We start from the raw sequence: 121,896 nt of genomic DNA on the forward strand, positions 1-121,896 counted from the left end.
ATGATAGGTTAATTATATAACATAATATAGTTCTGTAAATAAGATTGTGATAATAATTAGTAGTCATCATTATTGGATCATTCTAAGCACATCAACTGTTAACAAAATAGAGTTTTACAAGTTGAAGAACCAAGTTAATCCATTGCCTGCACGAGTGAGTTCGATGACAGTTGATCTTTTGGGTTGCTCCATGATTCTAAGTGTTTATTTTGATAAAAAATTGCAAGAATAGTATACACAAGACTACAACCTCTTAATTAAGAGACTCTGATATGAGCTCCGTGCAAAGATACTAGTGCCATCATCAATTGAATTTTGTCCAGATATATTACGAAACTTAATCTTGCAGCTCAAATAGTGAAAAAGTTTTGTGTTCAAACTTGTTAGAGTCTAATTATGATATATGTTTCTGAAAAATATTGCTTAATAAATTTACAAGAAATAACACATTGGGTGAAATATGGATTTGAAGCGAAGTGTTTTTCCTTTTTAATTTATAGCACAATATTTAGAGAACATCTAAACATTTCGTTGTTTACTGTAATCATTACAATGAAAAATAATATAAAAAGTTTGGAGGAGTTTAAATGATCGGAAAAAGGATTATGTAGGTCTTGAGGGTTGTCATTGTATGTTAGAAGACATCGTACTAGAAGAAAACTGTTTATAATGTTAGTGAAACATTAAGGAAGTGTAACAGAGAAGCACAACAAATCGGAACTTACGCTAAAGATTAGAAACAGACAAGCAGAATGAAGAACGTGAATTACGGATTAATCATCTTATAAAATTAGATCATGAAGTCGTCACTGAAAAAAAAAAGACGTTAGAAAGATAGTCGAAGCCCATCTACCAACATTTCAGCTGTTGGTTTTAAACATTTAAATAAATTGTTCATGTTTATGAAATCAATTAGATAAGTAGATGTACTTTACTTAAATTATGTTTAAAGGGTTCTGCAATAGAGATATTTTTGGGCCTCTCCATGTAGGAGGCAAATTCAACACTTAAAAATGTTTCTTCAAAAGTACGGGTTACTTTATTTAACTTGGTTCTTCAACTTGTAAAACTCTATTTTGTTAACAGTTGATGTGCTTAGAATGATCCAATAATGATGACTACTAATTATTATCACAATCTTATTTACAGAACTATATTATGTTATATAATTAACTAATAATCAATACATTATATATACACATCATAGTCAATCCCATATTAACAATTCTCCTTCTTTCCAAGTACTAGAGATAGCGACGTGAGTTGCATGGTTCTTATGATAATAATTCTTGGAATAAGATATCATTTGAAAGTAAAGATTGAAAGTATATTGATGAAGAAAATGCTTTAAAATGTGTCTTGTTCATTTAGGATAATATAATTTCTAAATCTTTGATAGAAAGCATGAAGAAATACTTGCAAACTTCAACAAAGGAGAGGATTACTTGGAGAATATTTTCAATAACCTACGACATTAGTAGCTAGAATGGAAGAATCTTAGCCAAGCGAAACCAAAGATTTAAAGAGCAAGAACGATGAGCATCAAGTTAAAATCGATTTCATGTTGATATGCTCTATATATCTTAGATGTACTATGTACCTATATGTATACTCTATTATTTATATATTAAGACAAAATATCCTTGAGATAAAATGGCTTTAATACAAAATTTCCTAAGGGAAATGGTGTAAGAAAAAATGTCCTCAGGAAAAATAGTTTTAGACAAAATTATGGGCACTTGTTGTTATTCAGATATTACAAGACATTACAAATGAATCATGTTTTTTTGGGAGTGGGGACATTTTAATTGCCGGAATACTAATGTTTTAAATATAATACATATGTAGAAAAAATTTCTGGGAAAAAATCTGTATCCGAAAAATAGTTTCAAAAATGCCTTTATTTATGTCGCCTTGTGTCTATATCCCCATTTCTTGTTGCTACTGTGCTTCAGAATGTACTTTACCTAACTTAATTATTAGGTAAGCGCATATTATTGATATACAGTCAAATCTTGAAAAGAGAAAGCAACTTTTTTTTCGACCCGAAAATTTTACTCCATAAACTACTTTGGATAAAATCACCATAATGGTTAAAAAATCAAGATAAATCCAACTTTAAAAAAAGATAAAATTAACGGAGTATTTGAAATAAATATGTTATAAAATTGTCTAATTTCTTTGTTAGGTCAGGAATGCACTTAAGGAATCAAAGAATGCAATTTTTTTCTTCACTTTTGATAAGAGTAACATTTGTACGGAAGAATTGATTTTATCCCGATTTTTTTAGTGTTCCTTCAACTGGTCAATAGAATTGGACTGATTAAGTATAAGTAAACCTTATAGCATTACATTTACTATATCTGATCCTGGAATTGTCTTAGAAGTCAATATACATAAAGTTTTGTAAGAACGATCGAGGTGCTAATCATTCAAATATATTGAATACAAAAGAATAATTTATCCCGAGTATATTTTCCATTGAGCTATGTCGTTCCATTATCTGGATTTGACCTTATTTTCATGACATAACTAATATATCAAAATTACTAAAATATTTTGTTTTTTGAAGAGCCTTGATAAAATATTCATGACAGAGAAACGTTTATATTATATAACATTGTATAATGTCATGTTTCAAATAGCTATATCCATATAGATATTTATTAAAAAGTTACTTTAAACAGAGAAATAAATATATAATAAAAGGAATTGAATGATTTAAAAAAAAATAGATAGTTGATACGGTAAATATTGGAATAAAGTTTTCCAATAACTAATTATATCAAATATAACCCTAAAAAAACACACAAACACATTTAGAAATAATTATGGAAGAAAGAAATTGTTAAATAATTTGGAATGTATGTGTTTTTTTTCCTTTTTCGGTTTCTATTATTTTAGAAGGTCACAAAATAAATGTATAAAACTTAATGTTAATACTCCTGAGTTCGCTAAGTCATTAAAAAAGTACATTATTGTAAGTTGTAATATTATGTTAATCATTTGTTACGAAATAAAAGATTAACAAAAAAATATATTATTAAATAATTCTGGAAATGCATTTCAATGGAAGAACAACTCGCATGTACACATATACAAAACCATAAGTTTTTAACAAGGCTTGTTAAAAAAGTGCATTGCTTTCTTTTATATTTAAAAAAATATTAATATATTATTAATAGAAAATATTGTCCTTTGATAATGTTGTTGAAATGCGTATAAGTATGTTTTTATGGTCTTTTAATTGGTCGGATGGAGTTACACTGATTTAGTATTAGTAGAATAGTATAAAATATGACCTTCCATTATGTAAAAATAAAAAAATGATCATGATAATTTATAGATTTTTTAATTGTAGAGAAGTTAGCAATCGTGAAGTTATAATAGTTTAGCTGCGAGCAGCTATGCCAAGAAGTAAATAAATACAAATCCTATCCTTTATCTAGGAAGGACTTAGAAAATAATTGCTTCGATGTCGATCCTCAATTCTTCTCTGAGTCTAACTTGGGCTTACACTAATAATCCCCCCCTCCCTCTACACACACACACACAAAAACAAATGATCAGTATTAATCTTTTATGAGCACAATTACAAGTGATGTTTTAGATGTTTTCTATTTAACAACCTTCAATGACAAAAAAAAATATTGCTTAGATTACCAGCCAGAAATAATTTTTGCATTCGTTATGGTCATATTTATACAATTCTTTGTACTAGTAAGTATTTTTGTATGACAAAAATCAATGTGGATTTCCTTCACCAAGAGCAACCGTGAATCGAACCTACATACATTGAGTTCAAGAAAATAATTTCTCCTGGGTGCATTTCTACTGTCTCTCAATCAAATAATTAATTTATTGAAAACTAGAAATTTAACAATGCTTTGTTACATATCTTGTAACCTATATTGTCACTTTATGCATACAGTTTCATAATAAAGTTACCCCAAAAACGGAAAACTCTAATGGTCTTATATTTTATCCGTCCTTTTGAACAATAGCCCAAAAATAAAATTCCTCAAAAATGAGGTCATTAATTTTTTCGATCAAGGTATTCATGTCGTCAAACGGTTATTATTCAAATAAATTTCTTTTTTTATTATTATTCTTCTTAAAAAACAACTTCCCTTAAAAATAAGCAACAATTGGAACGTTCATCTCTTTTACGCAGTTATATAATGAAATAGTAAAAAAATATGAATATTATTAACCTACAAAGGGCCTCCAAAATATCCATAATTAATCATTTTTCATCAAAGGGATGGAAAACTTTTATTTTTCCTCTCCTTATGATCTATAGTTTTTTTATATATCTACACACATATATGTATGGGGGAAAATATACGATAGGCTGTATAAGAACTACTTACAAAACCAAATTTCTATTTTCTTAAATGTTAAAGGAGCAAGTGAAAGCAAACAAGAATAGGTAACTTGTTTTCAAAAAATAATCAATAAACCTGATAATATATATTATAGGCGTGTTATGAAATGGAAGTTTATTATTTATAATTGTCAACTAGTCAAGCTTTCTGGCAGACACATGATTTTAATTTTAATATGGGGTACCATAAATTCAGTAATATACACATGGTCTGAATTCTTTGGTGACTACTATTTGTAATACAAAAATGTATTCAATTTAAGTGTGCCTTTTTATTCACTGTATATTTTCATGTAACAAATCACCAGCTGACCAATATTCGTACATCAAACTGTTGTAATTTAAAAGTATTCTTTAAAAACTGAAATATTTATATAGTTTATCTTTAGTAAATGACAAGGGATATTTTGTAATTAATCCTTCTATTTTTTTAAATATATAACTGAGTCTGTATACTACTTATTTACGTGCACTCCCTTTTCTCTAGTACTCTTTTGGTTAAGCTAAGGTAGAGTTATTATATAACCTTATTTTTTTGTTATACTATTTTACCGTGTAAATATTTATCTACATATAAAATATCGATTGGAGATGTGGAAAAGGGCAAAATTCGGATGGAGGAAAAAACCAAGTCTGTTATAATATCATGGTAAGTATAGTAGTCCTAAAAATCAACGTATGTTCCATTAGAAATTGTAATAATATTTCTGATCTGCTAATACGTTTGGATTTTCAAAAAAAAAAAAAAAAAAAGAAGAAGAATTAATAAGAATACTACGATCTTTGAAGGTTTGTAAGATGTAGATACCTTTTTTTTAAATTTATCTTACACCCCTAAGAATTGTATTGTTATATTGACCTCATATGCAAAGTGTATAATGTGATGTACATTACAAAAAGCAAAAGAGCCCGGCTACATTTGTATTATCTTCAATTCTATCTACAAAATTATTATGACTAATTCTTTAGAATCAAATCGCATTTAATTTCAAAAAAAATCTTCGAAATACCTTATTGATACTAAGTTAGGGCTTAAAAGTAAAATAAACGTATAGACTATGGATAACACATTTAAATATGCCAATTCATCTAAAAAACGCCAATACAAAGCCTAGTATTGACTAAACATGCCTATAAAATAATGGGGTGTATATTGTATATTTTAGATACAAAATTAAAGGGATTTTTTTTCTTTTTCTTTATTAGTGTTCAAGATTGTTTTTGTGTTAATGCACAACACCCAAGTATTTTGCTAGACTCAATCCCAATTATCCATAAGAATTAGTTTACTTTTTGGGTAATACTGAATTTACAGAATGTGTATTTGCGTAAAAATGTAATTAAAAGAATTACTATACTTTTTAAATAATAGTCTAAATTGTCAACTCATGGCTAATACATTTCAATCAAGATCCCAAATATCCGCTAATAATGAAACAATCTTTTTATAGGCAAAGTTAATGCTCATATTTTCAATTCTCTCTTTCTTTTCTATTTTACACATTAATTAGCTGTAACAAGCAAAAACTTGAGATTTCTTCTTGTATTCATCTCTTATTGAGAAAAAAAGAAACAAAAATAAAACTTTTTTAGGATTCATATTTTTGTTTAGTTGAGCAATTGAAATAACTTTCTAAAGACTATTTTAGAAAGAAGGTTTATGTACACATAATTTATATATGTACAAAGTAGGTACATATCTGTAAAAAAACAGTCATGTGATAAACGGCGTATGTAGAATATTACAGACTTTCCTTATATTAATAAACACATATTATCAGTATATTTACGCACTACTATATAGGTAATATAAACCTACAAAAAATTGTACTCAAATAATTTCTGTCATCTGGATGTTCCTTTTTATTTGATCTTGTTAAGCAGTATATTATAAAATTTCGATTATTCCAAGAGTTGACAGAAGGTGATGTCATGAACGTCATCAGGGGTTGGGTTGGAGGGGCTTAATTAAGGATTTTTTGTGAACAGCTGCAGATTTTCGAGTTTTTTTTTTTTTTAATAACTATGGATTTTTGAAAATTTTTTCCAACAAATTATATTTTTTCTTAATGTTGTGAATTTTCAATTTTTTATCGAAAATTTCACTTTTCAAATTGCTTTCCAAAATATTTAATTTTTGAAATTATTTTTACAAAAAATATAATTTTTCAAATTATTTCCAAAAAACCTAATTTTCTGTAAATAGCTATGAATTTAAAAAATAAAATAATATTTAAGTTTAAATTTTTCTCCAAAAAAATAATTTACAGAAACACCTATGGATTTCTGTATTTATTCCAATTTCTTTCATAAATAAAAATTAAAATGTTTCACATTGGTTTCCATGTTTTTTACTCAACTTCATAACAATATATTGAGTATAAGATTCCTTTTTATCAAAAAATTGATGTTTTAGTGCTTTTTATTTAAATATTTTGTCAATTTTATATTTTTGGATTTAAGTTGTCTACTTCACTATTTAAAATTATTGAAGTAAGACACACTAAAATCAATGTAATATTTATTAAAAATAGTTGATATTTATGTTAAAAATTAAAGTTTATTTGAATTGTATTGAATTTTTTAAGAGCTGCATGATTTATAAAAATCATCGTTGATCAGTGAAGTGGTATATAATAAAACTAAGATAATACATATCAATATAATTATCATTCTATCAAATGAAGGTAAAACTAGTAATAATATTTATTTAATTAAACTACAGCGGTACTAGGTATATACATCAAACATTGATCTCCGAAAAGTGACAATTTCTCCGATAATATCTTACGGATATGTTTTTTATTGATAATATATGAAAACTGTCAAATAAGTACATACCTATGGTGACTATAATTACTGATCTCCAATTTTAAAAAGTTGGTCTCCAAAAAGTAGTATTACTTCTACGTCTTTTACTTCTCTTTAAATTCTATAACAAGTAATTCCCTAGAGTATTCAGCCAATCTGAACTTGAAGACGAATAATTTGCAAATAAGGCATTATTTATATTTAGTAGTTGTTAAATATAACACTATCTACAGGGCTCAGAACAAAAACTTAGAATTTAATTAAAGCACTGTATCTCCATTATTATTCATATTAGGAGGTTGCTTTAAAAAGCATTTTAAAGTTCTGATATTCAGCTTTTCGTTTATGTCTTCAAAGTTTCGGAGAAGAAAAAAAAAAGTAAACTTGTGTTTGATTTTCTATGTGCAGAAGTGGGCCCAAAAACGACTACATGTATTGTTGGAGTGTCCTTGTCCACAGTGTACAACATAAGGGAAACAAAGGTATGAGAAGACAGCAGGGAGCGGTGGATAGAATAAAAGTCCAAGAGTGAAGCCCCGGAATATGGCCCATTTCTGGCACTTCTAACTTCTAGCCAACTAATAACCGCGATCTTAATCCATTGGTTGTGAGAACATTTAGTGTGAGTGTTTAGGAAAAGGAAGGGGGTGGATCCATAATAAAAGTTTACAGCTTACCTTACCTAACTGTTTTTTTAGGAAATATTTTTTTACAACGGTGTGTGTGTAGTGAGATAAAAGCTTGATAAGCTTATTCCTAATTCCGTCCAAGTATTTAGGTGGTATTATTTTAATAAATCTCGGATATTTTTAATTGTAAATTCCCAAAGAATAATGGGACGATTATTAAATAGGGTCATAAAAATAAAAATATTTGTATTGTGTATTTTGTAAATTGTAGGGTTTTTTCGATTTAACTATTGAATTTTGTCAGGTAATGAGTTGTTTGTTTTTTTGGGAAGTAACAGTGCTTATTATAAGGTTGATTTTTTTAAATTTTGTGTGGGTGTTTTAGAGTCTAAAAACAATAGGACCTTTCACCTCGGGGTGAGAGTCTATGAAGTCAACCATCACCAAGGAGTTGGACAACCTTTCTGACTAGTTTATCATTAACAGCTACTTGAACTACATACATCAGATGGAGGCTCCAATTGAAGCAAAAGGGGGCATATTGAATCAAAATTCTCCCTTGCCTATATCTTTATAAAAGTAATTTGTATCTACATCATTTCTTGGTATATCCCTTGTTTTCCCCAACAATAAAAGTAATAAAAAATGCTAAGTTTTGCATTCCACCCTGTATATGTATATCAGCATCAGCGAACCAAAACTAGGTACTTTATAGTCCTTATATTTCATACCTCCTCTTCTCCTTCAATATTGTATATTCCTCGTTACAATAGATAAATAATAAAAGCATATTAAATCTTTCTTTGAAACTTCGGTAATTAAATCCAGTTTTTCTTCATAACTAATGAAGTAGCATCCCAAATAAAATTGGATAGACAAAGTATATTATATACAAAGAAATTAAGCAGAAAGTGAAGCATAGTAACATATGGAATGAAAAGGTTTAGGCTTCATACATAGATGGCGCTTTTTTTAATTTACCTCATTTTCAGTCAGCAACAGCCTTCAAAAGACAGCTGTCAAAATTTCAGGATAATATGTTCTTTTTGTTCGTGAGTTAAGGTGCTAAGTATGACACTCCTTTGGTTATTTCCAAAAGAATGGATCAGAAAGAATTTAGTATATTAGTTTACACTGCTTGTTAATAGGAAAAAATTATATTCAAGCTAAGCAATGCCTTGAAAAGTATTAGGGGGACTTTGATTCATAAAGCTAATAAAAAAATAATCATATTTTAAAAAAGGCCATTTTGAACTTTTTAAAAAAAAAGAGTTTTCTTTGTTAAGCCCTAGGTTTTTCATCCCTTTTGCTATGATACGCACAAGATATTATAAAGGCATTTATGCCTCTGGGGTGTTTATCTAACCCAGGGAAATAACAGAGGCTTAAATAATGGACAATATACTTAGATCATTTTTATTAACACTAGATATCGCATAATAAATTGAAAGATACACCATGTTGGAGGCATTCTATTTAGTGTATGTAGATATTCAACTCAATAAACTTATTTCCAAAATATTTTTTAATTACTATTTTAAGAAAATTGAAATAGACTCAATTTCTACATCATATGTAGTTGGATATTCCTGGAATATCTTGTACAATGTACATGTATTTTACTTCTTTTTTTTTCTATCTTGATCTATATTTTTTGTTTGTTGCTTTCTTTTTTGTTGTTTCTTTTCTGGAAAGAACCTTCGATCCTTTTGTAAAAACTTACTCATTCATTTTTTTGTATCTGTGTAATTAAATTGTATTGAATTCTTTGTATTTTCTATTATGAAGCTAGATAAAACAACTTTGCTTATTTAATAGAGTGTTTTCAATGACGTCACATATTGCAGAAATAACTCAAAGGGATTTCATTTTAAAAACATGGGAGATGAACACTAGAAATGGGGCTTAAATAAAAAAGAAAAAAAGGAAAAAACGGATTTTGTTTCATAAGAAAAGAAAAGACACTTGAAGTTCTATGAAATTTCACTGTTCTTGTCAAAAATTCAAAAATCAACAACAAGAAACTATTTCCTTGAATCTTTAGTTTAATTGGAATTTTTGTTTTAATAAAATTCATGGATAAAAAAATAGCGGAATAGTCTCTCAAAGATGGTAAAAAATGAAATTTGATTGCAAGAATGTTTCAAAATGGATTTTGGTAACATTAAATTTGCTATTGTTTCTCGTTTTTAAAACTAAGTGGCCTCTTATTAAATTCAACAGAATCAATTATCATAAATTAAATTTTATAAAGCAGGATTTTTTTATAATAATTAATCATAATTTTTTTTATTTTCCTTTAATTGGTTGGATGGAATTGCACTGATTAAGTATAAGTAAAAATTGTAGTATAACAATTACTCCATCTAACCTAGGAATCTTTTTGTGAAATCCATATGCATAAAGTATATTTCTTTCTCCAGGAATCCCCGAGGCGCAAACGTATACACATCAAGTTCAAGAGAATAACTCCCGAGTGTGCTGTCTATGAGCTATGGCGATTCCAATATCATAATTAACGCTTTTTACAAATGGTTAATGGAAACATTTCATTAATATTAATTGTAGAAAAAAAAATAAAGTTCATTTATTAGTTTTAAAAGGAGAAATCCTAAACACCTATATAGCATTTAGTTTTTTTGTCAAAGAAAGGTTTATGATATGTGAATACAATCAAATTAATAATTAGTAAAATACCAATGAGATGGCTATATTTATCATTAGTTATAATTAATGCAAACATAATTTAAATACTTAATTATGCAATAAGTAATTTTTAATATTTGTAGGTCTAAAAAACAGTAAAGAGATATATATTTTTTTAGAAGATGAAGTTTTAAGTCCTCATCTTAATTAGGTATATTATGACGTTCAAATATAGGGCAATATTTAACAATTTTACTAATTAAAAAGTAGAAATAGTTTTTATTCATATAAATTACATATAGTTGTTCGTATTTCCAAAATTACCAACTTTCATAATGATGGCGTGATGCGAGAATGCTCAATATATTTGTTAAGTATGTACTCATAATTATAAGAAAAAAAAGTTTCGGAACTCTTACATATTTTAATTTTATTTTTAAATCAAACACTTGACTCATCGTCATATTAATAATTTCCATAAGTAAGTGGCAGGGTTTTAATTAATTTTTAGCTTTTTTTTTTAATTTTATTATTTTTATTTTAGCTTACAATTCTACTTATTAAACTTACTATTTTATTATTATTATTTTTTCAAGGTCAATATCTATGCCATATTTTGTAATCAAATATACACATATTTAAATGACTTAAAAGACTAGGTATACTTATATTAAAATCATCTGTTTTGATTGAATCTCTGTCAGTGATGTCTATACCAAATTCATTAATTGGAGTGTTTCTTAGAGAATGTCTATAAATGTAAATAAATGTGTCCTGCTTCCTTTCTCCAAAAAGAGTTCATTCACCCATGTTTTAAGTGTTTTAAGGTGGTAGAGGATTACTTACACTTAGGAGTTTACGCCTCTCGTGATCTGAGATTTAAGAGGAATATACACTAAATTATCAGGAAGGTCAATTGAATCTTGAAAATTATTGAAAGAAGCTTAAAAACTTGTGACACTTCGTTTATGTTAAAACTTTATGAACATTATATACTCCCGATTTTAATGTAAGGATCTGAGATCTGGATTGATTAATTCCTTAGAAAAGGTGCAAGCCAGGTTTCTGTCATTTTTTCTATCATAAAGGAATGATAAATAAATAAGGAGAACTATGAAGGCAAAATAAAAAAGATTGAGCTTCACACTTTGTCTCATAGACGTGCTATTAAAGATATAATTACGCTCCACCGAATTTGAAACAAAAAGATAAACCTATCTCTTCAACCCTGGATACTAAATAAAGACTATCTCTTCCACAAAATGAGACCCTCAACTCTCAATACCATATACCAACCAATCTTTAAGCATATTTTTTTTACAGATCGACAAGTCTTTAGAATAAAATACCTTTTTGCTTTTACAAGGGAAGTGAGACTGTCCTACAGAAATTTTTAGTAAATTCTTTTTTTGTTTGAAAAGTATACTCTTTACATTTGTGGTTTACTTTATTGTGTTGGTTTTTTTTCTCTTCACTGTCACGTTATTTTAAAAATTTTGATATATGTTTTTTCAATGATTCACTTTTATTAAGTATGATAATTAATTTTTATATTTAATATACATTAAATATAAGTCGACCTTTATAGGCTTTATTTATGGCTGCTGGTTGAATTAAATTAAATAAAATATATAAAGGGGGATTCAAAACGAGCGGTTTTTTCCAGTCGGGATTTTTTGACAGGCGCACGCGAGTTCTGTCAAATTCATAGGTCATTTTTACTCAGTATTGTTTTACAATTCATCATGGAAAGATATACAGGGTGTCCACCATAAATTGGAGCTATCTTAAAATTCAACCTGCTTGATAAAAATGGAATTGAATTTGGAGTGTATTTGTTAATATGAAAAAGTTAGACATGATATTAAACAATAAATTTATGCAACATGTCCTCCCTCAGCAGCCACCATCTTCTCCATCCTGTCCCTAAAGGATTTGCATGCCCTAATGACTTCTGCAGAATCAACAGCATTCCACTCCCTCGTAATGGAGCGCTTCAGGGCCGTGATGCTCTTATGGCGGACCTTGCACACCTCCCTCTCCAACTTCCCCTACCAGTAGTAATTACACGGATTGAGGTCGGGTGAGTTGGAGGGCCAGGTCCTCATGGCGATGTGTGCAGGCGCTGAGTCTTGTTGGAATATGAACTCCCTCCCAGCGGCCGTATCCTTCATCCAGGGGATGACAAACTCCTCCATGACTTCGTAGTACCTTATCGCGTTAACCCTTTCCTTGGGATTGAAGAAGAAAGGAGGCATCACCTCACTGGTGCTGCAGATGACACCCAGGGTCATCACGGAGGCTGGGAACTTTGTGGTGAAGACCGCAGGGACCTCTTCTCTCTCCTTGGCAAGCCACCTGTCATTCTGGACGTTGTAGCTTCTGTCGACAGTCCAGTTCTTCTCGTCGGAGAAGAAGATGATTCTTCCTCTATGGCTCTTCAGGTCATTGAGGAGACGCTTACCGTTGGTGAGCCTGGTGGCCTTCATGGACGCCATGAGGATGTGTTGTTTGGCCATTCGGTATGGCCTCTACCCGAGGTCCTCAATCACAGCCTTGGAGACCAGCGGCTTACTCACTCCACGGTTCTTGGCCAACCTGGACAAGGAAGTCCCCGGCGAAGCCTTGATGGACTTCCGGAGGCCTTCATGGAAGCAGGGATTGCGGATTCGGTCACTTCTCATGTTGTGGGCCTTGCAACAGACCTTCCCCTCAACCTCCCAGGCATTGAAGACCCGGTACGCCGTTGTCTTGGGGTAGTTAAGAAGCTTGTAGATAGCAGAGGGCTTGTGTCCCACGCGAGCCAATTCAAGGATGACATCTCTCCTTGCATGTTCCATGATGACTATTGTTTGTTGTCAAAACAATTGTGGAGGAAGTTATAGTGTATTGCTCACGCAACCTTTTATTTTAGTATGATTTAACCCCCCAATATCCACATTATGGATCTGGATGAAGTTTAAAGTAGTTCCAATTTATCGTGGACACCCTGTACGCCACAACAACGTGTACAAATTGTTCAATTGTACTATGAAAATTAGCTTTGTGTGAAATAAGTTTTCACAAATTACGCCCAACTTATGGTCAACATAATCGACCTTCAGAATCCACAATTCGCAGAACAATCAAGAAATTTGAAGGGGTAGCAACTTGCTGGCATGTCCCGTCGTCTGGTAGGCCACGTACAGCGTAGAAAATATTGCGGCCGTAGCCGAGAGTGTAGCCAACACGTTACCTTCAACGAAAGAATAGACCATTTAAAGGGCAGTTGCGGCCAACATATGAAGGGGATTATTTTATAGAAATAATTGTAAAGGATCGTTTTTTCGGTTCATAATAAAGTTTTGACCATAATATAATATTTAATGTGTGTTATTTCTACAATCCAAAAACCGCTCTTTTTGAATCACCCTTTATTTATTTACCACATTTACACATAAGCAAACAAGTTTGATTTTGGATATCATTTGTATTATTGACCTAAATTTTAGTATCACAAATTTTAATAAAAATGTTCTATAAATTTTCGAACGCAATGAAAGAAAAATATAAAATAAACGAGGTAAATAATGTCTTATAATTCAAATAAAGACTCTAGATTGTTGTTTAACATTCCATAATACCTTTATTAAGTTATCACATAAATTTGATTAAAAAATTATATAAATAATATAATATAATAATATTGACTAACTAAATATATATACAAAATAATGATATTTATAAGTAAAAAAATTAATTAAAAAATGTGTCTTGATTTATTTACCTTTTTGCTTTTGTATCGACACACCAAATATGCAGTTGGTATTGATTCAAGTGTCATTTAACTATTATTAAACTCAATCACAAAAAAGATAAGCAATGAATGATTGTCATGCCAAGATTATCATCAATATGTTTTCATCTTATTCATTAATGTACCAATTTATTCAAACAAAATATCAGGAAAAAAGTGGATAAAATTATTGGTACATAATTTCTATATTTGATATATATCAAGAGAATTTAAAAAAATCTCAATAAATTGATTTATTCCCTAAACTACGCTGTAGTATACATATATATTTGTTTGAATGAGAAAATTAGTGATCTAAATAATGAAAAGATATGCATGTCGAATCATTCGATGGTGTACTTCTATATTAAATATGCACACAAGAAGTGTTGGATCGGTCTAAAAAGACTATAGTCCTTTTAGTCCGGTACTAATCATATTTGTCAGTCCTAGGACCGGTCCTTATCGGTCTTTTATGGTAACTACAACATCATTTCCGTTGTTGAAGCTCTAACATAACCTCTTTAAGAGAGACAAAATACCTGAAAATTAAAGTAGGATGTCTACGGCTAGATTGATATTATAATATGTTCTAGCTATCATTCCTTATTTTTTTCGCTTTTATATTCTTCAATCGTAGGTAGGAGGGGAAAACCAATAGAAAGCAAGGACTGTAGACAGAAGAACCGACTAATCGGTCCTTAGGACTGTTGAATACTAAAAATGATCGGATCGATAAAAATAGAAAGACTGAAAGGGTAAAGGGGAGTGATTAGGAAATTATTTCTAGGGCCTATACAGGACTACATCATGGTGATGAGACTTAAAATCGGTCCCTTCTTTGTTATTGGTCCTTGAAGAGCTTCATATTTTAAAAATCCTCCCTAGTAGAAGGAATCATTTTCACAAATATTTTGTAAAGGGTAGTTCCATTATATTTCAACAAATTTTCGAACAATTTTATAACCACAAAGATGAAAATAATATGTTGCATAGAATGTCATTAAACATGATTACCTAAAAAAAAAAATTAATAGGCAACCAGTTAGCGAAGTATGACCCTTTTAAAAATCTGAACCACTAAGTGGCGCTTGCATATTGAAAACCTTTAATCACTGATTTTAGAGGTCATACTTATAATAGAAGTATAATTTTGGTATTAAATTATATGTCTTTTGAGCCTGAATTATATGGTATAATCAGTGTAAAACTAAGGAAAAGCAATGATTTTCATTTTTTTTGTCTTAAATTACAATTAAATTTGCATGGTTGAACTAAGGCAGAAGTATATCAGTGACATACTCAGTCTCAAAACATAAGAACATTGAAAATCAATGCTTTCCTTTAGTTTTACACCAATTTAATCATTAAATTCAGGTTCCTTACCCTCAAAAACATATAGTTTGATACCAAAATTATACTTCTATCATAATGATGACGTCTAATATCAGTGATTTTTTTTTAAATATGTGAGCGTCACCCAGTGGTTAAGATTTTTAAAAGGCCCATATTTGGCTAACCGGTTGGCTGATTTTTTTGATTTTTTTTAAAGTGTGATTTTAACTGCATTCATGTCATTTGTAAATATTTTTTCAAATAATTGACCCATGGCTATTTTGCATTTGTTGAGATATAATGGAAATACTCTAAAGCACCTCAGATTACCAATTACATAAATAAGTTTAGTAAAAATTTAAGTATCTATTACACATGAAAATAGTTGGTCAATGAACTTAATTTAAGTTGTATTGATGTATTTAATAGTTCTTATAAACATTGGATTAATGATGACATCAATTAGCAAAAAGTGTTGAGTTGGACTCTTTTTATTTCTAATTTGGATTGGTCTTTACGATTTAGGACCAGACAGGACGTCAAATTTTTGGCCTGCTACTTCCCTACTAGTGTTAAGTTTCGGTTTGAAAATCATAGACTGGTCATAGACATTTATACTTTAATGAACAAAAATCACTTGCTTCACTAAATAATTAAGTAAGGACAGGCTCTAAAGAAACCTTCGGTTAGAGGGTCATACATTTATGAGGTCCAGAAAAAAGTTCTGGAAAAATATGAAGATAAAAAGAAATTTTGTTCTAGAATAAATGTCATGTTCAAGAGTCCGTTGGGAGTTTGATATACAACAGCGACACACTTTTGCATTTAAGTTTTGCTTGGTCTATAAAGATGACTTCTTCTTTTTGTTTTTGTCCCATGACTATTTTAAAAAGTCTGGAGGTTAGTTATACTCCAAGCCTATGCCTTGACTCCCTATCTCCTTAACCCATATCTCAGAGTTTTCACTCGACACTTTCTATTCGACTTAGATTCGAATTCCTATTAAGAGGACTCGCGACTTGACTTGGATTTTTTTACTGGATATAACCCCAAGTCTTAAAAGTATATTTTATTTTCTGAGGACTTGAACTGGACTCAATGAAAGTTTAAAAGAACTTGGACTTGAGACTCTTCTTGGACTTTTAGTATAAGGACTTTCCCCACCTCTGTCATGTCAATGTGATTACGCCTCTGTATAGGAAAAATACAATTTTGAAAAGCTGAATCTTTTAGTTAAAGAGTATTTTAAAACCAAAGAAAATTCTGACACAAACACATTTTAATACTAATTTTTTTTTAAACGTGACACTGCAATGAAAAAAACAACTCAATAAAGTAAACCATAATGTAAAGAATATACTTTTCACACAAAAAGGAATTAACTAGAAATAGCTTGAGGTCAGCCTCACTTCCCTGGTGAAAGCAAAAAGGTATTGTATTCCAAAGACTTGTCTATCTGCTTAAAGATTGGTTGGTATATGATATTGAGAGTAAAGAGTCTCGTTTTTGGAAGAGATAGCATTTATTAAGCATCCAGGGTGGTGGAGATAGGTTTATCTTTTTTTTTTTTTTTAATTCAGTGGAGCGTAGTTATATCTCTAATAGCATGTTTATGAGACAAAGTGATGAGGCCTTGTCTTTTGATTTTGCATTAATGGGTCTCGTTATCACCCAATGAGGGGAAAAATGACACAAACCTGGCTTATGATTATGATTTTAGAATTAAAGTTAACTCAAAAGAAATTAAAGAACTCGAACTGGAATCCTTCAAAATATTCAAGACTTGAAATTTTCAGCAAAAATTACTCGATTTCTACATGTATTGTAAGGGCTTCTTCCCACCTCTGCCAAAAACTAACTAAAATATAACTATTTTAAACTTTATGAAATTACGTTGTTTGGATTGCATCGATTCCACCTAAATATGTGTGACGTGTCCAAATCCGACACAAAAGCCGTCTCTCAGAACCATCTTTGCAAAATAACTTCATCATATATATCACCCAGTGACCTCATCAACAACTTAAATGGCTATACTTAGTATTATAAAATTTTAATTACGCCTAAATTAAGAATAATGGCAAATAATTATTATTGTTAAGTACACTGTTTTACGAAACAAGTTCAACGGGTATACTGTATTGAGAAAATATAATTTTTAACTTATTTACTACCAAGGAACACGTAAATTAAATAGTCGTAAAACATAATTTTATGGAGAAAAAAAAACTTTGTGATTGGGAATAGACAAAAAACCAATGTAAAAATGCCAATAATAATTTGTAAAACTAACTTTAAAATATTTCTGATCGAAAAAATTACTAAAAGGCATGATAGTGTGATTGAATTGAAAAAATGGTACAATATTGAAATAATTTAGTTGAAATATATTCAATAAATAATTTGGAAAGATTTTTATCTTTTCAATATAAAACATCACTCAACTATTTCCGATTCTAACTTCGAGGCGTAGTTACTTAGAAATAGGTGCGAGGCTATAATTACTTTAAAACTGACTTTTTAATTTACAATTGATGATATGATTTCTGAATATAATACCCTTTTTCTAATAAATTTATCGTATCGATGTTTCTATATATAAATATCTCATCAAACGTACTCAGAGTCATGTCTATCCAATTTGCCTTCCATGACGCTTTGATTCAAAAGATTCTAAAGGTTCAAAATATTTTCTACCAAACGTTACTTGACTTTTGGAAAGACAAAAATAGTCCGATAGTGTCAAATCAGAAATTGTGCGATGAGTCAATCAACGTTTGAATCAGTTTTTTTTATAAAATAAAATATTTCGTTGTTTTGGTGATATGTGTTCTTCCTTTTTTCTATGTCAAATGGACTTAATGATTATTATAGTTTGTTTATGTAAAAAGGACGGGCAGGAACAGAATATCAAAAAATAATCCCCAAACAGACTAGTCATTGCTTAATTACACTTATATGTTCTCTTTTAATGGCTTAAATAATAATGATAACACCTTTTGAAAATATAAAAAAATACTCTTCAGGTTACAACTAAAAAAGTATTGCACACGTTCTAGTTCATATTTTATACAACTATATGTAAATAACATTATTTTATGAATGAGCTTACATTTTACCTCAAAACGTTTTGTTTTTATGATGATTTGAATATTTTATTTTTTTAGTTGCATACAAATATTTATATAGCACATGTTTCTGAGTTCTGAACAAATATTCAAAGTTTTCTTTTGAACTAGTCTAATTTTTTAGCAAAGGAAACAAAAATATACAAGTATATGTTATGTAAAAAAACAAATATTTCCAAATGGTTTGTTTGATTTAAAGATCCCTTTTAATATATATATATTTTTTTTTTTTGTTTCAAAATGCAAACATTACATTTTAATGCCCAATAAACAATGTGTTCACGCTTACTCGTGATGTTAAATGAAGGAAAAAATAATTTAGATAAAATATATAAGTAGATATTAATTTATATGTAGATTTGTGTTAGTTAATATATTTTTCAAATAAAATTATATATAAATTATTGAATAATGAAAAAAACAATGTTGATATACACGAAAAACACATAAAGTGAGAGGAAATGATGCGTAGATCCTTTGTTGGTTTGCAAGCCTGCGACTTGATTCCCTGCAATGAATAGAGATAGTTTATTATAGTTTTGATATGTAATCATTTTATAGTTTAATATCAATACTCGTGCCGATTGGTATACCGGTGACAATTGTGATACCGGGGTACAAACGTATTTAAACGGTACTTTTGTACATTGGTATTGAAATCCATAATTGGAACTAGGATCCAATAATTTTCACTCATTAACACCCAGAAATATTTTCATTTAAATTCATGAATGAATCTTTTTTATTTGGCTAATATGGTTGCAAATATGGGGTAGAAAAATATTTTTCCACAAAAATGGACGTCCTTTGGCCGAGAAAGAAAGCTGTGTTCAAATGAATACACTATGTCGATCTGAATACATTTAAAATATACATTCAATTACCTTTAATGTCTTAGTATAAAATATTCAATCAACCGAGGGAAAAATGGACACATTAAAGTTCTCTTGATTAAAGACTATTCTAAATCAATGTCGGTTAATCTGTTCATTATTTTGAATAGTTCAACAGAAATTCTAGACTAACACATCCGTTAATTTAGAAAAGAACAATGAGTATAGAAAAATGTATAAGAACTACAGAAGATATTATTTTTTGACGTTTGAAATTTATCACTTATACTTTTTGAAAAATATATAGAGCACGATAGTTTTGGATGTTTTCACATTAAGAAGATTGATTTAATTTAGCATTATAAAAGTTCATGATTAATTGTCCAATAATTACTACTGCGGAAAGAATTATTGAGGGAGCAGCCTCCCCCCACCGGTGATTAAGGGTCTCATACATACATGAAAGTAATGAAATTACTAATTTGAAAAAAATAAAACAGACTGCTGCTACAAAAACTTATATTTAACTTGACATGTTTCTGTCTGTAAGTTAGTAATTGATATGGGGATATGAAGTTATGATAGTATGTTCTTATTAACTATTTATGTGTATTCATTTATCATTGTAACTTATTTTTGTGCATTAGAGTGTATTGATACTGACAATTAAATTAGCAGTACAAAAAGAATCCGCACACATAACTATAATCTCCTTTCATTATCCTTTGAGAAAATTTGAACTTAATGAAAACCAAAAGATTTTTGTTTGATCTATTTAAAAGTATAAAAACAAGCCTTGGAATAAAATCAATCAAATAATAACAATAATAAGGAAGGGGAGAGATATACATCGGATTTTAAAAAATAAATAGAAATTAATAACCTTATCATATAAAAACACACTCAAACAGAACTACAATCAATTATAATAAGCTTATATATATAAATATACACAATATCCGTAAGGAAAAGCCATTTATTTATATACATATTCACTCATTTATAATTGTAACTTGAGAGGTCTGAATTTTTGAAGATATGAGGCCAAATTATGTTCATGTGACTTTATTACGATCTCAACTTTCAAAAAACACAATATTGCTGCAACATAGTAATACACAACCGTTTTCTTTCCATTTAAATCAAATACGTATACTTCTGAAGGACAAATATGCCTATAGGCAGATGGGAATTTCCGGAAGAAGAAATATAAATGTATGCATATTTCCATTAGATTATAGAAATTTAAAATTGAGAAAAAGCTTTGATTCAGACTGGAGCATTATTATTTCAAATTAAAACTTAAATAGACGTGTACATTTACGCCTTCAATATCCATAAAATTTAGTCGTCAGTATATTTAGTGCATATGTAAAACTAAAAATATTTAGGATCATGCTAAACCCATCAAACAGTCAAAAATTACTCGATCTTTCATGGAATATTCAATCATTGGGTTATCTTCGTCACTAATACTGTAATTTTTTTTTATTTAAAATTATTTATCTCATTTTTAATGGCAATTTGTACAATTTATTATTACAGGTTACAACTTCTTCACAACATATATATTGGCCTTTTTTAGATTAAATAATGTGATTCTGTTGTGGGATAGGTTTTAATTCATCAAATAAAACTTCTTTACTCATTTTGGTTTCAAAAACGAAAATCATTCCTGAATAATGAAATAAAAATGGGATAAAAAGCTTTTTAGGCAACTCCGATTGTGGAAGTAAGATCACACTAAAGCTTTTCTTTTTTGGTAGATTAAGATCTATACATTATTAAAATATAATATATGCTACATAGCCTTAAATTTGGGGTATTATAAAGTGTTTGAAATGGGCTAATTTTGACATTAAAATATAATTGTTTTTTTCAATACAAAGACATTTAAGGGGCCAAACCCCCATGAATAAATTGGAATTTTGAAGATATCATTTTCTGAATGTCTTTCAAGGGAAAAAAAACAAAGTTCAGTTAAAAAATAGCCAAAGAACAAGGCACTTTAATTCACACTTATTGAAAATAATAAAGGCATTGCAAAAAAGTGCTTAAGACCTTTGCTGAAATGTAAAAACAATCCCTCCGGCTCCATAACTTTTAGAAGGTTATAAATTTTAATTGCATGAATTAAATACTTGTTGAATACTCTGCCCTATCATGTTTTTACTGGGCCCCGTATATTCCACAAGAGATACAGTCCTGGACCACTTATACACTTTATTAGAAATATAAAAAATCTGTTATTTATACTTGAAAAGGGTTTTTTCCACCTTAAAAATATAATTCGCAAATTGGAACACTTATTATTTTAGATCAAGTCCTTAATAGAGGATTGTTTATTGTGATTTTTCCTCAAAATTGACTGATACAAGAGGTTGTACGATGGTTAAGAGAGATACTATTTTTTTAAATGGCTATTCAATTTTGAAGGGACGATTAATTTATTTTTCAAGTTTATTTTTGATATTTATTCATTATCAAAAATTGCATCGTTCAAAAAAAAAAAAAAAAGAAGAAGCCTGGCATTATAAAATATAAGAATACTAATTTTCATAAAATAATTAAGTATTTAAAACTAGTTGATTCTAGGTATTGAACCTGAATCCTCAATTTTATTTTATTTTTGTTGTTGAGGTTATGTATGTAGTAAAAAAATGTCAAAAAATTTCCTTTTTACAATATTATAATATAAGTACACAAAAAAAATTAAGAAAAAACTTATTATAAATTCTATTTCCATATCCTTTTCCTATTTTTTAAATTCTATTGAATGGGAAACAATGTCTTTGTAAATTTATATAGCTTCATTCATTAAATCTTACTTATCAAATTAATTGTATAATGCGCATGCTATCAGTTTGTAACACACCTTTAGAAGAAATATTAAATTAAAATTTCACTGGTAACAATATAATATTTCATTTTTTTTTTAAGTGTGAAAAATAACATTATTTATTATGATATTATGTTTATATACGTTTTGATCACAAAAAAATGAGAAAGTATTTATGTTTTTTTATAAATGAAGAGATATACATTTTTATTTGTAAATTTATGAGAAAACAATCAAAATACTATAATTTTTCAAGTTTAATGTCTTAATATGCCAAAATTCCAATTTAAAGTAGACGTTAAGTTTTTATATCATTGAATTATACTGAAAGAAAAATATATTTTGTTATTGATTGATTATAGTTTCAATCAAAACAAAATAGTATTCATAATAATAGATTAATTAAAGTTTTATATAACTAAGTATGACGAATAAACTATACTTAATCAACAAAAAAAATTGTGTATCTCTAAGGAAATATTTTATCTCAAATATATTCATAATGAGGAAAAACAATGAATTTTGATTAAACTGATCAAAGCTATAGGTTGTGAGTAAATTAATATTTTAAGTAATTTAACAAGATTTTTTTTTAACCTACAGGGTGTTGAGATGAAATCGGCGGTTGTTTTTTTTCAAAAATCTTTAAATTGTCACTGAGGCCTCATTTTTCGGTGGATTTACTTAAAAAGTTGGCTTATTTTATCTTTGTTATTATTAATTAGTTAGCGCCTCCTTTTACATTTTTTAGGTCTTGGTTAGGTAGTCTAATTTTAAGCTATAATGCTTATTTATATATTGTTATAGCGCAATTCTTCCAAATATTTTATATTGTGCTAAGAAAGATGGATTTGCGTCCAGCATTAATCACAGTCTGGATCCACATCCTCAAGCAGGAGCATACATTGACAAAGTAGTTTATTGGCATTTCAGTCATTGCACCATTGGTGTTGGCAATCAGAGGAGTCCTGGATGGCATGCAATGCTCGATTTGTTTTTGATTAATCGAGTCCCTATACAATATAGTCTATCAGATTAAGATCCGTACTGTGGGAGGGAGGGCATATTTATTTTCTGAGATATGACAGGCACTGAGTATTGTTGCCAGACTCAAAGCCAATCTTTGACATTATTTAAGATCTCCCAATTTCAAATCTCCAAGTTTTTGAGTACAAAATCGTCACGGCGTAATACCGTTCCTCTTCTGTAAATTCATATCTGGAACAGCTGCTACGATGATGCCCAAAAGTTCACTAAAGTTTGTTGATACAACAACATTTGCAGGCAAAAAAGAGACAGTACAGATGGATAAATCGCCACTGAACATAAGCGCCGATTTGATCTAAACGCCTTAAATGCACACTACTGAAAAAAAAATGCTACGAAAGATTTGTAATATGTATTTAACATTTTTCTCGTTACCTAGGGTCCATAAGCCGCTTTAAAATAATATAATTTGCTTTTTATACTGACAATTATTTTTTATCTTTCAATAGGGAAGATGAATATATTTTTTTAGTTAAAAACGAATATATTCTTCGCTATAGCGAATGTGTGATATATTTTTCCCTAGAATAGTTCGTGTAAAGTCTCTGTGCTATACATGTACTTATATGAAACAACTTTTAACTATAAAACCAGTGATTTATTATTATTATTATTATTTTTGGTAGGCCTAGAGTCAAAAATAAGTTTCTTAAATTATATCTTGGGCGATAAAACAAATTTATTTTTTATAAGAAAAAATTTGAATATTTAATTTCAATTGTTTCCTAAAGAATCGAAACGTTATTACTTGAAATAATTGCCATGGAGTGACGTACGTCAGTGGTCAACACAATGAGGAGAAATTATTATCTCAAACTCAATGTGTCTAAGTTCAATAGTTGGCTCCTAAATAAAGAATTTTACAATATGTATATATATGGACTTCTTAGAATACTCATTTGTCAGATGGAGACATTTGTTATACTATAATCTTTCAAAAACTTCATATGATCAATGAAAACAACATTTAAAAATGTAATTTTTCTTCAGCAATTGGACATCAAAAATTAAAAAATGATTAAATTTTAAATGATTTGAACTTTTCTTATAATTTTTAAACTTTTTATAATCTAAATGACATTCGCATTCAAAGATCAAATTAATAAATATTGAAGAGATTTAAACAAAAAGATAATTATAAAAAAAAGCTAATTTTATGGAGAAAACAAAAGTAATATGAAACATAAGAATTACCAAAAGAAAAACGGCGTTTTGTATCAAAACATCAAATTAAAAAGTTAGGAATGGCAACCTAATTATTTTTTTAAGCTTCAAAACGTCATAAATTAATAAAAAGTAACTTTCCTTAAGCCAAGACGTTGAACTTTACTTGACTCTATCTTATCATGGCTTGATTTATATATTTTTTTATAATAAATCTAAACTTTTTAGAATGCTCGGTAAATTTATTATTGAAAAAGACTTATTTTATAGAAACAACAATTTATATATGACTAAAAAAAATAAGAGAACGGAAGCTTATCTGTTTTTGTTTTTTTTTTGCTTTTTTTTTTATTACTTCAAATCATTTTTATTCTACTCGCAGTTGTAAATAATTTTCTACGATGTAAAAATTAAGGGAAAAATAATTTTTAACTATACTCGAGCTTTGAAATTAGATATTTATCCTAATTTTGGTCAAGTAGAAAAGAAATAGAGGAAACCCCAGTATACATATTGAGGACCCAAAATGTGCAGTAGTTTGGGGTAAATTACAAAACCCAAAAAGTAATTCTTATGGAATCAAGAAAAAACAACTCAAAAATAGTTTGTGATAAGTTTAAATACTATATTTAACTATTATTTTGTTCAAAATATACTCCATCGCAAATAATAACAGCATCGACATGCCAGAGAACACAAAAACACATTAGTAGCTCTGGATGATGAAGGACGATGCGTACCATACTTTCATAACGTCAGCTCCAAGGTATCAAAATTTGGATTGGAGATGTCGTAGATATTCTTGTCCAAGACACCCAAAACTGCAAAGTACAAGGGCTTTAAGTAAATGCTGGAGGAGGGCTACATTAAGGCAGGGCAGATGTCAGCCATATTTTTACCGCCGTAGTTTTGGTTTTTCTTGGTTTTATGGAGTTATAATGGACTTTTTGATGTAGTAGGCAGTCCGGATGGAGATAAAACGGTCTTAGCAGCCTTTTTTACTCACACTGCCGCAAAGGAGATACCACACGCTTTGTCTTTTTATTATTGATCGGACATTTTTACAGTTAGAGACATGGGATACAAACAAAATTTGTTTCTTTTGTTTCAGCTGTCTATTGGTTGCGTAATGAACCTCGTAATTGTAAATAATGGGGATAAAATTTCAGTTAAATCTTATTCAAGTTTTAGGTACCTCTTTATATTTATGGAAACGGTCTTAGGATATGCAAAAAAAAGATTAGATTTTCTTAGATAGTAGCATAAATATACCAAATTACAATAATTCGAAATATGGCCCTGTATATGAAGGAAATATTCCATTTCAAAAATATAATAATAATAACCATCTCTCTAGCAAAATGAAATGAATAAAATAGAATGGAAGGGAACTGACAAAAAAATCTTGTCAAATAATCCTGTGTGACATTTTTTTGATTGACTTTAAAATCCCTCCCATCATTTTTTGTAAAAAATTTAAGAAACAGTTACCTTGAAGAATATGAACTTTGATTTTTGCAGAGGGGGCGTTGTTTGGAACGCATGTGTAAATACCAGAGTCTGAGGGGCGTGCGCCTTGCATCAGAAGATGTACTGTTGTATGTTCTGCCTTCTCTGTGATAACCTATGTAATAAAAAAAGAAATGTTCTAATTCAAAGAAAAAACATAGGATAGTACAATATTGAACATTAAACTATGTTTTGTTTTTTTAAGAATGCAAAATATGTCTAGTTACATGTGTATATATATAAAATTCGTGATAAATGATGTAAATTAAAAAAAAAAAAAAAGTAAGAACTTTGCAGAAAATGTTTTATTCTAATACCTGCAGCTACATCTTTATTATCAGTAAGTACTTATAAGTTCTCTCCTATTCAAGGGCATATCTGCTTCATTTTATAATGTTACAAATAAGTGTAAAATTCACTCATTAACTAATTACATTAAATCAAACAAATGGTCTTTGTTTTCTACTGTTTGCTTATTTTTGCCAATGACAGACTTTTTTGGATCCCTTGTAATTAATAATGTGTCTCAAACGTGTTGTACATCTCAGAGTTCATTAAGGAAGTTACCATTATTCTGAAACACGGTATTGAAGAAAGCTTATTCACAATGGACCATTCTCCACAGTGGCACACAGTTTAAAAGATACCGGTACATATATTTTTGTGACGTCACGGAGTACCTAGCAAACATAAAGTGACACCATGTTGACATAACAAATGGACTGAAAAGTACAGGGCTCGACACAGAAAATACGTTTTTTCGTTCATAATTGGCTTTTTTTCAATATTATTCACTTTATGGAGTGGAGTCCCATAACACTTTTCAAGACATTGCATAACATGAACGGTATTTTTTACTATAAAGAAGCAGAGTAAAATTAAAAAGCAAAATTCTTTTTGATCCATTGTTTTGGAAATAACAAAATTAACAATTAGCACAATAACTCACAAACTATAGAACAGATTGTCATGAAATTTTGACAGCTGTCTTTTGAAGGTTGGTACTTCTGAAAATGAGTTGTATTTTATAAAAATAGCGCCATCTATGTGTGAAGTGTGAGAATTTTGAGCCTATGTCTAGGTATGTAGTTATCAAATAAAATGGACACGTTCCCTATCTACAGAAAAATTCATAAAATGACTTTAGAAATGGAACATGTGGTTTTTATTTTTATAAAGGTTAGTTGCTCCAGCGTCCAAGTTGCCCGTCTTGTATATTTATGACATCATGCAAAAAAAAATATAATCAAAAGTTCTAATGGAGCCTCAATCATTTTATTGAATATGACCCGTCAACACAAAACCATGATACAATAATTTTTCCCAAAATTAAATGTACAGAACAACAATTGTATTTTTCGAAATCTCCTCGATTTCAATCAACAAATTATTCTTACCAGCCCATTGGAGTCCCTGCAAATTGCACTTAAAGTAGCCAAAATTGATTGTTAAAATAAAAAATGAGATATTGATAGATTTTATTTTAAAGACCTTATCAAGGTCAATGTAAGTCTCTTAAATCAAATAAAGGTTCTAAACTATAAATTAAATTATTGGGTATCTTGACTCATCCTGCAAATTTGAATACAAAGCCTATAATTTACTAAACTATATCGATGGCTTGTATATATGTATGTATATGAAGTATTAATTTTTTTAAATGGGATTTCATGATTTATGTCCCAGATTGTTTTAATTTTGACACATTACAAATGTAGATTTAAATGTATTTTCTTTTTTATCTAACTACAGAACACCATTTTTTTATACATGTACAATAGATAAACTATATACTATTAAACCATATTAAGGGACATTTTATTGGAGTTGGTCATATTTATAGAATGGTAAAAAAAGACTAAAAGCCCCTTGGCATTTAATAAAAACAGATTTAATATGTATATAAATACATAAGTATGCTCTACAAAAAAAAATCAACTCAGGGTCATAAAATCTATTTCGTTGTATCATATGTATATACTACTAACAAATTACATAAATATATACAGGGTGCACAAGTCATCCGTACCAGGAAAATGATTTTTTTTTTCAAACGCAGTTCTCTCTCCAATCATTTATCTAACTAAAAAAAAAAAAAAAAATTGTAGAAGCTCAATAGATTCCATTTCATTTTATTTAATAAAATCATTTCCCACCCCAATTACAGTCTCTTTTTGAGGCCGAAAGCGCGAACAGCCCTTTTCCACTTGGTCCCTTGGCAAATCCTGGAATCCCTTCTTTATCCGAATGATAAGTTCGTCTTTGTTTTTCCAGGGTGTTCGGTTGGTTTGTTGTTTGCTAGTGCTCCACAAACAAAAATCCATCAGATTAAGATAATGTGAGTTTGAAGCCCAAAAATTCGGTGAGATGAGGTGGTCAAAATTATTTATGAGCCATTTAAGATTTTTTTTTGAGGTGTGGGAGGGAGCTGATGAGACCTTTGAGGGCTCAAATTCCCTCTTAACCTTGCGAACGAACGTCTTACTGAGTTCCAGAGTTCGAACAAACGTTATGTTGTCGCTCTCGGAACAGAATCCGCCTTTTCCAAGAATTTAGGACACCGAACTCGTCAATTGATGATATTTTTTTAACTGATGTAGGTTTAAACAAGGTATCTAACAAAAAAATCCGCCGTTTGCTCAAGGGAACGCGTCAAAGTGGGCATAGATAGCTTTCACACCCTGTATGTATAGAAGTATACATGTTATATCCACATTGTAGTTGATAAACTTTAATGGCATATTTCATGCCTAAAAAAAGACATTCATGATTCAAATTTTTTAAACAGTTAATAAACAAGGAGTTATGGAGAGAAACAACTATAGGTAGAAGCCTTCCTCAAAACCAACAGATAAGTACATACATATACTATGGAATGATCTAACTTGAACTCTGTACAGAGTCTCAACACTAGTAAATACTAGGTATGTGATCGAATTCTAAAGCTATTCCCCCCCCCCCCTTTGTGTATTAAAAGGAAAAATTAAATTCCATTTTTTTAAAAACTGTTTTCTTAATTAAATTTATTTTATAAATTGTTTCTTTATATAAGTAGATATTTTTCCATAGTTTAATTAGTATAAAAAGTGCTTGAAAAGGTAGACATAAGGAGGCGTCTCTTTGATTTTTTACATAGATACATGTTTACATAATGAAGATAATTAATTAAATGCTTATTTCTTTGTACATTTATAAGAAATACATTTTATAATAATGAAAATTAATGATAGTCCATATGTTTCATTCGTATATTATATTAATTTAATTCTAATAGCAGAAAACATGAACATTGTATATAGTGGCAAAGATCATGAAAAATTATCATTTTTAACCCTGTTACAATCCATATTTGATACCTGAGTTTTGGAATCTTCGATTTAAGCAGTTTGACAATTTTATGTCTGGAAAACTTCATGGGTGTATTTTATACAGAGCGGCCGGAAATAAATTTACAAAATTTAAAGAATTGTTTAATAACCATAATTCTTTGGTTATTTAGTGGCTTATGTCTTGAAAATTGATAAATTGAGAGTTCAATAATTACCTATGAAGGTATTTTATGTATTTTTTGAAGCCCTCATTACTTTTATGTTTTCCTTCACAACTTGTAACTCTTTCGAAGGGATTTATATCCTTCATCCTCATTGCATACACAGTGACCAGGGCACTGTAACAATGACTGCAATCTCCTTTGGGTCTCTTTGAGCTTGAAGGAGAGCAATAATAATGTACCAGTTTTGTCCATGCTAATTCATCTTTCAAGATATCTGAATGTGACTTGATGAAAAAAAAAAAAAAAGAGAGTACTATATTCGCTTACTTAAGCCAAACTAAAAAAAAGGGTTTTCAGATGCTCTAAATTAGCTTGAAAGGCATTCAGTTTATTTTTGTCCACCCTGTATATATATATATATATAATCAATTAGTCATTAAGCAGGGGGATATATAGAAGAATTTCTTTCTTATGACCTTATGTTGCAAACGTATAGTATCCTATAGAGAAAAAAAAATTATTTTTTATAATCATCGACTAGAACAGTCTATAAAACTAGAAATAAATTTCTAGTTTTTTCCTCGATTTTGACCGATATACAAAAAAAAAGTGTTATTTATAAAATGAACAAAATTTTTAATTCTTAAAAATCAGAAGGTTTTCAACACTCATTAACCAAGAGAGATAAAGGCATCAACTCTACTGTTCGATTTTATTTTTCAAGTAATTACAATTTTTTTACATTATGTGTAATCCAAATTTATTTTTTATAATTATATTTATTTAGAAAATACAATATCTTATTTCTAAACATTCAGCCTAGCTATTCTGAATATTTCTTATCTTTTTTCCCCTCACAATAAATAATGCTGCATCTTTTAAAAAAGAAACTTTTTTGGAAATTTTATTTTTTCATTCTATTTCTTTATTGAATATTTCGAAATAAAGTTTTTTTTTTAAATTAGTTGTATTACTGTAATATACTAAAAAGAATTTTATTTTTCTTCTCTAAACAAAAAAGTAAAAGAGGTAAATAATGTTCTGCTGTTTTTTTTCTTAAATTATAGAACATATGTTTTATAAAAATTGGGACTTTCTACAGGGTGTAACTTGTAGTACATTGAAATTGTTCAAATTGTATCCAAAAACTATGGATAATTATTTGAAATGGAAAAATTTACTATACCTGTCATTAAGATAATTATATCTGTAAAAAACAGTGAAAAGGTATAAATAAACTAGTAAAAAACCAGGTCAATAAGTCCAGGTCCTAACTACTAGATGGCGCTACTAACAAAATATTTTTCGAAAGTACAAACATCGAAAAGGTTACTGGGCAATCGAAAAGTGAAGTTGCCAGAGATAGCTGACACTCTAAAGTTATCAAAAGGTAGTATTTAGAACATCATACACCAACATTTGGATATGAAAAAGCTGCTTTCCAAATGGGTGCCGCGTTTGCTCACACCAAAGCAAAAGCAACAACGAGGAGATGATTTAGACGTGTTTGGAGATATGCACGCGAGATAAGAAGGAGTTTTTGCGTCGGTGCATCACAATGGATGAAACATGGATTCACCACTTCACTGCAGATTCAAAACAGCAGTCTGCTGAGTGGTGTGCAGCCGGAGAAAGTGTCCAAAGACTCAAACATCGGCTGGGAAGGTCATAGACTATGTATTTTGGGATTCGGATGGAATTTTATTCATTGCCTACTCGGAACATGGAAAAACAATCAACAACTTTTATTATATCGGTTTGTTGGATCGTTTGAAGACCGAAATTACCCAGAAAAACATCATCTGAAGAAGAAAAAGGTGATTTTTCACCAATACAATGCTACCGCACCCACAGTATTCTCCAGATCTCTGACCCCCAGCGACTACTGGCTCTTCGCAAAACTCAAAAAGAGGCTCCATGGAAAGAGATTTGGCTCAGATGAGGAAGTGATAGTCCGAACTGAAGCATATTTTGAAGTTATCGATAAATCGTTCTACACCCATGGTATCGAAAAGCTAGAAAAACATTGGAATGATTGTATCGTTCTAAAAGGAGATTATAGTGATGAATAAAAATGAGTTTTGGCAAAAAAATGTTGTTTTATATCTAGGGCCGGGACTTATTTACGGATGTGTTATATGCGCGAATTACTCCGATGTCGATCCTCCGTTCTACTCCAAGTCCAGTCAGATTCCCAACTAAAAAAAATCTCCCTCTCTTTAGGACATATTTTATGCACTTCTATATTTAGATAAATCACTGCTGGACTCAAAGGAGAATTAAGGATCGAAAACGGAGTAATTTCTGGCATCTCCTTGTTTGATTATGTTTATTTCATTCATCTCACAGCTACTTTTAACGAGTCTATAAGATGTAATGACAGCTAAGCTGTTTTTCTCCAAAAACAATTCTTGAAATTGTCAAGGGCACCATATCATAGGCTCAAAGTTAAAAAATCTTTGCATAACTCACTCACTGTAGAGTTTTAAATCATAAGTCTTGCCCCTATGTTAAAAAAGAAACAAAAAGCCATAGTTATGCAATATAAAATTTGCATTGATGGCGTCATTAAAAAAACGAAAAAATTAAGACCTTCCTCTAGAATATGCAAGTTGCCAACCAATATGTTTATTATTATTTTACAAGCACCTTTATCAAATATTTCTTGTACAGCTCCAAGAATAATGTAATTATTGAAATTAAGTTTTTTTTTACAAAATTAAACAAATCAGTAATTTTAATACTACAAATTGAAATAATAGCATCAATGATCAAGATATGAGTGATAATAATTAAAATGGTACTATTTTAATAATTAAATAAAACGTTGTGAAACGTAAAAAATCTCAATTTGTACATCTGCAATGGCACAAGGTCCAACTGGGAGTTTTTACTAATTCCCAACCTTTTAACAACATTTATTTATAAATTTTCAAATAAGCAACACATACCGAAACACCATCCCTCGGTCCTCGAAAAGATATTTCTGTATCTCTATGAAACCATTTTACTTCCGTAGGAGGCTTTTCTGTATGTGAAATGACACAACTCAAATTGACCATACTTCCCAAATCTACAAACATATCTGGGCCCCCAATGAAGTAAGTATTTGGCTCTGAAACATGAATTATTAATGATTGATAAATATTTTGATGTAGTTACTGTGCATATAACTAGTAATTCATATGCAATAAAAATATGAAATCGCTAAAACTATTTTTACTTGGACAGAGAGGAAGAAAATTTATTCAACCCCGATATTTCACGATTTTTTCTCCAAAATAGAGTTAAAATACAAAATATATATTGATTCCTCATCAAAAAATGTTTAAAAGAATTTCATGTCGACTATACATATATGTGGATTCATTTAGGTATAAATTCCAAGTACATACCTCGTACATCCAGATATAATCGTTGAGACATGTGTGGTGTCGCTGATATTTGACATTCATATACCCCTGTATCCTTGGGCTGAGGAGTTTTAATTCGAAGGATCCAGTCATGGGTATGTGGAGAGTGGAAAGACTCAAAACGTTGATCTGATGTATAGGTATAGCGACCTACAGTGAGAAGATGGAGATCGGAATGTCGTATCCAGGATACCTGTAATTGACATGAACAATAATTAACCATCATGCCCGTAATATCCATTTGTTAGTACTGCGATTTGGTAGGGAAATGAAATTCAGAATACCAATGGTCCATACTTTTTATGAACCTACATATGATCAAAATTCAGTTTCTGAACACATCTTGAGAACATATCGGTCTGAATTGATTCAATCAAAAAAAATGTGGATTTGATGGGGCTCCTTTCTCAAAGTCTTATTTTAATGAACTCACGATGACTTTAATTGTAATTTCAAATAAGAATGCCTTGCTTCAAAACTTTTTTTCTTTAAATGACTCATTTCGATGTGAGAACGATAAAATAACGATCAAAGGTTTGCGACCCATAAATAATTGGACCAAGATCGTAGACATATTCTCGATCAAAAAAGATTTGTTAGCCATCACTTCAAAGCTGACTAGATAAAAAAAAATCCAAAAAAATTTCAAACTGAGCCTTAACACTATAATAAAAATATGTATGTAATATGGCTAATATGGTAATTTTGATAAAAATAAAATAAACACATTGCATAACCGATGTGAATTGTAAAGGCTATGGGATGTACAACAATCACTATATGGTATATTATTTGGAATGTATGTAGTTGTATAGGAAATGCAGCAGCGTTGAGTATGGAAGGCTTGCAAACCTATTTTGTAGTCTTGAAGGAAATTGCCTCCCCTCCATTAATGTATAAATTGTAACTTTCTAAATTATACCATACAAAAATCCAATTTGTGTTTCTTTATACGTTTTTCCAATGCTGTTGTATTCATCATATTTTATAGATAAACAAATATGTTGTAGCATCATAACAAAATATGACTGACAACTCAATTTCTTTAGAATTTTTTAATAAGATTACATTTACGATTATGTTCATATGAATAGCATATACCAACTCATTCTAAGTCATGTCTAAGAAGCTATGAACATCATCATAATTGGATACCTACTAATGATGGGACGAATCCAAAAAAAAAATCCAATACCGATTCTGTTTCTTTAATATTTTAATTAATGGTGTTTAAAAAACACCATTTTCCCATCAGTGGCATTCACAAAACTATATTTTAGAGGGTTTATGCATTTTAAAACAAAAACAGAAATGTTTTTAGAATAAAATTGAAAAATTAAATTTTTTTTCAAAAATCTACACCTATTCACAAAAAATTACTTGGTTTGGAAAAAAAATTCAAAAAATCCACAGCTGTTCACAAAAAATGAAATTTTAGGGGAAATATTTCGAAAATCTACAATTGTTAACAAAAAGTTGAAATATTATATTAAATATATTCCAGTAAAATGCAAAATTTCCTTAATTTTGGAGGAGGATTTTTTTTTTTTTTTTTCATAACCTAGAAAAGTAAAAATAAGAATCGGTATAGCAAATAAAATGTTATTATTCCGATCCGACTCCAGAAAAAACACTCGATTCACCGATTCCGATTAATTGTCCTATCACTAGTACCTACGTTTTAAAAGTAAATTAATGGAAATGCAGATTTTTATAATTACATGCGTTTTATCTTACTTAAAACGGGATGTGTAGAAAATGTTATTTCTTGCTGAATACGAAAGGTATAAAAAACATTGAGTGGCGTTATTATATATCTACACAGTGTACATGAAGAAAATAGTTCTTACATCTTAAAATCCAAACTTTTTCAATTATTTTAATGAGAAGTAAAAAAAAAGTAAAAATAGGTTTAACCATTATAAAAGTAAATACCTACTAGCGGAAAAAATTATCAAATTGTAAACAGTATAAGTATCTAATTGTTAGAACTATTTTATACGTAGGTATTCTATAAAAATTGTATCCTAGGATTATTCATTAAAACTACAGTCGGTTGTATGAAATAGTTGACTTTTTAATTATCTCTCTCTCTCTCTTCAGACAATTTTTTATTCCATTCAATAGTATAAAATACAAATCCTTAAATAGACACAATAAAGGAAATTTTTTTTATAAAAAAAATATATAAAATTTTTAGTTTAAAATTAATTTCTCTTGGTCTGATTTCTTTATCCATGTTACAGACACTTATATAAACTTAAAGTTTCAAATCTTTTATCTTACTAATATATTATTTTTAACCCAATGTACTTTTTTTTTTAAATACCAAAATAACTCAAATAAATAGAACAAGACAACTCAACTGATATAGGAACCACCGAATTTATGTTTCCTAACCTAGAAAAAATAACTTGTAAACACTATTATAAGTGTTATTTACAAAATGTATTAATATATATTTTTAGACGAAAAGTATCAAAATACCAATACAACTTTTTTTGCAAAAATATTGATTTCCTTTTATTTAATGGATCTGTAACTCTAATTTTGTGGCATGTAGTGAGACAATACTTATCCAGAATATTTTTTTTTTTAGTAGTAGGCCATATCTTTTGCGGTCTTGTCTGGAGACATATCCAAATTTGAGAGGTAAATTAATTATATTGACCTTCAATCCATTATCTTTGGGAATTTTTCGCGCACAAAATCAGGATTTTTAAAATGTTACGAAAAAATGGCTTCAACTTTTATCCGAATTCATTAAATTGAAAGTCAGTCAATAGAAATAATTTTACCGTTAATTTTAGGCTTTCTCAGGAAAAATTTAAGCGTAGTTTTTGGATTTTCCCGTCCCTATATAATGTTTGTAAAAGTTAAGAATGATTTCTTACTGTAATGTGACTACATAGGTTGCCCAGGACTATCAGTAAGTTTTGATCCAATTTTATAGTTCAAAATTTTACAATTTACGTTATTCCCATTTGCACTGTTGGAAGTTCACTATTTTTAGAATCAAATAAATATAATATAACTATGTATTTCCTAATTAAATATAAATATTTTTTGGAAAAAATTTGAAAAATTAACTGTTTGGGGAAAAAATTGAAAAATTAACTTTTGGGAAAGAAACTTCGAATATTAAATTTTATGATTTTTTTTTAATCCACAATTATTCAAAATAAATTTCCTAAATCCATAGCTATTCTTGAAAAATTATTTTTTTGAAAATTTTCTTGTAACCAAAATTGTTGTTGAGCATAAAAAAATAGACAAAAGACTTGATTCCTTCTTGTTTTTTAAGAGCTTTGGCTCGGAATTGAGAATCAGAATCTAATTCCTTTTCCCACATTTCATAAATGGATAGTAACAAAATAATAGCAACTAACTTTTTTTGCATATTTTATTTTCTTATAAATTTATAAGTTGAATATTTATTTAAACTGGATTACAAAACTGATAAGCTTAATGGCTGACACATAAAATAAATTCATTGATTAACTACATGCAATTCATACTAGAAAGTCATTATCATCATTCAAAATTGTGAAGAAAAAAGATATTTGTTTTATAATGCATTCGTAGTCCTTATTTAATCAAAATAAAGCGAAGAGCTATGAAAAAGACAGTACTATAAAAAGGAATTTTGATGGCATGATTCCAAAAAGGTCAATTGTAAATATAGTCATTGATCATATATGTGTTCTACCTTTGAATACATACAGTCTATTTTTTCTTTAAATAAAAATAAAAAAGTGTATTTCGATGGCTATCGCTAATAGAGTGGTTAGAGAGGGGAAAATCTCATTTTTTATATATCATTATTTTTTGCAAAAATAGCAATAAGCTTGAAATTACTCCTAATTATAAGAAATAATAAATTAACTTCATTAGTTACTTTGATAATTTAAGAAATCATAGTATTTAAGAGTACAAATGCAAAAATTGCTCACATATAAATAAACAAAAGAATCATAAAATGAGATCCCTACTTGAGCTGTTACATATTTTTAATATTTCATCTCATAATTTATATGGGCAATTTGAGGATTAAAGTTGTAGGATAAAATATTTTAATGATTATTTTTTCCAGTCTATGTATTTATAGAGCATGAAAAATATGCAATAAGACTTTTATTTAGTGTGAAGTTACAAAGTCATTAAAATATGCAGATAAGCTTCCTTTTTGTTTTGTTACATATGTAGCAATGGACACTTAATGACTTAGTTCATTGAGGCTTACATTAATTGCATAATTTGAACGTTTGAATTTAAATTGTCACAATATCAATATTTTGGTCAAAATGGGTACAAGTAATTTGATACTTTTTCTGTTTTTTCCTCAAGCTGCAGCCACGATTCTTTAATTCTTGTGGAGGTCACATCTAAGTATTAAGTGTTAATAAGAGTTCGTATGTTGATGAAAGACAAAGAATCATACTGATGATGTATAAATGCTAGACTCAGAGTAGCATTAAAAATCCACATAAGAATAGCTCTTGTCTATGCTAACGATAAATATGGAGTGAGGCTTGTGCTAATATCCTCTCCCCTGACATTGAAATACGTAAGTACACCTAAGTTCACTTCCTCCGAAACATTTTTGAAATTGTCGGGGTGACCATGTTATTATTATTACTTTTCTAAATTAAATAAACTCTTGGAATAAAATGTTTAATTAGAAGGTGGAATTAAAAATGAACCCAAAAACATGAATTAAAAAAGTGTGGAGCCTAAGGAAAATAAAACTGAACATTTTCTCTTTAAAAATATCATGCAACACAAAAGATGATTTTACCCAAATAAAAAAAATTAAACCAATCAATATTCAAAGTAATAATTTTTGTTTCCACCATTCAAATGTTTGTCGCCTCTTTTCTTACAGTTTATTGAATACAAACCTACTCACGACTATTTAATATCTAAAATAGTTTATTCAATTCTTTCCTTCACCCTGTTGTTTTTTTCTTAGGGAAGACAATAGATCCAAGGACTGGATTTGACCCGTGAACTGCCTCTTGGGAACTTTTAATCACGAAAATACAATTATATGACTCTTCAACAATTGATTTCTTTTGATGAGGGATTTATAAGATATATATATATATTTAACAATGTGAAAGTACTCATAATCTTTATGACTAATATAAAAATATATATTTTTGGTTACATGCAATTCATGCAGTAAAGTAATTGTAGTTATTCAAATTACTAAAAAAATATACTATTTTTTATAATGCATTCGAAAATAGACAGAGATATAATTATAAATTTGAACGATATCTTAAGGGCAATGACATATAATAATTGTGAAATAAAGGAACAATGTGTCAATTTTAGTGTGACCGGAGCCTGGAGTAAATTTCCTTTATGCCTCCCTTCGAAATGGTGGGTACTAGAATTATTTCAATATATTGAAGACTTGAAAATTTACTCATCTTGCGGCTTTATTGGACTTGAATCTATTTTTTAAATAAATTTTCCTATAATCATTTAAACTTTTTCACTTGTTATAAAATAAAATTTCAATTATCTTATACAGTTTCAGTCATTTCGATCCTGAATAATGAATGATTTACAACTTAACAATTAAGAGTTGTGACTATTACTATTGATTTACTATAAGTAATTTATACTGACATCTAGTAAATTCTCAAGACTAAATTTAACAAATGTATAATGGGTCTGTCCAGAAATTAGGAGACTCAAATTGAAATAAATAAAAATATTTCAAAACATGGACAGATGTCCTCATTGCAGTTATTGACTCTCCTGGCAATAGAGCAATTTACAATTTCCATGACGTCCTTTACAGAGTATTGGGCGTAAATAAAATCTGCAATCTTTTACCTTTTTGCCTCCATTGGCGTTGTTTGTTGACGTCTTCAAATCAATAATACAGTTTATTAAAGCTGATAAATTTTGAAACAATTTCTTTTTTATTGAACAACATCGATTGCAAGCTTTATGGAGCTCTAATTGGTGCGATACAATTTGCTTTGGCAACCAGTAAATGGGGTGATTCAGCCAAAAAGTAATATTGAATGAAACCCAACCAAAAAAGGGATATTCCAAATAAATCTATTTTTACTCCATGAATATATATTATAAACGACCCACTTTTGTTCATAGACAAGTGTATTATTGGGATGAGTTAAGATACCCAGGACTGTTAGCCTGGTTTAAAAACTTAATTTGATTTATGATACTTTATTTGGATCCAATACATCATATTTTAAAACTATGAGCGGGAACTTTTTAGACACTTATGTGCAATTTGAGGATTCATTAATCTAAATAGACATACATAATTCAGACTCATTTTCGAGAAAATAATTCTTACAGGCTTGAGTGTTGTTGGACAATATTTGAAAAATAAATATAAATTCTAAATATACTTTCCTACTCAACTGTTTGTTTTAAATTATATATATTTTATTGAAAAAGTAAGGCGGATAAGTTTAAAATTAATATTCCCCCCCCCCCCCGATTTGAATTAATTAAAGATATATTATATAAATAAATGAATAATTAAATTTAAAGAATAAACTTTTTAATACTATTATTTAACTGGAGTTTATTTATTTTTCTCATTGAATAATTTATGAGAAAAATACTTTAGATATAGAAAAATATGTTGCAATGCAAAAAATAGGAATAATAAAATTACACCTATATTATTCGTGCAAAATGTGAATGTTTGTTTGTTAAGAGCTTTTTTTTAGTCCACGGATAATATTTTCTTTCTGTGTAACTACTTGATCTATGAAAAACAATGTAGCAACGAGTGCGTCATATTTAAAAAAAGATATATATATATATTAATAAACATGATTATTTATACGTTTCCTGCTAAAAAGTTCATAGTTAAAAGAGTTTATATATTTTAATGAAAGAAGGAACTACTACAAACATTGTTGGTGTAAAAAGTTCTGTAGTATCTGTGCTTACAATTTGTTATAATTTTTTAGAACTTTAAATTAAATTTTTTTATAATTTTCTTTGAAATAATTAAGATTTTTAAATAAAAACTTAGGCCAAGATATATTATTGGAGAAAAGTTTGCTGCTCCCATGAGTGTGCTCGAGGGGTTTGACTGGAACTCCTTCCCGCCACTAAAAAATAACCTAAAAGAATTTTTGCTTTGTAAAAGAACTTTTTTTGGTCAGAATAAAAAAATTTACATCAACATTGGGGTTAGTTTTATTTTTTCCACAATTAATTTTCTTTAAAAAAAGGCAATTCCGGCAAATTAGCAGCAAAGGAAAAAATTAATTTTTGAAATTATTTCTCAAAAAATCTAATTTTTCATTTTTTTTTCCAAAAAGTTTAATTTTCTATAATTAACTATGGATTTTTTTTTTTCAAAGAAATGTTTTTTTTTTTTAATACCTGTGGATTTTTAAAATTTTATTTTTGAATTTTCTTTCCAAAAAGTATAATTTTCTGTGAATAGCTTTAAAATCTTATTTTCATATTTTTTTAATAAAAAATGTAAAAGCCATATTTTTAAGTTTGTACATAATATTTTAGAGCTGTTTTACTATTTGATATAAGAAATAACTATGTAGCAACGAGCAAAAAGCTTAGCATTTCATATTAGAAAATGAAATTGGGCTACATAATATCTTTATTATTCGAGCAAAGTGTGTTTGTAGTCGACGCTTAATAAGTCTGAGCAATACCAGGTGCTCCTTTTAGATTATTACCAGCGCCAATGAAGTGACGTGTTTTTCCCTCTGTTTCTTTGTAATACGCCAGAATTAGGGTGAAAATTACAGATCGAACTTGTTACTAGGATTATAATATGGTCAGAGTAGGAGGCCATTACATTTTGAGGGGGAAGGTATTACAAAATGCATAATCGACACGATACATCACTCAATTTGGTTTTAAGGGGAGGGTTTGCGCTCTACCTAGTGCTCATTCTATTTAATATTGGTTATAAAAACAACTGAATTTATATATACAAGGAAATATGGAGATGAAACGTTTGTTTCTATGATTGAAAGCAATATTTATAAATTTATGTATATATTTTTGTGTATACTTCTTCTTATGACATTTGTACAATATATGATAAAAAGACTGTCACATATATATGTAAATCTACTTAAGATATTTCTAGGCTTATATTTCATGGCTGAATAATCAGTTGGACTCTTTTGTTCCTCCTCATACATAGCACATACTCTTATTATGTACAAATAATCTAATGGAATATAAGATTTATTCACGTATAGGGTTTGCCATTAATCATTATATTCTTCTCTGAAGCCAGAATAACTTAATATGCCCTACTTAAATATTTGGAATTGTACCCGTACATTCTAGACGGTACAATCTTCATGTTACATGTTCAAAGATTATATACTTGTGAGATGGGGAAAAAAAGAATAACATATATATGTCTAATGCAATTACAACTTTCATGGTTATTTTTAATCCTAATTTTATATAACTAACAAACAAAAACAAATATATTTGTTGTTTTGTAGCAATTCATCATATATAGAGAGTTGTAAATTCAAGGCATTTACTGAAGTGCGAGATATTTTTTTGTTGGCAATCTGAATAGCTTCTTATTATATGTGGTTCTTGTACAATTTTCCCTCTTGAACAGTTTAATCTAATGAAATGTCAGAAAAGTAAGCTACTCTCCCCATTACCATGTCATTCTTTTTAATATTTGTATTGTTTTACCTATCGAAATTGCTTAAAATTTACGACTCTATGAAGATTGGGGAGAAGGATTTGTAAAAAAGTAATCAATTTCCCATTTTAGGCCAATAAAAAAATATTTTAACAACCAATTTGTTTTTATTATTTCAAAAGCTAAAAATGAAATTAATGTAGTTAGTTTGTAAAAAAAAACAGCCTGAAAATTAGTAAATATCGTGAAATACTCATGTATTAACATAATTCATTTCTAATATATTCATGCATTCCTCATTTTAAAACTCATAAGACCTTTTAAATGTGAATGTATTTGTTCTTGCACAAATATTGAATACATTATTTAAATCTGAAGTACTTGTTTTTTTTTCGCCTAATCTAAGTATACATATATGACTAAATATATATATTTGAACCTTGAATTTACAAATGATAATATTTAGAAATGACGATTATATAATAATAAGAGTATAGACCGATTCAGAAGGAATTGTAATGCTGATCTTTATTGTATTTCCCGACATACCATCAAAAAATGGAACAAACCAAAGTTTACCCAAAGTAACTGATAATCAGCCAATGTTGGCATTCACTTTTTGGACAGATTTTGACGCTATTATATATTATTAAACTTTCGAGAAATAATTTTTATAATGAATTTATTAGCGATCTTGTTGATATGAACATGATCAAAGAAATTGTTATTTTAGATTTTTTTTAATTATTTAAAATTAATTATAAACTTGATTCCTCAAATTCTTGGTCTCACATAAGATGGTCTTTATCCAAGTACAACTAATATTTGATGTTAAATATTGTCTCCATTAAAATACACTTTCTTTAGAATAAATCCTTTGATTGAAAAACTTTTGAAGCGAATAAATTACCAAACACTCTTAAAAGTTTAGCCATAATTTGAACACCAAAAAATTTCAAACATTTATTTAAAGAAAAAAAGTGTGTTGTATAAAGTTACTCAATAGGTCCCCTAGATGCCATATATATATGTAGTAACAATGATGAGAAATCCACATAATTTCCTGTTATAGCTAACCTTCAAACAGTATGTCTTATAATTTCATTGTATTGACATCGTTTGTTTAGAGGTTACAGTCGCTTTAGGGACCTTAGTTTTGTAATTTTCAAGACAATTGATATAAAAAAAATTCCATGTGTTGATTAAGTACTGTTTTTTTTAAAGGTAAAAAATACTATAGAAGTCAAACAGTGGCTTGATAACCATCATGAGGACTCGGAGCCAGGAAACCAGCTAGTATTGAATGGTATGCTCAATTTAAACAAAATCGTACATGCGCCGACAATGCTGAACACACTGTTCGTTAAAAATTTGTTTTAACACCAAAGTAATTTATGAAAAACATAAATAATTAAAGTTTAAGTTCCAATATTGATTTGAATATTAATCACTTTTAAGCATAGATTTCTCTAGATTAAGTTCAATCAAAAATGAATAATATCTTATAAAAGAATCAATTTATATGTTTCTTCAATAGATTTGAAAACAAATCAATATTGCTACTATGTGAGATATTGATATATATTTAATAGTTGGTTCAAACCTATAAGAAAAAAGTAAAAATACTGAAAAAATTCAAATTGAAAATTAACAATTACTAGATTTGGTACAAAAACAAACTAACTAACTACAGATTTGTTATCATCTGGTGAAGCAATACTAGAATTGAATAAGAAATTTAAAGATTATTTCAAGTGTAGACTAAATGTATTACGCATTAACAGAAGTATGTTTCTTTTGAGCAAGATATGCCAACTTTTTCTTCATTGAAAACTTTGAGAGAAACAATAAGCTGTTTGGCAAAGGTGTTTGTATATGTAGGAATGATACTTCTTTATTTCTTTCTAAAGATTTAAATAGTAATATAATTCAATTTAAGTGCATTTATCTTTGAACAGGTAAAATTAAAGGTAATTCAAATCTGTCTATTGTACTTTGCTATTCTCATTAATTAAATACAATAACTTAATATTAAATTCGGCATTATCATCTTTGTGGAATTTTAATTATTTAAACCTTTTAATAATAACGAAATAACTTTGCTAAGTATAGCGAAGCAACGTTTTGTAAAGCAAAGAATATATTTTAGGAGAAGGAGGAGATGGAACTCGTCTCAACCGATCCCATCCCAACTTCTTGAATAACTTTCAACGTAGGATGAAAAAATCATTGGATTTTGTATTTTATATTTCTATTTATGTATGTTTATTGTAAATTTGTGCTTCAAGAGTTAATGGATTTGATTGTATACATAGAAGCTCTTCTCTGCGATATCTATTACATTTATCCTGGTTCCTGGTATCCTGGTTTATCCAGTTCATGGTAGATACAAGAAAAAGTTGTAATGTTTTTCTTAACTCATCCATCGGTCCACGGATCGACTCCGAGTCCCCTCCCTCAGAATACTTTATAATGGACAAACTTACAGCCTCTTCTACATAATGAGACCTTTTATTTACTTTTTTGATCCTCCAAACTGCTAATTGTCCAAATATATCAAAAGAGTCGAGTTCCTTCTCTTAATACTCCAATAATATATTCCTCATAATATAATTTCCTTAATATGTTTTACCCTGAGATAATTGATTTTCAACTATCTCTGTCTTCAACTTTGAAATAGAAAGAGAAAGTATGATGTACGTGCAAACTTATACAATGTACCCGTTAAACACAGTTACTGAACAAGAAATGGATAGTTAAAATTCAAAAAATAATAATACTCAAGCACTATGACTAATTAAATTATTTTATTAATTTTTTTATACAAGTATTAACCCAAAAACTTTTTTTTAATTATACATGAATATATATATTTAGGTATGAATATTTCTTTGATGTCTATTTAATGATCAAATAATATTAAATGAAAGGGTTTTTTTTTTGGTTTTTTTAACTAAACGCTTTGAGACTTCCACCGTTTGTACTGACAGCCAATATCTGACTTTTTTGTCATAATTCATACTGATAAACGTCACAACGTATAAGAATGAACTAATTGATTTCGAAAGCTATGAAAAATGTATTCTATGTTATATAATCATTTTTGAAACCATATATCAGATTTTATCCTTGAGAATTTTGTCTTGAGGTTGACCCAATTTTGTTTTTTCTAGCTAAGGCTTCATTATTATTAAGTGTTGGTTTCGGAGATTAATAATTATGGTATTAAATAAAGACGTAGGTCTATCTTAAAAAATGGACTTTTTTGATTTCTTCTATTCTAACATACAAATATTTAGGTAGTAGAAAAAAGTCCTCGTAGGAAAAAAACACAGATACTCCTATCTGATGAAAAATAAACCTTAGGATAAAAAGGCATTTGACAAAAAATAAACAAATTTACTTATATATTTCGTCACTATTTTGAAATATATACTCAATCCTTTTTTAGCTTGTGTACTTCATTATTATTAAGTGTTGGATTTGAGTGTAGATACGACTAAAATAAACTCGACAATTTTATGAAAATTACTCAAACTCACTTCAAATATTATTAAGAAAATTTGACTTTACTTGAACTTCAATAATCAAAACTTGAACCTTTTGAGTAATGATTTGTCAGTTTTCTATAATCACTTGAACGAACAATAAAACTCCACAATCTTAAGACATATTTACTCTATCCGCAGCTGACATTTGTTTTTTTTAATGGAAATTATGAGATAAAGACAAAACAAAATAATTTTTTTGAACATTGAATCTAACTAAACAAACATTTTCCTATCTGTACGAAATAAAAACGAAACCAAATGTGACAAAGACGAGACAAAAAAATGAAAAGTTGATGCATTAAAAAGAAGAAACCACATTACACATTATGTGGAAAGTCTTAAAAACTTGAATCCGATAGAACTTGAAATTTTGAATTAATACAACATTATTATTTTTTCTTCTATGTTACAATATAAAAAATTAATAAATGATTTTTAGCTTGTGGTATTTTTTTCCTAGAAAATGAGGAATGCATTGTATTTGCGTTTTTTTCTCCACCTTATAATATTATTTGGTATGGATATCGACACGTTGATCATGTATGTAGTTACAAGTTTTGTTCAACCATATACTTTTGTTTAAATATATACGCATAACTACATATGTATATATATATATAGGTAAAATAAATTTATGATATTGACGTTGAATAACTATGTAAATTATAGAGTCAAATCATTAGCCAATCAAATTATATTTACAAAACAACATGACTTGATTTTATTAGTATACTTCAAAATGCCTTTCTAAAATTGATTGTGTTTCTTTAATTATAAGTATACAAATGTTATGCTTAGTTAATTATCTGATTACATTTTTTTTCTTCATAATGTCAATTAGGGTATTACTATGTATATTTGTGTATGACGTAGGTCAAGATCGGGGACAGTTGAAGCACTTATTGTTATTTCCTTAAAATTTGTTTGAAATTAACATTCCAAAATTTAACACAACATACACATATTTGAGTATTCTGTCCATGTTTTGTTTTTCTTTGCTACAGAAATACAAGATAAATCAAATTCTCTCTTTTTAGTTCGGAAAATTTACGTTTTCACATATTTATGTCCAAAACAATAAAAAAGTGAATAATAAAAGTGTATTTTTATTTATATTTTCAAATTGAAGTACTTTTGTAAATAAAATATACTTTCCCAAGTTGAATAATATTAAGTTACCGTTGGAATTGAACCTTTGGTGCAAAATCATATTTATCTCTTATTAAATATCTGAATTTGATTTTACCATCTTCATTACTTCATAATTTGAAATCTGTCTTGACCAATATAATCAAGTTAATGTCGTTTCTTAAAATTGGTATCTGAAAATTTTTGTTTAGCAACAGTAATTAAAAAAAAACAATAAAATCACTATCAAAATAGCTATTTCTGTACATTTTAATTAAAAAATCGAAGGTTTTGTGGTAGATAATAAGCTTTATTTGTACTTCTTAGATATAGGGTTTAAATCTGTTCAAACGTAGATTTATACAAAACTTCGAAAAGCAGTAAATCCTTTGAAATTATATACGATTTAGTTTTTTACTATTTTCGTAATCTGTTTCAAATAACAAATTTTTGTTATGTTTTACCTAACCTAAATATGTTGACCATTTTTACAGCCTATTTAAAAAATTCCCGTATTTTATCCAAAAATTGCATTTACAATATGTATGATTACATTTAATTGTCCTGTAGTCGAGGTCAGTCGTAACAGTTAAAAATGGAGTTCGAGTTATAAATTGAGAAAATTAAACTAGATAATATTTTTTGAGGAATGTATAACTAGACCTTTCAACTTTCCGTGCATTATTGATATCTATTTATGATAATCAAATAAACCGACTCACCTCCAAATCCCCGAGCCTACGAACTCGACAAACCAATTTTGTTGTAACTCCTTTCAGTGCTGATACATTTCGTGTTCGAGTTAAGTCAAAATATGGACCTTTTTCAGGGATACTAAAGTTCAAAAACAGTAAGGGATCCACAACGTCATCAACTTCATCTAAAAACAATCCAGTAGGGGGCTCACTCACTTGATTCGCATTCAAACGCCAACCATTCTTACTATGTATCTTAATGGCGGATATAGCTGACAAGGGCTCCTCCAGGCTCACTCCTCCTATAAAGACAAACAAACAAAAGGAATATGAATCAATTTTCTTAGTAATGAATTGAAGTTTTATTTACAATACATATGTACATAGTTATAAAAAAGAAATTATTGATCGTTTTACAACTCTAAAAGTTAATTAAATCTATTTTATTATTGATTGAAAAAAATTAAACTAATATAGAAATAAGTTTCGCAAAAAGAAGTTTCTGTAATTAATTCTTTTAGGGTAAAGTATACCTAATGTAGATAGGTGTTTAGGATTTTATTTTGATCAAATGTGTATAAGTTTTTTTAAAAGACTTGACACGTCTAGAAAGTACTATGTAATTCCCCCAATCTTCTCAATTTTATGTTTTAATACAGTCATAGTGTATTTGAATGAGACAAATAATTAAGTATACATTGTCCTCAAAATTGAGACCTGTTGTGATATAGTAATGTAATTATTATCATCTACAGGGTTGATCTTATTTAATGGTACACATTCTATTTTTTTCAAAAATAAAATTTAAAGAGAGGTTTTGTGAAGACATTTATTTAACAAAAACATCTGAAAATAATGTTGGGCCCAAGGTAGCACTTTCTTATCCAAAGTTTCGATGTAAGCATCTGCATTGAGACATTGTACTTCCTCTCCACAAAAATGAGAGAACAGACTCGACAACGCCCAAGACCATTGTTCCGGATGGATTTTGTGTTCTGAAGACAGATTTTACTGAAGCTGAGAATTTGTCTGGATGTTCGGTTGTGATGTAACAACTTCCCACACAGCCAATGTTGTACAAGCCTGGATGGAAAAGAATATGGAGTTTTGGGCCAAGAACTTCTGGCCCTCAGAGTGCCAACACCAATCCTTTGGATTACTCTATCTTTTGGCAAGTCGAGTCCAAGGCCTGCAGATTACGCCACAGCAATGTTACCGACCTGAATTCCTCCGTAGAGAAGGAGTGGCAGCTCATGAGAAGGGGACTACATTGCCAGTGTGCTCCTCCACCTTACGTGACCACTTGAATGTCGTCATTGAGTGCAATGGATATCAAATTCATAATTGATATCTGTCCTTGTGTGCTTAATAAAATTACATACCAACATGCAGCGAGAATAATTTTTAAAGTTTTACGATCTTTATTTTTTGTTTTATATGAAGAAGAAGAGTTAGAATTAATTTTAATTTCTTAATATCCCTGCAATGCCGGGAAAACGTTCTCCAGTAGATTTAAAATCAGTCTCATTCTTGTTATCAGTCTTTGAAAAACGTTATAGAACGCCCTCAACCAGGCATTATTTCGCTAATATTGTATCAAATTACCTCAGTTTACCAATTGAATTAGTTTAGTTAGTCTAACTTTAAGCATTTTTCAATGAACGAGAATAGTTTGTCATTATTCTTAATTTAAGCTTAACTAAAGTATTTATTGTTTATATAAAAATTAGTTAAGATTGTTGGATGATGATGTCATTTAGCAAATATTGTTTAATCGGACGGATTTTGTTTCTGATTGGCTGCATCCTTAAGAGTTAGGGCGGGAACGGACTGTAAATTTTGGTATCAAAACATCTCCAAAAAAATGCAGATTACTGTGCTTTGATACTTTCTTTTTGACTTTGAATATACATATGTTTGTTTCTCACATATGGAGTATGTCAACATAAAAATTATATCGAACAAAAGCCAAGAAAAGGTGAAAATCCAATTAAATATTTTACTTAATATATATACAACCTAATATCCAATAGATATATTGGAGTCAATTATAGGACTTTTTTTCAAATTGTTGGGCTGCGCTTATATACCCAAGAATTTCAGCTATAGTTTAAAAACTTTATCAATTTCTCAATCTTATATCGCATCAATCCATTTTGACGATTTTAAGTGTAATTTGCAGCGCTTTCAAAGGTTAATGAGATTTAATTTGTTAATAAAAATTGAAAATTATTATTTTGGCTTGTTTTTGTTTTGACGGGCCACATATGTATATTTCTAGTATAAGAAAATGAAAAATTCACATATTATCATCATCCATATACCAAGTATAAATAAAATTAATATTGATTCCTCAACTGTTGATCTAGAAGTCGATATAAGCCGAATTGTAAACACAACGTTAATTTTTGCTATGTGATCGGTTGCAAAGCTCTATTGTTAAAGTTTTGTGAGATATGAGAATATGATTTGAATCAAGTTTTTGTTTTTTTTAGAAAATAACGATTAATTTTTTGATTAATTGATGCAAAAATATATAAGGTCAATTATATGGCTATTCATTGCGGTACACTACTGTGCTGCAGTCTACTTTGATAAAAAAACCTGGTCCCTAGTATGGATGAGGAATGTCAAGGGTTGCTGGCTGGACTCTGTTCGTAAACTGCTGAAATTGGAACCCATTGACTTATGTTCCATATATTAGGGTCATTCAAAAATTCCGTGAAAAGTCCAATAGATGTAACTACTAGCGTTTATTGATGTTATGTTTTGTTAGTATCCTCTCTTGGAAGAACACACACCAACTTTCAGCTCTTCCAAGAAATGCTACTAACTATACATAACTTTCCCTGATGCCGATTCCAAATCTTTAATATTTTAAATAATATTAAAAAAAATATGGTTATTCACAGAAAATTAAATTTTTTGAAAAAAAAAAAATTAAATGAAATTTCAAATATTACATTTTTTAGTAAAAAGCAAATATTCCTTAATTGGGAGGGGGGAGGCTATTTTTTTCATAACTTAAAAAGTAATAAATAGTTAAATATCAGTAATAAATAAGAATTTTAATCGAAAAATTAAACATAATTTTCCCGATGCTGATCCAATTTTCAGACATAACACCCGATTTGTCGATTCTTGATTCCGATTAATAGTCACATCACTAATTTATTTCCTTCAATATTAGAGGAATTATACCCCATCATTCATTTAAGTATTTTTTTTTCCTTTTTTTAATAAATAAGAAGTATTGCATTATTTGGAGTTACTTTTTAGTGATTCTAAAGATATGAATACTTTATAATCATTTACTTAGTTTTATGATTTATCTTCTTTTATTTTTTTAAATGCCATCTTTGTATATTTCTTATTTTATCTGACTTATAATCCATAAAATTAGTTATTTCATCAGAAAGATATAAAAATATTAAATTCAATGCCATTATAAATTTCAAAAAATAGTTGAAAAACATTCAAAATGTTATCCGATACAAATACATTGATCAATGATATCTTATAAGAATAAATCCCTTTAAAAATGGTAATTCTAAAACTTTTTCTTTGTTGCAAAGTTGAAAAACACCAGAAAAGTATTCACGTTAGGGTTTTAAGGATAGTTAATTTACTACCTATTTTAAAAAGAAAACATAAATATTACACTCAAACACTCGTGAAGGATCCAAAATATCATATTATATAAATATGTAGTATGTCCAATTTGAGAATAAAATCTTGATAACAAAAATTATATCTTTCATCTTAATTTGTCTTTTATTATTTCACATTAAATATATATATGTATGTGTAATTCTTGTTCAGAATAACTGAAAATGACATAATTTATAACCATTTAGCAAGTATTTTTCTATAAATTTTATATCTACATACACATATAAATAGACAAAGTGCTATATTTTGCTCCAAAAAAAAACGATCTGTTATGGATATCAAATGATTTATTATTCAATTTTCTTGCTTGAATGTAATTGCAAAGAAAAAAATTATAGTGCAACAAAATGCACTCTGAAAGTATATGAAAAGGGACTTAGAAAAATTATTTAAAAAGATAATTTGTATTTAAATATTTTATCACTGCAGATAAACATGACTAAATTTACAAGTAAAATATATTTACATCTTTCCAAATACACTAACCCATCAACCAATGGCTAAATATAACTGATTTAAAGGCCACGAGGGTATATTTACATTGGTAAATCATATCAAATCTATGTATGAGTATATGAACTCTCAATATGTGTATATAATATTCCATTTCACACTTGAGTAATTATCTTCTTATTTTGATAGGTATTGTCTTTTATCTTCTGTATTATTTTACAAATGCGATTTTTTTTTTGTCCTTCTTTGTAAAGTATATATAAAATACAAACTTCTAAAGTACTCATGCAAAGAAAATGCAAATTAATAATAATTCCTTTTTTCTAGCCTACAAAATACTTTAAATACCTTACGTAAAATTCGTGTTTTTTTTTTTTTTTTTTTTTGTTTTTTTGCATACAATATATTCTTACATATACATTAGAGCGGTTTGTGTTTCAACTTTTTTCGAATTTTGATTACAGTTAGTTTGGAAAGGTTAAAAAATAACCTATGGAAAATTTCATTGCCCAATAATGCCATCTTTAGGTAGCACATCTTCTTCAAAGTTTGAAAGGAGAAAAAGGTTCTTTATTTCGCCCGTAAAGATTAAAATCAGCCTTAATTAATATTTGGATATATTGATTATGCCACCTAAAGATGGTGTTGTAGGCAGTGAAATATTTCATAGATAATTTCTATATAATATCACAACTTTCCACATTAGCCATAAAATTCAAAAAAGTTGAAAAACGAACCGCCCTAATATATCTACGTATATGTAGACATAACAAACACATTGTGTACTACAAAAAAGAAAGCTTTGATGAATGAATGTATCAACATTAAATTCCTGATTCCCTCAACTTCCCTTAATTCTTCCAAATTTTATAATAATTCCTACTAATAAAAATAACCAATACAGGGTGGCCGCAGGAAATGGGCCGGAGGGGCTGTAGCACCCCCCAATTGAGGAATTTTTGCTTTTAAATAGAAAATATAATTTTTTTTTCAAAAGAAATGATTCCTTGTGAAAAGCTATTAATTTTTTATAAAAATTAATATTTGTAAAAAAAATTTAATTTATTGTGAATAGCTATACATTTTACATACTTGGTATTTACATGTAACTTAGAGCACATCAATACATCAACACGTTAATAAAATAGGCTGATAATTACAGAGTTGGGCAAGTTAATGCAACTTAACTTAGCCAAGTAAATCAGTTTAGTTAATTAACTTTTAACTTAACAAGTAAAACCAACGTTATTTTAACAGTAACTTAATTAGTTTATTTTTTAAACTGCATTATCTTAACTTTAACTCAACTTAATTAGTTAAAGTTAAATTTATTTTTTTATTCTCTGTTAAAATACTAAAAAAACTTTCTTGAAATAGTTCTCGGATTATTTAGTTAAATTGTGTGTCAACGCTATCTGTTTTATCAAACTTTGGAACTGAGTCATTCCACACAAAATTGTTTTTATATTATTTCCACAATATTTTATAATTTTACATATATTTTAAAATTACATAATTTATCTTGCATTTCTTTTTCACTTCGAAACAGAAGTTGTTGGGAGTTTGATTCTATAATCTATAATATTGAATCTCTTTTCTTGATTGTCCAATTGGAAGAAGAGAAAATCCCTGCCATGGAGACCGACAAAATAATATTTATTATAAAGCCCTGATAAATTTATGGATGGACTAACTTAAGTAGTTATTTTTTAATATGGAAATGAATTTTAACTTAACCAAGTTTGGGTAAGTTAATTTAACTTAAATTTCTTTAAAGTTAATTAACCTAAAATTAACTATTTACAAAAATTAAACTCCAAATTAACTTTAACTTGACTAATTAATTTTGATAGGAAAATACATTAACTGTACTCAAATAGTTATTAAAAAATAAAGTAATAATTAACTTTAACTTAGCCAGTTAAAAAGATAAGTGAACTTACCCATTAATGGATAATTTTAGATACTTTGAGAATATTCTGTAATTGGTAAACGTCTGCTGATTATTACCGCTATTTCAAGAAAGATCAAACATTTCTATAAATTACTTAACACTTGAACCCCTAGAGAAATAAATATCTAGATTCAACAATTTGGGAAATATTTTGATCTAAATTTCAGTTGTTAACAAACATGGATCTAGTATAGAATATATTGGAAGAAAGAGAAGAATTGGAAAAGAGAAGATAGTCACAGTATTAGCGAGTTAATTATTCCAATATAAAGTTGTTGTTGTTGTTTTTTCCTTTCAGGATATTTTTTGATTAATTATTAATCAATTCAATTAACTGAGCTGATTTAAAAAACCAAATGAGTTGGGTTATTGTTGAATAGTCCACACTTATTTTTCAAATCAAGTATATCCTTCCTTACCTAATCTATTTTTATAGCACTGAGTGGTCCATCCAACTCTTAACACATTTAATTTTATACTTCCTCCAGGATATAATTTACTAATTAGCAATAGAATTTCAACAAAATTAATACTATAAGTAGATGTATGTCTGAGCTCTCCTTATCATTAATGTAGCTGCCCTTAGCGGCAATGATGGCTTCCAGGCGTGAAAAGGCCTGGCACTCGCTGTAGACGTATTCTTCTGGCATACCTTCCCAGTACTAACTAACAGTGGCTTTGAGGGCCTCAGTGTTTGGATAACGTACACTGCAGGCCTTCCCCTCGACATGTACACAAAATGTGTAGTTGAGGGGGGTGTAGTCATGGGTGTAGGGATCCCAAAAGATCAAAAAAGAGTTCAAAAGAATCTTGCAACGGCGGAGATGGGTTTCTTTTATTACAGGTGTCAAAAGGACCTTTCCGCCCTCAAAAAGCTCTTTCAACCCATATTTTGATAGCTCTCTGGACAGTCTGGTCGAGATCCCTTCCATTGGCCCTCCTAGTTTTTCACAAGCCTTGATACTTGGGTACACAGATTGGAAACTCTTGATAATTTTATGTTGGCAGCTTGGACCAAATTAGGTGGTGGTCAAGGCTAGATGTGGGCTACGTTGAGGGAGGGTGGAAGTCAGTCATATTGTTGCTGCAAAAGTTTTGGTTCTTCACACCTTTCAACACTATTTCCATCCTTAATGAACTTTTTGATGTTGTGGGCAGTCCGAATAGATATGCAAATGGTCCCTGGAGCCTTCTCAGCACTTACAACGGCGCAGAAAAGATTGCACTCACGTTGCCTTTTTGCTGTTGCTCCGACATATTTTTACACTTAGAGGCATGCGATGGAAGCTAAACGTGGTTATATTTTTTTCATTTATCATTTGGAAACCTGGTAATTAAAAATAACGGGGATAAAATCGTAATTAAATGTTACTGTAACTTTTGGGTCCCAAATCTGTATGTATTTCTTTCTTTATGCTTGAAACCCCCAAACGCAAAAGTTTCTTTTTTCACTTACCCTAAGCTATATATTATTTTTAATCTTGTTAATTGAAAATATATACAATAATTATATATTTTTTATAACTTACATGATTTGTTAAATAGTATTTCTTCATTTATAGCTTAAAAAATCTAACTAGGTAGTATCATGAAAACCTTGGCATGACCACAATAAAATAAAACATTTTTGTAATTTCCCTATGCAAAAATAAATAGACAGAGAACAGTCTCTTGTAAACATTGTGGGATTTAATTTCTTAAAATTTGGGAGATAAACTGTCTTTAATTTATTTTTTTAGTCATCCGACAAAATTAGTCCCATTAACTTTAACATAATTAAATTAGATTCTGGACTACCCCCATGTATACTAAACTAATAAATAATCGCTCAAAATCTCAAAAAAATCTTTGATAATAATTATGTGATGTTCAGTTATAAATACTTTTTAATAATGGTTCTAACAAATCATTAGAATGAAAGAGTTATCAACAAAAGACTATCTTTTATATTAATTACTCATAACATGTGTTACATGATTGTTTTAATTCAATGTTCTCTTCAATTTCATAACTTTTTTAATTGAAAAAATAAGTCTTAGTTATTGTTTAGAGTATTCCTTATCTAATTTGAACTTATTTCAAATTTTAAAAGTGTAGCACAACAGCCAAATCGAAATATTAAGTGAATATTTTTGATAATCAAAAATATTGCAAATATATATTTTTTTACAACGGTTTATCGATATTTTTAAAGATTTTTTTTCAACATTTTTAATGTGAATAAAAGTGATTTTTATGAGAACAATAACTTTTTAAAGGGTAATTGCATTTATTATTTGTACATTTTATATCCGTTGTCATATGCTTATATATTGATCAACAAAAAAAATGTGCATGCAGAAATTATTCAGCAATAAATTTGCTGTTCAGTAAGCTTTTATGACTTTAATACGAGTAACAAATACCTCTCACAAAATAAGTAAATAAAAACCCCGTCTATTACTCTATGTTTACTGCCTGAATAAAACAAAGCTTTTTATGCATGTTTTTTCAAATATATTCAATATTTCCTTCATTGAAATATGTACAAACAATATTTTGAAATTTCTATCTACGCGGCATCAATTTAAGCATATAATATGTAATTTGAGACACCCTTCTTTGTTTTAATTTATTTTAATAGTTCCGCATGATATTTTTTTTAATTAAGTCAAATATAAACAATAATCATTGCACTTACACTGAAATGAACCAAAATGTCAGTAAAAGAATCTGGCAAATGACTGGGTGTAATAAAAAAATACTCTGTAGAGTTGTGGAGCGTTAAGGATCAAATAAGATAAGGAGATTAAATGAAATAATATTTAGACTTCAAGCTTCTAAGTTGGAATGTAATTATTAATAAAAGTAATCTATTATTATATTTTACAAAAAAATTATTGAATTTTAAAAAAATAATATAATCATAACGACAATTATCATTATATAATTACAACTCTCTTTCCTATTAAAACAATGAAATTTATTCATACAATAAAAGATACTTTATTAATCTAAAGACATAATATAATTATATTGCTTAAAAGTAAAACATCAATTGGAAAAATATTACCTGACACTTTTTTCAACTTGAATATTGTTATACACATGAATATAATCAAATAATAGGTGTATCCTTTCAGGAACATAGAGCTTAAGACAGGAAACACTTTTAACTGTTGGTATTGAGAAAAAGGACTCTCTGAGATTCTAAATTTCTATTATGAATAAACAAGAAATCATTTATTTTTTTTAGTACAAGATTTGAAATTCCCTTAAAAATATATTTTTTTAACTATACTTTTGTAAATGTGTAGCTGGGAAGCGGTAAAGTTAGAACAAGACCTCTTTTGTGAAACTTGTAGCTTTTTGGTTAATGACATTACGCCCTTTTGATAACAGCATTTATTTTTTACATGTAAGTTAAGCATAAATTTTGACCAAACATTTGCAGTTATAAGTTAAACTTATATAACTAATAGAGATTTACATATATATCAACATTTTTTACAATCATATCATTTAAAAAAATGTTAAAAAAATTTATTAATAAATTGTCAACAAAGTTTGTTCATAAGATTTTTAGGTGATCCTTCATTAATAAGAGAAAAAGCAGTCTACAGAATTTTAAAAAAAACCAACATCAGTTTGTTGAAGTCTAGTAAGCTTAATAATATATTTTTGTGTGATGATTATTTTTTTCTGTTGAGGCCAAATTGCATTCCCAAAAAGATTAGATTTTGGAAAAGAAGTGATCTGATTCACTTAGTAGGATATACTAAAGCAAAAACAAGAATCAATGACGGTATATTATACCATTAGCCTGTTCGGTAAGGCGGCTCCTTATCTTTGTGCCCTCAGAGGGGATTTTTATTTTTTTAAATTGTTTTTTGTTAACAGTTGTAGATTTTTGAATTAATTCCTAAAAAATTTATATTTGAAATTTAATTTTTCAAATTATTTCCAAAAAATTATAATCTTTCAAATTTCTTTTTTAAAAATTTCGAAAAACAATCCCCCACCCCCCTTAAAAGGAAATATATATATATACATATAATCCTATGGACGCCCCTGCCAGACTCCATGTTATTGTATTTGAAACTAGATTTTTTAAAAGTACAATGTACTATTTAGAACCTAAGAGAAAAGTAAAAAAAAGGTTTTTAATGACACATTTTTGAAATAATCAACTCAAATCTTACATATCATCATAAAATTTGTAATACAAGTCTTGAAACATCATTAAAAATTGGAAAAAATTATGAACTTGCCAGTCAAAAATATATATTTATATAAAACATAATTTCAAGAACTATCTATGATCTGTAAAAGAAGAAAACATTCAAATATAATATTTTTAAATATCTTTATATATTTATTTTATATTCACATTTTTAATCATACGACTACACATAATACGGACTATTTATCCTACTAGCTTTTATTCTGATTTTTAGATTACATAAATTTATAAAACCTTCTCTTTTTCAGTGAAGGTTTAATAAAAATTAGTCTTTTACTTACCATTAGTTGACATCTGAAGAATCATGATAAACAATATATGATTGAGCAGTTTAATCATTTTTATTTCGGCGATATTTTAGTAATTCATGACTTTCTTTTGTAAATGATATTACCTAAAAAAATAAAAAAATATATATTCACATATATTTGAAATACAATTTTTAAAAATGAACATTTAATTGATTCACAATTTCTCTAAGTAATATATTATTGTAACCAATGCATTCCTGCACGGATATTGTAAGTATGTATATTTTATTTTGTAAATAAATTGAATAGTTCATGTTGCAATAACTTAAATTGATTATCGCTATTCTTCAAAATCTACATTAGAACACTAAATGATATTTATTTTTTAGATGATTTAATATTTAACTATCGACTAAATAAGTAATTTTACCCTGAAAATAAAAAGAATATGGAATGATGTAGCCCAATGGATAGCATACTTGGGGAAAATATTCTCTTGAACTCAATATGCATTGGTTGACGTCTTGTTTTTCCTAGAGAAGGAAATATACTTTATGTATATGGACTTTAAAAAACAATTTCTAGGTCAGATGGAGTAAATTTAATGCTAAGACATGGGCAAAAAGTCCCGGCCTTAACAAAGAAAACACGTTTTATTTTCGTTCAAAATTAGCTCGTATTGTTTTATTTTTTAAATAAAAAAAGTGGACTCACACTTAGCAGAATAACTCAACAACTAAACGACATGATATTTTAACAGCTCTCTTTTGAAAGTTGGTTCTGACAGAAAAATGAGAAGAATGTAAAAAAGCGCCATCTATTTGTGAAGCCTGGGACATTTCAACCCGTGTGTTATAATGTTGGCTTATACTAAATGAGTGCAACTACGTCTCACAATTAAGCAAACATTTTACAAAATGCAGATTTATTTTTCAAGACCAAAGATCAATATAAATATATAGAGATCAATCTTTTGCATAATTCAGAGGCCATATAATTTTAAATGGAGAATGTAATTTTGTAAAATAAATATCCTCACGAAACCTCTCGTTTAAATTTTACTTTTGAAAAATTGAAAATAATAAAATGTATACCACTAGATAAGATCAACCCTCTATATGCAATACGGCATACCATAATAAAAAGTGATTTCCCTACATTTGAATGGATATAACTTCTAAATTTATTCAGAAGAAAAAGTTGAGCTGAATAGATTTAACCAATAGATAAAGTCCAATAATTACCACATAACGAAAAATTGGTGTCTAACTAAATTTACTTTTTAAATGACTTTTACTATAACTTTAGTTAACAATATGCATAATTGTTATTCATTTCAACTAACTTTCAAAGAATGACTTAACTCATTTTTTGAATTATAACTCCAAAGTTTCCATTCAGTTTTTAGGCATATGACATAAGTACAGCAACACTCTCATTGAGTTCTGAGTCGCCTTAGTTCTATATTTGGATATAGTATAGTTTTTTTCATGTTTATGCCTTTCTATAAAACTCACCATTTACAATCATATCTTAAACAGTAGCTATGGAATATTGGCTCCACAAAGTGACACTCGCTTTTTGCCTGGGACAGTTTAATATATTTCCAGAATAAATTAAGTGGACTATTCGAAGTATTGATGTATTTGTGATTATTCCAAGATTGAATACGCATATGCAAGACAAAGTTGGATTTTATTTAAAATCCGTATAAAGGTGTTTATATCGAATGGATAATAATTATATAAATAACTAGCATTAATGATTTGCTTTTTATGACGATTAATTAGTTAATAACACCAAATAAACGTTTGTTACATGTATTTATTGTACCCAACTCTGTTTTTAATATATTTCCCACAATCGGGAACGATAGGAAATATACATACATGATATTAATTTGTTCATAATGAATAATTGTACATTTTGATTACTACAACATGTGTTATTATGCGTCAAGGCTTTTGTAGTTTTGATATATAATGGCTCATTAAATATGAAAGGTACACATACTAATGAAATGTGAAGGGAGAATAAAATCATGTTCCTATGAAGTAAAAGGTATTTGGTTACATGTATAGAACTATACTGTATATCTACTCTTATTGTTTGATATACTGGACCTATAGTGGTACAGGATAAATGGCACATTTAAAATGATACTACAATAAAAAAATAAAATTAAGGTGTGGCCAAAAACACCACACCGAAAATTACTTGTTACTATTAATCTTTATTGAATCCAGTTTAACTTTCATTTTCTTTCTGCTATTTTTCAAAATAAACCTATAAGATAACTTTAAAATTGAAACCTCTCAATCCCTTTCCAAAAGAAAATATTGTTTAAAAGAGAAATTTTCAAACTATTAGTGGCCAATTTTTTCAGCAAATACTCTCCAGATATGTGGAAATAAGACAAGCTGGGCAATAATTGAATCAGTTCATTTTCAGAAATTTAATTCCCTCCCAAATATAAGTATTAAAGAATAATCATAACAGCTTTAGATAATAAACCATAGTTCAGATTACCAACTAGAAAAAATATCCCAACAATTTAGGTCATATTTTCTACAACTCTCTAAAAAACATGTACATAGTGCATTTTTCTTAACGAATATTATATGGGATATTAATTCATTTTTGAATCAATGCGCCGAGTTTATGCATATATAACCTATTTTATATAAAGAGACTGAGTTTGCCATAAAGTAATTGCATTTGTAATTCATATAAAATCCAATTATAATTGTTTAACACGCGATCCAATTCTCATAATTTGATATTATATCTAAAAATTCATTATACATATTATGAACGTTAGTCTATTAAACATACAGTAGAAAAAATGTTTACTAATTTATGAGTCAACGAAGATTATTTTCTAGAGACAATATTGTACAAATAACTTTAGTAGTTACAAGCACTTATTTTACGATTATCTCCCTCTTAGAAAAGGAAAAAAATATATATCTAAAATATAATATCTATGTACAGTAGGCTGTCCCTTTTTTTAGTTAATAAATTTATCCTCCAGTATAGAGACTTTTTTTTCTAAGAGTAATCAAAAACTGACCTTGGTAAAGTTTCAGACCTATTATGCCATTTTAGAAGGAAAAAATGGTATTTTTGGGTAAAAATTGACCATTTTTAAGCCTGTTGTATCGTTCCAACTATAGCGTTAAAAAAATTGTACTTTTTATACTTTTATTATTCAATTTATTAGTTAAAAATATTGAACATCTCGTTTTTAATAATTTCAGGGTTTAAATATAACTTCAACTAGGGTGCAAGTACGTTTTTAGGCCCCTTAAATAAATAAAAAATGTTAACACTACTTTTAACAAATAAATGAAATAATAAAAAACTTAAAAAGTACATTTTGTTACTGAGAAATTCATATTAGGAGCAGTATAAGAGTCCTAAAAACGACCAACTTTTACCCCAAAATGTCTTGAGAGACGTTTAAACATGGGCAAAGTCATTTATTTGATTGTCTCCATAAGAAAAGATCGATGTGTAGGAGGAGAAACATCTAATGCAGAAAACGGGACAGTATAATGTACACATGTACATAAGTATTAGAAAATTGGGACTCAAATGGAGCTATTACATATATGATTATCATTATTGGATAATGGTATTGAATTAAATGAATTTATTGAAAATAAGAGTCAAAAAAGTTTATTTAAAATTAGTCAAAGTAACTTAATATTAAGTAAGTACATAACAAAGTAATTTACGAAAAATGGAAAGGAAAATTGTTATGTCATCACAAATAAAATGGTTCATGAATTGTGTGGAGAGTATTCAAAATCTGACTAAGGGGGAAATATATAATTATTATTTCTCAATGATAATATATATTCATTCAGAATGAATCCAATTACATTTCCCCCATTCTTTAAAATATGTGTGCCTTTTTCAGTATATCAGGGGTGTTTTCAAATAAATTACAATTTTAATCATACTAGAAGGAATTTAAGAGGGACCCATCAAATTAAAATAACTAGTAGTTTTGATCCTCTCGACTTAGCCAAATACCTCTATGTCTATTTTTTAATTTTTGCATGAAAGATTAGTTAGTAAATGCAACTGACATTTGGTATTCACAATTTCATCCATATAAGACAATTACAATGGGATTTACTTTTATTTTTGGTACATCAAAAAAATTTCCAACAACTATAAATACTAGCTTAAGTTAAAGTTATTATTTTAAAAATTATTTCTATCATTAAAAAAGGTCATTTTTTGGTAACCTTCCAACAAATGCATATTTACTTATTTTTCTTGCTTTAATCATAATGATATTTTTTATTTCACATTTTATAAGTCATCTAATAAAAATATTTAGTTTATAGTAAAAAAAATATTCTGGAAAAGGAAAAGCAATACATAACTAAAAATTTAATTACTAAAAAAAATCAATTGCTAATTCCACCTTCTTGATTAAATGATATTTGAAAGATGATAAAATTATCTTATATAATAAAAATAGTCTTATAGGGCAGGAGAAGTGGATTTAGGGTTATATTTTTCACTATTTACCATAAATTTTTTTATGTTCCTATAATTGGTCAGATGAAGTTACACTGATTAAGTATAAGTAAACACAATAGTATTACAATTACTCCATCTGACCTAGGGAAAGGTTTTTGAAGTTCATATACATTTTATATATTTTTTCTCCAGGAACGACCTCGTATCAAACCTGCACACATTGGGTTCAAGAAGATAATTACTCCCGAGTGCGTTGAGGACAACTATTTAAATAGAAAAAAATTCTTAAAAATCCATTGATAATTAAAGAAATTTTGAAGAAGAAGGAAATTGTACAGAACTGAAATTTTTTAGTTATTAAAAAATTGTCAAATGACGCACAACTATTATTTATCTTTGGAATCACTGTTTCCTCCCGTCTGCTTCTACAATTTCAACTTTTCTTCTATGCGTCATATTTAAGCTCATCCTTAAATAAATACTCACAGCTCAACTTTCGATAGGACTGATTTAAAAGTGAGGTTTTGTGATATTCTAATAATCATTTACAATTATTTTTATTTATAAATATTGGCTGTATCTTCAAAGACGACAAAATGAAAGTCAAAGAAATATTGTGTTGGAAATTTTCGTGCGCCAGAAGACTCCAACTGAGATTGCCAATGACCTGAGGATCCGTCAAACGGTGGTTTATGGCATAAAAAACGATCTGAAACCCAAAAAACAGCCACCAGAATGTCTTGTCAAGTTCAAAAACGAACAGTTAGAACAAAGGCCCTCATAATGCGGCCAAAAACGGGATTGATAGAAATCCAGTGAGGACGATTCGTGGTATGGCTAAGAAGATGAATCTATGCCAGGTTACGCTCCAAAAGATCATTAAAAATGACTTGAGAGCAAAATCAAGAGCAAAAAGGAAGAAAAATCTTATTATGACACCAACAAAGGAGAGGAAGTTGTTCAGAGCCAAGCTTCTTTTGAATGTGCCCAATATTATGTGGCCTTGCAGTTCCCCCCGATCTTAATCCTTTGGATTATGCCATCTAGGCTAAGGTCGAAGTCGAGGGTATGTGAGATCTTTGAAGTATGTCATCAAGGCTAAATAGGCTAACTAGTCAGAAGACTTCCTCCGTAAGGTTTTTGCAGCCTTCAGAAAGAGAGTGGAGGTCGTCATTGATGATGAGGGAGGAAGGTCATATTCAATAAAAAATGTAGATTTCAGTTATAATACAATGAAAATCGAATAAACTTTATCCTCACTGTCTTTACGAACTAGTTTTTGATAAAGTTTGAAAAAAAATCTTAAGCCTAAACATAATAATACGAGTATATTATTCTAAAAGAAATATGGAGTTATTTAAGCCATGCTTCAAAAGTTTTAAATCTTCCTTTTATCCCTTTTTCTTACATGCATTGTACGTAGAACTTACGAATTTTTCACCTCATAAACTTTATTATCAATTTCTCTTCATATCATTAAATTTTACAAACATACGTTGCAAGTATTTATACAATTTAATATTTTGAAATGATTATTCAACTTATTAAAAATATTATGTTGTATATTTTTGGAAATGTATTTTATGTATAATAGTATACACATATAATATGAATGTATACAATATATGTATGAAATATACAAAAATACGTACGACTACATTTATTTGGAGAAACATATTATGGTTGTACTTCTACAGATAATTTCATATGCACAAAAATAATTATTAGTCTATATTAAATGTGCTATGTTCCTACGTAGAAGGAAAGTTTATTCTATGTAATTGAAGAGTAGTACATCTATTAAATTTCTAATAATACCTGCATATACGGAGTGGGGCCCACAGCTTGCAGTAGCATTTAATTGGATGTCATCATGAAAGCTTGATATGTCATAGAAACGGTCTTCATCGTTAAGAGCAATCAATCTGTTTTCTGGTGTCTTTATGGCGTTATTATTTGTTTTCACGCGGTTAGAACCACATATATTTTACTTAATTTATATAATTATAACAATCCAACAACACATTTATCATATTCGTAGTTGTTAAAATAAATTATCTCACAAAGTTTTTATAGTTCCATTCAAATTTATATAAAATAGTCTGTTATTTGGTAATGATGAAATTAATTTATTCCCTTTCTGGGCTGGTATAAATAGAAAAGAAACTCTTTAATCTAAATAATCTTTTATGTTTCCCATATATTACTAGGGTCAAATGATCCCAAATTTTGTATGGTCTCTAGTTCCCTTCTGCAGAAAAAAAAACCAGATCTTCTCTTGATAAGTCTTGCCATAAATAAGAGAAAAAGTGCTGCTAATTACTCCATACTTGAAACAGTGAAGAGAGAAATCCATTAAACTACCCCCAGACTACTCAATAGCTGTGTAGCCGTGATCTTCATGTCCTCTCCTGCAATCTTTCTATCTATCTGGCCCAAAAATACCAACATACTAAAATTTTCCACCAAAACATTTCTCCAGCATCTATTTTCAAATCCACTAATAAAACGAAATTAACTGTTTCGACGTCCATATTCTCTTTTATATACATATATATATATTCCTCCGCGCACAAAATCTCTCCCTCTCAACTATTCACTAAGATTAAAATTTGATATGTCATTATAGACTTTCCCAACAAAAATTTATTTTGTTCTTAATTGACGTATTAGCTAGTCATGTAAGACTTCCATTATCTGATACTGGTTCTTGATTTCCATTATTGGAAGGTGGACTTCATTGCCATCTCCAGTTTACCTCTGATTTTAACTTCCAAAAGGGAACTATTGATTATTGCTTGTGTAAATCAAAAATATAGGTAGTTTTAGTATTTTAACATATCCAAATTTGCTTTTGAGTTATTTTTTCTTGATTCCATAAAAATTACGTTATTATAATTTAGTCACACAATGCTTTCAAACATTAAATTTAATTAGATTTCATATATTAAAATTCATGGGAAAAAAATTCAAAAATCCTCTGTATATTCAAGAAAAAGGCAATTATGAAAAAAAAAGTGCACAAAATTATCATTTGTCTTTTTATAAATATATACAATACATATAAACGACCACATGTGGTCGCTTAGCACAAACACAATCTTAAAAAAAACTGGAGTAGGTAAAGAATACTTTATACATTTATTTCATTCCTTTTTCAAACAATTCAGGGTATTTAATTTTAATATTTAATATTTCATTTAATAATTTGTTACATTTATTTATTGTACCCGACTCTGTTTTTAATATATTTCCCACAATCGGGAACGATAGGAAATATACATACATGATATTAATTTGTTCATAATGAATAATTGTACATTTTGATTACTACAACATGTGTTATTATGCGTCAAGGCTTTTGTAGTTTTGATATATAATGGCTCATTAAATATGAAAGGTACACATACTAATGAAATGTGAAGGGAGAATAAAATCATGTTCCTATGAAGTAAAAGGTATTTGGTTACATGTATAGAACTATACTGTATATCTACTCTTATTGTTTGATATACTGGACCTATAGTGGTACAGGATAAATAGCACATTTAAAATGATACTACAATAAAAATAAGTAAAGTGCATAAGCACTTTGGAAAAAACAAATTAAGGTGTGGCCAAAAACACCACACCGAAAATTACTTGTTACTATTAATCTTTATTGAATCCAGTTTAACTTTCATTTTCTTTCTGCTATTTTTCAAAATAAACCTATAAGATAACTTTAAAATTGAAACCTCTCAATCCCTTTCCAAAAGAAAATATTGTTTAAAAGAGAAATTTTCAAACTGTTAGTGGCCAATTTTTTCAGCAAATACTCTCCAGATATGTGGAAATAAGACAAGCTGGGCAATAATTGAATCAGTTCATTTTCAGAAATTTAATTCCCCTCCCAACTATAAGTATTAAAGAATAATCATAACAGCTTTAGATAATAAACCATAGTTCAGATTATCAACTAGAAAAAATATCCCAACAAATTTAGGTCATATTTTCTACAACTCTCTAAAACCCCACTAATTACGGCAATTAGTGCATTTTTCTTAACGAATATTATATAGGCTATTAATTCATTTTTGAATCAATGCGCCGAGTTTATGCATATATAACCTATTTTATATAAAGAGACTGAGTTTGCCATAAAGTAATTGCATTTGTAATTCATATAAAATCCAATTATAATTGTTTAACACGCGATCCAATTCTCATAATTTGATATTATATCTAAAAATTCATTATACATATTATGAACGTTAGTCTATTAAACATACAGTAGAAAAAATGTTTACTAATTTATGAGTCAACGAAGATTATTTTCTACAGACAATATTGTACAAATAACTTTAGTAGTTACAAGCACTTATTTTACGATTATCTCCCTCTTAGAAAAGGAAAAAAATATATATCTAAAATATAATATCTATGTACAGTAGGCTGTCCCCTTTTTTAGTTAATAAATTTATCCTCCAGTATAGAGACTTTTTTTTCTGGGAGTAATCAAAAACTGACCTTGGTAAAGTTTCAGACCTATTATGCCATTTTAGAAGGAAAAAATGGTATTTTTGGGTAAAAATTGACCATTTTTAAGCCTGTTGTATCGTTCTAACTATAGCGTTACAAGTAAAAATTGTACTTTTTATACTTTTATTATTCAATTTATTAGTGAAAAATATTAAACACCTTGTTTTTAATAATTTCAGGGTTTAAATATAACTTCAACTAGGGTGCAAGTACGTTTTTAGGCCCCTTAAATAAATAAAAAATGTTAACACTACTTTTAACAAATAAATGAAATAATAAAAAGCTTAAAAAGTACATTTTGTTACTGAGAAATTCATATTAGAAGCAGTATAAGAGTCCTAAAAACGACCAACTTTTACCCCAAAATGTCTTGAGAGACGTTTAAACATGGGCAAAGTCATTTATTTGATTGTCTCCATAAGAAAAGATCGATGTGTAGGAGGAGAAACATCTAATGCAGAAAACGGGACAGTATAATGTACACATGTACATAAGTATTAGAAAATTGGGGCTCAAATGGAGCTATTACATATATGATTATCATTATTGGATAATGGTATTGAATTAAATGAATTTATTGAAAATAAGAGTCAAAAAAGTGTATTTAAAATTAGTCAAAGTAACTTAATATTAAGTACATAACAAAGTAATTTACGAAAAATGGAAAGGAAAATTGTTATGTCATCACAAAAAAAATGGGTCATGAATTGTTTGGAGAGTATTCAAAATCTGACTAATATAATTATTATTTCTCAATGATAATATATATTCCTTCAGAATGAATCCAATTACATTTCCCCTATTCTTTAAAATATGTGTGCCTTTTTCAGTATATCAGGGGTGTTTTCAAATAAATTACAATTTTAATCATACTAGAAGGAATTTAAGAGGGACCCATCAAATTAAAATAACTAGTAGTTTTGATCCTCTCGACTTAACCAAACCCCTCTATGTCTATTTTTTAATTGTTGCATGAAAGATTAGTTAGTAAATGCAACTGACGTTTAGTAATTCACAATTTCATCCATATTAGACAATTACCACAGGATTTAATTTTATTTTTGGTACATCAAAAATATCCCCAACAACTATAAATAATAGCTTAGGTTAAAGTTATACATCCAAACTATACTTGTCAAAGATATCTATTTGGATACCCCTTTTCCCTAACTTACCCACCCGGCCTATGCATAGGAGTAAAATCTTTTTTTTAAAGTTTATAATTAATTTGGGATTCGATTGTTTTATGAACTTATGGAAATAAAACCTATATCCGCATAATTAAGACTTTCAATGAGTAACTGTACTAATTTTGCTCATTGGGTTTTAAAGTAAATAGAAATGGAAATTACAAAGTTTTTCAAAATGGGTACCCTATATTTTTTTATTCTTTGCCAAAGATTTACACAAATATATATATATATATATTTTTTTTTTCAATATTTGTGTAAAAAACAATATATGTAGATATTTAACGTTAGAAACGATAATTTATTACTTATTTGCGAATCATCGGAGCTGCCAATAACATGTTAGCCAACATTATTTCAAGGACGTCAAACAAGTTCGTTCAGTCATTTCAACCAACATAGTTAGTTACTTTAACTATAGAGAAATTAACTTATAGATAAAACCTTCCACCTAAGGATGTTTTACATGTATACTCAATACTACGGTTATGTTTATCGCCATAATTTTAGATTTGCAACCTTTTTTTTTTAATGTAGTTTGATGAAAGTTTAATATTTCAATTTTCCTACGTATGTGTTGTCAGCAACCTGTGTACTTATACCAATGTTCAATAATATGACAAAAGTATCATAAAATATGTTTATACTTTTTTTTTTTTATTCATGCTAAATTTAATTCTAATGTTACTTCTGAGTTATCATAATATGCTGTATAACTTAAATTATTTTTCTTCCTATTGCTGTCAAAATTTCCTGTCCGAAATTTGAGTCCTATGAAATAACGGTACAGTATTTGAGAACGAATAAATCTCAATTTAAGGTCTAAAACTAGCAATCTCGACCAAAATCAGTTTATATCTGTCTAGAAAGAAAATATAGAAAAAATGCAATCTTAAACCAAATCTCAAGACTTTTTCAGTAAGTCTTCTTGATAGAAGCTATGTAGACGTTTAAATTAAAAAAATGTACATACCAGTATACAACATACTAACGGAGCAAGGAAGGTTCATTAATTTTTTTTTACTTGAAGACACAATATATACTAAGTGTAAATTTAATTATGACACATTCTTTTAAATATATGATAAATCATAAATTAATTTCATAAACCTTTCAAATTATAACTTTTTTTCTGCATTTTAAAGAGATAAAAGGCATTAAAACAAAATATTCCATTTATTTTTTCGATTTGACTTCGATTGATTACTTTTTCAGTGTAAGATATTTTGGCCCCAATGGCCTCTTTAAGTATTTTGGGGCCTACAAAAGGGAGTTCATTAGATTCATAAGTATATTAGATCGACTGTACGGTTTGTAAGCTAACACATATATAGAGCCACTAGAATTAAATCATATGATTTTTATTCAGTACCAACCTTCAAACGATAAGTGTACAGGGTTATCAACTATTGAACAAATGGTTTGTGGGATATAGCATTGATTGTAAAATAACTATTGTTATAGTTTTAAAAAATGGATAGAATAGAACTTGGTTTGTTAAAGAAGCATTGTTTTTTGGCGAAAAAAATATTGTTGAAGCCAAGGGTTGGTTCGATAAACATAATTTTGGACTCTGCGCCAGTTAAATCAACCGTTGAAAAATGGTTTGCTAAATTAAAACGGGGAAAATGATTGTTGAACTTTGTGCATGTAGTGGACTTCCGAAGAAGTTAGTTACCCACAAAAACATCAAAAATCTACAGATATCAAAGAAACGTGTCGAACATATCGTCCAAGAATAGTTGGACATGTGAAAGCTGGGTTCAAAGTATGTGCAAGCTCACAATTGATCAAAAGCAACAACGTCTTATGGGTCAGATCAATTTCTATCGACATTCAACAATAATAAATTTAAAGACGATACGTGACTGTGGATGAAACTACATTCCAAAGTCCAATAGAAAGCCAGGCAAGTGGACTGAACTCAATGAACGGAATCTAAAGTGTGGAGAGACAAAACAGTGGATGTGCAAGGCTATAACATCAGTATTCTTCATCAGCGATTATTACATTATGCATTGTTGGAGCATTCAAAGGATGAAATCACAAAAAAACGGCACCATTTGAATAAAAAAATAAGTGATCTTTCCTAAAGAAACCGTGTCACAAATCACGGAGTCCTATTTTGAGACTTAAAAGAAATAGCACAATAAAAAAGGATATTGGAAATTGTATGGCCGCAATATTCATTCTATCCCGCTCGAAGGTAACCATATTGAGTAAATAAATCGAATTTACCGAACAAATGTGAAAAAAAAAAGTCAACAAATATCAAATGTTGCTATTTTAATACTTAATTGAAAAAAAAATCAAATTTTATTATATCGGATACTCGGTTTCCAAATTTCAGACCGACTAATTTGCCCGTTTAACAAGGATACATAGATATGATTGTTTTAATTAATATAAAGATATACAAAAACATGAATTGAATTCTTTTTTTAAATATATCAAAATGAATATTTACAATATACATAATATATAATATCAAAAAGAATTAGGAAAAAAGAAATAACAAGGCAATCTGCAAAATAAAAATAAAACATTCAAGAAAAATAATGACATGTTGATATAGTTTTGCATTATTTTATAATGCATCGTAGAATGATGAAAAAAGATAAAAAAATTGCAGTGGAGATAATTTATAACATTTCTTTTGACAATCATAAAATATTCAAGGAGGTAAAGAGCATATGTAATTCTTGAAATTTTATTTTATTTTTCAAATTTTTGTACCAAAAATTGAATTTGCTGTGAATAACTATACATTTGACATTTTTCACCAAAAAATTTAATATTTGAAATTTAATTTTTCAATTTTTTTTCTTTTCCTGTTCCTGTTGACGCCGTTGATATGAAAATAGTATTTTTTAACTATTTTCTAAAATATTAAAAAATCGGAATAAGGAATTTTTAATGAAATCGCATCGGCATTGGTATTTTTTTTTCTTCTTTTTTTTTAATAGTCCCATCACTAATTTATACCATTTCTTTTGATAATTATAATATATTCAATGAGGTAAAGAGCATTGATAAACATGATCCTATTTCAAAATCCTCTTCATTTATGTGTATAAATATTTAAACAACTTTTTGAAAATAAAATGTCAATTTTATAATTTTTATATTTACACGAAAATTGGGGTCCCATTAACTTTAACGATATGTAATTTAGAAAAAACATCTATGACATTCTACTACGAATTTTTTTCATTGAATTATTCTTTTGAAATATCATAAATTATCCCAATATATGAGTAATTTTTCAATCATACATGACTCCTCAAGGTGCATTAATGATTTATTCGACTAAATGCACTCTGATATCTACAGGGGCGTATGCAAAGGAGAAAATTTACTATATATACTTTTTTTTATTAAATTTAATAATTGAATTTTTTTTTTTTTCAAAAAAAATTCCAAAAAAATTAATTTTCTGTGAATAGCTATGGATTTTTTTTTTTACAACAAAAAGGGATCTTTTCGATTGATTATCTTGAAAAAGGAAAGACAGTTACATGTGAATATTATTAAAACTTCTTGAAGGCCTTGCTTGAAGAAAACAAAAATCACTAGGACAACGTACCTGTCACGAGAGTGCGTTGACAATGGAGAAAACTGTAGGATTTGGGGCCTGATTGACTCCGTCATTCCCCCTATTATTCCAATTTAGCACCCTCAGTCTCCTATCTACTCAAAATTGGAATAAATTTGTTTCTGAGAAGTTAAGAGGTTAAATATGTATATTTTCACAACCTTCCAGACTCACATTTCCGGTAAGGAATACTGACGTAAGAGAGGCTCTGAAGCAAGTTTGTGGTAGTGAAGGGAAATTATACAGAAAAAAATCTTTGTTTCACTAAAAGTTCCTTTTCAGGCCGAGAACTTTTCACCTTACCCTTGTATTATATATATGGACCTCAGTCCCACTCCACATTTTGTTCTCTTCTTCCCTTTTTGCCTCATCTGCTCCCACAATATACCTATATCTTATAGACTGGTATAACAATAAATTATCGTATATATTTATTTTAAGAAACTAAAATTGTATAGGATTAAGTTAGCAAAAATAATGAATTAAGAAAATATTAAACATGTTATGTTACTAAACCTAGTGAGGCCTCCTTTCGAAACCGTATTAAGATTTAATCTCCTTTGCTAATAAATATTTGGATTATTGGCAATGAAAGCTTATAAAATACAACTTTGGAATCTTCAAACTTCAAATCTTCAAAATATTTAAACTTGATAATGTAAAGTAATTCTTATTTATATTCGTAAATCCTACAAACTATTACATAGTTTGGAAATTCAATATGAGGGCGGTCCAGAATTAATGTTCCATTAACTTAACATAATTAAATTAAGAATATTGTGTGTACAGATTTTGTTAGCCAAGTCAGAACTATTGCGATATCGCAATAGTTTTGACTTTTTGATCACTTTTTTTCTCCCTCCAAAACCTTATCTTAATCCCATTGACTTTACAATGTAGGGAATGGTTTAGGGGAGGCCAATGTTGCTTCTAAACTCAGCAAGGACTCCCTGATGGTAGTTGCGAAGATCAACTTCGCAAAATTTTAAAGAATACATTATTTGTACATTTGTAGAACAATGTTTAATGTTTAAAAAACTATTATTACATATTCCGATACACAACATATTTTTTAAATCAATTATTTTATGGGACTTTGATTGAGGACCACACTATGTACATATGTATTTTGTTTGGACTTTCTTTCAAAAAGTCACACGATAAGAACAACATTAAATATTTATTTACATAGTTAAAGTCTTCCTCAAAAATCTTCAATCATCTTCTTCTCTTTCTGTCTATTAAAGATTTTTATTATACATTTTTTATGTAAACACGTATTACATACAGTCAAATCAAATGCACATAAACATTTTATTGGCAAACGGTAATTGAAGACAACTTTCAGTTGTTTAGAAGACTATTTCGGTAAATAATTATTACTTTGAAGAATTACAAATAATGTTATCTTTTATTAAAGTAGACAGTTTATAAAACATGCACATTTAAATTGGACAATTCAGTATTCGTAGGGAAAATAGAGTATAAATATTTTTAAATATAACAAAATTTCACTGCTTGAGTTATTTCCCCTTTACATTCTTTACGGAGTCCTCTATAATAGAAAAATGATGAACTACCGACGTGCAATTTCGGCTTGATCTGGAATATAAGATTTTGGAAGGAATTATGGTCTCGTACTATAAAAAGTGTGGGTACACTTACACTGACCATAACTCCAAAAACAAATAGCTATGTTATTGATGCAGGTACGAAACTCGTCATAGATGGCCAGAGCGTTACCCCAATGGCAGTAAATGAAACGTATAAGTACCTTGGGATGAATTACTCACCGTTGGGAGTCAGCTATGCCAACATATATGTCCAGTATGGGATGGTATTGAAAACCTTGAGGCCAGTAAGCTCAGTATTCTCCACAGATATATAGGCCTAAGGGATCATCTCATCCCTCGTCTAAACTACCCACTCACGTACGCAAGATGCAGGTTTTCAGATATAAAGGGGTGTAACCTCCTGATAAGGAGATGAGTAAGAGAGTGGGTAAGGCTGTCCCACGATATTTCAAAAGAGTTTTACCATTCTCGGGTGGCCAATGAAGGGATGGACCTGAAAGAGCTTCTCATCTCCAGCTGGACCTTAGCAAACTGTAGAGCTGGGGCGCTACGGGACAGCAAGGACAAAACCCTCATAAATGTCTGCAGATATAACAGACCTATGCTGGAGTTAAAGAAGGTCCAGATAGGGGGGTTATCATGCTCCTCCAGTGATCAGACACCCGAGTTAGACAGAGAAGTACTTTATTCAAAAGTAGACACAAAGGGGCTAGAGTCCAGTCAGCAAGGACATCAAACTTATCTTTCTTGCTGACACGCCATATGAATGTTTCAGACGAAGAATTTGCACCTACTTTGCAAATAATGGCCGGGTCCGTCAGTAACTAAAGCGAAGCAGTCCAGATTCTGAACACTGGAAGGGGGCAATAAATACAACTTAGGCCCAGAAAAAGTAACAAATATTAAACCTATCGAATTCAAGGTTATATTTTTCCCCTATTCATATATTTGTCGTCTCTTTCCTTAGAATTTCTTTAATATCTACAACCAGACGTTAAGAAATATTCTGGAGTTAAAGAATAAACAGCATTTCCTTTTGTCTAAAACAGTTCTGGTCATTTAACTATTCCGAGGTACTCCTTTTTCTTATCGAGACTTATGACATCATAATATGTAAGAAACACTAAGAATAAATAAAGTCTTAAATTGCAGAAATATCTATTTGAATGTTGGATGGCTAAACGCCCCAGAGATAAATTATGCTATGATTTGAAGTGAAGTGAAGGAGGATAAAATATTGTTTTTGAAACTCCTTTTTTTTATCAAGAACACACCTACTTTTCCCGTATAAAGACAATTTTAGTAGGACCTAAAAAGATCTACAAATAATATTTGGGTAATGCCTTTTCAACGAATTCATTTATCTTCGATTACAAAAAGACTTTAAGACTAAAGTTGAATAAATGCATTAATTTATATTTTAACTAAAGTATCTTTCAATATTGGAAAATAAAAACCGAAATACTTTTATCAAAAGCCCAAGAAAGCAAACTGTGTGGAGTTAAGTTATAAGTTGTTGTTTTTTTTGCTTTATTTAGATTTTCTTAATCCATATACAAAGAAAAAAAGTATTTTTTACATTTTATACATAAGTTTATCTCAAACAAAAGAAAATTACTTCATTATTCGCCTTTTTTAACATGGTAAAAGCTCCAACAGTTAAGAAAGCTTTTTTCATCTTCTTCTTTCAAGATAATGGAGATGTAAAAAAAATCTTTAACTTGTATTCAAAGATGAATAAACGTGAAAGGAACTTAACATAAACATTGTGCCTTTAATAAGTTTGTCAAAGTGTTAAAAGTTTTTAATATAACGTCCTATAAATTATCTTATTGCAAACAAAATATTCCGAACAACAATTTAGTACATATTTTTTTCAACTTTTTTATCTCTAAAAACTTTAATTTAAAAATAAATAAATATTTATAATTGTTCATCAAATTGGTTTCAGCTCTTTGTTATCTTTTATAAAAAACTTTTGATTATTATTTATATTCATATAAATAATATTATTACTATTATTTGGTTTCTTATAAATATAAATTAGAAAGGATATTCAAAATCATATTATTTATAAGGCTTAAAGTCATTTTGACTTTTAAAGGATAATACTTAATTTTTCAAAAGGTATTAAGCTTATGTTTCGTCTAGAGTTGAGAGATTATGTAGGTTTTTAATCAAACTCAATATAAGTATATTTTTAGAAAAGTAAAATTTATAAAACTGGTCCTATTATTTACAAATACTTTACTGCTTATAAAAAAGGATTGTAGAGCCCCAAATTATAAGATTTGTATCTTTTCACAAAAAAAAGAAATCATTTTTACAAAAAATATTTTCATTCATTTTAATACACTAATCCCTCCATGTTGATATCATTATATATATGAACCTAGCGCAGGCCCTTGATATTGCTACCAAACTCAAATAAAAAAATTTTCTTTTAAAAAACTATTTTTAAAATTAATTTGGTAAAAAACCAAAAGGTTGTTCATCCCATAACCAAACTCCTACAAAAAGAATTTTTGAATCGTCTCACATAAATATAAAAGAATTTTATATATTAAAATTACATTTTCCAGGATTTAAGAATTAATTTTTACCTCAAAAGTTTTATAACACCCTCATAGAAAAGTATCGACAATTCCAATCGAAAATGCTTAAAAGCCTGATTTGATTTTTTTTTACTTGTCTAATTAATTATCTACATTTGTTGACTTTCTCTAAAATAAAATTATGTACAATATGTTGGGATGTGAATACTTGCTAACTTGCGGTGAGCGTAAGTTTAAAAAAAAACATATTTTGTTAATAGCAAAATATGAATAGTTTTATTAATTATTATTGGCGTAAAAGTTGTTTTAATCCTCGTGAAAGTAATTCAAATATTTTAGGAGCTTTTATAGGTAACATATCAGCGAAAAAGGAGCAAAATAGTTTTTATAGTGATCTCTGTCAGAAGATATGTTAGAATTTTTAAAATAAGGATGAATAATTAATGGTTAAGTACAATGAATGTTTACTCAGGAGGATTTCGACAATTTTCACATCCCTATTAATTATTCCTCCCAATTTTGAACATTCCTACAAATGAGCACTATAGTATGTAGTGATCTCTGTCAGCCACCATGCCAACTCTCATAATTAACATATTTTTATGAAATTCTATTAAACTTGATTTTTACGTTCACCGCAAATAAGCCAATATTACGATCCCTAAATAAACATACAGAGTGTTCAGATCAAATCGGCGCATTTTTCAGAAATCTTTAAATTGGCCACATTTTCCCGCAGATTTACATGAAAACTGAATTTAATTGTACATATGAACATGACAAAGAGCTATTTAGACATATTTGCCTCCAACATCAATCACAGCCTAGATACATGCCCAGAAGGAGGAGAGACGTTGACGAGGTAATCAGAGAGTCTTTACTGGCATGAGGGGTTCGGTTTGTTTTATATTCAACGTAGCCCTAGACAAAATAATCCATCGGACTAAGATTTGGACTGCTCGGAGACATATTTCCTTCTCAATGAAGTTATAGCAATGCTCACACAGCCACTTCAGCTACCTGTCTGAGACATAACAAGATGCTAAGTCTGTTACCAGACCCAAGACTAATTCTCTGCGATTTACTGGATCCAAGGTAGAACAACCTACTGTTGTGGACAAAAATCATCGTTACGGCGCAAAGCTGTTCCTCCTCTGTAAATTAAATCTTCTTTTATCTGGAGCAGCTGTCGCCATTATGCCCAAAATATAATTAAAGTTTATTGATAGAACAATATTTCTCCTGAAAAAAAGCACAATTTTCTATCATAATAAAATGCCTGGTCTACCCAAGCGACCCAAGATTTGATCTTACATCCCTGTGCAATCCACAAGATATTTAGAGCGACACAACCCCCTTATGAATATTTATTCACCTGAAATTAGTTTACGAATGTTCGAATACTAATAATTTCCAGAGCAAGAAACTTTGATACAATAAGTTCTTTGACTTCAAAATATATCCTAAGACAGATTTATTAATTGTAGTAAAACAATACATACTTCCTTAATTGTAACTCCATCAGACAATCAGTGATCAGTAATATTACTTCATTGTCATGACACAACTAAAATACGGCAACCTTTAAAATATATTAATCATCTACCTAATTAGAATTTGTGTTATTCGTATCTTTAAACATGATTAATCTAAATAAGCTTTTTTTTCTGAATGCAAATACTAGGAAAAAAAAAAATACAATTACAAAATTAATTTCAAGAAATTTATTTTAATTTCGGTAAATAGTTTTTTTATGGCTCTCTTCCTTTAATTTGCATTTTTTTTTCTTTTTTAAGTTTTTAAGAAATTACAATGACTTCTACTTCTCCCATACCAACTTTAATAACAATTGAGTATTTAGCTTACTCATTATAATTCGTGTGTTAAAAGGAATTTAATAAAAACTTATTTACTTTGAAATATACAACGGACGTTAGACTGTCTAATTAAATACTGGACTGTTTTTCTTCTTAAACAAATTTTCTACTTTAAAAATCCAAATTATAGAATTTTGAGTCTCTGATGTAATCTAAGATAATATATTTAATATATTGCGTATTTAAAAATGCATAATGGGTTATTTTTTGAAATAAATCTACCAAAGTAAATATGGTTTCATACATGGCCATAAAATAATAGGGATGCATCGATCACTTCCCGCCCAAAATCTTAAAAAGTGTCTCAATTGAGCGCTAAAACTGTAACATGGAAAAATCTCTCCATAGATATCAGCCAAAGGTGTTACATGACTTTGCCTTTAATCCAAAATGATGTACTTTTAAATATGTTGATGGGATGATTTTAAAAAAATACCAATGCGTATTCCAATGCAATTCTACTAAATATTTACGATTCTTTAATATTTTAAATAATAATTTAAAAAATACCATTTTGCTATCATGGGCGTCCACATAATTATATTTGGAGGGGGGAGAGGCTTGGTTTTTTGAATTTTTTTTTTTTTTTAAATTCCAAATATACAATTTCATATTTAAACATTTTTCAAGAATCCACAACTACTCACAAAAAATGAATGTTCTTGTAAAAAAGATTCAAAATCCCTAGATTTTCAAAATAAAGTAAACTTTTTGGTCAAAAAATCCACTACTGTTCTCAAAAAATATATTTTTTGAATTTTTTTTTTTCAAAAATTCCAGTTGCTTAGGAAAAATATTTCAAAATTAATTGTTTGTTAAAAAAAATTCAATATGCATAGTTATTTACTGAAAATTAAATTTGTTAGAAATTTGTTATTGATTTAAAAAAATATATAAATATTCATTGATATTTAGCTCCTTGACAATCAAAACACGCTTATATAACGGTCGGACTATTTATATACATTTTTGACAATTTGCCTTCCAGAGCGTGGTGTATGTTTGACATCAAAATTACCGGAATAGAATAGTCGAAACACAAATTGCAAGTGATTGCCTGTTACAGTATCAGAGCCAGAAACACTATTAACATTTTCAGACGTTTTGCATGCGTTTTCGCCTTTATCGAAGAAAAAACTGTAAAATATCCTGTATTTCCTCTTTGTCATTGTTCCTTTTTGACACACGTTCAAACAATATTGAGTCTAACACGATATCAAAACTATAAGGGAAGTTTTTTTGAGTACGAAATCTCATCTTTTAAACCCATGTAGTGTAAACTGATTGGAGATATACAACACAAGATATACATTACTAATGCCATCAGTGGGAAAAATATAAGATTTATTTTTACTCCACACAATACTACATACATGTAACCTTTTCATAAAAAAGATATAGAAAAAAGGCTCAAAATCAGTTAATTGTTAGTCAATTCTTCCCAATTATAGACGTGGCATTCAATTGTTCACAGTTTAACAGTTTCTAATTCGAATTCAACGAATGAATGCATGGATGAGAACAAAATACTGTGAAATTTTTGTGTTAATGAATTAATACCATTACCAATATAAGTGGTCTTGTCACGTTGACTCGGAACATGACAAGACAATTGAAGTTTTACACTGAACCCCCATTTTCTTAAAAAAATAAGTCGTAAGTGTCTTTTAATAATCGTTACAGATATTAAATAGTCGTAAGTTCACTGTTTAAAAATTGGTTATTTCGTATTCAAATTATCACTGAGTTGTTATTGTTGTTGAAATTTTTTTTCAAAAATCCACTGTCTTTTACAAAAATTTCAACAATAGAATTACTAATATTAAATTTATGAATAAAATTATATTTTTTTTGCAAAAAATTTTAATTAATAAATTCTAAAAAAAAATCAAATATTAACTTTTTTGGAAAAAAAAATTCAAAAATCGATAGCTATTCACAAAAAATTATTTTATTGGAATTTGGATATGAGGGAAGGTTACATCCCAACAGGTCACCCCCTGCAGACGCCCGTATGCAGACGTCTCTTTAATTTTTAATATATCAATTAAAGTAACAAAAAGAGCCGGTTCCCTAAAGAGAACCGGAATTCCTATATATATACGTACATATGCATGTACTGAATTTCTTTAAATTAAATATTTAAAGCTTATTATTAGATATAATAAAGGCAAAACATTTCCGGAGCTTTATGTTACATATACAAAATATTTAAATCCTTTCAAATATATACATACAAGCATACAAACAATTTATTAGGCTAAAGAAATATTAGAATCCATAAAAGGAAAATTGCTTGACATCTATTAAAAATTGTAAATTAGTAAGCTATACAATAAAATAAATTTTTCTTGTGGAAATTTGAATCCTAATTTTGACAGGGTCTATAATAAATCAAACATACAATACTAGAGATGAGAGAAATCCCCTAAATGTTACAGGTCCATGCATAGTTCAAAGTCTTAAATTGAGTCTCAAATCTTTGCTTTGGTAAATTTTATAAGATTGCCCAAACGTCATACCTTTTCTTTCCATCTTAAAATCGTAGGCAGTGGCAATTATCAAACCCTTTTACTAGTAAACAAATAACTTTACAAGGTGTAGAATATATTATTGGATTAGGATAGAAGGATCTCGATTTTTTCAAGATATGTGAACTTTCAGCACTTTGGAGGATCATTAAAGTAAATTGAAGGTCTTATTATGTGGAGGAGGTTTTGAGTGTGTCCCTTATTAAGTATTCAAGAGGGGGAGGGAGTCTATCCATTGAATGAGCTAATCCTAATTGAAAACTTATTCGAGCGAGCAATTGTGATCGATTGAGTCGAGATCCCTCTCCTCTTACTCCAATATTATGTTCCTTATAATATAGTTTTCTTCTTATTAAAAGGTTGCCATAATTGAATTTGAACTACCCCCTGTTGCTGTCTTCAATTTCGAGATAGAAAGAGAAAGTAGGAACTACGGACAAACGTATACAATATACAACTTTACTCAAAAGTTGCTAAATACATTTTGAGTCCTCAGATTTCTCTCGAGTATATTTTAAGTCCTTAATGCTTTATTTGTTGATTTGAGTCTTAAAACTTTTCTTGGATCTATTATTAGCTACTTAGTAATAATAAATCAAATGTAATTATCACAAAAAATTTCAATGATTAGTTATGGTATTAGCCATCATTTATCCTTAATATTTTACTATTTATTCATACTCTAATTGGGGGAAAAAGTACTTTGAAGAGCCTACTTTATAAGCGCTGAAGAAATTCAAATAATTGTCCAAAAACTCGAAAAAAATTGATTTTAATTCTCGTTATAGACCCCGTTATTGTTTAATACTCACAACTGCCTTCTTTATATAACTCCTCCTTCTACCCAGTAATCCCTCTCGTTAAAAATTAATTATGAGAGTGGATATTAAAAATAATTGAAGTACTTATAATAAGCTAGAATATAAACTGCAAAAAAATCTCTTTTTTTTATAAAAGTTAAGAATTAGTAGTGGTAAGACTATTCAATTGTTTTATGAGTAGGCAAAATGACGTAGATGTTACAAACTCCGTGTAATCTTTTCCCTTTCACTCATTTAGCTTACATTCTTTAAATTATGATTAATTGATGAAATTATAATTATTTGTAATTCAATTAAGAGTTCAATCAAATTAATAGTTTAAGTACCTATATATTTATTATGAATTTAAGTAATAGAGTAACTAGGACAATAATTAGCTTACTTCAGTTGGACCAATAAAAAAGGGCAAAAAACGAATAACAATAGATTTTAATGAAAAAATAAAAAATCCCAAAATCTTATATACATTTATTTACTTTTTGCATTCATAACCACTACTGCCCCAACTTATTCCATTAATGCAAGCAAGTTGACAAATATGAGAAAAAGTGAAAAGTGCGTCAACCAGCTCCACTTTTCTCTAAATTTTATAAACAAAGAATGATTACTTTAAAACAGAAAGTTTTTGTTTTTTTCTTATAATCTGAAAAGATGTATTTATTCTTTCTGCAAAGTTATTAAATTATAAGAGGCACATCAAATATAGGTAATCTTTAGTAATGCTCAAAAAACTTTTTACATATCATATAAAAGTTTGCTACTTATAAACATTGGCCAAGAAAAATAACCAAATAAAAGTTCTCTCAGAGATTATAATCAAAAAAATATTATTCATATATGTATTCTCCAACATAGCTTTTAGTTAATTAACATAATACGAAGGTCAAAAACAACCTATTTATGTTTGTCCTTTGGATTCATTTATTTAAAAATATTTTGGAATAGACGTTACCAAAAAATAATACATTTGATTAAAATAAATATAAGAATAAATAAGATACAAAATGCATTTTTTCGGATTATGTACATCTATAATAGATATGTATTAACATTGTACAGTCATACCTTTTATTACGAGTAACATCTTTACCAAAAACGCTGCACGTAAACCAAAAAACTGAACCAGAAGCAAATATGGCAAGTTTTTAAATAACCAATCAAGTTATTGCAATATCAAAGTTTTTGTAGTTATACTTTAATTTTTTTTTATCCTTAAAAAAAAAACAGTACAGATACCGAAACTAAATCCATAACCTTGCAATACGTTTCTACCGATAATAATTAGATAAAAATAGTGATCAGAAAAACCTTTTATGTAATTGTTAATGAGGCTCACAATTTTTTTTTTTTTTTTTTTTTTTTTTTTTTTTTTTTTTTGTGTGTGTTCAAAACCTCTCATTTCTTGTATTTATTAGTATTTTCATTATCTCAGATATTAAATTTTTGTTATATCCACGGATATCATATTTATTCACAATGATACTCATCTGGATTATTTTAGGCATGTTAAAAAAAGAAACTGAAAATCAACATGATAACCCTGAAAATTTAAAGAATGTTTTGAAGGAGAGCAGTTTAACTATCATGATGTTTCATTAAATTAGCTAAAAACAGCTGTTATGAGGAGGAGAAGAAAATGTACAAGGACATGGGCAAAAATAACTCCAACGTCGATCCTCAGTTCTATTCTCAGTCCAACATGGAATTACAATTATAACTATTCAACAAATCCTCAGGGTTTCTCTGCGTATTTTATGGGCTTACGCAAAGGTTCAATACAGTTTCGTGTATATCAATAATATGTTGAAATTAATAAAAAGGAAATTAACTCCTCATAATCATGATATCAGCTGATTAAAAGAAAATTTACTACTCAGTTGCCAACTCCCAAAACAGGCCAACTACTGTTAAAATATTCTTCTTTTTATTATAGATGGAGTTTCCTTCATCCTTCAAAGACTAATGGTAAAGTTCGATTAATCTATAATAATTATATTTTCCTCAAATAAAAAGTATTTAGGAATTTAAGCTTATAATTGAGTTTCAAAAGAAAAAAATGTAATGAAAAAAGTACATCCGAGGCTGTAAAATCATAAAATATATCACAGCTCATCATTGGAGACACTCGCCACTCTCAAATAGCCATTGATAATGCAAAAAAAAATATTCAGTAATTACTCAGAAGCACTGGAGTACAACTCGCATCTACTAAAGAAAAATAGAAGAAAACCGACTTGGGTAAATATTGTGCAAAAGCATCAATATATTTGTACATAAAAAGAACTAATAGGAAAGCCATGGATTTATTTCAAAAATTGCAATTTGGAATAAGAAAGATTCATTTCATAATATTGTTTTGTGTTTTTTTATTTAAGATATTTGAATACAAGAGAAAATGGCTACGTCATATTAAGGTATATTTTCTTGTTTTTTCATAAAATTGATATACATAAATTTATTTTCATTTATCTTCCATCAATGTATATATATTTAAGGATTTGCATAATATATACCAATAAATAATGAAATGTGCAAAATAATGCAAGTAAAGCAAGAAAATTTAATAATGGAACAAAGGTAATAATTTCATATATATCACAATTCAACAAAAAAAAAAAAAAAAGAAGGATAGCTATAATATTAGTTTGAATATTTTTAAAATAGAATTTTATCGAGGTTAAATGGTGAAATTTTTAAAATCCCACGATAATAAATACCGTTCAACCTAGAATTTTGAAATTTTGTATGGGTCCTCTTTCGAACCTGGTCAGGCTAAAAAGGGGTGCCGATGCTAATGATATACTCAAAAAACATAAATCTTTTTTTGCAGCTGAAGGACACAAGATAAGAGGTTGAGTTATAAATCAAAAAGCGATTGGCGTCTCAAAAAACAACTTGTGAAAATTACAATTTCGTTTATTTCAGGTACAAAAGAATGAACTTCCAATTAAATATTGGATTCTTAAACAAAATAAAGTTTGTAGAAATTTGTATGCTAATTCGTTTGCATATCAATTTGACAAATCAAAATTGATGTTTAATTGAAGTATCTATCCTTTTCTGAATAATTTCTGAATTTATTTCATTTTTTGACTCTTTTTTCATATCAAACATAATTTTCAATTTTTAAGAAGAAATGCACAAAACGATGTACTTTGTAAATAAAATTTAAAAGTTTTCTCGTACAATACAGTATTTTCCATTTACAGAACATTATATTAAATAATTTTAGCAATATTATTTTTTTTGAGAACGTTATCTGCCATAACTTTTTGTTTGTTTTTTTGTACGTAGAGAAAAAATATTGGTAGTTTTTGTTTTTCTTTACGATGTCAATAACTGTTATTAGCTATTTTTTGCAAAATTAGTAAAAACAAAGTTTTTGGCGTTTTTGGATGGTGGTTTTTTAGCATTTAAATTGCATTTTTGCAAAATTAGATCATTGTATATAAATTACAAGCACCTATTTGAACTTAACATGAAATTTTACAAAGTCAATAAACTGATTTTTATGTGGTTTACTGATTTTTTTTCTCTCCCAAAATGTATCTAACCTTTAAAAAGAATAAAAATACTCCAAAAATTCAAATTGAAAATTCTCGCAAAACAGATTTGATACGGAAAAAATAAATACAGATTCGTGATTAACTTGTCATGTAATATTAGAATTCCATATGAAGTTCAAAAATTTTGTGAAAAAGTAGTATTTTTTTAGCTTGATACCTTTACTTTGTGGAACTCTTAGATAAATATGTATATATAGGAATTTCAAGTTAAAGACTTATTTGAAAAATAAAATAGGAAGTGTTGTTATTACATATTGTATTGTAAATAAAAAAGGAAGTAATTATATAATTTTGTGAAATCCAACTACAATTTACATTAGATGAAGGCCACCAAACCAGTTAAAAAATGTTCATTCTGCTTGTAAACTAAAATTGATTAACTAAGATTAGAAAATCCAACTTCATAATGACCTTTTCGTACAAGCCCTCGTCTGGCTAAAATGGCTAAAAACTTAGACAACCAAATTTTTTGCCCCAAGTGCGTTGGCCATATAAAGGAACAGGTGGTAATCACATGGTGCCAGTTCCAAACTGTAGGCTGGATACATAATAACTTCCAATCCCAGAGTCTGGAGCTTCTGGCGTGTCATCAAAGATGAGTATGGCCTGGTGTTGTTTTGATGATGTATTGTTGTCTCCTATTAACCATTGATGGCTGCTTCTGTTTGATCGCTAGTTTCAAATGGTTGAGTTGCTCACAAGAGAGGGCAGAATTGAGCAAGGGGAAAAATCGCTCCGACCACTCTTGTGCAACACGAACCAAAGAACTATGAGTATATGTATGGAAAATTTTCTTGGTCGATTTCGACGAGTTTTTCACATTCAGGAAGTAAAAATCTAAAATATGGCGAAATTTTTACTTCGAGACTTCCATACTTGACGTTCGATAATTCATGACTGAACCGGCCAAGCACAACATACATCTACACCTTTACAACACCTTATGCTATGATCTGATGTAATTAGTTAAAAACGGGGCGGTAAATACGAAATTACTTTTTCCCCCCAACATAATATTATAAAAATTGGTTATAAAGATCATTTTCATATTTCTCAAGGTCTAAGCAATCAGGAGCTCACCTATCAATCCAAGATAAATAAAATAATTTCTTTGAGGGGAACAGGCAAGTTCTTTTATGTAGTGAAAACAAGGAAACTTGCTATCCCTCACTCAAGACATCAATGACCTATAAATATTTAACAACTAATTTTTTCCCGTAATTCGTGTTTATGTACAATCCATGTATGTATAGCATTACTTCTAAAAGTTCTTTGAATCATTTTCATGGATAAGGTGAGCAGCTCAAAACGACAATGTGTTAATTTTGTAGGAGTGGACTGAACGGAATGTATTTGCTAACAAAGGTTTTTTTCATGATAATGAAACAACGAAATGTGACGGAGACAAACTGTTTCATCTCATCCTTTGCTGTAGGAGGCATATATACAAAATATAATAAAAATATTTTATTCCAGGTAAAATTCTAAGAGTTATTCTCGCTGAATGTTGGTACATATCTTTGCACACTTTTTTTTAAAGGGGATTATAAGGTTTAGAGAAGAAGAAAAAATCAATTGTTTTCGTAACTTTCATATTATAATAAAAAATCTTTTGTCTTATTCTCTCTACTTTTTTTTAGTCCTCTAAACCTTATTATCTCCTTTTTTTTAAAGTGTACATACTAACATAGAGCGAGAATCATTTTTAGAATTTGATGGACTTTATTTTTTGTTTTATATGAAGTAGTCGTTTGTGAGTCAAGAAAATTATTTTCAGAAAAATGCTATTTGTAGGCCGCCATGGCCTTGAAGTAAAAAAACGTTTTATTCAAAATAAAGCCAATTTAGAACAAAAATAAAGAAAAGAATACAATCCAAATTTTTATTATAAATTTAATATTTAAAAGTATATTTTGGCTAATATTTTAGAAATATAGTAAAGTGTGTATTCAAATTTGGGAGGAGATAAGTTCATATATACAAAAATTGTATAAACTTAAATTGAGTTAAGAGACTGATATTGGTATCGGGATACGGCATATCAATTTATCATTCTTTGATTGTGTGGATAAGTGCAATTTGCAGAGGCGCTCTAAAGGGTTCATAAGAATAACAATCCAGTTGTAATTTTGAGAGAAATCATTCTAACTTGCTTTCGTGTTGAAGCATCACATATACAGAGTTAAGACCCAAAACTTACTGTTTCATTTAACTACCACCGTTATTTTTAATTTACAGGTTACTCTATCCAGCCAAACGACAGCCAAAACGCAATAAACAAGTTTGTTTTTTTATGTAGTCATCTAGTTAGTAAATCTAATTTGATCATGTCTTCAACTGTAAAAAAAGTCGGAACAACACCAAAAAAGGCTATTCTCCACGCCTGTGCAAGTGCTGAGTTGGCTGCAAAGACCATTGGCATCTCCAAACGGACTGCCATCAACATCAAAACTCAATTACAGCCTCATACAGCCAGGAAAACAAAACTTCTGCAGTAAAAATATGGCTTACTTCTGACCTGCCTCCATATAGACCTCCTCCAGCTCTGATCTTGAGCCCTCTGACTTTTCAGTTTGAGGCTTCATGGAGAATAATATCTGCCAAACATCTCATTCAAATTTGCATTCACTCAGAGTTGACTTCATGACAGCGTGGATGCACATGGACACGACCTTTATCGTCAACAGCTGTCAATCTGTTCACAAGCGTGTTGAGGCTGTTATTGGTTGTAAAGAGGGACATATTTGATCAAAAATATAGCTAAGTATAGTTTTTTCACATATCACAAATTGGTTATAAGTTTTATTTTCTTGATTTCATAAAAATCAATTTTTTCGAAATTAAGTTATGATACTGCAAGTTTTGGGTCCCCATTCTGGGTTTATACTATTTACCTGGGTATATAAATACAAAAAATAAAAATAAGTGATGCAGAAATTCTAAAAGCAAACTTTATTTTTAATTTAAAAGAAAATATAATTAAGCAGGTAGACAGAAAGGAGATATTGGAGAATATCTGCAAATACTCGAATGTATGTACATATATACGAATACAATATACCTACATTAAAGACCGATACATAATTAAATCTAAAGTTTGCTCGATACAAATCAATTTCATGCATTTCTCCTATAGATACATTGTTAATTAACCAATACATTGCATAACTCTTGACAAAACATATGTAGGCCGTCAACATAAAAGTGAAGCTCACTTTTATTTTGATTAAATTTGTATTTTAAATATATATATCTTGTCATTTATATTCATAAATCATTCCGAAACGCAACAAACTGAACATAAAGATTATAAAAATTATCAATAAGTTAAAAAAAAAAAAAAAAAATTATTTATTAGGAAGATTACCTTTAAATATGAAATTTTTGAAAAAATTTCAAAAATCCTTAACTATTTAATTTAAAATTAAATTTTAAAAAAAATTAAATATTAAATTTTATAATAAATAGGACAAATTCCTTAACTTGGGGTGGCTATTGTCCCTTCAGCCCACCCCTGCATATTCCTGATAAGGCATGAATAGAGCATGTAGAAATAGTCAAATTAAATTGAGCTAATTTCGTGATGGAATTTGAACTGCATGCATACATAACTACATATGCAGTTTCAGTCGATAAGTGGTAGTAGCTTTATAGTTGTTGTTTTTTTAAGCTATTGGGTCTTACTTACCATTCCATTATGTTAATTGTTGTTTTTCTTTAGAGCTCATCTACAATTATTGTATTGGTAAAAGGTATTCAAACATACAAAAGTGTTTATTGTATCAGACGTGAAAAGAGGACCACACATTAAATGACATCATCAAAACAGGGTAACTTTCATTTTAAGCATCATTTCAATTATAAAAGTCTAGTGCAGAATGGTTAAGTTAAAAAAAAACCCAAAATCAAAAGGGTACCCCTGACAATTTGAAAATGTTTTGGAGGAAAGAAGAATATTGCTATATGTTATTAGATCAGCTTCAATCTGCTGTTAAAAAGAAAGAAAGGAGAAAAGGATATAAACAAGGGCATTTCCTAGAATTACTCCGATATCGATCCCCAATTCTACTCCGAGTCCAACCAGGACTTACAATTTCAACTCTGGAACAAATCCAAAAGGGTTACGCTTTATCTTTTAATCAATCAGGTTTTGAATATATTTAGGAAAGGAATAAAATAGTAATTAAACCCACAAAGGGAAAGAAAATTCCTTCTTCATATTACCAATTACAAATTAACGAACCAGCTAAAAAACACAACGGATTTACATAATTGCATTATGTTAACTGATATATGTATACTTGGATCTTAAATAAAGAAGGGAATAAAGAAACTCTTACTATGATGCTGCTTCTTCCCAAAGCAGTATGATTGTATTGTTGTTAAATATTGGAATTAAAATTGGTCTGTTCCATTCTTTTCCAGTGACTTTTATCTATCCTTTTGAAACATTCACTAAAAGGCATCATTTTTACTAATATTTATAGTAAAGTATCTCAGTTTACCAATTTAATTAGTTGTGCAAAACTTTAAATATCTTTCAAGCAAGCTAATAGTTCGTCAGAATTAATAATTTAGGCTTAATTAAAGTATTTATTATACATATAAATTTAATTATGGGTAGCAATGGATTGATGAGTATGTCACTTACTGATATATATTATGATTAGGACTGTGGAACACGGTGAACAAGAGAAGAGGATGGCAGCAAGGCAAATGCTACTATTGATTAAAGTTTATTTTTTTAAATAGACTCCCTAGTATTCTATGATTTTGGAGGATAGCATATGAAGTGTTTCTGCTCTAGAAATGAGAATTTTCTACATTGCAAATTAAACTAGATTTTTTATGCGCATTTAAATAATAATGTTATATTGATTATATCGCACAGAGATAGGCAGATAACATTAAGTTCTATATTATTACAAGGAAATGTTGCCACAACAATGATTTGCCAAGGAATGAACCAAAAAGAAAAAAGGAGGACACGTAACAATATTTTTTTCCTTTTATTATCTCAAAACGGTTATTTATCCATACTTTTTGCTCAGCTTTAATGAAGATGTCATTCAGCAAAGATTATTCTATGGGACGGTTTTTGCATCCGATTTCGGCGATTACTTAAAGTAAGCATACCTACAATAAAGTATTTTCGCATAAAGTTATCATTCTTGAAGTTAGCCATTTTGAAGGAAACATAAACAACAACATTTCAGGAGAATATCAACCTTTGCTCTTTTACAACTGGATTTTTTTTTAAGTCAATGAAATTTCCTGAAGATTTTTGTGAAATTTGAAAATAGAAACTTAGTAAAATCTATGACGTTCGTGACTTCTCTATAAAAACGTGGCATGTTGTTCTTTTTGTTGTATCTTCCAGCTTCTCTTTTGAAAAGAAACAGAAAAAATGTCTAAAATCAGTTGTAATTAGCCTATTCTTCACTAATATGGAATTATTATTCCATAAATGTTGTGAATTGTTCACAAATTAACTTCAAACTCAACAAATAAACATTCAAAGCTCTCATTAGGAGAAAAAAATCTAACATCGACAGTTGACAACAATAAACAGTATACATTTTTTTGTGAGTGAGACAATACCGTGATGGATCCCTCTTGATAAAATCAATTTCAGGAAGTAAAAGATAAACTTTGCTTCATCATAAAAACATTAAGTTGCAAAAAAACAGAATTTTGATTTCCTTGTTATAAAAGATTTCTAAGAGAGATAAAGTAATCTCTTTATAAAGAAAGCAAGACTTAAAACCAACTTAATTTCCCCTATTATTTATACTAGTGTTTTACATAAGAAGAAATATTGAGTATAGATTATGGAATAATCTAACGAATTAATTATAGTCTAACAATTTATATTGTGAAAGTTATAAAAAAATACATCATCTATTAATACGTAAAAGTAAGTTGATTTACATATAATACATAAAGGAAAATGTTACTGAGTAGAATTATTGTTTATAAGTATGTTGCTGGGGATTTTAAATCAGGAACAAGTTCATACCTCAACATTTTGGCAACCCTGTTATATTTATTTATAAAAGTGTGCGCATCATATTCCAGGACAAAACCGTATTAGAAAAATACATAATCCTTGATATATATTCTCTGAATACAAATGCCATGAGGCTTTTATTGTGTGACTCTATACCGGGAGCACTTCAAGGACGCAAATAAAATAATGTTAAAAGATTTGGTGTTATTCTAGAATTTTAAATTGGTGCATTTTGTCCAAATCCAGTAATTGTAACTGGATTTAATCTGGAAAACCCTACATTTTAAATGCCTTTATGTTTTAAGCAAAGGAAATGTGACTTTCTAGCTTTTCCTGGATCTGAACCCATGGGACTACTATATATCGGGCGTCTTGACGAGAAAGTCAAATAAACGTACACAAAACACTGTTAACTACTGGGGAGCTTCCATTCTCGAGGCAGTGGCCAACATGGGCAAGGAGTTCCTCATCAAGGCTTGTGCCAGGCTCAGGGCCTAGTTGGAGGCTGTGATTGAAACTGAGGGTGGTTGGTTTGAGTGATTGACTTCACTATATGTAGATCCCATCATGTAAGAGAAAAAGATTTATCAATTGCAGAATTAATTTTGTAGAATAAAATGCAATATAGAATATCTTTAAATTTTCCGGATATAAAATCCCTTCCCTGTATGTATACGTAAGTACTTATTAATCATTATTATTTTAGGATCTTGAGTGGATTTCTATATTCCAGGCTTAGATATTGAGCAAAAAAATGAGTGCTGTTTATGATTTTCCATCATTTTTGAGCTCCTGAACGGAAAATTAAGAGGACAGCTTCTTTTTTTCCTTTTTTATGTTCTCAAAAGTAAATATAGCTAACTACAAAACTTTCATGATTCACAATGGACATTCCACGAAAAAAATACTAGTAGTCGCCTCACATTTAATAGAAAATGATCAAATGAACGGAACAAATTGTGTTCTGGCCCAACAAGAAATAGTTTTTTGCTTTAATCTCGCTCAATTTTTTATCCCTATTTCTACCCAACACTCAGAATATCAAATAATACAATGAGAAACGGAATAAATATACATTAAACGAGAATATACAAATAGTACAAAGTAAGGGGAAGCAGGTGTCATCGTTTAAAAAGGCTATAAATTGTAAATATTTTTTTGATACTTTATTATAAAATACATATATATATATATGTGAGTGGAATTACGGTCAATCCTTAGATTACGAGTACAGTTGACAATCGAATTACCTCACTAACGAAAGATTCTTACATAGGATTTTGTTTTCAGCTCTCGATATTTGTTTATGCTTCTTTTCTCTTCATAGTGTTTTAAACACTGATTGATGGAATTCGAATAAGCCCTTGTTAAGCTGTGAAAAGGTCCCAAAAGTTATTCAATAATAGTTCCATGATAGGAAATATGAATTTGCTAATTATCAATTGATTTCGTAAGAAATGTTGCGAAATACAATAAAGGTAACGACATTTTGGATAGATCCCACTACTGAATTCATAAACAGTCTTTTTTTTCACGTTTTGGAACTCTATTTTTAAGCGGGGAAAAGGGAGTTCCAGCTTAAAATACATTGATGACGTAGTTTTTCAAGAAAAAAAAGAACGACTAGAAATACAGTCCTAAGATCGATCCAACACTACTTAAGAGCAATACAGGTGAAAGAAAAGAACTGCACGTGATTAAAACACATGTTTCCTTTAAAAATATGTTAACCAACTATGCCATTGAAAATATTCATTCATTATTATAATTTATTTATTCCAGCTCCAGTTTTAGCAACCTTCACAAAATTTAAAAAAGTATATGGATAAATAAAAACTGCAAGCCCAAAAGTCAATATTTTTAGTATATAACTACACTTGCTCAAGTCCTAAGATGCTGAATCGTTTCGAAATAAGTGGCCTTTTTTATAGGTGAGAGCATGGGTTTTCAAAATATGGACCGTATGTTTTATTCAATAAATATCTTTACTTTTAAAACTATCTTTGTTAGAAGGAGTTGATGGAACGCAGATTATAATACAATACAGTTTCAGAAGGGAAGGAAGTAAAAACATTGATAAGCCTTCCATTAAACTAAACAAAATCACTTTTCATGCAAATTAAAAATTAATACAACATTGTACAATATATAAGAATAAAATTGAACATATGTTAGCTAAGGAGTAGTATTCTTTTTAGTTGAACAATGAAAGCAAGAAATGACACGGACCTTTTGTGCATATTCAATTGATTCACAGTGTTTAAATGTTCAAATATTGGAAATTTATTACTCCCATTCTCACATACAAATTATCATTCTATCTCATTCAACTTGGCATTCAAAAAGATAAATAAAATGACCTAAAATCAGTTCAGTTACGCCACTCTTGACAATTGTTGCACTACTCTTCATTAAATAGTAAGTAATTTTTTATAGCTTTACAATATCTAATCCGTGTACTACAAATCAAACGTTCAATTTATCAATATAAGACAAGATTTGTAAATAAATCGACAGCTGCAAAAAAATACAGGATTATTTGAGTTTTGGAGATACATAGTTTGTATAAAGTAATGTTCCTAGTGACACTTTTTTTGTCCATTAGGGGCGATAAGTATACTTGAATAGTATTTAACAACTAACTACAGGGCCTCCATGAATTCAAACTTTTAACTAAATGAACAAGGTAAATTATGCGAAGGGAAGAGAAAGCTTTACATGTACGGCAAAGAGGAAATTATAAATTAACGTCATCTGTGGTATCATAAGAAGCAACATCTCGTGCGGAAAAAAAAGGCCGAGATAACAGGCGCGTTTCGTTAATTTTTCTTAAAGTTTCAGAAATACTATTGCTCATTTAGATGTTAATGTACAAAATTGCTTTATTTGTCAGCTGTCGATTTCAGGAAACTATCACAAGATGTAAATTTTGAATACTGGCATATTTTCATTGTCATTGCATCTCTCGACCTTTCATTCATAAAGAGATTTTAAAGAAGGGCGCATATTAGTTGTTTGTTGATCAATTATGTCAATATTTTTAACTGTTCAACTATTCTACATTTTATAAGCAAGGATATGTTTTAACCACGTAACAAAAAATAATCAATTGGAGCTCAACAATTTAATATTCAGAACATTAAAAGGGCCTAGAGAACAAAAATCAACAGCTGGCATTAAAATACGATTCTAGCAAAAATAAAATTCAGAGGGGAACATTGCCTGATGGTGCATACAGCAAATCTAATCACTTTAAATTCGTGGTCTTAATTTTTCTATCTCAATATATTGACCGATTTTTCCCCGATCTCAATCAAAGAACCGACTTTCTTTTATTAATTTTTTTTTAAATATTCATTATTTAGAAGGGTCATTTTTGGTCCAAAACGAAGAAGCCAATTTGAAAATAAAAAATATTCCTATTATTTATTAGCGACTAAAAACTTGTTCATCTCATTAAAACTAATTTTGTGAATCGAGTTTTATATTTTTTTCACCCATTAATAAACAAATAAATGTTTTTTAAACTTTTTCTCTGTCATCAGGAAAGGGTGGTCTTTTGCCTCAAACTGCCGCACAAATTTGCAGTTCATTACATTTTCTATTTACTAGCAACTACAAACTGTTTCATCTCATAAAAACTAATTGTGTCTATCTGTTTTTACATTTTATTCACAATTGAATAAAAATTTTCAAGGTTTCCATAAATAAAAAAAAAAAAACTCGCTATTAATTAGAAGGGATATTTTGGGCCAAAAACGTCGAAACTAATTCGCAAGTAATTTTAAGTCATTAAATGAGCTATAAATTGTAACTTTCTCTTTAATTTTTGCAATGACAATATAGTTTAAACCATCTAGAACATTATTTGTGTAAATTTTTTGTAATTTCTTGAAGAAAAATTCATCAAATTAATTATTTAGAAAATGTATATACTTTTATGCGTCATGAAACTTTGTGTCGATCCGAGTAACTTAATACTTGGGGAGAAAAAGATTAGAATACTCCCTCTTTTTGACTTATCTATCAAATGATATCAGTTCTACTTTCTTTATTAGACGGTGCGCGCTCCAGCATTTATTAGTTTTTGCACCCTTGCAAAATCCATTCACAATTTCTTGAATTAAATAAGCTGTTAATTATATGAAAATAAACATTTTTTTTTTTTGTAAAATACTTTTTTTAAATGTCACATAACAAAAAAGTGTTACTTCATATGGAAAACTTTGAGTACTAAATAGGCGGGGGCTCCCTCAAAAATATATTAATATACGTTCATTTCTATTGTAAAGCCCCAACTTGGTTCAATCTTTACTATCTTAATTTTCGTTTTGGACGATACCCAGTAATGTACATATAACATAAAAATAAAGTAAAACAGAGTGCTTTCGGGGAGCAAAAACAATAATAATGAATGATTTAGTACACTCTTTTACTTGTTGTTACAAAAAAATTGTATTCCTACAGTTTACATTAAAATAATAATTTATTCGTGATGAATTCAAACATAAATAGTTTCTTTCTGTTACCCTCTTTTGTATAATAAACTATCTGAGGAGGATTTTTGAAAATAGAGATTTTTCATGAAGAAACTGATTCAAATGAAATAAGAGTTTTTGTTTTTTCTGCAGGTAACGAACATTGACTTTTTTTACGTATATTTTAACGGGAATTTGAACAATATTTATACCCCTATTCATTACAAACTACTTAACATTTTAATATCACAATTATTTTATCTGACCCAGGAATTGTCTTTGAAGTCCATTTACATAGAGTACCTTTCCTTCTATAGGTACGACCGAGACGCAAACCTACGCATAATTTCTCCCCATCACTTTGTCCGTTGATCTATTCCGTTCTATAAAAAAATAAGACTTTTTCCTAGTTCTTTAAGCCTAATGAGTAAGAAAATATAGTTTTAACCTTCCTATGTTTAATTTATAATTAGGTTGACTGATATTTTTGATAAATGTAGAAAGTTGTAGTTATTAGAAAGAAAGATTAATTAGAGTACATACTTCTAAACAGATTGTGTGATTTAAAATCCCAAAAATTACAATTACAATTTAATTTGACTCATTTTAGAATATGTAAACATGTAGATAAGGAAATGTTAAATTAGTTATAGGACAAGTAATTATTAATTTTGCTTTCAAAATATGAAATTCATATTACACATGAGTGTATGACATTATTTCAGAAATACATATATCCTATTAAATACATATGTATATACTTATATAGTGTGACCTCTGCATTCTTCTACGAAATGTTGCATATACTTTAGAAAAAAAGAAACAAATAGCAAATCATTGATATATATTATTAAGGTGCAGGAATAGTACACCTTAAGTTATACGTGACAAACTTTGTGTTAAGGCTTCATAATTATTAAAAGATAAATTAAATGTTTGTCAAAATGAAAAAAAGTAATTTTATAAAACAACTAGTTTTAAGGAATTATATAATGATTTTGGGACAAACCCCAAAAACATTTTACCTAAAGACATTAAATTTATTGATGTATACGATTGTATATTTTAATTCTGTTTAAAATAATATTATCATAAATAGTTATTCTTCGTATGCTATATGTCATATAGATAAATTAATGAGTGTTCTTTTGCAGAAAAATATTATTTTATAAATACAGCACAGTAGTATGTGGTTCGAATTTTTACCATTGTAGTACATTAAATAAATTAAATAGTAAACAAATACGACAGCAATTGCAATGGAAGAAGTAACAATCACTTCTCAGTTATCAATTAATTATCATTCCACATTCGATCATTGGACTATTCATATTTGAAAATATTCTTGGATTAACGAACAAGTATAATATTTTGCAAGAGCAGTGACCGCCCCATAGAATTGGCCCAACCATACGAACCATAATTAAACAAATTAGATGATTACATATATGAAACAAAAAATTTGGAGCTGTTTCTTTAGTCATTAAATATGTATATATATTTGTTCAATAAATTAATTAATTGATGGAATTAAACACTGACAAAGAAATTTACATGAATGTTAGTTTTACAAAATGAATGAAATTGTAGTCAAATTATCCTTCTTCATAGTAAATTTGATTAAAAGAATATGTAGGGTTGTAATATTTGTATTCTTTGATAAATAGCACTTAAGACAATTATTATCATCGAAGTTACATATTAATTTGTCATTATATCATATTAGAAAAATAACTTCAAAGTTTGTCGAAGGAGCTTATAAGTGACTTGTTATGGCTCTCATAAATTGGCTTGAGATCGATTGGAAGTATTAATTCAAAGGCCAATATATACAAATCTGAAGATTCGAGTCCCTCAAGTGCACTTATTCCATTAGAATCGTTTTCGTGTTTTTGTATTATATAATTTATTTAAAGTACAACAACGCAAAAGGTTTGATCCACATACTACTGTGTTCTGATAATGTTTATTAATAAATAAATTTAATATGAAATATATATCTGCAAAATAACACTCATTAATTTACTTATATGACATATACTCGTATAGTATATGAACAATACCTATTTATCATAATATCCTTTTAAATCAAATTGAAATATATAATCGCAAATGTCTCAAATGGTCTTTGGCAAAAATAAATCTGCCAAAAGTCCCCTCACGGTCTTCAATATACTCGTATGCCGAAAATATATATATTGTTTGGATACACAATGTAGTCCCAACCTTTTTTCCCCTAAATCAGTTGGAAAATAACCAATTTTTAATGATAAATGCTCTATTATAATATTTAGTATAAAATATGGTTATATGTTAGGGATGGGACGATTAATCAGAATTGGAGAAAAGGGTGTTTTTTCTTAAATTGGAATCGGCATCGGGAAAATAATATTAAATTTGCGATTCTGACTCTTGTGGAATATTATTTATTAATGGTATTGAGCTATTTATTGCTTTTCTAAGTTACAAAAATAAATTATTAAATGTATCAATCAGCATATAAAAAACGAACACGTGAATTTGTTACATTAGTCTTATAATTTTATAAATATTGTCAAATAATAATTTATCAGAAAAAATGTTCGAAAACTGAGAGGGAGGTAACAAATGGAACAACAAACACAAATTTAACGTGAACAAGTGTTCTTAACATATACAGTCGGTGCAGATATTGTTATTTTAGGGGAATCAGTTTTGTAAAAGGATCTAGAAAAGCTCGTCTTGGCAACATTTGGAGGTTTTCCGTGGAATTGCTGGCCCTGGAAAAATTTGCCTTGGAAAAAGCTCGCTGGGGAGAGAAATATTATTAAATAAAATAAAGGAAGGCGATTTATTTTATCAATTGTAATTCTTAGAAATTTATAACTAAATTGTATTTTTAACTATTATTTTAAATATTAAAGAATGGAAATTGCCATCAGAGTTTTTTGAAATCGCCCCATCACTAGTGTATGTGCTCATATAGACGGCGCTATGAAAATTATTCTCAGAACAAGCTACTGACTGTCACACTCCCTTGCGGATAATATTATTATGGTTCAAGTACAATTGGCCGAAAAAAAAATTTCAAAAGAAAATTCGCCGAAGTTATATTTCGGCGATTTACATTTTGCCGAATGGAACTTTCCAAAATACCAAGAGCTTGTTGGAAATACGGTAGAGTGGAATTTACTATTTACATACATATTTCTACTTTAAAAAAAAACACAGAAATATAAAAATCAATTTCTACCCTTTTCTTTTTTTTCGTTGATGTTTTCTTCCTCACATATCACTTTGCAATCTACTTTATGCTTCTCAACCTTTCTTCTAAAAATATGTAGAAATTCGACAACCCACAAAAAAATTGTGGGAATTTATGGTATTCATTATGAGATTTTTTGCTCATTTGCAACCTTGATTTTCAAAAATAAAAGAAAAATTTGTCAAAACTTTATGAAGTTTTGGAATGCTACTGGTACCTTGGGACATGTGAAGATTAATTGATACCTTTTTGATGAATATGTACACATATTTAGCTGATTTAAAACAGATAGAGTCAATTGACTATACTCAATTTTTTTAATTGTTCCAAAAAGGAGTCGCTGTTTTGGAGAAACCAGAGTGAGATATGAACAAACATCACTCTAATCTATCACCGACTTTTTCAGATATATGTACCGACAAATTTCCTTTGCAACTTTATTCGAAGTCTCTTTGACGAATGTAATGAAAGACTATCAAAAACGCATTCATGTCTTCGTCTTTTTTATCCTTAAGACCTCTTTACATCTACAAATAAACTTAAAAAATCAAACAGTCCCACCTAATAACATTTTGTCAAAGGTGGAGCCAGGCAAAGTAATAATTTTGTTCTTCTTTATATTGCAAAATATTTGCACTCCTGTAGTGTACATATGTATAATATTTTATAAAATACCATTTTCTTGTCTTATTTTCTCGTGTAAAGGGTGTCTTACCTAAGCCCTAAGTCATGAAACTTATTGATTAGGAAAGGCAAGAATAACCTATTATTTTATTCGATAATAAAATAAATATTTATTTGAACTTTGCCTCATACATACAATATTTCCGATGGGAGTTAGCCAAAATATATCTCAATCATTTTCACAATAAATTCGTTTCTTAATCCTTAAAAACCAACAACTCTATTTCAAGATGATTTTAACAGCATGAGAGACCGCAAAGAGGTGTTGTTAGTCCTCCTTGAAATATGCCCACGAGAAATCTGAGGACTCCAATTGAAAACGATGAAAATACTTAAAAAATTGAGACTTAATATTAAGAACTTTGAACATGAAATATAAGGACTTTCTCCAACCTTAATAAAAGATAAGAGGTGACAAATTTAACCTTGACTAAAAATACAAGTGGATGTGATGGGGATACCATTTATTAAATAGTTGTTAGTTGCATGTTTATCAATTATAAGTGATTTGGAGACGTAGTAATGACTACATAATTTGTTATAACTCAATGACTGAACAATATTACTTAACAACTCCCAAGTTTTCAAATAGAGATTAATTCATTCCATTTTCTTATCATTTTAAATATATACATAATATATGGTATGTGTTAATATACAAATGATATTTCATTTGTATATTTAAAAATTATTGTTATTTTATATATTTTTTAAATCTTTATTAAAATAAGTATGTTAATACTACTTGATATGTACACATAAAGATAGTTCTTACCTCTTTGGTTTTTCAGAATTATGGGATTCAAATTAATGAAACACATGAAGACTAAAAGACAAGCTAACAACTGATTGTAAAAACTGTTCCTATTATTTTTTATAAATATATTCCAAAAGTATGCGCTTATTTTGAGGGAAGGAGTAACCCTTCTCTCACTCATTTTCTACTTCTTCCCTCGCTTTTTCTTTACTTGACTAATAAAAAGGGACGACACGGAATTACTCAAATTTGTTTAAATACAATTCCCGAATCAAAAATTATAATTTTTTTAGATGAGTGATCGAGTATTATAAATAAAAAACGAAAAATTACCTGGTTTGTATTTTTTATCAGGTATTTTAGGAGCGATATTAAATCTATTTTTAAGGGGGTATCACTACTAAGCTTGGAAGGATTTGTATAAAATATGACCTACCGATATCCTAAAAATAAAAGAAGCCGAAAATTAACTTGGTAATCCTGACAACTTGAAGAATTTTTGAGAGAAGAGTAGCTTAGCTGCCAGGACGTTTTATTAGATCAGCTACGAGCAGCTATGAAAGTAAGTAAATAAATATTTTAAACACTTCTAAACATTGAAGGAGAGGAGATTTTTTTTTTTTTAAGAGGGCTACAAAATTATCATGCCGAAATTGTTCCCCCGCCCCCCTCTGCTCTCCCGTCTAGTATGCTTCTGCTAATGTATCACTATTATATGTAAATATTGTTTTTATATTAGGCAAATGAGATAGATAAATTGACAGAGGTTCTCTGAATGTTCGTTCTTCCATTGCAAATAAGGAAAAGGAACAATTTATTGGTATGGACGACGATACGAATCCTTGAAGACTCTTAGAGAATACTATGAATAGAAATATTAACCTTGGAACCGTCAAGTATATAAAAAATCAAAGCGAAATTTTTTTCTGACTTTTTGTACACAATCCAATCAGGACCTCCAAAAGTAAATAAGTAATATTTCCAATCCAAGTCTCGCAAGATTTAAAAAAAAACATATCTGGTGAAGCTGTTAGTATAAAGCAAGATCTATTGGAAAGCAAGCTGGAGCTTGAAAATATTATCTAGAGAAGTAAAAATAACAACATGTTTCATGGAGACATTGGAAAACTCCATATCCAGAAAGAATATTTAGTAAAAAGTATTATTTTTGCAATATGAATTTGCCCTTATGTTTCGGGGTTGTGCAAAAGAATGTCAACTTAAGAATGTTGATTTTGTAGTAATCGGCTCTTTTATTGACTCAAAATAATTAGTAAGCAACTTCTAAAATTAATCTGAAGATCAGTTCAACAGAAAGTGAGACAATCAAATTATTATTGAAGATTATATGCCAGATACGAAGGCAGAAACATTAATTTCGTTGAATACGCCTAATGTAAGGCTTAAAAAAACACTCACATGAACTCACTCAAGCGACTCTTACATAACAACTGTTCGTCCAAAATGGCTGACAATTTGGTGTTTAACTGTCAACAGATTCTAGATGGATGTGACTAGCTTTTATTTACAAGTGCTGCCTTCTCCTCGTTGAAAAAAAGGAGAACTTTTACGACCACCCTTGTACTTTTGACCTAACTTTGAAGAAGTAAATCAGATAGTCCAATCACGTGGAGAATGCCTGAAGTAGCTATTAAATCATAACAACGAGTCAATAGCTTAAATTAACAACAGTGCAAGAAGTCTACACATATATTTGAGTATGAGAACAGCTATTTCCATGTTTACCCCGATATTTGTAGTTCGATGTAAGTAATTACAATTTTCGAAGTACATAATGTCGTATGGACCGAAGGTGGTCCTCATACAAGTTCAGTAAATTCAGGGAATTATATAACATAATTCATAAACTATCAAGAACGCATTAAGGCGGGTTACAACATCCATCGTGAATGTACATTTCTAGGTGTATAATATGTATGTTTAGAAGCAGCATAAAAATGTCCTGGAAAAACTTTTTATGAGAATCTATTCTGTAAAATTAATTTTTTTCAAAAGATCCTTCTTTAAATTATTTTATTTATATTTTTTTAACTAATTAATCGGGAGCCCCACTATTTAGGATTATATTTGAACACTAATAATAAATTACTAAGCTATTTTCTTTCAGCAACTCTTGATTTTTTATGTTAGAAGTTGGAATAGAAAGAGAAAAGAAGAATAAATCAAATTCGAAGTTGGAGTAGACAATGACTAATGACTGTAATGAGTAAAGAAGTTGATAATTCTGTAGTGAAAAACGCGTGCAAGGAGAAGAGGGGGGGGGGATGACTTAAGGTATCATTGTTTAAAAAACTGATGTGTTTATCAGTTACCTGACTTATTATGATTTTTGAGGGTATAACGAAAGTATTTATTAGCAAAATGTTTAATTAAGATATACTACGTATAATTGACTTAGACGCTTTTTATATGTTACAGTAAATTTGAAAACGTCACACTCCATGAAATTGTAATTCATTACGAACCATATTCTCAGAATAATAACTAATGAAACGACGAAGTAGAGTATTTCGAAATATATTTAAAGTTCATAATTTAAAAAGAAGGTTTAAATTAAATATAATCTACATACTAAAAAATAAACCTTTATACATTTATGTTAAATATACAAAATTAAACAATTGTAATCATAAAACTAATAATAACAATAAATTATAAATACAGAATATTAAAATAATAGATTGATCCAAATAATATTTTCTTGTTCTGACATGAATTCAGTTAAATATGTCATAACTTTAAGTTGCTAAACACAACCCAGACGTGGGGTTTAATCACAAAGATCATCACCCTTTTTCCTAATGTGGAAGTTGCTATACACAATTGTGCACATGATAGATAAATCTCAACGGATGAGATCTAAATAATGATCAATAATAAAGTAAATGTCAAAATCATAAAATTAGACAATAAATTTACTAATAAAAAAAATGTTAGAAATAAATCCATCTTAAGGAGTTATAGCAAAAGCTAATTATGTAGTTATGTCCGGCGATATTACTCCTTATTAAGAGCATCAAAAAATATTTTTTCCGTTATTTTTGCTTGTATAACAACATACTAGTATCCCGAAGGATACACATAATTGCTAATTATAATGCTACGCCCAATGCAACTACCCCCGTTGTTGTGACCATTTAAGCAGTTGTTTTTGCCTTTTATGAGTTTTCTGAACCCCTTTTTTTTGGAGCTTATCAACCATAATTCATTCCTTAAGTGATAAAAAAAAGAAATATTTATTGACTATGTAATATAGGAAAACCTAATGATCATACCCAAGTCTTTAAGTGAAGAAAATAATGTCAGACCAACTATTTGAGAAACATCCAAAGCTACTACTCCCGTTGTTGTGACCATTTAAGCAATTGTTTTTGCCATTTAATGAGTTGTGTATCATAATTCTTGATCCTTTTAGCTAAAATAGAATCATATTTTATGGTTAGATTTAAAAAAAATGAATACTTACTGTTAGATGGTACAAAAATCAGAGTTCCATTTCGTAATTTGGTGTGGATGACTCTAAACATGCTGAAAATTCTCTCAACCAATTTACATGGGGATATTTCTATAAATGACATCATTACCAACATCCTTCTTTAATTAATGATGGTTCCTCGGGAAGGTAAAAATTTACCCGTGTATTTCTCCATAAAATTTTTGAACGTAGGATGATTAGCAATAGATAAGGTTATATTACATGCAATAAGCATCTTCGTGCAATCAAAGTTAAAGTCTCACTTGATGCATTCATCGTTTACTTGATTTTATAGATGAATATCCATACTCTTGATATGAGATGAGTGGCGTGTAATTCTAGAAAAAAAGGGTGTTGATCTTTTTTGATTAAACCCCACGTCTGGGTTGTGTTTAGCAACTTAAAGTTATGACATATTTAACTGAATTCATGTCAGAACAAGAAAATATTATTTGGATCAATCTATTATTTTAATATTCTGTATTTATAATTTATTGTTATTATTAGTTTTATGATTACAATTGTTTAATTTTGTATATTGAGTCAGATTTTCTACTATGGTAAGCTGGTAAGAAGAGGCAATCTTTCCTCAAGCGCAGTTATTGCCAAAGGTATTTGACAAAAAATTTCCTGAATAAATACGACTACTCCTCAAAAGGAATCATTATCAATTACTTCTTATACTCATCTGGTTGCTGCCAAATCTTCATCAAGGCTGTTTAAATATTCTTTGAAGACGTCAAAGTAAGGGTAGTAGTACTCCACTGCTTCTAACCAAGTTCCCTATATTGTTATAATTGGTAATGGAGAGATTTCGTACGAAGCAGTAAATACTCTCTTTCTTGTTCCAGAATTCAAAAACATCTTCTTCACATTGGAAATAAGTTCGTTCTTTAGAAAAGGAAACTTTTGTTGCACCATATCTGCAACTCTATGTAATCTATGAGCAATATATGCAATGTGAATCAATTTCGGGAAATTTTTTCGAAGATCTTCTCCTACTTTAAGACAATACTAGGCGGCATCAGTGATGACAACTTTAAGTCTACACGGCACAAAATCTTCTCCCAATAACTTATAAACTGAGCTTATGACGATGTTCTTTACATTGTTAGCATTTGCAATCTCAATATCAATCAAGTCAAAAAGGTAAGGTCTCCCACAGAAATGTCCGTCCAAAGGGACAATCAAAATTGCCGTCATTGACCTCCCTTGATGATTTCCTGTCTCATCTAGTGCAACGAAAATATCTTTTTCTTCCACCTCTTCTTTTATTCTATTCAAAACTCCTTGACATACTTCCACAACTAAGTTGTTAACGACCCATCGACCTGGAGAAGTTTTTAAAGTATATTTTTCAATAAGCTTGGGAGAAATTGGGATGATCCAGAACATTTCAAGGGATGTTACACGACAGAAATAACTGTGCTAGGTCCAAATTGAATGATGAACCGTTTAATTCTCCTTGAATCTTGTGTTTATTGAAGACTTTTTAAGTTGTTGATGCGATGGGAGGTTTTGGAGTGGCGGATTACTTGCCATAAAGAACGCGATGGGCACAAGAAACTGCAATAATGGCAAGATATACTTTTATTTTCCAAATCATAATTCTACACATCAGTAACTCCGTTGTTAGAAACCCATGAAAAAATACACGTTTTCTTCGGCATGATGGTGATGCACGTGAGAGAGCAGTTAGGAGAATTTGATTTGCTGATGATTAGTACAATACTGAGGAAAAGTTGTTTAGAAGATGGGAACTTACCAACGTGTTTTATTCCTTTTTTTATCTATAATCTCTAGAGTTGTTAGAATCGTTAAAAAAGAACGAATTTGATTGGTTGAAAGAGATTATATAAAAAAAAAGGAATAAAACAGGTTGGTAAACTTGCATCTTGAGGGTAAAAGCTGCAAATGGAATTTATTTTATCATACAATATTTTGATTGTCCTAATATAATATTCGCCAAAAATCCGGTCACATTCATCTTTTGAGGAAGTGTATGTAAGAGAAAAATTCAAGTTTTAGCTTATAAAAAGTGTATTAATCAGAGACGTCCTCAGGATATATATATTTATGCTGGGGAATTGTATTAAAAAAAAATCAAACTTACTCCGCTGGATAATTTGAATTGCATAATCGAAGTACCTTTTTAAGAAAAGAAAACCTTAAAAAAATGTACCTGTTATCTCATAAAAAAAAATTCTTCCTCAAATATAATTTTTCCTAGTTACAGCCCCTCCAGCCCACAACCTGAACCTGCAGATGCCCTTCTTAACTCAGAACAAAATTGAGTGAGGTATCTGAATAACAATCTTTGATGATAGATCTCATATCCAGAATTGAACAATCTGTACGGTTTTATGGATATAGAGAATTCCTTTTTGGTTTAGTCCTTCCTAAAAAGCGTTTAGAAATTGAATGTAACCTGTATAGAGGAATATTCTAAAAATAATTACTCCATTGACTTTGAAATTTGTAATATGTATTTCTTAAATAGTCCAACTACAGTCATGCACGTAAAATATATTTTTCTATCTTAAAATACTTATAGGTATGGATGTACCTTCTTTGTCTACTTATGAACACCTTCAATATGCCTCTTCAAGTGAACACCTTCAATATCTTCTCATGAACCTCTTCAAGTTTCCAGATCGTGTAAAAGAACTAGAGCAGTAACTACATTTGAATTTTTTTATCTTCTCATGAACACCTTCAATATGACTCTTCAAGTTCCAGATCGTGTAAAAGAACTAGAGCAGTAACTACATTTGAATTTTTTTATCTTCTCATGAACACCTTCAATATGCCTCTTCAAGTTTCCAGATTGTGTAAAAGAACTAGAGCAGTAACTACATTTGAATTTTTTTATCTTCTCATGAACACCTTCAATATGAAAAGAACTAGAGCTCTTCAAGTTTCCAGAGTGTAAAAAAGAACTAGAGCAGTAACTACATTTGAATTTTTTTATCTTCTCATGAACACCTTCAATATGCCTCTTCAAGTCTCCAGATCGTGTAAAAGAACTAGAGCAGTAACTACATTTGAATTTTTTTATCTTCTCATGAACACCTTCAATATGCCTCTTCAAGTCTCCAGATTGTGTAAAAGAACTAGAGCAGTAACTACGTTTGAATTTTTTTATCTTCTCATGAACAGCTTTAATGTGATGTTCTAAAGAACTATTTGAATAAAAATAACTCCAGCAGACAGAGCATTGATGTTTATTTGTTTTGTCGTGGATGCTCTCCATGTGATAAATATAGGATCCATAGGAAAAACACTTTCTACATAGTTCACAAAAATATTCTTTAATGTTAGAATGAGATTCCTGGTGGTAAGTGGGTATCAAATTTAATCCCGAGTCAGTAGTAGTATCCTTGAACTCTAATTTTTTATGTCTTTTAGATTTAACTTGATGTGATGTAGTGCTTTCCAAGACTTTGTGAACTCTTTCGAAGTGAATTGACAAATATTCATTCTTTGAAAAGGATATATTACAAGATGGGCATTTGAATCCCATGATTCGAGGATTATAAATATCCTGTGTTATTCCAATGGTTGAAGTATAGTCATCTCCATAGTAAGTCAAAAGTTCTCGATGAGGTGGTATTGCCTTGTTAACTTGATAGTAAATTGATCCTTTATATTGGACAGGAGTAAGGTTTTGTTCATATATATTAGGTGCTGTATTAACCATTGCAAGCCAATTTGTTTGAGGATCTGGATTCAACCCTGGATCAACAAATCCAATTACTGACTTTAAGTCGGAGTCCAGAATTTCCCAAGCATATCCTGATTCCATATCTTTCGCTGTATATTCTTCCATTGTATAAAATGATCCAAGGTAGGGTCCAAATAATGTGTTTTTTTCAAATGTTTGCTTTGATACATTAAATACTCCACGACCTGCATTCTCAATTCTTGATTTACTCACACATACTAAATTCTGGAATATTTAAAAATAATTTTCAAATTTGGACAAAATCATTATTAATAACAACTTACGCTTCCATCCATTATTAATAATGGATGGGCTAAGCATCCATTGATGAAATAATCATTACAATCTTCACAATCTATTGATAATTAATTAATAGAAAGCATCATATGAATTACACTGGTCAACAGAAGAAAAACTATTTTTGGGAGTTTATCTAAAGATTTTGTGATACTGATCGTAAAAAGTTATTGAAATTTAGAATGTTTTTGAGTTTTAAATAATTTTTTTTGGGAAAGATTTGTACCTACTAGGGATATCTATCGATATTAAATTTGGATATCCATTAGATACCAAAGAGGCATTATCGGTATTAGGAATGAAACAATAGGTTGCAAATATGTGTATGTTTATTGTTAATACTAGTATGAGCCTGCCCGTTCCACGGACGAATGGGGGATGCATTTGGACACAAAATGGTAGTGTATAGTCCATGTTTTTGTATGTCAAATAATTTAAAGAGTCAATTAAATAATGTTATCTATAATTTATGTTTGTCTATTATAATCGAATATACAAGTACCTAATTTATTTCAGAACAATAATTAAAAAATCCAAAAACCCGAATATATTTATCAATAATACCCAGAAAATAAGCAAACCCAAAGTAAATTTGCACTCACATGTGAACCACTTTAAAAGTGAAAATGCAAAGATACAATTTGTTAAAGTTCGGTAAATCAAATAGTAAGTATCAACAGTTTGGTACGCAACAAGTCTCAGTATGTTGCTAAACCAAATTTATGATTAATAATTTGTTTGATTTTTTTCATGATGTTCCTTGTTTTTAATTGCAAATAAAAAAAATAATTTTTTACAATATATTATAATAAACTTTGTTTACTAATGTTTGTAAATTAAATCCAATAAAATGTCACTAAACTAACATATTCCTATCTTAATTTAGACCAAAGTCAAAATCCTTTTATACATGCTACATGCTTTAACTACATATTCTTTTGTGCCTCTGTGTACAACTGGAAGTATTTGTCACCAACAAATAAAATTACTTTACCTCCAAAGGAATTTGTATCTTGCGTTCTACAAACTTTCATAAGATAGGCAGCAATCAACTGGTTAATGAAATCATCCCTATGTTGTGTACAAATTGCGATGTCTGTACAAGTTACAACTGGTATAACCCAATTATACAAGTTGCGATTTCGGCGTCTTAAAATGTTTTATTTAATTACGACATTACTCATTCTAATAACCACATCTACCTTGATATTATCATTTTATTTGATATATTCAAAATACATTATTATTATGTATTCATGAGTAACAGAATTGGGCATATGAACTTCATAATGTGTTATATAATACTTATATTTTAGTAATTTTTGTTAAAAATAGTAAAAAATTAAGTCTATTAATATGTTTATCATTCATTAAATATTCAATTATTACATTATCCCCATCCCATGTACTATAAATCCTTCATTTCAAAAGAGTCATATTATCATTCTATAAGAAATGTGTACGAGGAAACGGATTTGACTAAAATTTACAGTTCTATTGATGACAGTAGTTCAGCTCAGAAATGAAATTTTGGATCTGCAACTCAGTCCAACTTTGAGTTGTGAGGTCTAAAAGATGAAGAAATTATGATTTGGATGAGTATTTGATTAGCAATATATCATAAACCAAAGCAATTTCAGGCAAGTAGAACACATCATTAAGAAGCTATCAGTTAGTTTAACAAAACTTATTATTTAATATTTTTATTTATTTCCACGTTAAAATTTATCATGGAATGATCCATTAGTATATACATATTACATTTGTAGTGATTTTTTAAATACAATACTAGAAGTTCTACTAATTAGGGCTTTACCAGCAATTTCTAATTTATAAAAATTGAAATAATTGAATAATATATGAAATAATAATTTACAGAACAAAAAACCTTAAAAAGCTCCAGTGTTATATATTTAATAACCCAGAAGTGTTTAATCAAAAAATTACTTTGAAGCAATGTTATTTTCTTTCTATAAAATACTATTTATATGAAGGGTAAATTTGTTCGTATCGAATTAAATACCTATTTGCATACTGTCAATTTTTAATTAATTTGTTAGAAAAAATACTTATATAATTTTTAACTATAGCCATTTAGAAATTTGTTTGAGTTTTCCTTTTAGTTTTTTAGCTATTAGTTATTTCTTTCGACTAAATGGTACAGCAAATTTATATGTTTTTAATTTTTACTATTGAAAATTATGTTTAAGGGAATAAGAATTCAACCTTTAATTAATAAAAAAGAAGTTTAACTAGTCATATAAAATGATTATGAAAATTATTTATATTAACATCGATACTAAAATGTTCGATATTTCAACCTTCCTAGTGCATGACTTTTCTATTTTTCTATGTTATGCCTAAAAATTGCCAAAAACAGCATTGTCAATCACAATCAAAAATAACTGTATTAAAATCTCCCCCCCCCCCCAACTGATACTGTTGATGTACTTTATTTTTTTGGTCCAGGTACGATCATAGTCATGAATCATGATATATAATAAAAAAACAATATCATTGGATTTTTGTGTCCTGATTAGCTATTATACAATTAACCAATTTTGGAAAAATCATGGAATACTAACTCAACTAATGAGTATACAAAAATATAGGTTAATTGAAAGAATCAGCCATTCAATTAACATATTTATAATTAATATTTTCCAAATTATCAGATATACCATAATGAAAAGAAATTAATTTTTTTAGGGGGGCTGCGAAATAATAATTGAGTATAAATTTTCAAAAAAATGGGAGGTCATGCCCTCTTGTTGCCCCGTTACTCATCTAGTACATATTTGCATATACATTATAGAAGTATTAGGCCATATCTGATAAATACCAGTAAAAAGGTCAATACAGGGAAATAACCTATTTTGAAATCAATTCTTTAAATACCATACAATTCGGAATTCAATTTAGCATTATTCAAAATTTGTTCACCAGTGTAAATTATACTCATGTTATTAAACGAACATAAAAAATGATCCTCTGGAGCTGCTCCATAGGTATTAGATAAGTCAACTATCTGTTTTTTTGGACGAGAACTCCTTCTTGGACCACCGCTACACGGATCTTTATTTAGAGAGTTCCTTCGTTTTTTTATTGTTAATTTATTTGTCACCTGTGTAGAGATTTATGAATTATTTGCATTCTATAGGAAATTTAATATTTTTGCATAATTTACTTGATTTCGTGATTTTAAGCCCAGTTCAATCAACTTTTCATTGTTTTGAATAACATTTTCTTGTCGAAATTGTTCGTAATCGGTTAGTCTTTGTTCCAGAGCCATTGTATCTTTTGCATGTAGAGCTGCTGAAGTTAAAATGGAGTTTTATTTCTACCAAGATTTGCCTTGGATGAGATTCAAATGAAAAACTAAATTTCATTGGCTAATTTACATTTTTACTATTTGAGTATGATTCGTTCTAAGATCTACTCGGATTATCTTTATAAACTATTAGGCTAGCGATAATTAATTAATACACTTTAATAAAATGATTAATTATAAATGATGTGTTAATTGAGTGGCTAATTCTTTCCTTCGTCTATATTTTTGTGAGTTGTAAGTTAAGTTGGTGTTTTTTACCTATATTTGCCCTTGATTCAAGGTCATAAATAATAAAAAGATTCAAGTCAGATGAAAAAATGTATTTGATTGGCCAATTTAAATATTTATTTTTTTAATCTAATTATCACAAACATAATTGTCTTTTACGATCTATTTTGCTAAATGAATGATAATGTATATTCAATTAGTTATTCAACTTAATAAAAATATTATTTCTAAATATTTTAATTGAATTTACTAGTTCTTTCAATTAACCTATATTTTTGTGTGCTTATTAGTTAAATCATTATTCTATGATTTCCCCCAAAAAAGGTTTAATTTTATAATATCTAATTCAATAAATTTATGATGTTATTTATTTAATGTTGCATAGAAATGTTCAAATATTCGGCAATAATATATCCTTAGCATGCCGTCTAAATAACTGGATGTAAACACAAAAAATATATGCTACTGGAAATATTTTACGTTATTAATAATTATTATTGTAAGCGTCCAGATTTGTCTTGGATACAGGCAAATAGACACTATCGTCTATCGCACACGTGTGAAGCAATTGACTTTGACCTTCCTAAAAATCTGAAGTTGTATTCAATCCTTTAGCTATCAATTCTTAAATATTGGGGTTACTCTCACTTATCACGTTGAGTTATAAACTTGGAAAATATGGAAAACTATACTTTTTTTAAGGCCATTGACTACTCGGATTGCAAACTTAAGGTTCTTGATCAAATCAAACTTCCATTTACGAAGGAATACATTTCAATTCATAATACAGAAGATGCATGGCATTGTATAAAAAATATGCAAGTACGAGGTGCTCCTGCTATTGCTCTTGTGGGATGTTTAGCTTTAGCTGTGGAGATCAAGAATTCTCCGACAATTGTGGATATTAAGGCATATGTAAGAAACAAAATGAACTATTTGGTATCGGCTAGACCAACGGCTGTTAACATTCATAAAGCAAGAGAAGAGTTATCAGATAAATTATCCAACTGGCATGAAAACATCGAGGAAAAAGTTATTCAGTGGTGTGAAGGACTCCTGGCTCTGGATATCAACCATAATATTTCTATTGGCCAAATTGGGTCTCAAGAAATTATATCTTTATTATCCAACGATGAAGAAGCTAACGTTTTGACCACATGCAACACTGGTTCTTTAGCTACTGCAGGTTACGGGACAGCGTTAGGTGTTATTAGATCATTGTATAGTAGGGGAAAATTGAAGTGTGCGTACTATACTGAAACTAGACCCTATAATCAAGGAATGCGTTTAACGAGGTTTGTTCTTCGTCTAACAATTAATATCAAATATGTGAATCTATACTTAAAAACTCATATTATTTCCTTTCCTATATTAGTTTCGAATTTAACCAAGATAAAATACCTGGAACTCTCATTTGTGATAACATGGTCGGCTTACTTTTCAAGACAACTAAAATATGTGCTGTCGTTGTTGGAGCTGATAGAGTGGCAGCCAACGGGGATACAGCTAATAAAATAGGAACTTTACAGATAGCAATTTTAGCCAAGTATTTCAATGTTCCATTTTTTGTTGCAGCACCTTTTACTTCTATTGGTATGTATAATCTTACATAAATACCCCAAATTTTTCACTGCCTATTTACATATTTAGATTTGGACACGAAAAGTGGAAAGGAAATAAGAATTGAAGAAAGACCAAGTAAGGAACTTTTACAATGTCCTTGTTCAAAGAAAGAATTTTTAGCATCAGAGGATACAAATGTTTGGAATCCAGCCTTTGATATCACACCATCAGAGCTTATTACTGGAGGAATTATCACTGAATCGAAACTTTTCAAATTTCCATTTACTTTCACTTCATTGAATTCATCAAATGTTTAATTATGACTTCAGATTGTACAGACTTATATAAACATTGTTCTACCCATTTATAATGGGTAGAACAATCATCTTTAAATTATGTACCTAATAATGTTTGTTATTACATATTTATGGAAGAAATATAGCACGATTTCATAAAAGATTCTTATCAGATTTTATGAATATATTTCTAAATTTTTCTAAAGTAATAATATCCAGCAAAATACAAATTCATCTGATATTAATTAGTCAAGTCAAATGTGAATAATATGTAATCTTTGGAAGTAAAAAAATAATAATGAATTTGGCGGTTGTAAATTAATAGCACATTAATTAATCTTTAATTAAACTCTGAAATATGTATTTATATATATATATATATTTTTATAAATATAATTAGATGGACTAAAAATGATATTAAAAATGAGAAATTGTGTATTATAATGCAAAAAAAAAATTTTTTTAAATCAGTGAGTTGTAAAATTTATGCATGAAAGTAAATTAACTGCCTATAAAGATCTTTTTTTCTCTAAAGGAGCAGATCCTAGGAGTATTCCGTATGGTGTTGATCGTCTTAACACACAAGAACATCCAACTCCAATAGTCTGATTACGTTGATTGATAACATACCAGTCATCAGTGTATTCATTTGCTTTTTCTACATATCCAACAACCATACGAATACGCATTTGTCGGCAAAAATAATTACTGAAGGTTACAGATATACATATTATGAATAAAAAGTTATTATAATAATTATGTTCCTTTAGAAGCTTACCTAAAATTACCACAATTAGTATTCCGATTTAAGCAAAGGATCTCTGTAATCGTTGTAGGAATGCGATTGTATACCGTTGTGAGGTTGACCTCCCATTTACAAGTGGATTTGACTACAACATCAGGTAATGGAGTGAAATGGTGCATATTATTTTGAGCTGCAACCCGTTGAATTCCTCCCAATTCTATATTTGATCCGACTCCTTTGGTTTCCCCTACAGAGTGAACATTTGGCAAGATACACGAACTCATGATAAATATAGAAATAAGGCATTTCTTCATTTGAAATGATCCGAGGTTTCGAAAATGGAATAAATACTGTATATGTGGTTTGAAAGATCTCTCAAATACAAATGGTATGTTTTTTCGATGTCTGCATTACCTATATATACCTTCTTGTTTTGGTTTGCTTACTACTGTCAAATTAGGATCAATTATCTTTTGTTTATTCCATTGTTAGTTAATTTGATGGTTGCTATTATGATTGTTTGATAGGTATATTCCAAAGTATCAATATCTATTAAATGGTTATTCATTCATTTATATATACATAAAACACTTATTTTTGTTTATTTCTCTAATATATTATGAGAAAACGCACCAAGAAAATGAGTCATCATGGAGATATGATAAATGAAAAATAAATAAATAATATTAATTCGAATCCTTCATAATAATTAATTATTGGAATAAAGGGGTGAAAGGGAGAGTAAATTTAAAAACAAAGAAATTAATTAGTAATAGAAAGTCAAAGTGGGCTAGTAGCCAATTTCCCCTTAATTATAAATTAGTAAATATGTAAACACTACAATGAAACCTATATGACTACTCTTATAAAAATTTAAGGAAATAGATCTACAAAACCCTTCAAAAATAGTTCTAAAAATATAGAACCTATTCCTCCCCTATATATATATAAGATTTTAACATAAGAATAAATTGCACTTAAAAAACACTAAATCTATAATTTAAAACTCTACCCACTAACCAATACCAATCCTTGCATTCACTAATTTATTAATCGAGCTGTATCATATCTCAAAAATAAAGAAGTGATTTGAGATAAAATCATTATACCATTAAAGCATCAGAAGCCTCACTAATCAGCTCTATTTTTGTTTTGTTTTGCCAATATCCCTCCCGTTTTCACAGATCCTTCTAGCCGTTGCCTCACAGGGAAATTTTAACTCCTTCTACTCTTATGTGTAACTCATTTAGACTCCATGACCCCACGACACCCTTTGTTGTCAATTTTCAGAAAATCCTTCATTTCATTCTATTGGATAGTTTTTATTTTAGTCCCTTTCTAAAGACATATAGCATGAACAACAGAAAAACATTGTTCGCTTAATTCAATGCCAAATCTAATACAATATGTGCTGAAGGAAGTACACATGAGAGGCACTTGAATGTATAATTCGAATGTAGAACTGTTCTCTGATGAGAGAAAAAATGAGCCAAAATGAAATAACTGTCGAGTTGAGACATAGACTTAGAAGTATCTAGATTTAATTATTTGAAATATTAGTTGTTTTCTGAGTTATACATTATAATATTATGTACATTAGATGTAGTTGAGGTAACTTAAATGTGATGACTTAATTTCTTACATCGTGACGTATCATAATTTGTTTTCAATCATAACAGAAATATTTTTGACATTTAATGTTATATTAAACTGAATATAATAACCCATCCTCCAACAAAGATTGGTGTTGGTGTTATAAACGAACATTACTGAATTAAACATTATTATCATATAAAATATATTCCAAAAAAGAAGAAATTAACTTGGTAACAAATCTCATGGAGGAATAGAAAATAAAGCTCAATCATAATTTAAAGGAAGTTTAAATCTTGATAACTATTATTTTTTTAATCAATAGGATAGCAAGATATTGCTGATTAGATTGACAAAAAGAAGTAATATTTAATCAAATAATATGATTCAAAGTAGGAAGGAAAGATATTCATTCAGTGAGTTTTAATACGACCATTTCCATTCATGTCTGACTTGATTGGAGTAGAAGATTTTTTGGTTGCACTCGACATTTTGAGTAATGAGATCCAGTACCCTGCTCTTGTTAGTATTAAATAAAGTAATCCAAGATATGCAGATATGCTCAAAGTAAGAAAGAGATCGAAAACTGCAGGTTTGACCTTATATGCATTCATCGTAGTGCTAGCTCCATCGTAAAAAGTAAATTCAGCTTCCCTCTTATCTCTCTTGGAAATCAGTATCTTAAAATTATGCGATCGACTCTTTAGCATTTCAGCCATATCTTGAATGACTTTGGGACTTCCCTCTAAATTAGACTTTCCACTATGAACTAGTTGACTAGTGGCTCTGGATGTAGATGCTAAATAAGCCATAAAGGTTGAGATTGAGTTTATATTAGGAGATAACGTAGGTCCACCGAAAAGTTGACCATTACAATCCAATTGGCCATAAATAGAGCAGGCTAGAGCTTCGGCAATCAAACGCGTTCGCTGATGTATGAGACTCATACTTACTTTGGTATCAAGGATAGAGTTCCGCTTCAAAACATTATGAGAAGCAAGTGAAGAGAGAGTGAAAGCTTGAAGACGACGAATGGAGAATCTTTCGTGTTCCCAAGCAAGAATTTCTTCGGCTAAATTGATTTTCTTGTGGACTACATTAATATTTATTTCAGAGTTCAAAACATGAGCCACGTTTTGAAGATGTTTCAAAAACCTACCAGCCAGACTCTCTTCTTTAGGAGGCTTGGAAACATGAAAATAAAGCGATCCTTCTTCCTCATGGCCCAAGGTGTCAAGACAAGCAACAAATGCAACATTAGAGAGAATTTCTGAGCTCAAGTCATTATCTTGATGTTCTTCGAGCCATTTTTTAGTACCCAAAAAGTTAATTTTTCCTCCACCAGAAAGAAGGAAGACTAGATTATAACCAGGATGTGTTCTTGAAGAAGAATATAATTTATTCCAAAGGCGAGCCAATTCCATTAGAATCGTAACTCCACTGCCATTAGAATCCGCTCCTACAAGATTTCAATATTTTTTACTCTTAGATGAAGTAATGAAAACAGTGTTAACATAATGAGCATCACATAGAGAAGAGACATTACATCATACCTCAGCATTGAATAAGAATAAAAATGATCGAGGTTGAAAAGAAATGAAAGGGGGAGTAAAAATTACCATAAGACATTCCTGGCGCAGCTCCAGAAGCATCATAATGGGCGACCAATAGAATGGTGGGGAGGGAATCCTCATCGCCCCGGCCAGAGAGTTGTCCATGAAGAGTCACAATACCAGGATTGGGAAGTGCTTTGGAATTACTACTGGAACTTGTTACGAACTGATAACCTGAACTGACAATGTTATTCATAAGAGTTTGGAATGCGGTGGAGCCTGGAGAGACACCTTCTCTTTCCAGTTCCTCCATCAGGCGCAAGAGATCTTCGTTTTCTGGGGCAAAGTAAATAGGAATGTCCACGTCGGTGCTGAGTAAATGCTCTTCCAGCTGGAGCACCGAGTCCACGTTCCCAGGAAGGGAGTCACCTCCAGGCACGACAAGGAGAAGACCTCCGATCCCAGCCTGGATGAGCTCATTGAATCCACTCACAGACACATCTAGGGAAAGAAAAACAGAGTTACAAGCCACAACCTATACATCAAGAATCCTTGTGGATTAAATAGGCAAATTTTAAAGGCTAAGAGTGGCAAGAACCTTGAATGCGAGCAATCACCAATTTGCGAAGCACGTTAGGCACGCAAGACAGAGTCCGAGCCTCGAGGGAGACAAAGGACACTTTAGAGCCCACGGAAAGGGAGTTTCCAAGCTCATATTGAGCCAAGCGGTGAACAGGGAACTCGGATGAGGCCTCCACAGGAGCTAACACACAGAGAATTGGAAGGAGGAGGCACAAGAGGCCATAAGGTGACATGTCCATCGCAAAATCCCAGAGATCCCTCATCATTCTTCACGGAAACCAAACAACTGCAACGCCGCACAATCACGTCTTCTCACGTATGCTTCCTCCCCGCCCCAATGTGCAATGCCAATACTACTTCAAATGGGAAGGATCACTTCTACCTTATAAGTTAAGAGTTATTATTTTATAAAGGTATCTCTTTTCCAACAAATTTGGAGTACTAAAAAGTAAAAATGCTTTAAATATATGCAGTTGTTCTAGCTACCGCCCGGAATCATCACCACACACGAAAGCTAAAAATCTAAAATAAACAACTGCTCATACGTCGATAACAGAAAAATACTCTATGTATTTTGTTGTGAGCTGTCGATTCCTTCTTCTCCATTAATACGTCATGTCTATTTCATAATTTATTCTTTTTGATATATAGACTAAGTCATGAGTCATGGGTTATTCTATACGTATGTTCCGTTTCCAAAAGAACAGGAATATAATTTTTTGTTGATCCCTCGTTGCTTATATAATGTATATTTATATATAGATTGACCATTTTACTCTTTCTAAAGAAATAGTAAAAATTTCTTCATAGAAATAATATAATAACTACTCTTTTAATATAATATTACTAAGCAATATTATAATACAGTATCGAATAAAATACTATGTAGATTGAAATAATATGTAATTTATTTTATAAATGGCGCAGAACTAATATAACGGTGACAGTCTGGGAAGACATAAGAGATAAATGGCAGTTCGTATGATTGACTTATGTGGCTAACTACCAGATGATTTCGGGCCTTTCTTTTTAGATGAAAGGTTGCGTGGTTCAATAAAGGAAACGACGTGCTGAATCTCGTTCTCCTAAGTTGAGAAGAGTAAGACGAGACCAGGCAAGAAAAGAAAGTAGCTATTATTGGCTCAATGCTTTTCTCCTGAATCCTCGTTATTTTTATGTTCTCCACCAACGGCTAAACGTTAAGTTCCTTTGTAGCTAGATAAGTTAGCTATTTACTTAAATGAAATTCCGGAACTATGACTTCCTTTCCTGTTTCATCACTAATTAGTAATTACACTTGAACTTTTCCCAACCTTATTCTAACATGTTATTACTTGCGCGTGAATGCTTCCACGCTGGAATAGAGTCCAGACGCTTGACATCTTGAGCCAGGGATGAGTGAGATCTGGATTTGGCCTACTACTATTGAAGGGTGAGGGTTCTGGACTAAATGAATGGGGGTTGTTAAGTGTGTGTTTGTAGGGTGTTGAGCGTGCGTTAGTTGGTGTAGGTGGGCGCAGAATTGTTTATACGGGATTGTAAAGAAGTAAACAAGAGAGGAGAGGAGAGGAGACTTAAGACGACTGGACTGAATTAATGAATTCAATGGCAGAGGAACGGAAGGAGTTGGGAGCGGATTCCATCAAGACAGCAGCCGAGTCCTTGGGCCTCTCCAGCATTCTTCATGAAGATGCGGCGAAGGAGCTAGCGGAACACTTGACTTATAGGTAAGGATTGCTTGGTTGATTGCTCCTACAGAGTGTTTGACGTGTTGTTCCTTGTGGGCCTCGCACACAGGATTCGGATGTTGATTCAAGATGCCCAAAAGTATGCGTTTCACGGGAAGCGGAGTAAAGTTCAATCTGAAGACCTGGACTATGCTCTTCGGATGGAGGGTCAAGAGCCGCTGTATGGGATGTCGTGTTGCGAGTACATTCCGTTCCGCTATGCCTCTGGCGGAGGCATGAGTGGTGGCGGGAGCGGGAGTGTGGGCCTCTCCAACAACAACAACAACGTGAGCTCGTCTTGCAGCGCCCTTTGCAAAGAAGTGTATTTCCTGGAAGACAAGGAGATCGACCTCTCCACTTTGATTTCCTCCACTCCCCTCCCCAAGATCCCAATGGCAGTGAGTCTGCGCTCTCATTGGTTGGCCATCGATGGTATTCAGCCCATGATTCCAGAAAACCCGCCTGCTAAATCCAAAGAGATGCTCAAGAAGGAATCCTCTGATCCTCTGGCTAAGCTGAGTTCCCGAGAAGCGAGTGATAACAAGTTTTCGTCTCTGCTTGCAAAGTTGAAATCCACAGAGACGGTGACGGTGAAGCAACTCGCAACGCATGAACTCAGTGTTGAACAGCAACTCTATTATAAAGAAATCACGGAGGCTTGTGTGGGTTCGGACGAGGGACGTCGTGCCGAAGCGTTACAATCCCTCGCCTGTGATCCTGGACTTCATCAAATGCTTCCTAGACTCTGCACTTTCATTGCGGAAGGTGTGCGTGTTAATGTGGTTCAACACAACTTGGCTATTCTTATTTACCTCATGCGCATGGTCAAATCTCTTTTGGAGAATCAGACCCTTTTCCTTGAAAAATATCTCCATGAACTTCTACCTGCCGTTATTACCTGCATTGTAAGTCGACAATTATGTAGCCGTCCTGAAGTTGATAACCATTGGGCATTGAGAGACTTTGCAAGCCGTCTCATGAATAATATTTGTAAAAACTTCAATACCTCAACCAATAATTTACAAACAAGAGTAACAAGATTATTTAGTGAAGCAATGAAAAATGAAAGTTCTCCCTTAGTTTCATATTATGGAGCTATAGCTGGACTTCAGGTATTCACGAATTAAACTATTATTTATGTTGTGTATCTATCTTGTTTTCATACAATTCATATTTTCTAGGAGCTGGGACCAGAAGTAATTAAAGTTTTTATTATTCCTTATTTAAAACAAATATCAAAGCAAATAGACAGAGCCCAAGACTCCAACTTGGGAAGCTCTAATGTTGAAAAAACTGCATCTACTCATATTCGTAACTCAATAGTCAAATTTACCAGTCCTGTTTTGAAGACGATTCGGCCATTACCTGATCTTATCGAAGAGTACAAAGCTGATTATGGTTCACTTGGTAAGTTCACATAGATGGTATTTCCAAAATGACATGTATTTTGATTATATATCCTCTGTAGGAGCTTATCTTCATGCTGGTGTACAAAGGTCTAGGGGCACTTCAGGCTCTGCTTCCAGTGCGGGTGGCGGGAGTGGTAGTAGTGGGTCTGGCGGAGGAGGAAAGGCTCCTAATACATCCAATGTCACTCCAGGCAATGTTGGAGGAACTAAAATTTTACAATCTAAGCCACCTGGATCAGGAGCAAGTGGATCTGGTTCTACTCAAAGAATAATTGTCGTCAATAATCAACGTATAGTGCAAGGGGGTGGATCGATTTAAAAACAATTTTGAATGAACTTAGAATTCTATTTTTATAAACTTTTTTTTTTCCGTCAAAAAATTATTTATTGTTTTTATTTGATATTATTTAGCATATTATATATATGTATATATATAATTTCTGTGGTCAACTTAGATTTGTAAGGTATAAATATAACATATATATATATATATTTTTTTTTTCTTAACTAAAATAAAGTTATGGTTACATTTTATACACCTAAGAAATGTTCTAACTCACTGCTCAGGAATACATCCCATTATATATTTTTATGCAAATCATAACGATTATCTTTAACATAAACACGAAAGTGCTTCTTAATAATGAATTAGTCATAAGTTTGTTAATATATCTACATTTACAAAATGATGTATCTCTTCAAGTTCAATTTACCCTATATACACTAATGTCTTGTTATGACAAATTTTATGAAAAAGAAAGTAAGATTACTAGGCTCAATAGCTTATCTCATTACTGTTATTTTTCTAGTCCCAATGGGATATATATATCCATAAGTTAAACGAATAACATATTATCCCTATAGTTTCATTTTTATGTTCAAAGGCTCCTGTTTAGAAAGGCTTCGAGACTTGTTAGGTTCTCAAACCTATTCTAATTGCGCTCTTCTACCTAGAAGAGTATCAGGGGTTCTCTGTACTTCGCAAGTAAGACGGTCGAGGGCCCCAGTTATGACTTGCATTTTTAACGAAATTAAGAAGACCTTTTTAAAAGGGATTATCATAATCTTACAAACATTAAGATTTCGGAGGTAACATAGTATTACTAAAAGACAGTCTTTAACATGATATTTAATAGTATGTAACTCGTTAGAGTTGTAAACATTGAACATTTATTCGCGTGTGAAAATTTTTATAGTTGACAATCCGAGAAGTGTTTTTATTTTCTAAAACATATCACTTCCACAACAGTTTCTTTAATCTTCTGATACAATTAATCTTGCTGCCTGTAGCATTCGGCATTTTTTAAGGGAGTGATGTCATAGCGAATACTTTTTGGCACATAAAGTGCTAATTTTTAATTAAGAATGTTTTTATTTAAATAAGGGTAATATGTGGAAATATTGCTATGGCTTACAAGAACCGTTAATGAAGGAAATTAAATAACTCATTCTGTTATATGAGCCTAAATATTGATATTTCTTTTATAAAAGAAGCTATTATATTATGTTATTAATTCTATTTCATTTGATTTTTCATTTTTTGTTTGGCATTGTACTAAATTACACTATCCAACAAAGTTACCTAGGGTCAAAATATGACGATATTTTTTCTCTATATCCCTCTGATTCTTTATAAAAAGGCCACACATTAAAAACAAAAAAAAAATACCTAGCTAGTGTATTATATCTTAATATCAAAATGGTATCATAAGTTACCAAAGAAGTGTATTTAATTTTTACTAATTAATTATCCTGCTTAAACACCTGACTATTAAGTTTACAATAACTATCATATATTTAGCAATGAACCGAATCCTCTTAAATTTATAATTGAATATATCGGCAACACTTTCTGAAGAGT

General features: G+C 29.3%; 5 protein-coding genes and 2 long non-coding RNA genes across 10 annotated transcripts; 3 read left to right on the forward strand and 4 right to left on the reverse strand.

Annotated features, from left to right (window-relative positions):
• Nucleotides 1-19,069: 19,069 nt before the first annotated feature.
• LOC121115968 (zwei Ig domain protein zig-8) lies at nucleotides 19,070-99,626 on the reverse strand. The gene is made up of 7 exons (XM_040710155.2): nucleotides 99,510-99,626; nucleotides 57,619-57,731; nucleotides 47,064-47,338; nucleotides 32,992-33,202; nucleotides 32,548-32,711; nucleotides 26,086-26,218; nucleotides 19,070-19,219 (listed from the first exon to the last, which is right to left on the reverse strand). Exons 2-7 carry the CDS (start codon nucleotides 57,674-57,676, stop codon nucleotides 19,113-19,115), a joined length of 948 nt encoding a protein of 315 aa, XP_040566089.1. The 5' UTR covers nucleotides 57,677-57,731; nucleotides 99,510-99,626; the 3' UTR covers nucleotides 19,070-19,112.
• LOC121115969 (uncharacterized) lies at nucleotides 97,286-99,823 on the forward strand. 3 transcript variants are annotated; one of them, XR_005863736.2, is made up of 3 exons: nucleotides 97,356-97,650; nucleotides 97,710-97,962; nucleotides 99,526-99,823. It is a non-coding gene; the product is annotated as an uncharacterized lncRNA (long non-coding RNA). The 3 variants fall into 3 exon arrangements; XR_011779849.1 differs by lacking the exon at nucleotides 99,526-99,823 and adding an exon at nucleotides 98,130-98,923; XR_011779848.1 differs by lacking the exon at nucleotides 99,526-99,823 and having other exon boundaries at nucleotides 97,286-97,650; nucleotides 97,710-98,858.
• A 2,190-nt stretch (nucleotides 99,824-102,013) lies between these two features.
• LOC121115970 (uncharacterized) lies at nucleotides 102,014-104,715 on the reverse strand. Its single transcript, XR_005863737.2, has 3 exons — nucleotides 102,979-104,715; nucleotides 102,788-102,927; nucleotides 102,014-102,723 (listed from the first exon to the last, which is right to left on the reverse strand). It is a non-coding gene; the product is annotated as an uncharacterized lncRNA (long non-coding RNA).
• Nucleotides 104,716-104,871: 156 nt separating this feature from the next.
• Nucleotides 104,872-112,729, forward strand: LOC121115973 (methylthioribose-1-phosphate isomerase). Of its 2 annotated transcripts, XM_071887932.1 has the most exons (4): nucleotides 104,872-104,991; nucleotides 111,079-111,862; nucleotides 111,943-112,160; nucleotides 112,218-112,729. In XM_071887932.1, exons 2-4 carry the CDS (start codon nucleotides 111,246-111,248, stop codon nucleotides 112,445-112,447), a joined length of 1,065 nt encoding a protein of 354 aa, XP_071744033.1. In that variant the 5' UTR covers nucleotides 104,872-104,991; nucleotides 111,079-111,245; the 3' UTR covers nucleotides 112,448-112,729. The 2 variants fall into 2 exon arrangements, with proteins under 2 accessions (XP_071744033.1, XP_040566091.1); XM_040710157.2 differs by lacking the exon at nucleotides 104,872-104,991 and having other exon boundaries at nucleotides 111,070-111,862.
• LOC121115975 (putative histone-lysine N-methyltransferase PRDM6) lies at nucleotides 105,451-110,612 on the reverse strand. Its single transcript, XM_040710160.2, has 5 exons — nucleotides 110,196-110,612; nucleotides 109,952-110,132; nucleotides 106,996-107,066; nucleotides 105,973-106,936; nucleotides 105,451-105,576 (listed from the first exon to the last, which is right to left on the reverse strand). The coding sequence occupies exons 1-5, from the start codon at nucleotides 110,298-110,300 to the stop codon at nucleotides 105,563-105,565; spliced, it is 1,335 nt and encodes a 444-aa protein (XP_040566094.2). The 5' UTR covers nucleotides 110,301-110,612; the 3' UTR covers nucleotides 105,451-105,562.
• A 1,966-nt stretch (nucleotides 112,730-114,695) lies between the features above and the next one.
• Nucleotides 114,696-117,548, reverse strand: LOC121115972 (BOS complex subunit ncln). The gene is made up of 3 exons (XM_040710156.2): nucleotides 116,916-117,548; nucleotides 116,384-116,818; nucleotides 114,696-116,223 (listed from the first exon to the last, which is right to left on the reverse strand). Exons 1-3 carry the CDS (start codon nucleotides 117,163-117,165, stop codon nucleotides 115,178-115,180), a joined length of 1,731 nt encoding a protein of 576 aa, XP_040566090.1. The 5' UTR covers nucleotides 117,166-117,548; the 3' UTR covers nucleotides 114,696-115,177.
• A 609-nt stretch (nucleotides 117,549-118,157) lies between these two features.
• Nucleotides 118,158-120,582, forward strand: LOC121115976 (transcription initiation factor TFIID subunit 6). The gene is made up of 5 exons (XM_040710161.2): nucleotides 118,158-118,331; nucleotides 118,382-118,626; nucleotides 118,697-119,738; nucleotides 119,808-120,033; nucleotides 120,095-120,582. Exons 2-5 carry the CDS (start codon nucleotides 118,496-118,498, stop codon nucleotides 120,352-120,354), a joined length of 1,659 nt encoding a protein of 552 aa, XP_040566095.1. The 5' UTR covers nucleotides 118,158-118,331; nucleotides 118,382-118,495; the 3' UTR covers nucleotides 120,355-120,582.
• The last annotated feature ends 1,314 nt before the right edge of the window (nucleotides 120,583-121,896 follow it).

This window comes from Lepeophtheirus salmonis, chromosome 4 (genome assembly GCF_016086655.4).
Source record: "Lepeophtheirus salmonis chromosome 4, UVic_Lsal_1.4, whole genome shotgun sequence".
Lineage (NCBI taxonomy): Eukaryota > Metazoa > Arthropoda > Copepoda > Siphonostomatoida > Caligidae > Lepeophtheirus > Lepeophtheirus salmonis.

Excerpts from the sequence above, each read along its gene's own strand:
- LOC121115973 (XM_071887932.1), top strand. The coding sequence starts at position 111,246 with ATGGAAAACTATACTTTTTTTAAGGCCATTGACTACTCGGATTGCAAA. Across the intron at positions 111,863-111,942 it reads CAAGGAATGCGTTTAACGAG|TTTCGAATTTAACCAAGATA; the intron begins GTTTGTTCTTCG and ends TTCCTATATTAG. Across the intron at positions 112,161-112,217 it reads AGCACCTTTTACTTCTATTG|ATTTGGACACGAAAAGTGGA; the intron begins GTATGTATAATC and ends TTACATATTTAG.
- LOC121115968 (XM_040710155.2), bottom strand. The coding sequence starts at position 57,676 with ATGATTAAACTGCTCAATCATATATTGTTTATCATGATTCTTCAGATG. Across the intron at positions 47,339-57,618 it reads TCTTCAGATGTCAACTAATG|GAGGAGTGAGCCTGGAGGAG; the intron begins GTAAGTAAAAGA and ends TTGTCTTTATAG. Across the intron at positions 33,203-47,063 it reads GTAGGCTCGGGGATTTGGAG|GTATCCTGGATACGACATTC; the intron begins GTGAGTCGGTTT and ends TGTCAATTACAG.
- LOC121115976 (XM_040710161.2), top strand. The coding sequence starts at position 118,496 with ATGAATTCAATGGCAGAGGAACGGAAGGAGTTGGGAGCGGATTCCATC. Across the intron at positions 118,627-118,696 it reads GCGGAACACTTGACTTATAG|GATTCGGATGTTGATTCAAG; the intron begins GTAAGGATTGCT and ends CCTCGCACACAG. Across the intron at positions 120,034-120,094 it reads AGCTGATTATGGTTCACTTG|GAGCTTATCTTCATGCTGGT; the intron begins GTAAGTTCACAT and ends TATCCTCTGTAG.
- LOC121115975 (XM_040710160.2), bottom strand. The coding sequence starts at position 110,300 with ATGGCTCTGGAACAAAGACTAACCGATTACGAACAATTTCGACAAGAA. Across the intron at positions 110,133-110,195 it reads GCTTAAAATCACGAAATCAA|GTGACAAATAAATTAACAAT; the intron begins GTAAATTATGCA and ends ATCTCTACACAG. Across the intron at positions 107,067-109,951 it reads CATGAGTATAATTTACACTG|ATTGTGAAGATTGTAATGAT; the intron begins GTGAACAAATTT and ends AATTATCAATAG.
- LOC121115972 (XM_040710156.2), bottom strand. The coding sequence starts at position 117,165 with ATGATGAGGGATCTCTGGGATTTTGCGATGGACATGTCACCTTATGGC. Across the intron at positions 116,819-116,915 it reads GGTGATTGCTCGCATTCAAG|ATGTGTCTGTGAGTGGATTC; the intron begins GTTCTTGCCACT and ends TTCTTTCCCTAG. Across the intron at positions 116,224-116,383 it reads TGCGCCAGGAATGTCTTATG|GAGCGGATTCTAATGGCAGT; the intron begins GTAATTTTTACT and ends GAAATCTTGTAG.